Source organism: Lacerta agilis, chromosome 1 (genome assembly GCF_009819535.1).
Source record: "Lacerta agilis isolate rLacAgi1 chromosome 1, rLacAgi1.pri, whole genome shotgun sequence".
Taxonomy (NCBI): domain Eukaryota; kingdom Metazoa; phylum Chordata; class Lepidosauria; order Squamata; family Lacertidae; genus Lacerta; species Lacerta agilis.
In genome coordinates, this window is record NC_046312.1 from 29,529,684 (window position 1) to 29,638,729 (window position 109,046).

The window sequence follows — 109,046 nt, forward strand, 5'->3', positions numbered from 1 at the left end:
CCTCCTTGAGGCAAATCATTTTCTCTCCAACATAAAATAAAGCCTTCTTCTTAGGACAGTTGAAATGGCTTTTAATCTCCATGCACACACTAATTCTATCTGGCGTTAGTGTGCATGTTTAATTTTTTGTGTGAAGAATAAAATTGTTTTGAACAGGAAGTTTATAAGGAAACATGGCATGTTAATGGCCAAGGGCTCCGACATTCTGCAATGAATTGAAGGGATCGTCTTTTTAAGCAAACCACACAAACGCACACACACAAAATAGAGCAGCCTATATAATACATGGTCGACTAAGTCATTCACTAGGTTCGTAGTGAAAGTTTATTGTTCTGTTTTCTAGTACAATAAACTACAAAGTTTGTACAGTAAAAAATAACAACAGCCACAAAGCAACAATGCAATTGTAATGCTGACATTCTGCGACAGTACAGAAGAAGAAATGTCCATGGCCTCATCTTTCCACTCTACTGCACGCATAAAAGCTAGAACTACTAATTTTAACACAAAAACCTTTCACATTTAGATGCAAGCTCCATATAACTTGGGGGTGCTGGATATCACCAGGTAGAATTCCAAGGAATGCAATAGGGAAGAACACAAAAAAATGAAGTTTCGAAAGAAAAGAACCGCACAACTCTCCAGAGGGCGATGACAAGTTCCGCGTCACCCTGTTTTCAGTTCTCATCAAAGGAAATTGCCTGCAGAGAAAAGGAAACTGTTACAGAAAAGTAGTTAAGTTTTGGGGACTGTGAGAAAAAAATCAGACTGCTGTTCAGTAGTCAGGCTTTCCCTCAATTTTTTGAACTGTGGCATTCCAATTCCCTCCAGCCACCATGCAGCATATAGAGGAGATTGGACATCAAACAGACATGCACAACTGACAAGTCTATCTATGCCCTAACATCCAAATTATTATCGAGCAGAGAACGCTATCATTGTTCATTCTTTAGGTCATTCTCAAAAACTCACCAAGACACTGGAGCTCTTACCTCATAGGTAGAAAAATTCTACTTGACAAATTGCGTCAGATGTACTTTGTACGATTGAGGGCTCTCTTAGCAAAATGACCACTTTCATCGGTGATTTTCTCCCAATCCGTTTGTCCCACCACAAAACCAATGGCCCTCTTTCTGTCTGCATCCTTTTTTTCTTCAAGGTCTGCCCACCTTACCTACGAAGAACACAGCATTGGGATGATACTCAGTTCCAGAAAACGAAGCGAGACATTTTTGCCAATAATACGGTTTTGCGCTCAGCGAAGGCTTCAGACAACTTAGAAAAAGGGAAAATGCTTCAGCATTCTAGAATGCTCAAAGATTTGCGACCCCCACAAGTTTGCAAGTAGAATTTATTTAGTGTCATATTTATTTATTACATTTAGATCCCATGTCTTCTTTCAAAGAGCATAGGAACTAGTGCTCTGAAAGTGCAAAGCAGGGAGTCTTTCACAAAGATTTTTGCCCTCTTCAGCAGATGTGAAACTGTTCACAAGGAATTCACTGGGGGAAAAGAGTGAACCTGTCCCAGTTGCTGAGACAAGAGAGATGACATTCCTTGGCTCTGCTCCATTTGCGTTTAGTAGTTGGGCAGGAAGGGAATATGTATAAAGATGCACATCCAAATGTGTATCTTACTACTGTAAGGAAGGGGGTGCAGATGATGTCCAGATGTGATTCTTCCATTTGCATGGCATTACTTTCAATGGTATGCATGGGACAAGGAAACTGCCAGTGAACTGCAGCAAGTTGTCCAGGCAATGAGGATGTGCTCCCTTCCCACCACAATGGTGCAAAAGTGAAAGCATATGTGGAAAGAAGTGCAGGGTTTTTCCTGTGTCCTCTCCCTACACCCCCTCCAATGTTTGGTACAAAAAACCCAAACATCAATAAAATTTGGCTTAGCACTAAGTGGAACCAATCCTTCTTCAGGGAACCTGTACAAACGTCAGGACAGCTCTAATGTGTGTCCTCAAGTCATATTGCAAATCTATCAAATACCTCCATATTTTCCATTTCCCTACTTATTTACTGTTTCCTCATCTTCTTACTAAGTAGCCTCTGCTGCCTTTAGGTATAAACGAGTACTACTAAGCTTTGCCATCTTCCCTGTTTTTACAGCAGCATGACAAGATACGGATTTTTAGAAGAAAATTTTGGGAAGAGAAATAGAATCTAATGGGTATTAAAATGAAAGCAATGGCCCCCACAGTGCTTCCAAACATAGATTAGCTGAACCAGACATATAGTTCATGCTTTATGAAAAACTTTCTGGGTGAGACCCTCTGAGACATTAAACCAAAACTACTTCATTACCCTCTTCTTTCCAGGTTCAGAAGCACGGGTATCATAATCATCTGGAAGCTGAAGATAATCTTCCATTCTGCTGGCAATTGCTTCCCAATCACGCTTCCTCTTAGCACCAGTTCGCAAGCCATCCAATTTGTCTGAGAACAAACATACAGCCTCAGGGTTAAAGGGAAAAGCACACTTGTGAAATGCCCAATATAAACAAGATGCATGGGAATGCTTTCAGAAGAGAAAGTTGCTATCTTATAGCAGTGGTATATGCAACTTCTTGGGTGTCTTCATGAGTAAAATGGCAAAACTCATTTTCACTTTTTTGAAGCATCAATCTGTGATGATACGGGAGAAAAATCTGTGCTGGATAATCATACGACAAGCCATAATAACGTAGCGATACCTGAACATGTTTTCGAAACGATACAAATTTAAATACTATAGGAAGTTTTTAATACCTTGTGTTATGCCAACGCTGTGGCAAATGCATATCAGTGCACCCGCCAGATATCTACATTTATTTTTGAAAGACTGTAAGACAGCTTTTGAACTGCCTGTGTTGGAGTCAAGGACATTTGATTGTGATGCAGAACACCAGCCATAAAAGGAATAAACCCACAAGCAGTTTCTCACATTCTTCCTTTGCTTGAACGGATATGACTGTCCTCATGTGAAGTTCAGTATTACTGTTCTAATAAAATTTTGGTGTGGTCAATTTTCCTTGAACATTAATCTTTAAAAATGTTTATTATTAGGAAGCAGTTGCTACTGGTGAGAAGCAAACTGGTATGAATAAGTGAAATTTGTGTCAGAGCTCAAAAAGGATTTTCTATATACATAATTTGCTCCCCCCCCCGGCTTCATAACGTACTACACAATTCAAATAACGTACTACACAATTTAAAATTATTTATATCAATCTATTTTAAGTGTACAACAGTATGTTTAATGTTATAGGTTGTCCAAATGTTTCCCAGAGATTGCTATTAAAAATTAGCAAACCCAAAACTATCTGTTTGCAGACAGAGCCTTGCCTATTTGCCAGAAAGCAGAAAATATCAATTTAAGAAATTGCAAAAATTAGCTTATTAATCCAGTGAACCAAAGTAGCAGCTATATCTAATTTAATATCAAATTACAAAAGAAGTTTCTGTAAATCCGCACAAAAAATGTTAAGTATGAAATAAATTCCATTCAAATAATCTAAACCCTATTTTTCTATTTTTGCTGGCACTACTTCAAGCCCGAACGATGATAAATGCTATTAAATTTACTCAAAATTATATTATTTGGAAGAATAATATCTATTATTTAGCTACACTTACATTAACCTGTTTTTAAAAGTTAAACACGCTAACTATATCCAATTAAAAATGGCAGTTACAGCTCCCAAGATACCATCTGCCAATCGTCAGATATAAGTATTGTTTACATTCTGCAATAATAGAAGTGTTTTGAAATCTGAGTGTTAAGCACAAAATTGCTCAGAAAAAAACATTTTCTATCAAAGAGTTTAGAATCATGAATAGCAACAATTTATAGCATTTATGTATAAATATATGCAATTTATAGCATTTATGTATAACATGTATAAATGCCATGTTAGCAGATATCTTTATATATTCATTTAATATTATAAGTGATATAAGATGTGAAGTTGGAACTTGTACAAAAGAGGGCCAGGAGCCAAAATGTGCTTGTGTATATGTTGCAGATTTTTCTTTCTATATGTCGTTCTTCAATGCTGCAGAAAAACATGTTCCGAAACATCACCCCATCTTCAAAGCAACGTTGGGGTTGGGGCTATAGGAGGGGAGAAAATCACTGCTGCTCATGGATCAGGAATCAAATTGTTCGGAATGAAAGCATAAACTGGCATATCTGATCATCAACACAGAAGAGTTTATTCCCTCATTCAGGTGGGATATGAATGATGTATGCAATAGAAAAGTGAGAAATAGGTACTGAACAACAAGTCCTTGTTCATTCAGTGACCTGTTTCATAATATTTCGTTCCTTTTCACAGTGTATTTTTAAAATGTGATGTAATTTTAAAAGGTATTACCACACAATTTCTCCTGCTTATTTCCAATATGGAAGCCCTTCAAACTTCTGATCAAATGCCATTCACATTGATATGCCTGTATTTTTTTTGCAGACCATGATGCGTATGTCTTATAGAAATATGCTATACTGAGTAAACTTCTCCTTAAGCTTTTTTCTGTAGTTATTCCACAAGCACATCCATGGTACACTGAGGATTCCAATCACTGAGGGTTTTTTTTACTGCTTTAGTGACCTCGTTGCATTGTTATGTGTGGTGTTCTTTTTGTTGCCTGCATTTAACTTCCTTGTAAAATAAATTTCCATGAGGAAAGGAAAAAGTGATGTGAACCTAAAACTCTGCAAAATTCAACAAATACTTACCTCAATAAACATAAAATAAACAAAGAACAGCTTAAGATATAAGGTGCCAATAGTGATAGCCATTTCACGCATTGTTTTTATAAAACAGTGGAGACGAACATTAGATCTATGTTTCCCATGAAGTTTGATTTGGTACCAAAATCATGTGGGGAAAAATGAATGAAAAGAGTTTCTGCAAATGTGAAGTTGTTAGATGGACTCATGATCACTTAGCAGCAGTTACATTTTTAGCTGAGGTATATAATTCATTTGCAAGCAGGTATGCAAGGAAATTTCAGGTACATAGTATTCAGACGAATGCCAATGCAGCGTTTTATGTTATAGGCAACATTTACTACAATAAAAGGTTTAGCGTTTTACATACATCTATGTATCAGGAATCTAACACAGTGGCATTTCATTGAGGTTTATCAGGGAGCACTCACAGGGGCAAACATTTGGATCAGATCGCAACATTCAACAGCATTTTGTTTCACAGCTACTTTGGATGATGAGCAGTATTCCTACACTACCTAAATGATTTTCTTTCTAAGTTGCCCTCGTAAAATAACTTTCACCAGGAGGGACAGGAGGTGGGTATGTCAACTATGAATATCACTGGCCATGGTACTTCTTCTGGTATGTTAAGTTGGGAACAGGAGGGACTGTGCTTCTGTTCCTATGTGACCAGTCAGTTCCAAAAGGTACTCTGCTCCATGGAATTTATACTGCAGGGTTCCAAAAATATCCATCTTGTGTTCCTTGCTGTGTAATGTGCATCTGAAATGACTGAAAGAGGTCACCTGCAGACCTGGTCTGAATTGTCACCAGTATTAACATTTGACACACGATTCTCTTTCCATCTACTTCAAAATGGACTACAGAAGCTCTGAACATGTGTTTGAAATTGGGAAAGAGGTTGGAAAAATAAAGAGAGACCTTCTGATTAGCTTTAACCAGATGAAGGGTTAAACATTCTTTTTGTCAGAGTGGTCAAGCAGACACTTCCAGGAATCCCACCAGAATGGCATGAGGCCAACAGCCCCCCCCCCCCGTTGCTGGTACCCAGGAACTGGTAATTAGAAACACTGCAAAGTAAGACTGAAGTGCTGTTGGCTGGTGATGTAGTTGAGCAAGAAAGGATTTGGGCAGTTCTTGGTGGGCTTGCATTCACCCTAAAGGATTGGGTTTGCAGCCTGGTGTTGTTAGGTCTGGTCTTGCAGATAACTTGAGTACCCTTCATGGCTCATAGCACCTTTTAAAGCAACCTCACTTGGTACACAAACCGTGGCCATTTTTTTGAAAAACAAGATCTGACCAGAGTTATGCATGCCTTGATAACATCCAGATTAGATCAATGCTATTTGCTTTAGGTGAGATATCCTTTCAAGATCATCCAGAAACTTCAAATAATTTAGAACAAAGTGGCAAGTCTTACCTAGAACCGATAAGACTGATAGAAGGAACATTCTCAACAGCACTTGAAGAGGTTTCCTGTCTACCAATTTGTTTCTAGGCACAATTCATGATGCTGGCTCTAATTTATAGAGATTTAAAGCATTGGCTTGGGGCCAGGTTAGCTGAAAAACCACCTATTCCCTAACAAACCTGCCCAGTATATTGTCTTCACAGGTTCTACTAAGCGTGCCCCTACCTTTGAATTGACATGGAGGGAAACAAAGGTTGGTGCCTTCTGGCTCATTGCACCATCTGTAGAGCTCCCTTCTAATGTCCATTTGCTTAGTACCCTCCTTCGACCATTTTCAAGATGCCAGCTAAAGACACTGGCTCTTTGCACACCCTTTAAGTGGGTTTTATTACCTTTGTTTTCATGGCTGTCTTAAAACTGCTTTGAGAGATGGTTAAAATTGCTTCTAACCCCCATCGCCCCAATTGCCGAAAGCTATGTTTTGACAATGGAATAAATTATTTGTTTGCACAAATTTCAATACCCTTGGAAGCTGCCTCAAATCACAGCTGAGAGCTGCAGCACTAACATTTTAAAAGTAAATTAATGTAGGACTCTTCCTTATGTAAAAAAATGTTACTGCTGGAAGTTTTACATACAATGTTCTTATGAGACTATTGGTTTGTTTACAACAGTCACATAAAGACAAATTGTGCCTCTACAGAGAGTATGTGACCCCAACAATTATCAGTTCATGAACGTATCTACACACACCTCATTCAGCATCCACCCAACCACCCAACCATAAGGGCAACACGGTAAAGCAGATGTTTCCTACCATTTGTTACAGAGCAACCATTAGAAATTACAGGAACCCCCAGGTACAGAGTAAGCAAGGGATGTTTCCTACATAACTGCCATTTCCTCCCCACTGAATGTAGTATGCACATCTGAATGTATTCTATGCAAATCAAGATGTACTGCTATCTCCTGCTTCTGCACCTTCAGAATTACCATCAGAAACCTTGACCACCAGTTACAAGTCACTAAATATCTAATTCAACCTAATGGACTGAAAGCTCATGGAACTACTATAATACGATAGTAAGGAACACTCTCTGAACTTGAACAGGGACTGAATATGTAAAAACTCTCAATTATGCATTTGTATATAAAATTAATTGCTGAATGCAAAAGGAAAAACTTACTATAGTTACTATGGTTAGTCAGATATACAAGAGTATATGAGGTCAAAATGCACGCACTCCCATAAGAAAATCATGTAACTATTTACGAACTATGTTAAATCCATCAAGATTTTACACTACGCAGGTATGACAAAATAAGACACTGAATTAGAGACAGTAATATATACAACTACTTAGCTCTCCAGCATGAAATTTTGGCGGATATTAGGAACTTATGATGCTCTTTTGAGATTTCAATAGCACATCCAACAGAACGTAGCAGCAGAAAAGGTGCCACAACTGAAAAGGCTATTTTATGCAAATAGTAAAAGCAGTGAAATAGTCTCTTTACACTGCATCCTAACACTGAGTATGAGTGTATACACTGTGTGTGTGCGTGTGTGTGTTGTGAGCATGCACCAATATTCAAATTCCAACTCTCAAGGGTCACCACATAAACTTTCTTTTCCAGCTTATGCTACATATTCTCAATGTAATCCAAAGCAGAGCGATAGCTTCTCAGGTAGCATGTTCAATTAACCGATTATAAATTGATTATGGAAACCCCTTCCCTCTGTTGTATGACTGACACCAACCCAGACTGATATAGATATCTGCTCTGCAGTTTAATATAGCTGATTTTATTTATTGTTTCAGATGATTTTTTAACTTTAGTATTGCCGTTGTGTACTACCGGTACATTGACTTTTACAGCACTGAGACTGCTGTGATAAAGGGCAGGTTATCAGTGCTTTAAATACATGGACACATGCAGAATATGCCTGCTGTACCTAAAATCCTGGAAGTTAAAGGTACAATGGAACCTCGGAAGCTAAACGTAATCTGCTCTGGAAGGACGTTCGACTTCCGAAACATTCAAATTCAGAGGCGCGGCTTCCGACTGGCTGACAGCTAGTCTTTTTGCAGATCAGAAGTCGCGTTGAATGTTCAGGTTCCGAGGAATGTTTAAAAAACCAGAACATTCACTTCCGGGTTTTCGACGTTTGGGAGCCGAAACGTTTGGGAATGAAGCAGTTTGAGAACTGAGGTTCTACTGTATAATGAAGGGAATGGAGTACTTTATCAGTATTTTGTCCAGCAAAGCTTTCAAGACTGATGTTGGAAAGCAGCACTAATGGTTTAATTCAACCTGTTTAACAGAGAAACTGAAAAGTAATGGGAGTTCCTTTACGCCAACATATATCATATTGTTCGGCATTATGTATATATTATTTCTTTGATTATTTTTTTCACAAATCTGCTAATAAAATTGATTTCAATGGTTAGGCCAACTTCCTTTCGAATAAGGTTTATTCCTATGAATCCTATGAAACAAAAGCTGCACTTCTACAAAGCTTTTCGATGCATTACTTAGGCTGGTCAATTAAATTACTGCATTATGGCACTAGTATAAGAGGAAGCATGCTATTAAGGAAGATAGTTGAAAATAAATGTAAGACAGAAACAAGAAGAAGTACGGTCTTCATATCTTCACTTGGAAGTATTGAGGCTTAATTACATGTAAAGAATGAACTGACACTTGATATCATCACAAGTTAACCAAACTTTCTAGTAACAGTACTTTGAAATGCTCATGATCATTTGTTGTTCCCAACTATGCCAAAGCGAAGCATAATGCCAAACAACATATGGAAACTAATCAGTTTAATATAAATGCCCCATAAATAAAATTACAGTGTAAAGAAGAATATAAATTGATTGTATTTTCCTCAGCGGCTCAGCAGGAAATGCAAATACAACTCACTTATTTGAATGCTAGAATAAAAGTAACTGCATCACGCAAACCACACAAAAAGCTACAAGTTAAAGGATTTGATTATCCCTTTTCAACAATAAAAGGTAAGTGCATATTGCACAGCTCATAGATATTTGTATTTTCAGAAATTGCATACTCAATTCATATCATTTTGCCTTAGGCAAGTTTTCAGAGCTGCAACAAGAGATGTGCAAATACTGTCATATATATTTTACTTGGAAAAAGAAATGAAATACCCACCTAGTTTTGCTTCAGAAGTATCCATCTCCCATTTGCTTTTCGGAATGTAACCCTAAATCATATACAGAGAGAAGCTCGAAGGATTAGAGAGAGATAAGACACATAACATACATTTTAATTTGCAAAAGCATTATACTGCAAACATTTCCTTAGGGCTACCTGAATGTGAACAGTGAATGGGAAGAATGTTTTTTAAAATGCAAACTACTGCAAAAAAAATCATAATTCCTTCATATCCAGTGCAAGATATCACTCTCAGTAAATAAAGGGCTCCTGAGTCAGTTTATAGCAACAACAGTAGAAATACATATTACATATTTCTCAACGTGAAGTATATTTGTGACAAGTCACAGAGACCCATGCACATCATAGCTCTCCAGATTTTCCCAATTCTGTGTGCTGTATCATAATGCCCTAATTTTTGGGAGGGGGAGAGGGTGTAACAGGAAGGAGGCTTAAGAGGTACTAGGGTTTGAGTAAATAGTTTTACCCTTTGTTATTGGCATTCTTTCCACAGTATTTTCCACAAACATAGGTTCAAATTATTTATTCTGAAATAGGTATCTTTTTTCAACAGTACAGAAGAATTCCGCAATTTGTGTTCCGACTACATAGTGTATTTTTATTTAACAATTTTATAATGGCACAAATATTTATTATGAGAGAACATAAAACTGCCGTGCGAATCCAGCTTTATTCCTTTGGCTAGCTTTAGATTATATTTTATATATGAGGATATATCCATATGCTCATCTTGAGTTTGATGATGTTTACGTTATATAGTGCTAGTCACAGATGTAATGCCAAGTGTAATGTGTGAACTTAAACAAGTCCAGTTCCAATCCAACGGAGCACATCTGAAGTACTTCATGAGTACCTTGCTTTTTTTATAATAAGAAGCAATCCCATCAACCAGCTATTTGGTAGAAAATGGGACTGAATACAGTGCTTGTTCTTTCTCCTGAGCAGCTGACACTATTTCAGCTTTGTAAAGAAGACAATGTTTATGCAGCCCAGGCTGCTGGATTGGAAAGAGGTACTGAGAGAAACACATGTTTTGTGAACAAGACTGCCCCATTCAGCTACGGACACACATGCACGGGCCCTAAGTGGACCAAAATGAAAGTCTGTAATAACAAAAGTACAATCCTAACAATCATCTTTGTTAAGATTTTATGTGAACGGTGTGTCTCAACTGAATTTAACAAACGTTTAACTTAATCCAGATAGGACAGATGTATGGTTGGTTGGTAGAAAACCTGATCTAGAAGCAGATGTACAACCAGTTTTGAATGTACTCTGCATTCCTTTTGATTAATCAGGTTTGTAGCATGAAGAATGCTCCTTGATCCAGTGCTGATTTTCAAGGTTGTGACTTGGAGTGTCTTTTACCTGCTTAGGTTGTTATACGAGCCACTACTCCTTCCCTGGAAAATTCACATTTAAATAGTGCAAAATACCACAACCAGGTTGCCAGCAGGAATGAGCCAGTCAGAGCATATTATTCCAAGTATTGGTTGATCTGCATTGTCTGCTGATTGGTTTCCAAATGCAGTTCAAGGTGTTTGTTCTTACCTTTAAAGCCCTACACATCTTGGGCCCTATGTATCTGTCGGGGAACTGTCCCCGGCTCAGCGCAGGGTGGTGCAAGGGCTTTCGGGATGCTACAGAAAGCCTCAGCAACACCTGAGAAGCAGCACTTCCTCTTCCAGCAGGAGCAGCAGCGATGCCTCAAGTGGGGAAGGGGAGGAGGTTCAGGGAACTGGCAGCCAAGGCTCTGGGGATTTGAGAGAGACCTCACACCCCGCTGATGCAGAGGGAGGCACGCCACCTCCGTCCCCCCAACTGCGCAGAGGGCCACGTAGGGAAAGGAGGGGATTTCGTATTCCTAGACTCTTGTGCTGGGGGAGAAACCGGAAAGGGGCACTCCCGGATTCTGCTGATGGATGAGACAGATGTGATTTGTTAGCTCTGCACTGTAAATATCGTTTTGCACAATAAAACCATTAAAAAGAAGCTACGGAGTTCAGCTGGTCACTCATGAGCAATTAACTGAGGACCTTACAGTATCTTAAAGGCCAATGTATCTCTGGTAAGTACTACCTCAACGGCCTACACAATGCAAAGTCTGATGGTTGATGGGTAATGAGTTTGGTGGATGTCCACTAGGAACAGAAATTTTTTAGTAGTACTGCTAGTTCTATGAAATGCTCTCCCCAGAAAGACCTACCTAGCCCCAAAACGGTATGCCTCCAGGTGCTAGTCAAAAGAAGAAGAGGAGAGAGTTTAGATTTGATATCCCGCTTTTCACTACCCGAAGGAGTCTCAAAGCGGCTAACATTCTCCTTTCCCTTCCTCCCCCACAACAAACACTCTGTGAGGTGAGTGGGGCTGAGAGACTTCAGAGAAGTGTGACTAGCCCAAGGTCACCCAGCAGCTGCATGTGGAGGAGTGGAGACGCGAACCCGGTTCCCCAGATAACGAGTCTACCGCTCTTAACCACTACACCACACTGGCTCTCCGGAAGACGTTTGGAGCCCGGTGATTCTGTTCTCTCATTAAGGAATTATTCCATAGACCCGTGTTTTCACTGAAATGACCATGTTGTCTATTTTTGTTCTGCCACTGTGTACTTTTGCTTTGGTTTTTACTGTGCTCTTTTTATTGACCATGTTGCTACCTCTCCGGATTATTTATATAATAAAGCAGGATATAAATATTTCAAATAAACAAACCTTGTAAACCCTTATAGGTAATTCAGTTCATATAAATGCAATGAATGATTCTGAATTACATAAGTACATTTAGTTTCCTCATTTTAGAATTTCAGGAGTTTACTGCTTCTTGTGAGAATGTATTAATTTGATCCTTAGTTCAAACCATGTTATTAAAAATGAAAAGCAAACAACAGAGGCCGAAGACAGAAGTGAAAAAGGGCAGAGGAGGAACTCTTTCTTCTTCTGATAACCCTACAGCTGCTTTTCTCATTCCTTCTCCACTCACCCTTTTGAAATACAGCCCCGGCTGTTGCTTTTCCTTACAAAACAAATTGAGGGAAATGTACACAAAATTTTGTGTAATGTGTAATTTGGCCCTCATTTCTGCTATAAAGAAATGGCATAACACCAATGGAGTAATTCCGATTTTAAGAATGAAAAGCAAAGAACCTCTCAAATTGGCGCAATATCCCTATGTATTTAGAATATTTCCCAGCTATTAGCCATTGGGCCAAATTTCCTCAAGCCGTTTTCAATGGTGCTGAACCTTACCTGTGAGTTGTGCTCACAAAATGGGGATTCCCCCCTCCAATGCAACCTTCGGCACACAAAGAAAAGCAGTTCCTGAGGGTTTGGAGACCCTCTGGAAGGGCATGAAATAAGGATGGAAAGGCTGCAATGGGAAGGGAGAAGTGCTGAAAATATGTAGTATCTTCCCTTGTGTAAGGAGAATTACCTTTTGCTTGGCATCTTTGGGTCGAAACCATTGTCATTGTGGATCAGAAAATGTCGATCAAGAAGTGGTGAAGTAAAAGAATGTGCACAGTAAGAATAAATGGACTATTACTCCAATGGAGGGATGTAGGAAGTAAGAGTCCCCCGAGATTTAGTATTGGGACAGGCACTTTTTAACAATGTAGAGTTAGGGGAGATAAGTGAGGAGGCCAAGTTTGCTGATGTTCACAGTCATTAAAACAAAAAGAGATTGTGAAGAGCTCTGAAAGGACCTCTCCAAACTGTGATAATGGACGACTCAAATGGCAAATGCATTTCAATGAAGAGTAAAGTGATACATGTCAGTGCAAAAAATATAAATCTCACGTATATGTTCAAGCAGTCTGAACTAGTGATGACTGACCAGGAACAAGACCTTGGGGTCGTAGTGCATAGCTCGGTGGATATGTGAATATGTTGACCCAGTGTGCAGCAGCTGTGAAAAAGGCAAATTCCATGCTTCGGATCGTTACAAAAGGAACTGAAAATAAAATTGCCGATATCATAATGCCGTTACACAAATCTATAGTGCGACCGCATTTGGAATATCGTGTGCCTTTCTGGTTGGCTATCCTCAAAAAAGATATTGTAGAATTGGAGAAGGTTCAGGAAAGGGCAACCAAAATGATAAAGGGGATGGAGCATCTCCCCTGTGAGAGAAGGTTAAAAACCTTTCAGGCTCTTTAATTTAGAGAAAAGTTGAGCCAGAGGCAACATGATAGAAGTGCATTACGCCATGTACGTTATGGAGAAGGCAGATAGAGAAAACTTTTTCTCCCTCTCTCATAGCAACAGAATTCATGGACATCCATCCAACAAAGCTGAATGTTTCGAGATTCAGGAAAGATAAAATGAAGTACTTCTTCACACAGTACACAAATTATGGCATTCTATCCATAAGAGCCAGTGATGGCCACCAACTTTAGAAGAGAGGCTTTAAAAGAGAATTAGACAAATGCCATCAAGGGCTACAGACCCTGATAGTTGTGTCCACTGTCAGAGGAAGTATGCTTCTGAAAAGCAGCTGCTTAAGTGCTGTTGCTGGGACACGGGTGGCGCTTGGTCTGAACCACTGAGCCTAGGGCTTGCCGATCGAAAGGTTGGCAGTTCAAATCCCCGCGACAGGGTGATCTCCCGTTGTTCGGTCCCAGCTCCTGCCCACCTAGCAGTTTGAAAGCACGCCACTGCAAGTAGATAAATAGGTACCGCTCCGGCGGGAAGGTAAACGGCGTTTCTGTGCACTGCTCTGGTTCGCCAGAAGCAGCTTAGTCATGCTGGCCACATGACCCAGAAGCTGTCTGCAGACAAACGCCAGCTCCCTTGGCCAGTAAAGCGAGATGAGAGCCGCAATCCCAGAGTTGTCCACGACTGGAATTAACGTTCAGGGGTCCCTTTACCTTTAAGTGCTGTTGCTGGGGGAAGGTCGAGGACACTGGTGACCCTCCTTTGCCAGGGTCGTAAGTCAGTCTTAGGATAACAAGCTTTGGTATTTGTCCATCCATCTGATGTTTGAAGATCTTCAGGAACAATGACAACCTCCAGACCGGTCCTCTCAGTTCTTCAGTGAATCAGCAGAAAACCATGCCCAAAAGACTAAACCAGATGTATCGTTTCCTGCTTGGCAGGGGGTTGGACTGGATGGCCCTTGTGGTCTCTTCCAACTCTATGATTCTATGACGACTACATATTTATGAACTGTTCTCAATAAACCTAACATTTTAGTTTACAGTATAAACCACATTTGTGTGGATTTTTAATAGCTGCTATCCTTCATCCTAATAGTTGTTTCTGATTAACATTCAGAAGGGGATTATTAGGAAACAGTCAGGAACAGACTTCCCTCCTGAGGAAGGCAACATCCTCATGGTCTTTTACATGGTATGTAAAAGATCTGTCCCACTCCCGCAAACAAATCTACAGAGAACTCAGTGGCTATACCAGATGAACAGACTTTGAGCACCTGAAGCTCGTACACCTTCTGAGGTAAATACTGAATACTCTATGAATATCAAGTCAAAACCATTGCTCTTTCTTGGTGCTTAGAGTTGGAGTATATTATCCAAATAGTTCACCTTGCATATGCATTTAGAGTTCCAAGCTCCAGCTTAATAGGAAGCTCAACCAACAGTCCACTTTTGTACAAAGCTTTAGAACTGAAATTAAGACAGTGAAAATACTTACAATGATGAAATACTACAAATTCTAGAGCATGGAAACGTCCTTGTGTCCTCATATAATTCACAATGGACCTCCCCAGAAGCAGTAATACTATAAGTATGTCACCCTCAAAATATGTAGTAAGAATTATATATCAACTATATATTTGATACACTCATTTTATAACCCTTTAAAATTGTTATATTCCTATTTGTATTCTGTAAAAAAATGATTTAAAATAAAACTCAAATACATTACTGTAAATGTTCTATCCTTTCAAAAATAAAAATTTTGAAAAGTAAACAAACAATTTACCAACTTGAAACATGTCACTAACAAGCTTCTAAAAACGGCTCTTGCCCCAATATACCAGGGAGGAATTAGGAGTTCTGAATATATATGCACTGTGAAGTATTTTGATTATATCACAACTTAAATGTATCCACTATCATAAAGTTTCGCTCATTTGAGACATGGAATTGTATCTCGTACGTTTAACCTCCAGTATCTGTCTTCCAGGTTACCCAGACTTTTATTCTTGCCATCAGCAGAACTTCCAAAGATCTCAGGAGGCAGTTGCTGGATGCTTTGAGAAATATCAAAATGTTACCAGTCATTGCTGGGGCATCTCCTTTCACCTCTAGCTACTACAGCTCAACTTCCAGGAAGATCAGCAAAACCAACTGAATTCCAGATGCTGTGATTTGTCTGTTTGCAGTGTGTGTGTGTGAATAATCAAAGAAACATGGTCTCCATAAAACACCTCAGCTTTACTTGTTCGAATTATTGTCACTAAAAAGCAGGAATATGTATCAAAGTCCAAAGAGGCTGTTCCACTGGCATGATACTTGTAGCTTCCAGCTGGTTTTTCCAGTACCTTGAGTAACTGTTTTACTTTGATATTGGTTATTTCTTTGTCAGAGATGCATCAATTATTTCTTGACATGTCTCTTAATACAGCACTTTCTCATGGTTCAATTATATATGAAACTCAGAAATCTCATAAGTAAACTGCAGAACCCAAGAACAGTCAAAATCAACCGATGCATGGCACTTTGTCTTCTTCAGGAACTTCAATTCAGAATTCTTTTTGGGGTGAACTGGTTCAGGATCTTGAAGTTCAAAAAGTGTTATTTGTGCCCTATTATCACTGAAGGGGAGGGAAGGTACCAGTGGAACTTCCTTGATGAACTGTTCAACAGTGGAATATAAGATTCCACCTAAACATTAGGAAGAACTTCCTGACAGTAAGAGCTGTCCGACAGTGGAATTTGCTGCCAAGGAGTGTGGTGGAGTCTCCTTCTTTGGAGGTCTTTAAGCGGAGGCTTGACAGCCATCTGTCAGGAATGCTTTGATGGTGTTTCCTGCTTGGCAGGGGGTTGGACTGGATGGCCCTTGTGGTCTCTTCCAACTCTATGATTTTATGATTCTAAGACCTGTAAGTGCTGTTCAACAGTCAAACCGACTACCTTCCATATCTCAGAAATAAGCAGTGGCATCAAAAGCTTAACTGGATTTCTTCTTTTTTAGTGGGGAGGCTTGACCTGGTTAGGAAAGACAGGACAATCTGGCACAATACACACAATCCAACTGTTCTCTCTCTTGGACATCTTGGCTGGGAATTGTGCATTGCCATATGCTGTAGAAGAGCTGTAGCAACAACCCACTTCCCACAGGCAACGGATTCTGTGTTGGGCTGTTGTAAAGGGCCTATCTGGTTGTCAGCTTCTTAACCAAGCAATCTTGGGTCTTCTAGCTTCTTTTAAGCCATTAAAACATGCAATCTCCACTCATGCAGAGCAAAGAACACAACAACCTCCCTTTGGCTATGAGCCTTATGTTCCAATGTTCCATTCCACAGGAACACTTAATGCTGGTGGTCAACAAAAGAGGATTAAAGACTCTCTCAAGGCAAATCTAAAAAAAATGTAGTATAAACACCAACAACTGGGAAACACTGGCCTGCGAGCGCTCCAATTGGAGAACAGCTTTTACCAAAGGTGTCATGGGCACTGAAGACTCTCAAACTCAGGACAAAAGGGAGAAAGGTGCACAGAGGAAGGCATGCTTAGCAAACCCTTACCATGATCAACTCTCGCCCGGAAACCTATGTCCCCACTGTGGAAGGATGTGTGGATCCAGAATTGGCCCCCATAGTCACTTACGGACTCACTGTTAAAACTGTGTTTATGGCAGACAATCTTACTTGGCTACAAGTGATCACCAAATAAGAAGTAGTAGTTCAAATGTTTTAGCCACAAGTTTCTACAGAACACATTGCCCAACATGGAACATGAAGAAAACTATCCTTATCTGTCATAGTAAGGTTATGTAGGTCCTCCCACAAGTGCTTATCACCAGTCTCAGTGAAGATTTCATTCCCATCTTTAACAGCTTTTAACCTCAGGTGATAGAGATGACATATACGCTTCTGGTAGAAACATTCAGTACTACCACAGTATTTTATGGCACAGTCTACAGCAGAGATTGCAGGGGATCATTTATGCCCTTTTAAAGTATCTGAGAGACTCATGCAGTTGAACAGCAATGACATGAGGAACATCTCTCAGATCTCTTTGAGGATATTCTTACCATTTGAATTCCAGTTGATTTCCAGCTGGAAATTTTGGTCACCTGGGACCATGCCCTGATGTGCCTGTGGAATATGCTATCTGCATTTTGCCTAAAATGGCTACTACTCCAAAAGCAGTCTCCATGCTAGGCCAAAAAGAATAAAATGAGCATGTCTGTGGAATTATCCTGCCCTTCAACCAAGGTGCTAGCAGGATGTGAAGATGGAAAGAGGAGTATAGCATCCAAGAAAGGATCATTAGTACTGTGTTTCAGCATATCCTATTTTCTACTTTGTAGTCCCCTTCAAGAGGAAAGAGAGTGAAAGATGAAGATCAATGTCCCCCTCTCAGTCATTGGTGACTACATTCATGATGTGTCTTGCCTCTGCATCAGAGCTCCAGAGGAGTTCTGTCCTCCATTCAGAAGGCAGTATTGAAAGTAGAATATTTTATTGCAGGAATGTCACATTTAAGAGTTCTGCTTTTTGGAGTTGGGAGAACAATTTAGCTCTTTGCTGACTGCTCTCTTATCAGCTGAATGAGAATGAAGTATTTTACTTAAGATCTTCAAAGGCTGAAATCCTGTAGTGGGGGCTTGCTTCTGAATAAACAAGCACAGAATTTCACTCAAAGAGCTATTTCTTAGATAGAAATGTTTAGTTAAGAACAATTATTCAGAAAACTGCAAAACGAAACTAACAATCTGAACATCTCTTTCTACATTCAAGATTTCAAAGAAAATGTCTCCATTCTAAAATAATGAAGTATAAATCCAGAACTCCCATATTGTTGGAAATGGTATCAGCCAGGGGGAGGGGATTTGGATTTTAGTGCAGACAGAATCCCTGTTAGGCACTGTAATAAGATAAATTTGTTGATGGGGTTGGGCTGATGTGTTTCCTACCAGTTCACTCTCTTCTTCCTCTGCATCTTTTTTGTTTTCTTCTTTCTGATCTTCAATGTTTGCATCAAAATCCTCCATCTCCACCTAAGCCAAGGTACAATTTGAAAACTACACATTACCTGTTCTTTAGAGATGTTGCAGCACTAACTTTGTACTTAAATAAGAGAGACTCAAAAACATTTTTTTGAATCAAAGATATGTATATACTATACAAGTAAGATTTATCTTTTCTACAGAACTGTACTGTATTTATTTATTTATTTATTCTTCTATTTCTCACCTCAGAAATTGATGAGAAATTTGCAACTTGCTTTTCTGTTGCACACACATTCTTTAATATTGATAACTTTACATTACAATACTACTCTGCAAATATGTTGCTTTAAAAACCCCCTCAAAGTATACACATTCCTATGCTTTCTTATAGTGGCAGACAACTTAAAAAGTTTTGAGCATATGACTTTCTTCAGACACTTGTTATGCCTGTATTAAGTGTGGAAATGTGTATTTGTACCCACAGTATACTGTATAGGATCCTAAGTCACCGGCCCATACAATTACAGTAATCTCTTTCAGAAAGCTAAAATATTTACTCAAGAGTGAAAGAGAGTAAGACTTTACTTTATGGAATGATATCAGCCAAACCACTATGTTTTGCTGTGTGTTTCCTCATGGGAGTCTTGTGGCGACCTCAGGAGCGTATAGTTCTTCCAGATGTCTACTACTTTTCAATTTAAGATTTCACTAAACAATGAATCTGTAGTCAAATCCTGTACCTGCTTTATACTTTAATAACTATTCATCTTTTCTACAGCCATGAATATCATATACATGGATAAGTTGGCTTCTTGGAAATCTCACCTCTTCAATAGCAGCATCTTGTAGCAAAGAGCGAATGTCTAAACGTATCATATGACGGGGTGCTGTTTCCCAATGATCAGCCATCTGGAATTGGAAAATGAGAATTGGAGCAGTTTCTACAATATTCAGTATAAAGAATGCTTTGGCTACTAGGACCAATGTAGTACCATAAAATGCAGTACCTTCAAAAGAGACAAGTTTGTTTCCCCCACGCACCCACAAGGATGAGTAATTCTTGTAGCTCTAAGAAAATGTTATTGACTGTGTACCTCCAAAACTTTATAAAGTTACCTTACTGATCTCCTTGAGCTTGCGTCCATGGACATTTCTCTTGCAACAAGTTTGGTTGTCTGCAGTAATTTCGGCTAGGTAAACCTAGAAAACATGGGGGTGGGGAGAGAATGTGCTCAAAAACATCTGATCCATCTTCCGCATATTTTCCAAAGTAAGTGAACTAAGGAGGAGTGGTGTGTGCAAATTTACATGGAAAAGGCAAGGCTAAAAGAATGCACAATCAGTGCCAAGGATCCATTTGGACTTATATGTGGCAAACTACTGGCCTGTGTGCTCATGCCCCTCAGTCATTTCTTGGATTTTATGGCTCTTTTCTAGAGAGGCTTTCAAAGTAATTAACAACAAATATATTATAAAAGCAAAGCACTGTAAAGGCAGCATTAAACTATGTGGCAAACTCTAAACAACAATTCCTCAGTAAACTGCAGCACCCAGATCAGGAACTTTCTATTGTCTCTCTGTAGGTGGAGACAAAAAAAATGGCACCCTGATGGCAGGGAATTCCACAACTGGCTGCCATTCTAAGCTGCAAAAGGGGAAAGTGGGCCATATTATTTTCTTTGGGTTCCCACATGGCTTCCTACCTTCCATCCCCCATCACCCTACTAGTTCTTTCTATCGTGGCCTGGTTGGATATGCTTCTAAGTCAGGCCAGGATCTCTGTTTGGGCAAAAATCTAGTTTAGGCCCTGCCCTTATGTTTCACTAACTTTGCACTCTGCCTCCAGCTTGCTTGTTGTCCCCCGTATCGACTGCCTCAGGGCATCTTAGGCCCTTGCATGACACCTCGACTTCAACTGAGGCAGTGGTTTGCCAGGGTGTCAGATAGGAATAATTACCCGCCCTACCTGGGACTGAACCTGAAATTTTCTGGGCTCCAATCACACCCTTAACATTCTTGGCCGTACTGTCCTTATATACTACATGTACCCAAGTTTGAGTCTGCCTTGGCTGCCAGTGGCCCAGTGTTAATGCTCAGGGTTCAAGGGCATGGAAAACCTGTTTTGGAGCAGCTAACGATGACAGAAATTATCTACTAATGTTTACCTCAAAACCTTTTGTTTTTGCAGCACTCCAGAACTGCTCAAAATGGCGTACTCTGTCATTAATGGCATCAAGGATGATAAAGGGGAAAAACCCATCATCCAAAGTCTTTTTGAAAGTTTTTAATAAGCTGGCACGATAGATTTCTTCCATATCAGCTTCATATTCATACTCCAAAATCTGCTCCAGAAAAAGAGAAGGTTAGCTAAAAGAAGAACAAGCCTGCTTGCTAAAATCTGAAATTCAGTTACTGCTATCATACATGCTGCTAAATATATCACATATACTGGTAAATACTACATAATAAAATTGTAAGGATGTAATCATACTGCAGTTCCCATGACTGCCAATAGATGGCCATGGGAACATTCAGGACAACATGGTGTTGTCTGAAAGCCCTATGCAGCCCAGCATTCCTATTTGTGCCTCCTGTTGTCACTGAACCATACGTAATGGAGAAGAAATATGTTGCAAAACTTGGATCCAGACTTATATGCTGGAGGAAGATGGTTTGTTTTTTAAAAAAACCAATTATTCCTCCCCCCCTACAGTCCCCCATGTCCTAAGAAAATATATTCCAGAGGATTGGGAGGAAGGGTAAAGAGTTGAAAAATCACCTTTCCCCTTCATCTAGGGAAAATATCTGCTGGATCTTAGTGCCTTCCACAAACAGAAGGATCCTTTCTGTAGTCAGGTGGGACTCTATGGTTCTAACACAATGAGTTAATCAACAACTGGAATGGAGTACCTTCTTTTTAACTCTTTTCTTTGTATCAGGGTCTCTCTCTTCTTTCTCTATTTCAGTGATAAAATAGTCGTCCAGGCTGAGCACTCTGGGTGCAGCTCCTCCACATTCAACTTCTTTATCCTGGGAAGGAAACACGCAATTAATAAATAGCCTGCATTTATGGTGCAAGTACTTCAACTTAGAACATACAGCACCCCCTCACAGTTAGTAAGAGGGAATTTTCCTCTCTTCATTTCAAGTCAATCCAGACACTATATATTTTAGAGCTCTGAATGATTAAATAAAGGAAACTCTGCACTCATAGCCGGGACCAAAATGCAACCGTGTTCTGTTCTTCAGTGAAGACTGAAGATGCAAAAGAAAGCTGCTGGTTATTCACTCACCCTGATAAGCTTAGCAACGTGAGTCTTTCCACTGCCTGGCAATCCTCTCATGATAATGACAATCTAAAACAAAGACAGCATAAATTAATTGTATTATTATTTACATATTCATTGCATTTATACACCGCCTTTCTGCCAAGGCACACAAGGTGGCTTACAATTCTTTATTGTAACAACTTCACTGTTCTCTCACAGGGAGCTGCTGAGAGAAACACTGAGGTCTAGTGCCGAGGGCCTTCTGGCAGTTTCCTCGCTGCGAGAAGTGAGGTTACAGGGAACCAGGCAGAGGGCCTTCTCGGTAGTGGCGCCTGCCCTGTGGAACACCCTCCCAGTAAATGTCAAGGCAATAAGCAACTATTTTACTTTTAAAAGACAACTAAAGGTAGCCCTGTTTAGGGAAGTTATTAATGTTTGATGCTGCATTGTTTTAAATATTTGGCTGAAAGTCGCCCAAAGTGGCTGGGGAAACCCAGCCAGATGGGCAGGGTATAAATAATAAATTATAATTATAATTTTGCAACCACAGAATCAACCAGGCACCACATTTAGCAGCATGAGGAATGGTAATGGCAGACCAGCCAACTCCTCTTCTTGCTTGCTACTCAATCATGGCAGCCCCTGTGTGGGGATTGCTCTCACCCTCACTGGGTAGCAAGCAAGGGGAGGAGAGATCTGGCTGTGCTTGGAGAGCAGAACTGCCCCCAAATTCAGTCAAACTTTGGAAGGCATGGGAATTTGTCTGGGGAGATTACACATTACATAAACATTAGCTGAAGTGCTTATTTCTCATGCATTTTGTTGCTTAAGATTAGAAAGCCACATTCACACTACTCACCCTCTCTGGTCTACTCTCCCTTCCAGGTGGCTTCAGTATATCATCCACATTTTTGGATTCTGGTTTCCTCTCTACACGAGGGGCAGGTGGTGGTTGTCGGGGTAATGATGGAGCAGATATGGGCATTCTTTCTTCAGGGTAATTTCTGCGGTCACCTTAACATGAAGTTCACACAAGAGAGAAAAACAAAATTAACTAAAATTATGCACTGAATGAGGAGACCATTAGTTCCTAAGAGACTTCCACTTCTGTTTCCAATATGCTTTGTGGTCAATTTACTCATTAGTCTGTACATTTCATTAATTTATTTTAAAGTGAAGTTTCTAAACTGGAACAAAAACAAAGAAGAACCCCAAAAGATGGCATAGTGCAATAAAAATGAATGAATAATATTTTCCCTTCAAGCTAGAGACTTTGATACTGACTTCTTCTGTGGCTTAGGAAAGTTAATTAACCTTTGTTTTAGGAGAAAAAAATGTGCTACTTTGATTTTAGCCACAAGGACAAACAACAGAAATGATTAGGAGAAAATTAATCTCTTAGAAATATGATAAATTAAGGTGTGTTCTCATATGTACTGAATAATAGATATATTGCTTGAATTGGAACATGTATCTAAGAAGATGCAAGGGTCTAATTAGGAAAGCGAATGTCAAAAAACACATTGCAAGGCATAAGAATTTTCTATTACCATGTGTAGCACAATTTCCAAATACAACTTTGCATAATCCTTTTTTTTGGGGGGGGGGCAGATAAATAAAATCAAGAAATGCTTAATGTGCAGCACCTGCTTTGTACATGTGATACCCCCTTGGGTGATTCATGAATGAAGAAACCTAAGAGCCTGTCTGCATGAAAGCCATACTATAAGAATGAGAAAGATTATTCATATCCTTGAATACAGGACAACGGCTGCAATTCTACATGCACTTAGCTAGAAGTAAGTCACAATGAACTCAGTGGGACTTACTTTTTAGTAAACATGCATAGGATTGCACTGTACATAATTATAATGGACTGTATCTAATGCTGGGTGAAAAGAGTTCTACTTGTGTAACAAGGACTTCACCTTCCTCTCCTTTCATTGTGAACCCCCAAAATCTTCTCCAGAGGGTCCCCCAATCCCTATAGAAGAATTTGAGGGTGCATGGGAAGCTTGCAGGGGAGAAGAGGTGAGGGAAGTTCTGTTGCACAAGAGGAAGTTTACTGCATGAGCAAAGCAGTGTATTGGATGCAGTCCACCAGTATCTATTCAATACATGCAAAGGCTTCAGATATTGAAAATACAGTACCAAGAGTCTCAAACTTCATAGTTATTGCTTAAGGCAGGGAAGGGGAACCTGTGGCCTTGATGTTGTTGGACTCAAACTCCTATGATTCCACACTAGCCTGGCCAATAGTCAGAAGTTGGGTATTACTGATATTAATAATCAGACAGACTGAACAGTTCTTTATTTATTATAGATGTATCTATATTGCCCTTCAATCAAATTGCCAGGGTGCTTCACATAAAAAGTTCCATTACATTGTAATGAAAATATGATTATTCTTAAAACACCTCTCTTTAAACCAAGGAAGGTCAAAAATATAAATGCAATTTCAATCATTGATAATAATCCTTAATTATAAGGAACAAGTAAGCGAGTTCATATTCCCAAATTCATTCTGAGACCTCAATATTCTAATATTTCTTCAAGGTTGAAGATTTATACCTCCAAACATCGGAGGCCCATGGTCATAAGGTGGACGATCAGGTTTTCTGTCATATGATTGTCTTTCAAACCCTCCCCGTCTTGAGTTTGAATGGTCTTTGTCACGATAGGACTGAGCTCTTGAAGGAGATGGCCTGCTAAATGAAGACAGCATTTTGTAACACAACCTACATAATTTCTCTGTACACGAGATTCTCTGATAAACCAATTCCTGGTCAATCCTATACTTTGCTGCTGGATGCAATGACTATCCTTTATTAAGCCCATCCCAAGTAATATATCCCTGTATGAAACAGTTACAATCTCAGCTGTACACCTTTCAACCAAGAGGGGAAGAAAATTTTAAATGCCTGTCCTGCCATGGCACATGCTCACAAGGCTTCAGCTCACAATCAGGACAGGAGTAAAACAGTGCTCACTTCACTTGTGATTCCCAGCAACTGGTATGCATACTCCCTCTGAGTGTGGAAGTAGAACATGATAACTCATATGTACAAAAATCAAAAAGAGAAGTGACAGTTCAAAAACTCAGCACTGCAACCTGTATGAAGACACACTTCTGCATCCTACTTACTCTTCCTATATTACATACCTGTCATCTCGTTGATAGCGTTCTTTGTCAAATCTTTCCCGTTCATGTTCTCCAGAAATACGGTCCCTATATGGCTCTCTCTCTCTCCTGAAGTCTCTGTGATCAATATTGGCATTATTTTGCCGCTCAAAATAAGCATCTCTTTCCTTGATATATCGATCCCGTTGGCCTGGGTGTTCTGGAAAATGAAGTCAAAATAATTTTAAGGGTTATTCTACAGGATCGCAGAATGAGGTAGACGCATCAAGTAACAGATTTCTTGGGCTGAACTACTTCAGACTACAGCAAGGGATTGCATGTTTGAATGCTCCTTCATTTTAAACACGCCATTCAAGACAAAACACAAACAACAAAGAGAAGGCTATTCTAAATCTCTCTTCCCCAATGTGCTAGTTTTCTACGTACAGGAAGCTTTTATATGAGGGGGCATTCCATCCTACCTTCAGTCTGGTACAGTCTTGAATTCTACCACCTCAGTCTACATCAGCTGCACTCAACCTGGCGCCCCAACAACCATGGCCAATAGGAATTATAGAGGAAAACATCTGGAGCACATCAGGTTGGGAATGGGGATGGCTGTTGTTCTCCATAATATCTAGAACAACTCTTTGAGTATTTACAAGAATTCAAGACATGGTGAAAGCCATATTGCTTTAAAAAGGAGGTGGAATGTGTGTATGTTTTAACAAGGAACCTACCAAATATCAAACTGATGCCTGTCTTCTACTTAAAAGAGACATCTCAGAGACACCAAAGTACACCCACCTTTTGAAAAGGGCTGCCTCTCATGAGGAGCTTCTGGACGCAGTGTTATACGCTCCCCGTAAGGAATTTGTCCACCTTTACTACTGGTTATATCTGTCAAATACAAATTAGCAATAATAAAATTAAGAGATATTGCCCCATATACCATCTTTCAATAAATGCATTCAGACCATCACCAGCAGCTTGAACATCTGGGAGGCTGGGGAAGGAGATTTACCCATCCCTGCCCTCCCCAGCATTTCCCTTTGGCTTTTGTCAATCTCTGCAGGAGGAATGATGATGGTCGTCGGCTGCAAGCCATCTAGCCTGGTGAGGAGATCCCTCCCACTCTGAACTGCACCCTTGGAGTGCAGTAAGAGTAGATCCAAGAACTGGAACTTTATTGTCAGTTAACTCCCCCCCCCCTGTAATGTATTTAAGTCCAGCTTATTTCTTTTGCAGTAATGAATTTATTCTGTTTGCTGAATTGTTGGTTTTTGTCCTATTTGAATGTACCAATATGTTTTGAATACTGCTTCTCTCCATCCTGCCCCATTAATGTTTTGTAGTCTGAAAATAAGTGGATGCCTCTTATAATCTGGTTTGGGTGGGCACAAATTGCTGTAGAAAGGCAACCAAAAATAAATTAAGCCAAACTAAATCGGCCAACCAGTAAGTGTCATTTCTTCAACAAAGACATTGGCTTGAGGGACAATAATAGGAAACAGCTGCTTTTTTATTTTAAAGAAGAGCTGGATAAATTGCTTAGTCATCAAACAGAATTTACCACAATGTGGTATTGTGCATTACTTACAAAGCTTTAATTAAATTAAAAACAGGCATTCCCCAGCTAAAGCTCTCATGAGAAAAACACCACAGGGAGAAAAACAAGCAATGCGGGAATTTACTGATGGCTAATTGTTCTGTTTCCAAAAAACAAAATAACAGATGCCAATAATGAACCTTAAGTAGAAACACAAAAAATCTCAAAACTGGTTTAGATTAGTGGGTCCCCCACCTAATCAAATCTTGTCTGAAAGGAGGGACTGGGGTGTTTTGATATAGCAGCAACCTGACACAACAGTATATGTTTCAACATAACATAACAAAAGCATTTAAAAAATGATTAAAAAAGCAGAACTGCCTCCGTCAATCATTCCATTGTCAAACCAGTCCAGTATTCTGTTTCCACACTATTCATATTTTTATAAACCTCCACCATGTTATCTTTTCTCTAAACATTTTAGCCTGAAATGTTCTAGCTGTTCCTTACATGGAAGGTGCTATTAGGTTTTGTGAACCGTTCAGACACACATTCAGTTTATGAATACCTAGGTAACAACCAATGTTACCAGTATCTTCTCATTTACATCATATTCTTAGCAGTAAAATGGCAAGTTCAGACTGAACAATGGCAGTTATAGAGGCTGCAAATTGGCAGTTTATTATTTATCTGCATAAGGCCTAAAGTATTATTTGTTATTTGTATTTATTAGCTACCTCATAACACAAATACTCTCAATCATATTCTGTATAGGAAGGAATAAAACAAGAGCCCTTTCTCATTCTAGTTCATAGAAAGGCTAGACGATTTAAGGAATCGGACATAACATCAAATTTCTCTATTAAACTATAAATGTAAAGATGCCCTAAAGCAGTGTTCCCCAACCTTGGGCCTCCAACTGTTTTTGGCCTACAACTCCCATCATCCCTGACCACTGGCCTTGCTAGCTAGGGATGATGGGAGCTGTAGTCCAAAAACAGCTGGAGGCCCAAGGTTGGGGAACACTGCCCTAAAGGGTCCATCTTTAATGCACAGAATGTAGACCAGCACACTCCTCTGATGACAATTATATTGGCTTTTTTATGCTACAGGTATAATCATTCTGTTAATTAGCATTATTAAGATAAACAGTATTCACCTTGCCCATGGCTGTGTCCATGCCCGTAGTCAACAGTTTGATGAATAATTGGTGGCTTGGAAAGTTGTGCTATACCCGACCCAAAGGAAGTTGCGACTGTCGATGAAGGTAATGAGAGATCTGATGCAGGTAAGTCATTCTCTGATTTTAACCCTTTATCTTCACTGCTATCCCAAAGTCCCTGGAAAGAATCCTCATCCCAACGTTCTTGGCTCATGGCAGGTGATGATTTGACCATAGCAGCTGGACCTTGAGTGGCTGCTGCAGTTGAAATGGGAATTGGAGTACCTGGCTGTGTTGGTGGAACAGGCATTTTTAATGCTGAGAGGGGTCCCTTTGTGGCTGGAACAGGCAGCCTTGTCTCTGGGACAGATGGCTTTGCAACTGCAGCACCTGGCTTGGATGCTGGGGTAGCAGTTGGGGTAGCTTTCCGAAACAGGACGGGTGCTTTTACTATTACAGCTGGAGTAGGCTTAATAGGTTGCTCCTCTATTGGTATCTCAGCCCGCATTTCAGAAGAGGCCTGAATAAAAGGATATTTTAAAATAAAAGGTACATGAAATTAACGGTGATTTTAAAAATGTTGTCAGATACTGTCATAGCAAATGTGTACTTGGGGTACAACATCAATAAAAGGGTACACAGATAAGGCTAATTCTTTTTTTTACAAGGTGGTTACATGGAATTTACAATACTGAAACTTATCATAAGGAATGCGTACACAACTTGTGTCTGTTTCAGCTTGCTGCCTTATCAATCTCAGTTGACCAATGCGCCTTTTCATCTAAAGTTCTTTCGTGGCCAGGTCAAGTTTTGTAAATCACCCAGATGTGGAGCAACCATAATAGTGAAAACAAAATATGACAAAACACAGCTACAGATAAAGTTGTGGCTACCTGGTGGTGATATGTGATAAATATTATAAAATTGTTGCTTTGCTTGCCATGAAGCAGTGGTAAGTCATTTTACTTCCTCCACATGGTTGTATCTTTGAGATTGCTCTAAGTAGAGAAATTTACAAATGTTCTATCCAGCCTCCAGTTAATAAGGAGTGCTTTTTCTCAGCTACATCTGACAGGCACCCAGTAACTCCCATCCATGTTTTGATAATCTCAGGGATCAGCTGCTCTAGCATGCTCTATGTGGGGCCGCACTTTAATGCAGTGGAAAACTTGCCACCAGTAGAAACGAAGTAGCCCAGCCGAATTCAAAATGATGGTGACTTCCTAAAGTCCTATATAGTCCAAATCCAATACATCTTTGGGAAACCCTGCTCCTAGACTCTCCCGTCTCCTGAAATATGCAGGAAAGGTGCACTGGAATCGAAGTGAGAGTTACGAGGATGAAGAGCTGATTTCTGCAAAATGATGCTCCATTCTCAAGAAAGACCTGCCGCAGAACCTCTGCTGCCTCCGACCATGGATACAGAGCTTAGCCATAATGACTGGTAACTAGTACGGAGGGGTGGGGAAGCAAGCGTAAGTTCTTAAAATCTGCCTTTTAAAAACCTTTAAAAAAAAGACATATACAAAAAACCACGTGCATCACAGTAAAGTCACACTCGCACAATATTTTCCATAGCAATTTACCTGAAAGTTATCCTTCCTAATTTGTGGTCTAGGAATTTCTTCTGGTGGCAGTTCAGGAACAAATTCATTCATCATCTTCATATGTTCTTTCTGTTCTCTGCATTCAAAAAAAACCATATTATTCATCTTAAATGTTCTTTTAAAAACCACAAAAGTATATGCATTTGTCTTAAACAAAATTTTAAGAAGCACCAGATTTACTCATGTTCATCTGTGGCACCAACACTGTGGAATGCCCATTCTAGGGAGGCCTGCCAGGCTGAGAAGCTAGTTACCATATTTTTCCATCTATAAGAGGCCCCCCTATTTTGGGGGACTCAAAGATTTAAGAAAATGGGGGGAGATGGCCCTGAGTATAAGATGCCCCCTAATTTTTGACGTTTATGTATGATTCTAAATTGTGTTCTTATTGTTTCTTTTATTTCTTATATATTATTTTATTGTACAACAACTTGAATTTTATGGAACTGATCTGTCCTTAAATATTTTTCATCTCGTTTTGCTTGGCAGTTTGGATTTTTAGGATTTTGGCAGTTTTTTCTGCTGCAGTTGATTCTTTTTAGTGCATTTTCTCTTATTTGTTACTATATTGTTTTAATATACGACCGTTAGCCACTTTAGGCTGTCATTTGACAAGCAGGGCAGACTTATAATACACAAATGTTTCCAACAAAATGTGGCACTTTTCTCAGTGCCAAAAATGAACATTTTATACTTCACAGAGAGCATTTAGCTCCCAAGGTACATTTCTTTTTCACACCAGCTCAAATCTCATTGCAATTTCTGAGGATATCATTTTGGTGTTAAGAGAGAGAATTCAAGTCTTTGGGATCAGAATTCTCACATTCCTAAAGAACGGCTGCAGACTACTTTCCCAGTTCAGTAAATGGAGAAACACACTACTGTTGACAACAGGAACTAGCAACAGAGATTTTTCTACATATCAATGGAAGCTGCCTTGTACCGACTGGCAGCAGCTCTCCGGGGTTTCCGAGACCTGCCCAGAGATTTCAGGGATTGAACCTGGGACCTCTGCATGCTCTAGCAATTGTTCCTGAGTCATAAATGTCACATCATATGCACTGCTTGAAAATCTAAATTTGATGTATCCATGGAGTGCAGTGTAATATGACTGCCTGGCAACTTTACACAAGAGTAATTTAAAACCAATCACAACGAAAAGTGAAGTGTCCTCCTTTAAGGCAATATTAGTGCAAGTGGACTCTGTACCCCTTCATGTGAACTGACAGACAATGCTGGACCTTTTGTTTTCATTGGCTCCCTTTTCTGAATTTCTTAAAATATTGCAGGTCTGCATGAACAAGGTTCTCCTGCCTGAATCTTTACTACTCGGTTTTAAGGATAAGCGTGATCACCAACAGCTATGTTATCTGACTTTTTTTCTAGCATAGATATGCTATGTGAAGAACTGTTCTTGTTCTATGGGAGGGTCTTCAACATTAAAAACACACACACCTATTTTAACTTCATTAGTTTAAGACTGATAAAAAGTGCTGTTTAAAGCATAGTTATCTCAATGACCCTTGACTTATTAAACTTGCATACCCTTCCATCATCTAAGCTGACCAAAACCACCTAATTATACGCCGGCTCCCTCGGTCAGTAAAGCGAGATGAGCGCTGCAACCCCAGAGTCGTCTGCAACTGGACCTAATGGTTAGGGGCCCCTTTTTGCAATTTGCAAGAGGGAATGCAAGGCAGAGGGGAGATGAAAAAGCAAGGTTTTTCCAAAGCCAAATAAACAAGAACAGCAGCCAACTCACCGTAGCATTTTTAGCTCTTGGGCAGCCTTCAGGATTATTTCATGTTGCCTTTGACTAAGGACCATTACACCTCTCACCGATGGCTCAGAGGCTAAATTTGGCTCATCTCCCAGCAATTCAGATGAGCGTGGTGGCAAAGGTGGTGGATCCAGACGATCATCTAAACGTGGGAATCTGTCGATTTCATCTGGATACCACCTATCAGAAAATCTTTCCCTTTCCCAATCACCCCCGTCGGGTGGGAAATCAGATGGTTCCCTCCATGTGTCATGTCTCTCTGGATACTCTCGAATTCTGAGCTCCCCACGGTCTCTGGAATCTCTATCATAGAAATCCCTCTCTCTCTCCTCCAGCCATCGCTCCTCACGGTATCTGTCTAAAGGAGGAAGTGGAGGAAGGGGTGGCAAAGGTGGGAGAGGAGGTATGTCCAGATCACTAAGCGTATCTCTGTCATCCAGTGGTCTTAGGTAATCTCTGTCCCAGTCTCTTTCTAAATCACGATCATACACATCCAAGGGTCTTCGGACCCTGTCCAGATCTCTGTCTAGCTGTCTCTCTCTTCCCAATGGCCTTTCCCAGTCATCCCAATATGGTTCTCGTCTATCAAGATCAGCAGATATTGGAGGTAAAGGAGGTAGAGGGGGAAGAGGTGAAAGAGGCGGCAATGGATGACGGTGTGCTAACAAGTCATCTCTCTCATATGGATCAAGAGGATCATCATGATATCGCTGGTCGCGCTCAACCCAGTATCTGTCTCTTTCCCAATCATCCAATCGTCTGCGCTCTAGAGGAGGAATATCTTGGTATTCAAATGAGCGCTCCTCTTCCATGCCTGCCTCTCCGTAAGACCATGGAGGCCTGGGTGGTTCTTCACGAAATGGAGGCAAATTATCCATACCACCTCCAAGGCCTGTGTCACGTCTGTGCAGATCCCTCTCCCAGCTACTAGGCCTTCTGACTGGGTCTCTCTCCCGGCTACTAGCTCGCCGACCTGGTCCCCTTTCACGGATACTAGACAGTCGGTCCAGTCCCCTTTCCTGACTACTGGGTTGCCTGCCTAAGCCCTTTTCCCGGCTATCTGCATGGCCTCTCTCGCTGCTGCCCATCTGGGGGGCTGGTTCCCTGTCTCTCGCTGGTAACCCTCTGTCTTGGCTTCTCGATTGCCTTCCCAATGCCGTTTCCTGGTTGCTCGACTGTCCACCCACCCCAGATTCCCAAGTGCCCGACTGGCCCTCTGGCATCCTGTTGTGGGTTCCTGGCCCACTGTTCACATCTCTGCCACCTATATCTCTGGTCAGACCTCTACCTCTGTTTGGTACTCCCCTGCCTCTGGCATCATCAAATCGGCCTCGGCCTCTACCTCTATTGTCTTCCATTCTACCCTGGCCCCTGCCCCTGCCTGCTGGCCCTTTGGCCTGGTTATCTCCTGGCTTGATTTGTCCTCCCTCCCGGCTTTCCAGTTTAGATGGCTCCTTGCTCTGATTATTTTCAGAAGAAGTCAGTTTGTTTTCTGCAGAATTCAACTCTTTACTTCCCATTGGCGCTGGCGGTAACATTTTCTTCCCCCCTGGAACAGTGGAACCTGGTGTCTGATGGAGAACACCCGAAGTATGAGGAGGTTTCTTTGATTCTTCTGTTTGCAGTTCAGTCTCCGCAGAGCTTGGTTTCTTTGTTTCTGACATTGTTTCTCTGCCCTCTTTTTTGGACGAATTTTGCTGTGCTTTAGACATGACTGTACCTGGCTGAACAGAACCAGTAACCTTTGTATCTGGTCTAGGTTTAGATTTATTTGCCACTGTCTGATTATTGCTCATATCAGTAAAAGATTCCTTATGTTCTGTCTGATGGTTCTGTTGTCCCAAAGGAGGCCTAGGCCCCCGCCACCTTGGTTCACTTGCTTGGGAAGCCTGCATTTGTGAAGTGCCTGAGGGAGTATAAAATGCTGCTGCTGGGCCCCGGGGGATTGTCCCCTGTTTGCCTGAAGATCCATCTACAAGCTGATTTTGAAATCTTGGCCTTGGACCTTCTAAACGTTGCCCTTGAAAATGAGGTCCTTGCTGTCTTGCAGGTTCAAATTTATCGAAGTCTCTTCCTCGTGGTGCATCAAATCTGTGTATTTAGAAAAGAGACATTTTATTCAAGTAATAGATTTTGTGAGACATTTTTATATAAAACAAGTCCATAAATCCTCTTGGAAACAGCTGCCAAATTAAAATCTCATTAAGTAATAACGATACACAACATTAACCAAAATATTAGATTTGCTGCATGTGAACGGAGCATGACAGAAACAAGTATTGGATTCACCCATATCTATGCTCATCTTCTCCACCTCTTCCTCAGATAGAAAGGAATGTCTCAAGGGTCTGACTCAAGAACCACCTTATTTGGCTCATGGGGTCAAAGATGTAGACACATGCAGTATTCCACTGAGTCAGGTGTCTTTGGGAAAAGCAGGCAGAGGTTGAGGCATAGGTATGTGTGAGCCTGGGATTTACTTCCTGTCCTTTTAGGTGTAAGAAGTAGTGTCCGACCAAGTTCTGGGCTCCAGAGAGCCTAGAAGTCTTACACTTCAGAAAACATAATTATAAAGCATTTATTAAATTATAAACTGAAGATGACAACTGAGATTATACTGGTGTTACAAACAATAACAATTTATAATACAATATCTTCCTCTTATCTCTTTTTGTGTGTGTGCAAACAAGACACCTGCAGAACCATCACTTTTGCTGCTTTTAGGCGGGCACTGAACATGATTTTACTTAGGAGGACTTTTGATTTGTAAGGTAGCTTCTAGTTGTTGTTGTTGTTGTTGTTGTTGTTGTTGTTTGTATTAAAATACTATATATAAACTGTTGCTAATTTTGTGTAAAGTGGGATAGAGCAGCAGGAACAAAAGCACAAACTCTGCTTTCTGTTTGTTTTTTGAGACCAGAATTATACATTCAGCCGCAGACCTGAGTTTGGCAACCAGAGTGCCCTGTGAACAACAGCAGTTGAGTGACTGGGAGAGGGGGCTTAACTCTGGCTACAGTTACCTTTTTTTTAAAAGTATTTTTTATTAAAGATTTTCTTGATTTACAGAGGTATGTGCAATGTCTCTCTCGTATTTTTTCATGTAACGTTTTTACAAATCAGTTTCGTTTGTTGAGACATTAGGAAGAAAAGGGGGAGAGAGATGGGCGGGATGGGGAGATGGGTGGGGTGGGGTGACAATGTTTCTATTTTACTTAATATATGTACGGTTTGGTGTCAGCGTTGTTTGTGCAGGTTCTCAGTTGTTCGCTTGTGCTCCTTTGGTGGTGAGAGAGGTCAGGGTAGGCATAGGGTGTGATTGCTCATTTGTGGTTGGCTGTGGTGGTCTTTGGTTTCCTGTGTGAGTGGGGTGGGTGAGTGTTTTTGATCAGGTTAGCCATATGGATTTGTATGCTGCCGGTAGATTTTTGTCACTGTCTTGTTGGGCTGTGTGTGTGATGAAGGGGAGCCATACCGGGGTGAAGGTGGCTTCTTCTATTTGTCCCCGTGTCAGTTTCCGCTTACAGGTTAAATTTTCTAGTAGGGCTGTTTCCCATACTACTTGGTACCATTGGTCCATGCTTACTCCTGACAGGTCTCTCCAGTGTCTGGTTATGATGTTTGCGGCAGCTAGACTGGTGACTGGGAGCGGCCGCCGAGACCACATAACACCGGTCTTGAAAGACCTACATTGGTTCCCAGTATGTTTCTGAGCACAATTCAAAGTGTTGGTGCTGACCTTTAAAGCCCTAAACGGCCTCGTTCCTGTATACCTGAAGGAGCGTCTCCGCCCCCATCATTCTGCCCGGACACTGAGGTCCAGTGCCGAGGGCCTTCTGGCGGTTCTCTCGCTACGAGAAGCCAAGTTACAGGGAACCAGGCAGAGGGCCTTCTCGGTAGTGGCACCCGCCCTGTGGAACACCCTCCCACCAGATGTCAAAGAGAAGAACAACTACCAGACTTTTAGAAGACATCTGAAAGCAGCCCTGTTTAGAGAAGCTTTTAATGTTTAATATATTATTGTATTTTAACATTCTGTTGGAAGCCGCCCAGAGTGGCTGGGGAAACCCAGCCAGATGGGCGGGGTATGTATGTTTGTATGTATGTATGTATAAATAAATTATTGTTATTATTCCATCTCTTTAGGTTTTTGTTTATTTGTTGCCACAGGGGCTTGAAGTTGTGGAGGTATAATTTATTGAGGTTTACAACAACCTCCCTGATGCTTTCCCCCAAGATGCATTTGATGCATCATGGAGGAAAGTAATTGCCATACTGGGGTGTGCATGGATTTACTCCTTCCTTCACCCTGCAGCCCACACCTGAGTATACTTTGCATGCACTTTTTATTTTTAACTCTCCATTTCCCCCGAGTATATGGATGCCTCTGTCTTGTTTTTGAGTGAAGCTGTTTTGGCTACAAAGCTTCTGGCACTCAACCTCGTTAGCATTATGAGGACTGTTACTACAGGCTCCCACAGATTTGGTTCAAGCATTGCCCCTCACCAAGAAAATTATCAAGAAAGAACAGACAATTCTACTGGTTTCTAAGGGCACTCATGGTGGCTAAATTCCTAATGCTTCAATATTGGAAGGAGTCCACCTGCCACCCCTGTGCACCCTGATAATGGATAGAGGACATGACAACTGGCAGCATATGAGGTGACCTTCTGTAAACATAGGAAGTTATATATATTGTTCTGGACCACCAGCTGCTCCCCCTTTCCCTTTGGAACATTCAATTAATAAGCTACTAACAACACACAAAATGGAGAAGAAAAAAAAGACCTGGCCATGGGTATTTCAAGAAATACTCTGGAAGAACGTATGAGGTTAAAGTATGGTAAAGCATAAGATTAAAATAGGCCAGGGATACCATGGGGGGGGGGCAACAACCACTAAATGAGCACAGTCACATGAAATACCATGTCCTACTGGCAAAGCACACAGGATTACATAACAATATTTAACAGTGTTTCTACTGTACTATCCTCCAATACAGCACTGCCATACAAAAATGAGACAGAAAGAAAACCTACCTTGACACCCTTGGACCTTCATGGTGCTGTCCCCTGGCAGAATCAGGAAACCCGGCTGACCTCCCTGGCCTGCTCTGATAGGTAGTAGTGGTGCTGGTGGTGGATGCAGATGAGAAGGACACTGTAGAGTGAGGTTTTACTTCAGCAGAAGTTAGTTCTGAAGAAACAGAACCAAATGGCATTGCCTGTTTGCCCAGAGGCGCATAAGAACTGCCTTGGTCTGAAGTGCTAGCAGATGATGTCACATTTGAGTTGTAATTCAGGGTGGTAGATGTATCAGTAATTTTAAAAGTAAAGGAAGCAGGGGTGGGAAGAAGAGGTGGCCTGGTTGCATCCACTGTAGCGTGGGTCATGGCAGGTGAAACAGCAGCTTTGAATGAAAAGGAAGAAGCAGAAGAAGGGGTGGGAAGCAGGCCTGGCCTGACAATATCCATGGCCGGAGTGATGACGGATGTATCATTACCTTTAAAAGGAAAAGCAGGGGTAGGAAGCAGAGGTGGCCTGGTTGCATCCATGTTCTGGGAAGTGGCAGGAGACTCAGTTGCTTTAAATGAAAAAGAAGCAGCAGTAGGGGTAGGAAGCAGACCTTGCTTGGACATCTCCGTAGTCTGGGGAGTGGGAAGTGACTCTTTAAATGAGTAAGAGGCAGGAGAAGGAAATGGAGGTGGCCTGGTTGTCTCTGAGGCCTGTGAGGTGGTAGAAGACTCAGTTGCTTTAAATGAAAAAGAAGCAGCGTTAGGGGTAGGAAGCAGACCTTGCTTGGACATCTCCGCAGTCTGGGGAGTGGGAAGTGACTCTTTAAATGAGTAAGAGGCAGGAGAAGGAAATGGAGGTGGCCTGGTTGTCTCTGAGGCCTGTGAGGTGGTAGAAGACTCAGTTGCTTTAAATGAAAAAGCAGCTGTGGCAGGAGCAGGAAGCAGACCTTGCTTGGCCATCTCCGTAGTCTGGGGAGTGGGAAGTGACTCTTTAAATGAGTACGAGGCAGGAGAAGGAAATGGAGGTGGCCTGGTTGTCTCTGAGGCCTGTGAGGTGGTAGAAGACTCAGTTGCTTTAAATGAAAAAGCAGCTGTGGCAGGAGTAGGAAATAGACCTGGCCTGGACATTTCTGTACTTTGGGTAGTGGGAAGTGACTCAGTAACTTTAAAAGAACCAGGAGTAGAGTACAAATTTGGCCTCGGTGTTTCAGTGCTCTGGGTGCTCTGAGGACCAGATTCTTTTGAAATAGGCATATCAGACTTTTGTGGGCCAGAAGAGAATCCAGTGGAAGGTGGAGGCAGTGCAGCTGAGGGCAACGTAGACTGTCCAACAGACATACCACTTTGTACTGTTTGAGAATATGCAGGAAATGCAGGCGGCAAAGTTACACTCCCAGTATACTGACTGTTCATGTTCCGAAGAGATTTCACTTTCTCCTGAAGGTGGGTGTGAGTGACTTTCATCTGTCCTTGCCACATTTTCCACTGTTTCTCACACTCATGAAGTTGGTCTTTGTGAGGGTAGGCCTGAACCTGATCCTGCCACTGCTGAAATTCACGTTCCCACTCCTTGTAAAGTGGCTGGAACTGTTTGTTCTGTGTTTCATAATGCTGTAGCTGCATATCCACTGACATTGTCTGCCAGAAAGAAAAAGTAGTAAGGAACACACTTTATGTTAGTTCAATATACTCCTAATGCTTTAAACACAAACATATCTTACTTGCTGCATAGCAAAGCATGGGTCTGTACACTGAAAACTGTTCATGCTTTACAACAGCTTCCATGAAATTATTGTGCTTTATAGATGAAGCCATAGATTTGGGCCTTTGAACTTTATTTTTCTTTAACATCACAGATCCACCCCCTACCAAACTAAAATGATTCTACACTCTGACTCTAAATATATTGCATGATTAAACCTACTGAAAAAATGGAAATTCTTTCTACATAGTCTATTTAGGAGATAAGTGAACATATTTTTGAGTTTTCTTCTCACAAGGAAGATGCTTCAATATAAAGTATTACTTTTCTTCTTCTCAGTTCAATTTCTAGCCTACTCTTCATTGATTCACTACCACAGGGCAGGTTACAGCATAAAACAAGACTGAAATGTTAGCTTCTTGTCTGCTTTTTCAGAAGTTAACATGTAATCAATGAGCAAAGGTCTACATCAGAGTTGGGGAACTTTCTTCTCTGATGGTTCAGATCTGTATCTGCCTCACGGGTCAAAATTTGGCAGGTTGCCCATCAGTCATAATGATGATGCTTTTTGAAGGTGCACCCCCAGAGCAGCTTCAAAGAAGCTTGCTCCAGCATCACAAATGAGTTTGCATTGAAACCCCTGCTTAAATGGAGATCCCTCCCTCCACTTCAGCAGGGGATTCAGTGCAAGTTCTAGAGCAGGGGTCAGCAAACTTTTTCAACAGGGGGCCGGTCCACTGTCCTTCAGATCTTGTGGGGGGCTGGACCATTTTTTTTTTTTGGGGGGGAGAACAAATTCCTATGCCCCACAAATAACCCACGTAACTCACGTAAAAACACGCTGATTCCTGGACCGTCCGCGGGCCGGATTTAGAAGGTGATTGGGCCGGATCTGGCCCCCGGCCTTAGTTTGCCTACCCATGTTCTAGAGCAAAGCACAATCTAACCACTCACTGGTCAATCAGGATCAGCTGATGGGTGATTGAAGCATGCCTTGCTCAAAGCAAAAGAATAATCGGGAACTCACTTTACTCTCCCAGTTGTTCATTTGGAGCCACCTTGGTAACTGCTCCACACCTGAGGTGACATACAAAGTGGTGGGACAGAAGGCTGTGGTTTACCAAGAACAGCTTGCTGGGCCAAACTGGGACCTCTTAACAAGCCAAAGTTGACCCGTGGACTACCATGAAGAGTCTGTTCACACCATTAAATCGTATTAAGTATCTCACTCAAGTGGGAAAAATATGAATCAAATCATATTACTTTAATGACTCACAGTCAAGTGCGGCAACTGTATGATCTGTTGATAGCGGTGTAGAATTTGTTGCAACTGTGCATGCTGCTGCATTATTCTCTGATACTGGAAACCCACTCGCTGCTGTGGATGCTGTTGCCATTGTGTGGCTGCCGCCTGTAGCTGTTGTAATCTCAAACTTTCCTCGGGATCCTCTGGTGGTTGAATGCTCAACTGGAGGAATAAGCAAATATCAAATAATAGAAAAGTTGTTCAATCATGCAGCACAGCAGTTATACAGCTCTAATCATTGTCAGTTGTACATGCCTGCAAGCAAGCAAATACAGAGGGTTTTGTCCCTTCCCCCCCTTCTTCAACAAGTTAAATAGTCCAGGCACAGCATAACGTGCATGCCTATGGTAGAAAATATATCTGAGCACAAGTCTTACCAAAAAAATCACTACTTCACAAGAGCACTACTTTTTTTTTTGCCAGAACACATAAAAACTACCGGTAAACAGTTATTTTACAACTATTAGAATTTATTGCACTATCATATCTCTGAATTCAAGAGATATGCTAGTGCAATAAATCTGATAGTTGTCCTATTCCATGATGATATACAACTAAGGACTCAGCTATACAGTTACAAATAAAAAGTTTTAAGTGTGTTTCAAGTGCAATATACAATGTGACACTATATGGCAATGGTGGGCCTTATGGAAAATTCAATGTATTTTTTAAAATACTTTTTTTTAAAATAAAAAGCACTTTCAGAACAGTTTTTATATGTATGTAGATTCCACCTAAGTCATATTCAGAGTAGACCCACTGAAATAAATAAATAAATTAGTTACTTAAGTCTACTGGTTGCAAACCATAAATACTCACTCACAGGAGAGTGGCCTCCACAAGACACCAGGGCATCACATATAACCCAGAATAATTGTAATTACCGGTAGATAACAACAGAAAATAGCTGAAACATAACTCTGTCCAATAAATTTCTGCATAGCATATTAAAAAACTTTAATTGTTTGGCTTAAATAAAGACTTATGCCAGATACAAACTTGGGTAAGTACAAACTGTTGGTAATCTGAGATAATAAGACACATCCACAATGCTTTTATATTTGTTGGAAGCTACCCAAAGTGTCTGCGGCAACCTAGTCAGAAGGGTGGGTTACACATAAAATATATTATTATTATTATTATTATCATCATCATCATCATCATCATCATCATCATCATCATCTAGGTCAGGGGTCAGCAAACTTTTTCAGCAGGGGGCCGGTCCACTGTCCCTCAGACCTTGTGGGGGGCCAGACTATATTTTGAAAAAAATATATGAACAAATTCCTATGCCCCACAAATAACCCAGAGATGCATTTTAAATAAAAGGACACATTTTACTCATGTAAAAACACCAGGCGGGCCCCACAAATAACCCAGAGATGCATTTTAAATAAAAGCACACATTCTACTCATGTAAAAACACACTGATTCCCAGACCGTCCACATCCGGCCCCCGGACCTTAGTTTGTGGAACCCTGATCTAGGCTGTGTTCACAGTAAAAGTTACTACACAGAAGCAGAGCCCGTAAGGTCCAGCTCTTTTACTGTTGCAGAAGTAACAAACTGAGCAAACAGAAAAATAACTTCCAGTTTGCAGGCTTTTCATATACAGATAGAGTGTCCCTGTTGCAGTAATTCCAAGGCTTCAACTGCAATAGTAACATCAACACAAAACTAGCTGGCATATGTTAATCACATCAATACAGCTAGAGCTCCAAGGCCATTACCACAGCAACTGGCTCATTTGACCTTACACCTCATACATCAGGTGATTTATGCCCATGAAGGAAATTCCTTCCTTCCTATGCCCAGCTACTCCAACACAAACCTATACCAGTTAGCATAAGAATCTCATGCACTGCAAGGACTAACTTAACTCAGAGATCCTCAGTTAAACTAATAGGTGGTAAGCAAATTCTGATTCCAAGGAAGTCGGCAAAAATCCTAACTGAATAATCTTAACACGATATGGACACCAAGAGTTGGACCCAAACAAAGGTTGTAATCCTATACACATTTGCCTGAAAGTAAGACCCACTGAAAACAATGGAACTAGCTAATAAGTAGATCTGTTTAGCTTTATGCTGTTAAGTTTGTTGAACTTTAGTTGAAGTACAGTCCCATTGATTTTAGTGTAATCAAAGTATTGTCTAAGTACAGCTAAATTAGTCTGGACCGCTGACCGTTAAGTCTAGTCATAGACGAATCTGGGGTTGCGGCACTCATCTTGCTTTACAGGCCAAGGGAGCTGCCGTTTGTACACAGACAGTTTTTCTGGGTCATGTGGCCAGCATGACTAAGCTGCTTCTGGCACAATGGAACACTGAAACCAGAGCAGCAGAAACACCATTTACCTTCCCACCGGAGTGGTACCTATTTATCTACTTGCACTTTATGGCATGCTTTCGAACTGCTAGGTTGACAGGAGCTGGGACCGAGCAACAGGAGCTCACTCCGTCACGGGGATTCGAACTGCCAACCTTCTGATAGTCAAGCCCAAGAGGCTCAGTGGTTTAGACCACAGCGCCACCCGTGTCCTACCTTGGGGCTATAAAATGAGATAAAAGTGTTCCAAAAAAAGATCAAACTGATGCTGGACCAAGACTTTAGTATTACTGGGGATATTTAACTCTTCCAGAGTAGTCAAATTATCACTTTAGGACTATACCACTTTTAATGATAGCTGATGAACTAATTAATTGGTGATGTTTCCAGGAATTTCTTTGACTAACACTTGCCCTTGTAAGTAGTACACCATTTTAAGACTTAGCAATTAAATCCAATCACCAGAAACAACAACTCACTCTTGTCAGAAACTATAGGAGAAATCCTACATACACTGAATGCTTCAAACTAAGAGCAGAGATGTATTGTATCTTCGTATTATTTTATGGTATTTTATGCTTTATTGTATTTGCACATTATGTTGTACACTTCCTTATTATTTTAAAATAAAAATACAGAAATATAACTGGCCTATCACAACATATGAAATCTATAGAATGGTCAGAATAGACTATAAAGGAGGTGTTGCTGCTTTGTGTGTCAGTGGGGTACAGAATCCAAAATTCAGAAATAGAAAAACAAACTTATGGGTACAGAACACACCAAAAGAGTAAGTAAAATATAAGGAACACAGTGTACTGAATCACACTTAATATTAAACCATAGTTTAAAATGAACTATGGTTTAGCACAATATGTATGATGTTTAAAAGTCCACACCACAGCTCCCCAGCTCACAGCTTTATTGCACGAGGGAAGAAAAAAAAAACCAGAAGCTGACTTTGCATTATGTATAAACCTACACTCATGGTTTGTTTATCTCCAGACAAATTATGAGTGCTGGTTCACATGCCAATCTCTGCTTTGTTTCCTCCTTGGCACACCAGTCAAAAGTGGGGGATCAGCATAGTGAGGACTTCTGAGCAGCATGCAACAGAATTTATTTTTAACATTTCATGCAAACTGGGCTAATATCACTCCCCTATCCCAAACTCTGATGGTGATCTTTAAATGCAAAAGGTAGTTAGGTAGGAAATTGAAACAGAAGACGAAATAATAATGGGTTACTTCAACCACCCCTAAACTGGCTAGGTAACAGGTCATGGTAGAGTCAAAATTTCTAGATAGAAAGAGTTTGGATCCTAATTGCCTGGGATCTGGTAGAAGATTGTAGAACTGCTTGAAACACTGATCAAATCTCTGTCAGACTCAACATACAAAAGATTAGAAAACTGCCAACAAACTCAACACAGTCATACTTAATTTAAAACAAAAAGATCTACAAAACAAAGAGGATTCCTATTAAACTGAAGAGAGAACCAACTCTGGCAAACTGAATGCAGATCAACAAAAAACAAGCAAAAATCAACAACTCGAGAGACACACTGAAGTTATTAAAATAAATATTAAACAAAACTAAGACTCACAGCAGAATGTTACAATGTGGAGTGCTCAGTCTCTAAACTGTTCCCTCCTCCTTCAAGGACACTCCATTCTTCCCCATTTCAGATGTTTGTTTAAACCTAACAGATGCCACTCAACATTCTGCAACCACTGAACATGCTCAGTCTTCACTGGGCTGTTTTTGGGAAAGTTCTAACCCATCTATGCTCTTTTTCCTAGTTTTTTTTCTACCTCTGCAATCTTTGGATACATTTGAGCATGAAAATACCTCCATCTTAGTTTTCAGCTGCCCCATTTTGACTACAGTCCTCTCAGCACCCACCAACTGACATTGTGATATGATCAGAGCACACTCTACAGAGAAAACCAACAAGCGGAGGTAGCAGAAACTTTTAAGATGATAAAGGTGTAAAAAGAATACTGAAGGACTATAGCAAAACTGCAAAAATTATTATTTCTATCGGTTAAAATTGTTGGTTGGTTAATTACATATGTAATAGTATTAAAGTCAACCTTCTTATCTAAGAATGCGTTTTGATATAAAGAGGGCATCCAGGTAGTTACAGACCTGCCAGCCCAATTTCAGTTCCACATAAAATGAAAGAAAGCATTAAGAATTGTCAAACATAAGAACAAGAAGTCTTACTGAAAGAGGATAAGTATTGCTTCAACAAAGGGAAATATTAACTTTCTACATTTCTTTTGAGGATACATATTACATATGTCCAAAAGGTTTTTGGCTAAGTCATTTGGTCAATGTATAAGTGGACAGGCTCTTACAGATTAGGATAAAAAATAAGGAAGATGATGTCGTAGTGATAAAATGGGCAGGAAGGGACATAGGAAGTTGCTTTATTCCAAGTCAGAACAGTGGTCTATCTACTTCAATACTGTCTACACTGAATGGCAGTGACCCTCCAGACAGGAGTGTTTCTCAGTCCTATCTAAAGATTGAACATGCAACCATTTGCTAGTAAAACATGTGCTCTACTACGGAGTCACAATTTACACAACAGAGGGACAATGGATCCCACAGAGATCTTTATAGGGGCTTGCTGGGTTATATTATTAATAATTCATCTGCAATAGGACTGAACAGTGTGGCAGTTACATCTGTAGATGACACCTAATTAGTAAGGATGGTAAAATCCCAGGCAGTTGTGAAAAGCTTTAAAAAGAATTTATCCAAAATGGAAAATACGGATTAAAATACAAGTACATAAGATTCCATGTAAGCGAAATGTGATGTGTGTGATTTCAAAAAACTCTAACCTTATATGCATACTAGTGGCACCCAGTTTGGCTGCAACTACTCAGGAAATAGAGACAATCACTGGTTGAGATGACTTTATAAAAGGAGTAGACTAATACATGGAGAACAAACTTATGAAAAAACAAAACAAAAAATAAAAAAATCCTTCCAGTAGCACCTTAGAGACAAACTAAGTTTGTTCTTGGTATGAGCTTTCGTGTGCATGCACATTTCTTCAGTAAACTTATGAAAGTGTAGTATCTTGAAAAGTAAATAATATCCATGATACACAGTCAGTCAGCCAGTCAGCCAGTCTCTCTCTCACTCTTTGTATGAAATGCTGACAGGCAGGGTGGGTAGGAAATACAAGGTGCCTATTGCATACATAATACAGTACTAGACTTATCTCTGTGAATTATGGTTTGCTCCACCATGGCAACCCTTATGGTTTATTTATGGTTTAGCTTGATCCTAATATGGAGATGTTATTGTTTTACCGTGTTGGAAATATGTAATGCAACTTCTTCCTGAATGCAAAGTCAACACAGAAGCACAAATAATTATACCATGTTATTGTTTGGTACCTTCAAGTAATGAAGACACCCAAAGAAAACTTTGAACAGTAGTACCATCTTTGAGACTTTCCACTCCACATACAGACATCCCCCAATGCACACAGCACTTCCACGCGATGATTAACTCATGACAGAATGTTAAACATTCTGAACTGGACGTCAAAACAGCCAGCCATTTCCTAGCAAAACATGTGCTCTACTACAGACTCACTATTTACACAACAGGGGGACAATGGATCCCACAGAGATATTTATAGGGACTTGCAGTTCATTTCTGATTCATTTAGATTTATCTCCTCAACCTATGCTGAAGATGCAAGGAAGATTTATACACTTGCTATGAAATGTATTTATTTTTTTAAAACTTCAATACTTTGTTAAGAAAAGCACATGAACCCAATGACTGTTGTATTTAAGGCTTGTATTAGGGGCATATAAACCACAACTCATCAGCAAAAGTTCTCATAAATCATCCCTGTGTTCTAAGCCTATTGCACCAGGGCCTTATTTTTTTTTTCCAATCAGTCCTTCCAGACGATCTGAAATGACAAAAGAATGAACACAACACATAATGACACCTCTGTGCACAGCATACCTTGGGCTCAACAGATGACAAAGGAAGGTCATCACCTTTGGGCTGCGGTAATTTGGGCTCAGAAAGCAAAGGGGGGTCAGAAAGCACATCAGAAATGGGTATTTCCCTTTCTTCTTGCCTCTGCTCAAGAGCATCATTTACCACTCCTAGACCTGATGGCAGCTGCTGTCCCAGTGCATGTGTTTTTGCCCTTTGCTGCAGAGTAAGCAGATGCTGTTGATACCAAAATTGCTGTTGTTCCTATAACAAAAAAAGATGAGAAGTACAGTAGTATCTAGGCTTAAGAGATAAGGTCATATCCTAGAAAGAAAGTTACATTGACCACTGAAAAATGGCAAATGTGCCTCATTTTCAAAGGACACTTGGACCTACTTTTGAAAAAAAAAACAAGAGTAGCATCCAACACTGCAGTCTCGTTTGTTCAGCAGACTTCTGAATACACAATGTAAGTTATCCTTCTTCTGCCACACCAGCAAGCCCCTGTGTGCCCTGAAGGTCTGCTTGAGAGAATTGGAGAACCCTCTGAAAGGTCCCATTCCACAAGAGGAAATTTTCTGGCACAGCACTGGTTATGACCCCATGTTGCTACAGCTATTCCTTTGCAGTAAGAATCAAAAGGACCAGTGAAAATATAGGCCTTTAAAAGGATTTTAATTATGGAATGGTTTTATAATTGGTGGCCTTTAATCTGTCAGTAATCATTACTGGTGTGCTCTGGTCCATGGGGTCACGAAGAGTCGGACACGACTTAACGACTGAACAACAACAATCATAACATTTTTATCATTTTTGCTTAAACACTGAGTGTCCATGTTTCCTTTATTTTACTTCCTTTCATTATGACTGATTCTATTTTTCAATCTGGCCTAGGGTACAGTATTGTCAGAAGGGCAGGGCAAGAAAGTTTCAAATAAATTCATATATAAATAACAGAAAAATAGGATTTATTGTTTTAAAATTACTTTAGTACTGTGATTTATACTGTTTTATCTAAGCTGCACATTGTTTCAGAATAAATCTCAAAGTGGTTGCATCAGATAGAACAATTCAGAATAGAACAAATTCAAGATTTAAAGAAAATATTCCAGATCCTTCAAGTGACATTTTTATTTCCCCAGTCACCAATCTAGTACAGTTGCAAATGGACCTGTGCCAGTCGCAAAATGTGCTTGGCTAATTTCTAACATTCTCAGAAGCGGGCTGGTCTGGCCCATGGTGACCCTCCTAAGCATGTTTTGGACATGTAGGGACATTAATACATACACCCCTGTTGTCCCATACATGCAAGAAGCTCAGCAAGAACCCAACACCAAAATTTTAAGCATTACAATGACCTGTACAAACCAGTCTGAGACAACTTAAAGCAATGATATCAGACTTGTTACAATGTGCTTATATGCTTGCTTAAACAAGGAACATGTTTTCCCCCAGATTCTACAGTAAAAAACACCATTGTGCAGGTTACACTTTTTTCTGCTTCAGATTAACCCTTTTGTCTGCCCTGGGTCTGTTGCAGCCAACTTTTCTTCAGCAACTGTTGTTTTCTTCCAAAATATGCATAAACACAGGGAGAATACCGACATCTTAGAACATGTTGGATGTCGAAACGCTGGTTAGATGTGTGCTAAAATATGGAGAAATGCGTACATCCATGGTTGGCTTTGTCTTAATCTGTAGTTGCTTTGTAGCTTCACTCCAATTCCTGTACTCTGTAGCTACAAAGACCCAGGGCAGACAAAAGGGTTAATCTGAAGCAGAATTACATACTTTGCTGCAATACTAATTTTTCACCATTTCCTGATTCTTTGCTTAAGGTAAGGTGATGTTTAAATAAATTCTACAAACATTTAAAATTGTATTTATATGTGTTTCAAAGAGGTCAATAAAACATTTCTCCCTTTCTTTGGAGCTATTCTCATTCTCTTGTGGGGAGGATTCTTTAAGAAAAAAGATTGTGTTACTTTTAAGCCTGCAGAAATTTTGCTTTCTTAAGTTTGAAAACAAAATTATATATAGAGAGAGAATCCTCTGCTGATACCTCTGAAGTCATCAGTTATTATAGATTGGCTATTTCTGTGATCATTGTGCTGTGTGCACATGTCCACATGCAGTCATTTCTGATAATATTTATTTATCTGTGAAACTGAATAACATGAAAACCTCCTCTTTATTCATTTTTCATAGTAGACTACAAAACACACAGAATATGATTGGGTCACATAGATATATGGTCTCCCTATCAGGATTACTTACACTATATAAAGTTTATGCTGTAAACATCTGGGCAACTACTGATTGCAGAAAAAATAAAGCTGTGCCAGTACAGCCAATGCTGCATATATCTAATTTCCTTTTTCCTCAAAATTCCTGTTTTCTGCCTGAGCGACCAGAACAGCCCCAATAATCCCCTGTTTTTTATGAGAAAGTCTCACTGAGATCAATGGGACATACAATGCAATCCTTACCCACAGATACAGAAGTTAGGAAGTGGTATATCTCCCCAAATTAAACCAGTAGAAGCTATGTCAGTGTAAAAGACAAAAGAAGGGTTCTGTCAAGGGGGGGGGCCAGGGTGAATGGGTATGTTGAAGGCAAGGAGAGAGTTAACAAAATTGCACTGCATTCTAACACTGTCTATCCATTGGTCCCACTCCCACCCACAGAACTTGACATAATTTACATCACCCAACATGCAGGTATAATAACTAAATTCACCCCAGGAGACAATGGAAGGGCAGAAAGTGCAGGTTTAGACTGCTACCCCTCCTTCTACCAGAAACAGTAAGAATGCAGCTGATCCGCTGACTAATTATTAGTAAGATTTGACCTCCTAATAGCTTAAGAAATGATTTTATCAATATGATGACTCAACTAACAGGTCAGTAATCTACCCCTATCACTTGGTATAGAAATCTTGCAATTAAAGATCTGAAAACTGGCTTGAGAACTGAAAATGTACTGTACAATGTAACACAAAAATTAGGACATATCCCCTTTTCTCCCTGCCTTACACATAACTGAGCGTAAACAAATTGCATAGAAGGAGAAAGAAGAATCTGAGCATGCACCACCATTCTGAATTCCTGCTCCAACCTCACACAGAATACTAGCGTCAATAAGTAGCGGTATACATTTTTCATTCTTTCCATCTTAGAAAATTTCAGCCATTACATGAAGAAATTACAGGTCTGCTCTGCAAAACGCTTCAAAGAAAGGCACCCCTTTCTTTTCCACTTCTCATATACTCTCATGTATTTTTCACAGGAATTGTAAAATTAATGTTAGATCATCATGGGGTGGCAAGTCTGCCTGGATATGTGTGCCTAAGTGCCAATTCCCTTTTGTACAGTTACAGTGAGGGGGAAAAGTATTTGATCCCCTGTTAAATTTGCCCATTTGCCCCTGACAAAGAAATGACCAGTCCATAATTTTAATGGTAGGTTTATTGTAGCTGTGAGAGACAGAATAACATCAGGAAAACCACCAGAAACCCAGAAGACAAACGTCCGAGATTGATGTGCATTACAATGAGTGAAGTAAGTATTTGATCCCTATGCAAAAGATGACTTAGTACTTGGTGGCAAAACCCTTGTTGGCAATTACAGAGGTCAGACGTTTCTTGTAGGTGGCCACCAGGTTTGCACACATCTCAGGAGGTATTTTGTCCCACTCCTCTTTGCAGATCCTCTCCAAGTCAGTAAGATTTTGAGGCTGATGTGTAGCTACTCGAACCTTCAGCTCCCTCCACAGTTTTTCGATGGAATTAAAGTCTGGAAACTGGCTAAGTCACTCCAGGACCTTAATGTGCTTCTTCTTGAGCCACTCCTTTGTTGCCTTGGCCGTGTGTTTTGGGTCATTGCCATGCTGGAATACCCATCCTCAACCCCTTTTCAATGCCCTGGCTGAGGGAAGGAGGTGCTCACCCAAGATTTGATGATACATGGTCCCATCCATCTTCCCTTTGATGTAGTGAAGGTGTCCTACCTTCTTAGCAGAAAAACACCCCCAAAGCATATGTCCCCCTCCATGTTTGACGGTGGGGATGGTGTTATTGGGGTCACAGTCAGCATTCCTCCTCCTCCAAACACGGCAAGTTGTGTTGATGCCAAAGAGCTCGATTTTGGTCTCATCTGACCACAACACTTTCACCCAGTTCTCCTCTGGGTCATTCAGATGTGCACTGGCAAACTGCAGACGAGCCTGTACATGTGCTGTCTTGAGCAAGGGGACCTTGCGGGCTCTGCAAGATCTCTGTCCTTCACGGCGTAGTTTGTTACCAAGTGTTTTCGTGGTGACTATGGTCCCAGCTGCCCTGAGATCATTGACAAGTTCCCTCCATGTAGTTCTGGGCGGCTTCATCACCATTCACCTGATCATTGCAACTCCACGAGATGAGATCTTGCATGGAGCCCCAGACCAAGGGAGGTTGACAGTTATTTTGTGTTTCTTCCATTTGCGAATTATTGCACCAACTGTTGTCAGCTTCTCACCAAGCTGCTTGGCAATAGTCTTGTAGCCCAGTCCAGCCTTGTGCAGGTCTACAATCTTGTCCCTGACATTTTTGGACAGCTCTTTGGTCTTGGTCATGGTGGCTACTTTGGAATCTGCTGGATTGATTGCGTCTGTCAACAGGTGTCTTTTGTACAGGTACTGTAACAAGCTGGGATTACAGGTAAAACCTCTCCCTTACAGCAGGTGCTTCTAATCTTAGCTCATTACACACAGTGAAGATACCAGGTAGCCTGACATCTGGCTGGTTGATAGAGGATCAAATACTTATTTCACTCATTATAATGCACATCAATCTCTGACTTTTGTCTTCTGGGTTTCTGGGGTTTTTCCTGTTGTTATTCTGTCTCTCACAGCTACAATAAATCTTTAAAATTAAAATTAAACCATTAAAATTATGGACTGGTCATTTCTTCATCAGAGGACAAACGGGCAAATTTAGCAGGGGATCAAATACTTCCCCCCCCTCACTGTATAAACAAAGCACCACAATATTAGCTATATATGCATGGAACAAGAATACCACAGAGTTCAGAGAATAGTAGCAAACACACAGGCAAATAGCAAATGTGTTATTTTTCCCTCCAGCATTCTCCCTTATAGTAAAGTATGCAGTGCAATTGCATGGTATACCACTGACAGCAATCCTATGACTATTTATCAGGTCATTTACCTTTCCTGAAGGTAACTAAAAAGGAAAATAAAATCACTGCTGCTATTCCCTCTTCAATTGTGCTGAAATGGACATGGGGCCCCAGGGAGTGAAATGCTTACATCACAATCCAAGGTAATTCCATACCAGCCCCTTTCAAATGCCACGAAAATCATAGTTAGAAAAAAACTATGGCTTGCTGTGAATGAGCAACATGTTCAAATCATACCTGCTCTGTTCCTAAAGGAGGAAATGAATCTTATTTCAAATAAAAAAAGGAAAGGAACAACAGCACAAGCCTTCTCAGAAGCTCTCTCGTAGTCCCCAACACATGGAACTGCCTGTGATTTTCAGAGTTGAAAAGCATTCTGCTTAACTCTGAGGCACTCAGTTTCTTAAAAAGAAAAACAAAAACCCAATGTTCTAGGCCTGAGACTTCTTAGCTTCTATTCAGCCCCAAAATATTCACTCCTGTTTTGAAACAATAAAATTCCTTCAAAGAAAAGATATTAACTTATGCATGCTTGTCCAGGCAGACGTAGTGCCCACATGGCGCTAACCTGTGAGTTTTCACATTTCCTACACAAAGAAGTCCTTTTTTGTTTGGGAAAAGCATAATTTATCAAGCAGCCCCAATATGACAGAAAAGAAATAACTCAGCAAATAAATGAAAGTAAGAATGCCAGCAGCTCCTCCCCACTCATCAGATGGCCATTCTGATAACCAGGGAGGAGATAATGTGCATCCTCATCAGGGCACTGGGTTGGGCAGTTTTAAATCCCTCCTCTCTTTTCACCCAGTATTGTGTGCACTTTTTACCACCATCAAAACTGGTGAGGTCTCCTGGGTCTAGTCAAGACTAGGCTCCTGGGTGGGAGGTCAGTCATCTTTGCTTTGGACCCCATGGCCTAATTTTAACCAAGATGCCTCCTATCTAAATGAGAATCTGCTATTCCATCTTGTCAATTTTATCTTACTCCAACTTCCCACCTATGCACATCTCACCCTTGGGTCTTATCCAGCTATTCAAATTATGACGGACACGTCAATCTTACCTGGGCGGTCATTGTGGAGGGGTCTGCGTGCAGGGCGGCTTGCTGTCGCTCACACCTACTATCTATGTCTGGACCACTGCCCTGTCTTAACTCCTGAGGTTCAAGAGCAGCCTGAGGAATCTGGGATGGGGCGAAGCGCGAGTCAGATGGAGTAACAGGCTGGCCTGGTTGGCAAGCTGAGGTCTGGGGCACGGGTTGGTAAGCCTGGGACTGGTAAGGCTGAGAAACGGCTGGAGGAGGGTGTTCTGAAAAGGTGCGTGGAACTGCCTTACGGGGCTGGTAGGGCTGCGACGAGGAGTTCTGTGGCGGCCGAGACTGAGACATGTAAGAGTCCGTCTCAAGCGAGGGTCCTGGGGGCATGTACGACTGGGCAGGTGACTGTGGCGGAGAGGACAGGTCCATGTCCATATCCACGCGAGGGCTGGCTGAGGGGCCATGGGGCTTCCACTCATCCCGAGGCGGCTCCTTGACATCTTCTCCGAGAGGCAGAGGAGGCCTCTGGGCATTGTGGAGCAGCGTGTCCCGGGGGAGAGGCGGCTTCTGATAGCTGCGCGCGGAGGGCGGCACTGGGGGCAGGGGCGGCTTCCAGGAAGCGGCGGCGGGAGCGGCGCTAGGCAGGGGCGGCGGCAAGCTCGGGGGAGGCCCGCCGGGTGGAGGAGGAGGCCCGCCTAACAACACCGACTGCAGCTGCTTCTGGTGCATTTGCTGGAGCTGTTGCAACTGGACCAAGTGCTGCTCCTGCAGGCTCAGGAAGCCGGACGTGCCGGCGGCGGCCGTACCGGCACCAGGAGTCGCCGATGAAGCCGCGTAGCCGCCCAGAGGTGGCGGCGGCATGGCGCTGGGAAGCACGGCCGGAGGAGGCCCGGCCATTGGCGGCGGAGGCATCATGGTGGGCGGGGGAGGGTAAGGCCCAGGGGCCGCCCCGTACAAACCCCACGCCGGGAACATGGAGCCGGGAAGCGGTTCTCAGGAGACGGCAGCGTCGGCGGCGTCGGCACCTAAACATAGGCCGCGAAGGCGGCGGGTGGCGACGGGGGGCGCGTGCACTCCACTGCGCCTGCGTGGATAGCCGGAGTCATAGAGAGCGACTTCCTCAAGCTAGAGTGTTTCCGGTTCTGCCCCAGGCAACTGACTCAACGGAGCAACAAACTGGGCGCTCCCCGCGAGAACGCCTTGGCCAAGGCAGGACTATGTCGCCTGGAACGAGGAGGAGCCTGTAGCCTTGTCGCAGAACTTCAGCTTTTATACTAACGTCTATCAAATATGCCCCCACCCCTTTCCAGGCCGGTTTTTTGTTGGTATGATTACATTATGTGGAAATATAAGTGATGCCAATCTTGTGGAACTTGTCCAGCATTCTATTCTGGTAGTGGGCAACTAGATGCTTCTGAGAAGCGCACAAGTAAAACTAGAGCAAGGTGGCTACTTCATTAGTTTGGCAACTAAAAACAAAGCATTACCATCCTTCCAACTCACTACATCGGGCCACAAACTTTTTGGGATTAGTGGGCATATTTCAGATGCTGAGGGAGTGCTGAGGTTGGCATTTTCCTAGAATCAGAAGTGTAGAGTTGGAAGGGATCCCCAAGGGTCATCTATTCTAGTCCAACCTCCTGCAATGCAGGAATCTCAGCTAAACCATCCATGACAGATGGCCATCCAACTTCTGCTTAAAAACCTCCAGGGAAGGAGACCCCACAACCTCACGAGGGAGATCGTTCCGCTGTCGAACAGCTCTCACTGTCAGAAAGTTCTTCCTGACGTTTAGTTGGAATTTCCTTTCTTGTAACTTGAAGCCATTGGTTCGAGTCCTACCCTCCAGAGCAGGAGAAAAGAAGCTTGTTCACTCTTCCATGTGACAACCCTTTGAAGATGGCTATCCTATCTCCTCTCAGTCTCTTTTCCAGGCTTTTCCAGGGAACAGCCCCTTTCAACTGTTCCTCCTAAGCCTTGGTTTTCAGACCCTTGATCGCCTTGGTTGACCTTTTCTGAACCTTTTTCAACTACAATATCATTTTTGAGGCAAGGTGAGCAGAACTGTACATAATATTCCAAATGTGGTTACACCAAAGATTTGTATGACAGTTTTATCTTCAGTTCCTTTCCTAATGATCCCTAGCATGGAATTTACCTTTTTCACGGCCGCCACAAACTAGGTCAACAACTTCATCAAGCTATCTAGTCTGTCACCTCCAGTTCAGACACCATGAGCGTATACGTGAAGTTAATATTTTTTTGCCCCAATATGCATCATTTTACCCTTGTTTACATTGAAGGGCATTTGCCCTTTTAATGCCCATTCACTCAGTTTGGAGAGGTCATTTTGGAGCTTTTTTCAATCTCGTTTTAATGACCTTGAACAATTTAGTATCATCAGCAAACTTGGCCACCTCACTGTTCAGTTCTAACTAGATCATATATGAAGAAGTTAAAAAACACTTTTAAAAATACCAATCTTAGGGGAAATCCATTTTCTACCTCTCTATTCAGAGAACTGTCCATTTATTCCGACTTTTTGCTTCCTGTGATTCAACTAATTCCTGATCCACAAGAGGATCCTCTTATGATTGACTGCTAAACTTACTCAGCAGTGTTTGGCAAATTACCATATTTCTGCATAACCGCACCAAAAGTAATCTTCCCAACTTTTTGTACAAGATTGTCATGAGAAATCCCAGCTGAAACATTTGCAACATGAGAAAGGACTCAAATAAAAAAAGAGAAATTCTCAAAAGCCAATTTCTAAACAATAATGAATATTTATTCTGGAACACAGAGCAAGGATACAATTCACACAATTTTTCCCAAAGAGACAAGTTTGAAATCAGTTCAGTTTCAAACACTGCAGGAAATAAATTAGAAACAGGAACCTTGTAACAGGCCCAGTGTTGTAAAAATTGGCAGTTGGACCCAGCAGACTTATCTTGGATGCTTTTCAACTGGTGGTTAAAATCGGGGGGCTCCATAGTCATCAGGCATCCGCTCAATGTTGTATCTAGAATGAATGAAGCATTTTGGTAAGTAGTCTATCATAAACCCACCATGGTATGCACTGAAAACACAATAAGGGCGCCACTGTATTTGCTGGCATTATTTGATTGCATTTGATTAAGTGAGCTCAAATCCATAAAACCCTTTGCTATAGCAATCTGAAGGCCCACAAGACAACCACCTTTCTGAAGCTAAGCAGGCATGGGTCTGGTCACCACCTGGAAATCTCTTGTATGCCACCTTCTACTTTAATGGGAAGAGAGCAAACAATAAAGGACATGAGAACTGCAAGCTTTTGGAGCCAGGGACCAGTCTTCTTGTTTTTTATTAGTCTATAAAGAACCAAATAAATAATGATGTATTAACTTTTGCTTGTTATTACTTATATAGCCCTTGTTATTACTTATATAGCATTACCAATGAGTAGTTCTTTAAAGACTAATAAAAAACAAGAAGACAGGCTTTGTTCCAAGGAGCTTGCAAATCTTGATTTAATAGGAACATAGGAAGCTGTCTCAAACTAAATTAGACCATTGGATCCATTTAGCTCGTTATCATCAGTGATGACTGGCAGCAGCTCTCCAGAGTTTTGGGCAAGAGTTTTTCCTAGCCCTACGTCAAGACACCAGGAATTGAACATGGGACCCTTTGCATACTAAGTATGTGCTCTACCGATGAACTACAGTGGATAACCATGTTAGGGGCAGAAGGGAGTGGTAACATCAAACATGTATGGGTATGAATAAATGCTGTTACATATACAGGCGACTCCCCACTTACACAGGGGTTACGTACCAGCCCTTGTGCACATAAGTGGGGAGCACCCTGGAGTGTTCTTGTGGCTAGCGAGGAGACTCCAGAGCTTGAAGAGAACATCCTGTTTGGGCTCTGGCAAGGGTCTACTTTCCCTCACGTCAGCTGTTAAGCGGAGCAGCCTCAACAAAGCCCCACTGCGCCTCCGGCACATGAGAAGACCCTCCATGGACATCCAACTCAGGCTCTAGGAAGGGTCTTCTCAGGAGCCATGTACTTTCAGCCACTTCTGGGTTCCTGGCGCTGTGCTTGTGCGCAGTAGCATACAAAAGGGGAACTGCCTGTACTTAAGCTTTCTTTTAGTTTGAGCAGCAGGCTATGAACACAATAGCATTCTCCCACTCATGTTGCAGTTTTCTTATTACTATTAAGCCCTTCCTTTATATAGGTAGACTATCTATAAACCGACAGGCAAAGTTTCAAAATACACTATAACAAAGTAAACTGCAATTTAATTTTCTCAGAATATTACTCTCAAGTGGGAGCTCACCTACCTGTGGTTTGATATATACATTATTGGGACTCCCGGGATCTTCCGTATTCTCCGCTTGAGGTCTCTGTCTACAGTAGCCACTATGTAACACTTGTGCTGCAAGAAAAGAGTATAATTTCATAACTGAGAAACGAATCAAATGCTGTATTTCCTTTGGCCACGGAGTGCCAGAGGATACAAATTTCCAGAGGGAACATGTTTTTAGACAAACATCAAATCTCCCTCCCTTAAAATACAGGATCTCCAAGGATATGTCCTGAAGAGCTGAGGAGACAGGATATCCTCTGTTACTCTCAACTGTTTGTAGCAGTGGCATCTCCTTCCAAAATAGGCAATATCAGCTACAAGACAGCTTCAATTGAATGTCAGTTTCATTCAGGTCATTAATTTCAGCAAATTAAGCAGTTCTACATACATCTACATGCCTACAGAACAGACATTTCTAGAGGTAGAGGTACCTGAGTGACCCTCTGCACCAAACAGTCATCAGCATAGGTCCCTTTGTGAGTGCAGGGCAAGCGTTCAAATCGTGGGTCTTTTGCTATCCTTTAATATAATCAAACAGAGAATTAAGATAGCATTGGGCCAACTGACACAATTAGAAGAATTAAAAGATTCCTAGAAGAAAAACAATTTCTGTCTTTTCCTCACTAGGTATACCCCAAATCTTTAGGTTGCTATTCTCAGCTTAATGTTTATTTCTGACTGCCATCCTGCCTGTCAGATGTATTGCCTGGGTATGCTAACTGCCTGGCCTCCAACAAATTGAACAATAGGACACTTCAAACCCTTCTCCCAGGCATATACTTGGGGTTATATCCAGTGCTCATGCAACAAATTTCGTGTACACGACTGAACCTCCTCTTCTCCTTCCCCCACTCACACCCTTAATATCACAGTCTGCAGGATTGTAAGACCCCCTGAAGCAGATTTGGGGGCATGTGAGAGGTGGAGAGTAAACTGAAGTACAAGTCAAACTCCATTCAGTTCTCTGCCTGCTGATGGAACACAAAAACCTTGAATTCTTTCTCAGTCTCCTTTCTTGAAACCGTGATCTAACTGGTGAATCTACAAGCCAGTATGTTAGTCTATGAACTTGATCATTTACTCCAGCTATAAACTTAAGGAGGAGGGCAGAATTGAATTCTGCCCAGAAGAGACTGGGAAGATCAACTGTCTTGCTTTCTTCAAAAGGTACATTCAGCTTGGTGAACAAAAGAAGTGATGCAGTGACAAGCTGTCCAAGTTTAATGCTTTGGGATCTAGCTCTTGTACCCCAAGGAAGAGTCCCTGTTCTCCACATTCATAAGTTAGACTAGATAGACTCAATAACAGAGTCCAGTTATAGGTCCCTACCTTAGGGCAACACGATACTTTTGCCCCAGTTTCTCAATTTCAGCCATGACACAATCTGTGATACATGGAATACCTACAGGAATACAATGAATACTTAATATCACCAAACTGAATTGCAACAAACTCCTGCAGGTGCCTAAATCAGAAAATATTAGGTTTCAAAACTATGAATATTCATGCAGCCTTCTGAAAGTCAGTCACATCATTGACAATTATCATAATAGAAAGCATACTCTTAATTGATCTGCTTTTCATTTCTATTTATATTATTCTGTGCATCTAACTGATATTTTGAGTAAAACATTAATAAAGACCTTTTTGACAGTTATGGTAAAATCTGATAATCGGCGAACTTTTTTTTATTTCATTAATGCAACAATAGTGTAGTGATTATTTAAACAGCTGGTAGTCATGATGTAAGTCTAACTGGAAAGCATTTAGTGGCAAGCACTAAATGATGATGATAATAATAATAATATTTATTATTTGTACCCCGCCCATCTGGCTGGATTTCCCCAGCCACTCTGGGCGGCTTCCAACAGAAATCAAATACAAAAATATCACACATTAAAAACTTCCCTAAAAAGGGCTGCCTTCAGGTATTTTCTGAATGTCAGGTAGTTGTTTATTTCCTTGACCTGTGATGGGAGGGCGTTCCACAGGGCGGGCGCCACTACTGAGGCCCTCTGCCTGGTTCCCTGTAGCTTTGCTTCTCGCAGCGAGGGAACCGCCAGAAGGCCCTTGGCGCTGGATCTCAGTGTCCGGGCTGAATGATGGGGGTGGAGACGCTCCTTCAGGTATACAGGACCGAGGCCGTTTAGGGCTTTAAAGGTCAGCACCAACACTTTGAATTGTGCTAGGAAACGCACTGGGAGCCAAAGTAGATCTCTCAGGACCGGTGTTATGTGGTCCCGGCGGCCACTCCCAGTCACCAGTCTAGCTCCTAAACAACAATAATAATGAAAGCCAGAACCTCATGCATTACTGCTACATTAGTCTTAACAATGTGCCACCATTGATGGAGCTTCTATAGTCTCAACTTACCACAATGATGTTACCCTGGAACAAGATGTAATAGATCTACATACCGGTACTTACACTTAGCATAGAGGCAATCCATCATTGACTGCACCAGATCCAGTTTGGCTTTAATGGAAAAATTAATGAAGTTGGTATCAACCAGGATGTAGTAGGGAGGCCCCAGTTGTGTATTATATTGGAAGAACAAACAGTAAGGATATTTAGGGCTGAAATGACAAACATGGGACAAATCAAGTTACAAAGGGGAAAACAAAACATACTGTCCACAAATGGTGTATAACTTCAGAAGTGCTTTTTCTCAGCTTATAAACTCTTGAAAATGTATTGAAAAATGTGTCAAAATGCTCAGAGGACAAAACACTCAATAAGTCACATTTACTGTTGAAAGTGTGCTCAAGCATTCTAGTGTGTGTGTGGGGGGGGTGCTTTTACATTTCAGTCCTCATCTCTTGAGGTCCCACCACATGGTGTTATTCTCAGTACCATCTTTACAGCAGGGACAAACATTTTGCAGCAAGAGAAGTGCTTTTAAAAAGTGTTTCCTCAAGCTGTGGAACCTTCTCCCAGTAGATGTCTTTTCTTTTCAAGACAGCTAAGCCCTTCTGCTCAAAATATTTTGACAGAGCACCAAAAATAATTTATTCCAATTATTTGTATATGTGCTACTTGTAAGAAGCAAAACACTTAAAATAAAGAAAGTTTGGCCACTTTTATCACTGACTTGCAATGAGCCTCCCACTACCTGCTTGATCAGCTCTAGTTTGCTAATGACCCAGGTAATATGTGTTTGCTAAGCCAAATTAAAAGCACCCACATAACAGTCTTCATGTTAAGACACAATCCTGAGCATGCTCATCTGAAAGTTAACATCTACTGCAGGCGTAGGCAAACTTGGGCCTCCAGATGTTTTGAGACTACAATTCCCATCATCCCTGACCACTGGTCTTGTTAGCTAGGGATGATGGGAGTTGTAGTCCCAAAACATCTGGAGGGCCGAGTTTCCCTATGCCTGATCTATTATAATCAATGGGATTTATTTCTAATTTTGTATTAAGGTAGCCAACAGAATTGATGGGAAATCATTAGATACTTACACCTCTCTCTCTTTTATTGCACTGGAATCATCCTTCTTTTTCTCTTTAGGTTTTGCTCGGTCTGCCTCTTTGCTAGGGGTGGCAAAAAATGTTTTTAAAAAATCATTTGTACACACCATCTACTCAGTAAACAACTGTAGATAACCAAGGGACATTACTGTTGGGAAGAATTTTATCAATATAGGATCACAAGATAAAAAAAAGTTTGGAGTTCATTTTGGAGCACAACGCAATCCTACCATTATGAATTTGACTCAATGGGACTTACTTAAGTATAGGATCACTTTGTTAAGTGTTTCAGTCTTGTTAAATATGCAAAACTCTTAGAAATTACACTTCAGTAGTTGCCACTAATAAATATCAAGAGACTTACATGCGCTGGTCACGGAGGCTGATCATACGTTTCATGGCAGCATATTTCTTTGCTTTCTTTTGTTTCCCCTTAAAAGGGAAAAATTAATAGACCATTATTTTGAAAAAAAATACTATAAAACCTGTCATCCTCTTCCACGCACACTGCAGTCACAGCCAGTGATTCTTACCGGTATCTAAGAAAGGAGATGCCAAGTCCCAAATCTTTTACCAACAAGACCCAGTTCCTGATCCGTGTGGGTAGTAGCTATGGTAACTTATTGGTAATGGAAAGGCACGCCATACATCCTGCTCTTTATGATGTAACATGCATAATAAGAATGTCTTTACTCAAATTAGGTTCCCATCAAAACACTCCAAAATTGGCTTCCCCAGGTTTTAGAGATACAATTGCAGGATCCAGCCAATCATAACCACTGGATGGTCATAATTCACATACGTATTGTTTACTGCCTGCAAACATATCCTCGCCAACAGTGTTCCATATTACTCTAGGATTCACACCCCAACAGCTGACCTACCCAGAAATGTGAATATCTATATAGAACATCAAGGAGTAGCAAAGGAAGTATCTGGTATATTGACTAGAATGGGTCAAAGACAGGAGCATATTAAAAAATAAATAAATGTAAGAAGCAGACAGGAGCGTAGGTTGTTTATAAAAATGTAAGTATGAAACTATTTTTGGATAGCAGACTCGCCATTATTTCCCACCCACCCTCCCCCACAACCTCCAGCACCCGTCCCTCCCTCCAACACTTTCTAATCCCTCACAGCACGGGTCCTGAGAAGCACCTCCCCAACAACAGAGATAAAGCTAATCATTTCATACGCTCGTAAGCGAGAGCGAATTTAAAAGCACGCCTGGTAGGTTTTTAAAACACTTTTTTCAGTTCCCCCGTTGCCCCCGTCTCTGTCCAACATCTAGCATGGTGAGCCGCTCTAGCGAACTCGAGGCGTTTAAGTTATGTCTAACGAAGCTTTTGCTCAGCTGTCGACAATGGAGAATTAAACAAGGACATAGAAGAGCTGTGAGAGGACCGCGGGTGAGAGCAGACCAGTTCCCTGCCACGCCACAACCCCGCACCCAAGACCGGCGCTCACCATTTTGATAGTCCCAGCCACAGCGTTCTTCTCGCCCACTTCCGGCGCGCAGCAAGTTCGCCCAACGCTTTGAGCGTCACTTCCGGCCACTGGCGGCCAGGGGGGCAGGGCGAGCGAGAGAGAGTTGTAGCTGGAGTGCGCTTTGGCAGAGCAGGCACGGAACCGACACTGACCGTTAGTCCCATGACCAGCGCGGCTAGTCCCTGACTCGCCTCAGTTGCCTCCCATGAGCGCCGCTTCCCCTTCAGAGAGGAGGCAAGAGAAGGGAGGCATTATTCGGCGGTGGGGTTGGGCTGGAGGCGAAGAAGGAAGGGGGCGGCGCCCTTGGGAAATCTTCCGTGGGGAGCGTCCCAGTTCCTTGAACTAAAAGCGGGGTGTGGTGGGAGGGTTAAGATGTAAAGCGGACGTCCGAGTCCCGCGATGGCATCGGGCCCGGTAGTGGGTTTCGTCCTAGTTTCCATTTGGGGCTAAGAAGTAAGTTTGGCCCTGAAACCCCGTTCTTCAGATTGCGCCGGGCCAAATACGCATGTTGCCGAAACCCTGAAATATTTGGAACCATCTCGTTTTTCTTCTCCCCCTACCTTCCAGAATATTCTGTTCTGTTCCCCGCCTTCTTCCCTGACGGGACTCAGGTTTACCTCAAGTGATTGTCTGGGAATGGGGAGAAAGGGTGATCTTGTGGCCACTTGGTAGAGTCAGCGTCTGCCTGGCACATAGTTACTGCCCCCAAATTTTTGTTTGCAGTTTCTCTCGTTCCTATTCCTTTCCCACTTTGAATTTATCCTGAAGAGGGCAAGTTAGGAAGGAAATCAAGGGCTTCTTATATTGCTTTCACATGGGAGTCTTCTTTAATCGATTCTAGGAACCATCCTGGCTTCAAAGGTTTCCTGGCAGCCCTGTTGTAGCTAGTTTTGCTTTGTTTCTGTTCTTCCACACTGAAATGTTTGTTCTTCATTGATCTGGAGGATGGTGTTCAGTCCTGAATATGCTGCTCTTCCTGAAAGATCCGAGTTGTGAAAGTGTTTATCTTCTTGCTCCCTTTTCTTTTGGATTTTGTTTGTTTGTTTTTTATTTTGGTTCCAGTTATGTCAGTATTGCCCTGTATATTAATCCAGTAATAGTCTGTAGAGATCTGTACTTTCACGTCTTTTATAAGTGTGAAATGAAAAAGTAAATGTTTTAAATTCCCAGTAGGGAATTTAAACACACCCTATTGATGAATTTCAAACCATTGTAAATAGTGTAGCTGATTTCACAGCTGTTGTTAAATAAAAAAAAGATACAGTGATCTTCCAGCTGACCTTTGAATAAGCATTTTGTGGAAACATACATACAGAAAATCTGGAGTTATGTGGTTCATTGGATTCTTGCCAATTAATTGCTGATTAATTTCTAATCTGATTATTTCAGTATCTTCTGTTGTAGTAGAACAGTTTGGGACTTGCTGGTCAGCAGAAGAAAAAAATTGTTTGCAGGTGTGATGCACTGTAACTACTGATTAGCTGATCCATATTAAGTGCAAGCCCTTTTGAAGTTATCAACTCATATGATAATGATGTTAGGTGGGTCGCCTTGCCCACCTGTCAAAGTGGGCCCATAGAGGTGGGGAATTAATGTGCTAGTCAGATCTCCATCTGTCTGCCAGAGGTAGATAATACATTTAGAGAAAAACAGTTTTCCTGATGTGAGATTTTAAAGGCACACTGGTAAATTGCTACTTTTATCTGAATGACTGCTTTTGTAATACAAGCTTATACATAATTGTTCACTTAGTCACTAATGCACATATGCCTGTTTCACCATGTACATGCACTGCAGATAGCACACAATCAGTGAAATAGGAGTGTGTAAATGCATTACATACATGTGACAAAATGCATAGGGAGTTTCTGCACCTCTACATGGAAGTGACTTCTGTGTAGGGAACATTGATACAGTATAAGCAAAACTTCCCTCAATTGCTTACATAATTGCTAGCTATTAACATATTGTGTAAGCTGAGAATGCAACTTTTAAAAGTAGAGCTCTTTAAGACATTAAGCGTTATCAGGAGCCTTAAGATTGAAGGGAGTACTGTGTCTGGTAGATGATAAGATAAGATTTCTTTATTGTCATTGTACAAATACAATGAAATTGGATGCTTTCCCATAAAAAACAACACAAAAACAGTACTTGTGCAGTGATTGATATAGCATAGATGTCGAAAATATCTCTTGAAACAGTGTGTCTTGGAAACTATGGATATATGGGCTGTTTCACCTTTATCTATTTTTGAAGTATTTAGCCTTAATGATTTGTGTAACACTGTTATTTATTCTGGCCTACAAGTGAGTTTTGTGCTACATGAACAAAATAAAGCTCTCCTTTGTCTACCTTATTTGATTTGAAATGGGATTTAGGGAGGAAGATGAACTCATGGATAGTGGAAACAGTGTGACTAGTTAATGGAAGATTGGTTTGGAATAATTCATTTCATTTTAAAAATAATCCTTATTTACATTTGGCATCTGTAACAGTTTTTTATAGTATGCAAGAAGAAAAAAATGCTAGTCATGTTTATTTTTAAAAATTGTTCTTATTAAAGATCTTGGGTTACAAAAGTAACATGGAGTTTCTCTGCTATCAGTTCATAGAGTTCTTTCTGCAGATCATTCATATTTGATGTGAGATACTAATGTTATAGACAGTATAAAGTTGGGGGAAAAGAGAGGTGGGGAGGGAGAGAAGAGGGGTAGTGAACTTTCATCCTTCATAGTATATGTGCTGTAAGGCTTTTGTGTCAGCGTCAGGTGGGTAGGTTTTATTGCTGGTAATGTTTATAAAAGGTGGAATTTGGTGGGGCAGTGTAACCTGGGAACATGACAGAGACCTGGTTTTTGTTCTTTGTACTGATGTAGGCAGCACTTACCTGAGAGTAAATCCCACTGAACTCAGTGTGGCTTGCTTTTGAATAGATATGCATAGGATTGCATTGATAATTGCATTCTTGATTATAAATTTACATGTGATGGGAATGCAGGTTTGTGCTAGCTTTGCCTGCAAAATGCAAACATTGCTGCTTGTTTGTGGTCTGTGTGCAAATTATTTCAATGTGACAGAACCTTTCCCCTCAGATTATTCTGTAGCACTGCACATGGGGAATAAAAAGTTGCTATAGTTTGATGTGGTAGGGGAGCGGGTACCACTGCAGGATTCTAAATATAGAAATTGTGATAGCAGTTTACAGGAAAAAAACTTCCCAAGTGGATAGCTCAGTTGGTAGAGCATGAGACTCTTATTACCAGGAGCATGGGTTTGAGCCCCACATTGGGTGAAAGCTCCCTGCATTATTGGGGGGTTGGAATAGATGATCCTCATGGCTTCTTCCAACTCTACAATTCTATGATTCTATAAGTTTAAATAGTCATATTAGAATGATGGGCTTCAGGTCTAATAGTATTTCAGAATCCATATTTATTTGTGCAAGCTGAGGCAGAATATAATTAGGACATTGTTTTCTGAATTTTTGATGTTTTCAGTTAGCTCTGAAAGCAAGTGTGTCGATTAACAGTGCAGTATCCAGAGGACACGCGGGTGGCGCTGTGGGTTAAACCACTGAGCCTAGGGCTTGCTGATCAGAAGGTTGGCGGTTCGAATCCCCGCGATGGGGTGAGCTCCTGTTGCTCAGTCCCAGCTCCTGCCCACCTAGCAGTTCGAAAGCACGTCAAAGTGCAAGTAGATAAATAGGTACCGCTCCGGCGAGAAGGTAAACGGTGTTTCCGTGTGCTGCTCTGGTTCGCCAGAAGTGGCTTAGTCATGCTGGACACATGACCCGGAAGCTGTACGCTGGCTCCCTTGGCCAGTAACGTGAGATGAGCGCCACAACCCCAGAGTCGGACACGACTGGACCTAATGGTCAGGGGTCCCTTTACCTTTACCTTATTCAGAGGAGAAGACGGCACCCTGCTACCCTTAGCACTGCACAGAAAGACATGGGTATTCTTTAGGGTGAGCTATCGGATAAAAACACTCAATACAAAGTGACTTCTGCAGTCATTACCACTGCAATACTATCCCTCCCTGTACTTTGAATGGCCTGGTACTACTTTAACTATTCTAAGCAACAGTCTTTGCATGCAATGATTTTCTTAGAGTCTAGTATGGAGCAGGGCTTTCAAAGTATTTGGATTTACAAATGGGTTTTATCATTCATGTTATCTTAGGATCAAGGCAAGATCAGAAGGTTATAGAGGATCTGTAAAATAGCCCACTGTTTTGAAGAAAGGATATCTAAAACAAATGCCTTCTGAATGATTTATTCATTCCTCTGGTCATTACCTACTTGTTCTAAGCAGTCTGATGATCCAGATTAGCTCTCCAGTCTAATAATTAATGTCATTGTATCCTGGGAACGGGCTAAATAAGTAAAGCAGCTTGCACCTCTGTGCCCTAAGTGTGTTTGATGGCTGCTCCTAGTTGATGCGCTGCACAGGAGAATGTGTCAGCTCTTTTTGCTCTCTTTTGTCTGTCTAGCTGGCATCTTGCCTGCCATTTCATATAAAGCAAATGAATCAGAGTTAAATTTACTAACAGAGTGAGACTGCCTTTCAGGCAAGGAGAATTCTGAAATAGTGCACCTAAGAACAGTGACAAAGTGCTGAGTTATCACTAACCTCCAAAGATTAGAAAGGATATTGCCAAGTTTCAGGTCAAAATTTAACCAGAAAATATCTGTCATTTGATCTTGCATGGAGGATGCTAATGGAAGGGCATCTCAGAATGACAGTTTTGTCTCTTGCAGTAGTTATATTTATCACTTCAATGGAGAGAATTCTAAGCCCATATTTTAGTGTTATGAGATTTCTTTGGAAATAAAAATGCACACATAACCTTTAATAAGGTTCAGTAATGGAGAATTTTGATTGAATTTCCAAGCAGCTCAATAGAGAGCTTGTTTTTGAAGATGGTCTTGAAGGAGATACCAGTTTCTTTGCCATTGGGGATAACCCTGTCATGGAAATACTTTTTTAGACTATTCTTAAATTCTCAATTTCTGGAAGGTTTGGAATCATTACTATGAATTGACAATAATATAATCCATATCATGTGAAGAAACTCTTAAACTTAGACAAGGGTTACCCAAGCAAGTCTTTGATCTTTAGTAGGCAGTCCCTAGACTTGATGAAAGATATTGGAGGAGAGGCAGCTGCTTCATCTGGTACTCCTCAATACTGAAATGAAACTTTTTTCACAGCCTGGATTAGAACGTAGATGCTAACTAAATTTCCTGGCCCCCACTGCAAAACATACAAGTAGAGGGGGTTTCTTGTAAGTAAGAAGGATCTTTACTCAGGCAAATAATGATACAGACTCTGCAGCAAACATGAAATGTAAGGAGTAACAGTTCAGGAGTCAGAGCAGGGCAATAAGTTCATAACTGAATGGAAGCAATGAAGGTGCCCCCACATCTTGCTCATCTGGACTCCCCTGTTCAGCTAGGAGAAGAAGGAATGCTTGGGCAAGTGGGGTTTCCTCAGAAATGTTAAAAGGAGGAAACTTGAGACATTAGTTAAAAACCAGTGAAGGTGTTGGATACAATTTCCTATCTCAATAATTTGGAAATGTGTAACAAACAAGACTACTTAAACTACAGACCTCTTGGAGTTGGGGAAAATAGCCAATACTTAACCATGTAAGATTAGAGTAGTAGTTGCTTGATAGTTTAAATGTTTTGCAGGCATTGGTAGTGGTGTATTTTCTGCTTTCCCATTTATAGGTGTGTTTTTTTAAATTCCCCTTTATAGTTCCCACTAAAGAATAATTGGATGACAGTCAGCGTTTTGGACAAAACCTAGCATGGCATTTCTAAAAACAATTATTTTTGAGACCCTCTTTTTGTTTCATTCTGAGTAAGAAGACACACTGTTGTCAATGCTAATGGATATCATTGCTGCTGAGTTGGTCCTCCCCTCCCCTGCACTTTGTTGCTGCTGCTGCTTTGCTTTCCAGTGTTGCCACACAGGACTAACACAATCTAATTTTGTGAATGGTGTGCATACAACACATCTGACCTCTTCCTTTGTCCCCTCTCCAATCCATTATATGTTCAGCTGCATTCTTGTGAAACATTATGGTACATGTACATTTTATATATATAAAAGACATTTCTACATGTACATCATCTTGGGCAAAGCTGCTCTAAGTTTCAGAACATAAAATCTGGTAAATATATAAACAAGTTCTAGTGCTGTTGAAGTTATATGATGTGGTCTATTTGCTGATGTCATGCTTGGATTTTGGCTCAGTCAGTTTAAGAACTGAAGTGGTGCTATTGAACTGTTGTCCATATTTTTTAAAAAATATACATGTATTGATTATGTATTTGTCTTTCACTTCAGGTGATCTCCTAGCAAGTTTTTTGAGGGCTGCATAGTGGGACAATGCGGAGTGCCACTACTTGGGATAGTTGCCCAATTGCCGTGTTTGACTCCCGAGCTGTGAACCTGTATTGCAAGTTCCAGGATTATTTGTCTCAATGATGACATTCCCTTCTGCTGCTTTTTTCCTGGTTTCTGCATGCTGAACTAAGTTCCTGATGAATGGACACTCCCCTATTGTCTTTCAGGGCATGGGAGCTGGTGTAAAGGTATGCCCCCTCTCCCTGGCCAATCAGTGGAAAATGGTGGTGAACCTAGCTGTGTGGGCTGTGAACTGCAGCTTAGTAGAACTGCCGGTCAGAAAGGAATAAAGCTCAGTATAGACTTTCAGCATAGTTTATATGCTACTTCTGTTAGCTGACAATACTATAAAACATGTTGCTCTAGATGACTGCAGTCTTTTTAAGACTGGACTATTGGGAACAAATTGCTAATGAAAGAATTATGCATTTACAATAACTCTAGTGTGTAGCACAATATGGCCTAGGAGTTGATGTGCCATAAAATTCAATATGCCAACCTACCTGGTACCCTTTCTCCAGGGCTGAGGTGGGTGACAACTGAGGAGACAACCTTTCTGGTGGTGCGTGGTGATGACCCATTTATGGAATACTTGTCTCAGGTTAAGACCTCTTTATTTGCCCAAAGCTTCTTAATAAAACATGATTCACTGCTAAGTACAGTTGTACTTATGGTACTATTTGCTGGGTTTTCTGTTGTTGCTGATTCTGCTTCTATGCATTTATTCATTCTGTCTGCTGCTCTGGTATTTCATTTTTATTGTTTAAATTATTCTAAAGTTAATATTGTGAGCTGCTTTGGAAACTTGTTCAGATTTAAAAGTAGGCTATGACTCTGTGTAAGAAACAGACTTATCTATGTTTGTTTTTTAACCTTCACTGGATAATTTTAGTGATCTTCAATTTCTGATACTCAAAATAACCTGATATATAGTGGTGCTTCTAATTGGTTTGTATTACCTCGCTTTGTAATTCTGTGCTGCAGAACAGTTATACATTAGTTTTATTTGTTTTTCTTTAAATGGAGGGCAGGTTTGAGAAATAAGGAAGTATGGTGCATTTTCTTAGGGACCAAACACTATATTGCGAGATTTGCAGTGAAAGGGATATTGAACTAAATCAGCTTTCTGTATTCCAGATGCAGCTGTGATCCTCGGCTGTGTCTCTCATTGAAGGGACCTGATGTTTTACGTTATTGGTAAGCAGATAAAGTATTTTTACAAAATCCAGAAGAAGCCTGTAACTTCTTTTAATTCATTCATGTGGACTTCATTGTCTGTTTTGCTAATACTGTGTTTAACTTACATGCCATTTTCTCCTAGCCTTATCATTGGTCCCGAATCTTCCTCAGTTTCTTTCCTTAGCTTTTGGTGACAGCAGTCTTTGAGGCAGACATTTTAGTGCCTGTAGTAGAACATTAAAATGATACTTCCATGCCATGGGGGTAAAATATAATAAACTATGTGCAGTTTACAGTTTGTTGCCTCAGAATCAACTGTTAATGGTAGAGCTAGCCCTTCTGAGATCTCCAGGGTTAATTGTTGTAAACTCTCAACTAGAGCCTCCATGGTGATTGATTTTCAGTGCCTTCTTGGATTAATAACTACAGTGTATTTTTTTCCTTTCTATAGGTGGGATCACAGTATCTGTGGTAGCTTTCTTTTTCACCATTAAGTTCCTCTTTGAGCTTGCCGCACGTGTAGTCAGCTTCCTCCAGCATGAGGACCGGGAGCGCAGAGGAGAGCGGACAATTTATGACTACGTGCGAGGCAACTACTTGGACCCCCGCTCTTGCAAAGTCTTCTGGGACTGGAAGGACCCCTATGAGGTGGGCCACAGCATGGCCTTCCGAGTACATGTAAGTGAATATTTTCTATTTCCATGAAAACCTGAGGAGTGGATCTAAATTTTATTTCAAGACAAACCTCTTTAGAGATTATGGTACTGTTCCTTGGAGGTTTTGTGCCAGTTTTGTTACTTCGGCTGAACAGCTTAATGCTGGTGGTTATCAACAGCACAGACTAGGCAGTATATTGAGGATCTCTCCTACATTTTTGCTTTTGCAGTGAGTTTGGGTGAGCTTCTGACTGCTAAGTTTAGACAGGTCAAACCTGGTATCGCTCTTTCCTTCTGGGTTTGTTTTTGTTGAATTTGCTTTGAATGCATATTTAAAATTTGGTGGGCACATATCTTGAAGCATGATTGGGCATGATTTATTTTTTTTTGCAAATGGTGCTAGCATTTATATCAGGGATGTTGTAAGCGCAGAGGGAATAAGCTATCAGTGATCACTAGTCATGTTGGCTGGTATAATACCTCTAGGATCAAAGGCAGCAAATCTGAATACCAGTTGCTGGGAACAACAAGAGAAGGCTATTGTGCTCATGTCCTACCTGTAGGCTTTCCACAGGCATCTGGTTGGCCACTCTGGGAAACAGGATGCCAGTTTAGATAAGCCTCTGGTCTGTTCCAGAAGGGCTCTTCTTATGTTCTTCAATAATTACAGTTCCGTTCATCACCCTAATATTGGGCACTAATTGTGATATGGCATGTTAAGATGCTGTTTTGCATTTACTTTTTAAATCCCCATGCAGTTATTCTATAAGAATGGCCAGCCCTTCCCTGCTCTTCGTCCTGTGGGCCTGCGAGTTCACATCTGCCATGTGGAGCTAGCAATGGATATTCCTGTGACCCAGGAAGTACTTCAGGAGCCCAGTTCCAATGTGGTGAAGGTGGCATTTACTGTGCGGAAGGCTGGGCGCTATGAAATCAGCATAAAACTTGGAGGCTTGAATGTGGCATATAGCCCTTACTACAAAGTATTTCAGCCAGGTAAGGCCTTTTAGGGCCAATAACAAACCAAGGCATAGAAAGGAAAGCATGTCTTTGTAATACGCTCCTTGTAATATTAGAAGAAGAAGAAGTTTGGATTTGATACCCCGCTTTATCACTACCCAAAGGAGTCTCAAAGTGGCTAACATTCTCCTTTCCCTTCCTCCCCCACAACAAACACTCTGTGAGGTGAGTGGGGCTGAGAGACTTCAAAGAAGTGTGATTAACCCAAGGTCACCCAGCAGCTGCATGTGGAGGAGTGGAGGCGTGAACCCGGTTCACCAGATTACGAGTCTACCACTCTTAACCACTACACCACGTGTGAATCTAAGCTGGGTGTTGTTCCTTATTTCAGGAATGGTGGTTCCTTCGAAAACCAAAATTGTTTGCCATTTCTCCACTTTGGTGCTGACATGTGGGCAGCCTCACACTCTGCAGATAGTTCCTAGAGATGAGTATAATAATCCTACCAGTAACTCGGTATCACTGATAGATGAGCACAACTACAGCCTCTCAATCCATGAGGTGAGTCCATCTCTGCTCTATCTTCTCTAAGACTGGAATACACTGATATAGTCTAACTTATATTCATTTTGTCTAGCTTGGTCCCCAAGAAGAAGAACCGTCTGATGTTTTGTTTGAAAAGTCTGTGGTGTCTAATCGACAGACTTATCAAGTTTTTCTGAGACTCACCCTACTCCGTAGGGGATGTTTCCGTGCCTGCATCTCCTACCAAAGCCAGCCTATTAGCAATGGAGAGTTCGATATAATTGTTTTAAATGGTAAGTTTAGAAAAATACATTATTTTTACTTCCATGTTAACTCTTTCCCATGGTGCTGTTGCCAGCCATTGAAAGTTAATATGTATTTCATTTATTGCATTTGTATCTTGCCTGTCGTCCAGCAGTATCAGTCTGACATTTTAGCCTCATAACAAGTGAGGTTTGTATCTTACAGAGAATGAAAAGAGTATCGTGGAGCGAAATGTTTCTACCTCAGGGGTCAGTATCTATTTTGAGGCCTACCTTTACAATGCTAGTAGCTATGCCAATACCCAGTGGCAACTTCCACCCCTGCATTGGGGTTCCTCTCAGCGCCGACCTTCCACTGCTACAGAAGATGAGGATGAAGACTCTCCTTCTGACAGCCAGACCCCTGAGAAAGTGAAGAAGCCAAAAAAAGTGTATTGCTATGTTTCACCCAAGGTAAGAATAGCTTGTCTATTCCCTAGTTGCACATGATTTATTACTATTATGTGTGGCTGTGTTATCATTCGGCTTCCAGGAACCATTTCCCTATGGTTGTTGGCCATTATTACTGTTGTGAGGGACTGTGTATTGTGCTATGAAACAGCTGGTGTACTTTTCCAAGAATATATTGGAGACGAAATTGTTCAGGACTTCTTGGATTATTGCTCTGCTAACCAGAGAGCTGACCTGTGGCTACATTTTATGGTGGCTGCTGGGTTGTTAGAAAAAAACGGAGTTGACCATTGTTCAAGTTCTTTCAGATTGGTTCCTTTTTTTAACATGTGACTCTCCATTGTTTTTGTTCTTTTACTTCAAAGCAATTCTCAGTAAAGGAGTTCTACTTGAAGATCATTCCTTGGCGCCTGTTTACCTTCAGAGTATGTCCTGGCACCAAGGTATGTTGGTAAAATTCCCCAGTGAATAATTGGATTTGTTTTGTGAAAGGTATATTCCATTTGTCAGCCTAATCACATAAGATTGAAAACTTTTACTGTTAGGTTTTTAGATTTGCTTGGGAGTCTGCTGTGGTTTTCTATAGTGCATCCTGCAATATAGCTTTCAGGTTCTTTTTTTCTTGTAATTTCCCTTCCTCCCCTAATGAAGCATGTACTGAGGCTCATTCTACAGGAATTGCAATTTATAAAACCTTCATCTCAGCTGTAGGCTTCCAGCAGCTTTGCTATTAACTGGTTCTGAGCAGATAGAGGGACAAGGAAATGTGCCCAGAGGGTAACCTTGCCACATCTGATCAATGTGCTGTGCTTTCTGGTAAATGATTCCCCACCCTTTCCTGCATTTCTTTGCTGCTAGTTTTCTTACCACGGGCCTGACCCTGTGCACAAACTGCTGACGTTAGTGGTGGATGATGGGATTCAGCCTCCTGTAGAGCTGAGCTGCAAGGAGAGGAACATCTTGGCGGCAACTTTCATTCGCTCGCTGCATAAAAATATAGGTAAAAAGAGTCTGGGGCATAAAATTCTGTTGCATGGTACTGTATCTAATGCATCACAGCTTGCTTAACACATACTACAGAGGACAGCTGCCATTCTATGGCGTAGACTGCAAGCATTTTCATAATGGATTGCATCCTTTTTATGTTGTGGTGTACTGCTTAGCTCAGTGTTTGTTTATAAATGTTGAGTAGTTCAGCTTGATTTAGGATATTGTAATTATTATAGACCAATCACACACGTTTCCCCTGTTTTGATAAATTTTAGTCCGTTGCTCTCTTCCTGATATCTCTTTAGAAGAGTTCACATAACTATGTATGTGTTGAGGTTATCCATTCTCTCCCTCCCCCTCCTATTCTTTAAATATATTTGTTTAAAAGCACTATTTAACTTCTCCAGCTTGGTCCCAGAATAGGGAGGTTTAAACCCTGAGCCCATGTGTATGTGATATAGCCAGAGTGTGTGCACAAATACAGATATGAGGAAATACTAGAGACAAGGAAATGTTAATGAGTGCAATGTTTATGTTCTGTCTCCACAAAATAGTCTTTACAAGTTTTTAAAACTATGATATGTATCCCTTTGTTTTCTCAAATCCTTTGTACTGAATCTATTTACTCCTCTTGGGATGATAATCTGTCATATTTTATGACATTTCTGAAACAGATATGACCTTGTAAGGTGTTTTGAAGGAAACAAATATGACAATGGGCTTGTTGGTTTCAGGAGGCTCAGAGACCTTTCAGGACAAAGTAAACTTCTTCCAGAGGGAGTTGCGCCAGGTGCACATGAAGAGGCCCCATTCAAAAGTTACTCTAAAAGTCAGCCGCCACAACCTTCTGGACTCGGTGAGTGCGTCTGTGATATAGAAAGCTTGGAGTGTAGCATATTTTTAGAGAAGTTCTGTAGATCATTTCCTTCCTGTTCCATGTTGTCTCACCTTGAGCTACAGAATGGACTAGAGTGATATGAATTCAGGGTGATAGTTTATTCACACATATTCTGATTTTACATCTTCCTCTAAAATATTTAATTGCCTATGACCAGAGAGGTCTGTGTTAAACCAACTATTAGTCATTTTTAATGTGGCAAAGCCTCAATGAGAAGCGAGGCAGCCCATGGCAGGAAGCGCACAAACCATCAGCTCCTGACAGAACCATCAACAGCCTGAGAGAGATGCTTGGGCAGCTGCTCCCCCATCTCTGCTGGAGCTGCTAAAGACCTGCATGCTGTGAGGGAACCCAGGCCAGGGAGCATGCGTACCATCAACTCCTAGTTTGCTGAATGACACTTGCCCTTCTACATTTTATATACTGTATTAGTTTTAGTGTTTTAAAATTGTAAACCAGCTTGGGTGCCTTGGCAGAAAGGTGGTACATAAATCCAAGGAATACATAAATAATAAGTTCGGGGAAGGGGGAGGAGGACGTGAATCCTAGTCTCCTTGTTATGCGAGCTCTTACAACATAATTAGTTTTAGTGCGGCAGACGGATAAAATAAAGGGAATTAAACTTCCAAGGGTGGGGGGAAACTAAAACATTTTAAGTAGAAGATGAAGATTATTGTGAGTGTAAACCAGAGGATGTGCTCTCACTGGTAAGCAGCAAATGGCTTTAAATTATTTGACTGTCTACTATATCAGAGCCAAGAGTTGCCATAGGTTTTTTTTTTTTTTTTTTTTTTTAGTTTTCTGGTTTTGCTGTGGCTATAAATGGAACAGAGATTCTATGGCTTGACATTTCTAGTCGTTTTAAATATTTTGTTCAAAGCAAGCTTAGTCTTGAGGGGAGCAGTGCATTAAAATGAGAGTATGTGTCATGAGGGCAAGTCATGAAACACACTTATTTGTGAGCACTTAGGAAATGAGGACGAGAGCTCTTCAAAGATTTATAATTGAAAAAACCCAGCACTTTCAGTCCCTGTAGCTCAGTAGTGTGGATCCTTTTCATGTCAAGAGCCACATTCCTCAGTGGGGAGTATTATTTATAACTCTTATATTGTGCTTTATAGATCCAATAATCTCTTACATTCACTGGTGGTATAAGCCAAACCTTATTAGTATTTAAACATTCAATACAAAAGTTATCAAAATTTCTAAATAATGTCTGAACAGACAAGTACAAAAGTCAATACTTACAATTTACATGTTACATCTCATCTTAGCTACAACATTTAATCTTCTTCAGAATATTCTCCCTCAGGGTTTTGGTATATTTACATACTTTCACTGGTGATATAAACCAAACCTAATTAATATTTAAACATTCATTGTATGAATAATCAAGGATTTCTACATCATTTCTGAAAAAATTAATACAAGGATCAATACTTACACTTCATATGCTAAGTTCTTTCTTGGCTTAAGCATTTATTCATTATTTAGAAATTTTGATAACTTTTGTATTGAATGTTTAAATACTAATAAGGTTTGGCTTATACCACCAGTGAATGTATGAAAATACAGTAAACCCTGAGAAAGAATTTACTGAAGAAGCCCGAAACTGTCCATGGGCGAAACAGGGGACAAACGCCGGCACCCTGTCTAACATTTGTGCGTAACTTCTTCAATATTTCATCTGATCAGACTTACCTTTGTCAATATCCACAGGAGCCTGGCTAAAGGAACTTTAAAGACTGAAAGTTTCCTGTTGCATTAACTTGAATGAGTTTTCTGTTTGTGGCTTCTGTATTAGATTTTTCACATTGTTCTCTCTATTCTTGGATTACTAATATAGGATTTGGAACGTGGAATGGTTTGGTAGATTTCTGTGCGCCGTTTATGTGCTGCTTACTGTATACTGGTCTACTACAAGTACTGGCAGCATAGGTTTATTTTTTCAGATAAAGCAAATAAAGGGTATATAAGCTACAATTAAGAGGGATATAGATCCATTAGTGATTTTGACTGCAAACAAGACAAAATATTTATACAGCATGAATGCGTATGCTCATTTTTGTATGTGATAGATATGCATAAACACACATTAGAAATAAAAACAGAATGCAAAATGACGCATTAAACTGAGATGCAAAAATGCTACTGAGAAGAATCTTGGAGTTGCGTCTCGAGTACCACAGAAGTTACCCTACAGAAGCAATGGTAAGTGGTATTTTAAGCCAACTCTAGAAGATAAGCTCTGGAGGGGGATGAGTATTAAATAATACTACTATACTCCACTGAAGAGCAGTATCTACAGATGAGAGAAGGCAGTAGAAACAAGTATTGGAGAATTGCCAGTTCCTGAAAATGAGATCTCGTGTTAGCCTCTTGGTTGCAAACATCAGTTTATACTGCATTTTCCTTATATTCCTAGTCACTGAGGGCAACAAGGAATTTTTCTGTTTCTGACTGGAGCAAAAACTTTGAAGTGATTTTCCAGGATGAAGAAGGTGAGTTAACCTGTAATTGCATTATTGCTGCCAGAAAAAAGAGAGTTTGGTTTTCTACTACTAGCAACCATTTTTTTCTGAAGTTTCCATAATATCTCATAAGCATCTATAGATTTATTCCCCAACCACCTTCACACTGGCTATATAGTAAAGCTAAGTGAAAATGCTATTACGTTCTGTTTGCAGGCTGCCCATGGCCACTGTAAGAACAGGATACTGAGCTAGATGGGTCTTTGGCCTGATCAGGTTTTGTGAATCCCAATCTAGTTAATTTACATTACATCCTTTTATTATCTTGTCTGAATATAAGGTGCCTGGTGTGCTAGAAAGAACTAATGGGGGAAAAAAAGTATATGGGTGTTACATTTATCCCACTTTGTGTAGAGAATCATGTTGCATATAATAGTATACAGTAGTATGGGACTCCCTCTAAAGTGAAGAGTTTTTTCTTGACAGGTGTGTTTTAGAAGGCATAGGATTACCTCAAGATCTAACTGGTCTCTGATTTGTTCTGTCTTGTAGCCTTGGACTGGGGAGGTCCTCGCAGAGAGTGGTTTGAATTGATCTGTAAAGCTTTATTTGACACTACCAATCAACTTTTTACCCGCTTCAGTGACAACAACCAAGCTCTGGTTGGTATTTTCCCGTCATTCATTGGTGGAAACAGGAAGCATTGCAGCTGTTCATGCTTTCTGTTGAGAATTCACATTCTTTTTCAGGCTTTTTCTAGTTTGTCCTGTAAGCAGAAAGAGAATTGGTTTGCCTCTTTCATGGGGGTACTAAAAGGCAAACTTAAATAGGAAGATGAATTGTCATGAGTAGTACAGATAAATTCTATGGCAGGTATGAGAATTGCAATCTGTAATTTGATTTCCTAAATCATATTTTCTAAAATATAGAAAGTAACACTGTTTTTTTGCAAACTATATATGGTATGCTTGTGTACCAGCATGCCTGTTTCAGTGCTGTTGAGAATACACTCAGAAAAGCAAACTTTTAAGGATGTGAAGATCTTTGACCACAGAGTACAACAAGAAGAGTATGTGGGTCTTTTTCAGGTGTTAAATCTAATTCTAAATGAGAGCTTATTCTAAGCTGTAGTAATTGTTGCAGTAACTGTGAGCTGCCTTGTTTGTAGGTACATCCCAACCCCAACCGGTCACCTTTTCTGCGGCTGAAAGTGTATGAATTCGCAGGGCGCTTGGTTGGAAAGTGCCTCTATGAGTCATCTTTGGGAGGGGCTTACAAGCAGCTGGTGAGAGCTCGTTTCACCCGGTCTTTTTTGGCTCAAATCATAGGATTGCGGATGCATTATAAGGTAACATTGCCCGTGGGTTTTGTTCTGCTTTCGAGTATAAAAGCAGAGACCAAGCACAATTCTATAGCACAAACTAAATTTATTTTCTATCCTTCTTCTCTATCTCCTTCCTATTCTGTTTTTCCTCTTAGTATTTTGAGACAGATGACCCAGAGTTCTATAAATCTAAAGTTTGTTTCATCCTGAATAATGATGTGAGTGAGATGGAGCTAGTCTTTGCTGAGGAAAAATACAGCAGATCAGGACAACTTGAGAAGGTAAGAACCATTGGTTAGGATGGTGCATTTTGAAATCCTTTTATCTCAAAAGGAGGAGAAAGATGTGAAGGATTCATCATTGTGTGGATTTATAAAGTAGATGGGACTCCACTCATAAATTCTCTCATGCCTTGTTTTCAGGAGGTTGAGCTGGTAACAGGTGGTGCTCAAATGCCAGTTACAAATGAGAATAAAATTTTCTACCTGAATCTGCTTGCACAGTACAGACTGGCGAATCAGGTTAGAGAGGAAGTGGAACACTTCTTGAAAGGTAATGTGGTGTATGGTGTGCACTTTTTTTAAATTAATGTTCAAACTTAATATAACTTACATTAAACAAGGCACAACAGATTGTGCTTTGTTGATGCCCTTGCCTGGTTGGCATGGTTTTTATCTATTCTGCTCTCATCTTCTAGGTCTCAATGAACTGGTCCCTGAAAACCTCCTTGCTATTTTTGATGAAAATGAACTTGAGGTAAACTAAGATATTTGCTGTCTTTGATACTGTTACACCTTCCTCAGATGAATGTGAGATAGCTGGGGGTAAGGAAGAGCGGGGAACCCCCATTTACAAGCATTCCCTGTATGGATATAGTAACATACATAATTTTAACCATACCAATTTTTATGATGCTTTCCATATAAACTAGATAAACTTTTACCCAGCACAAAATATATGTTCACTCAAAACTTAGTTTCTACTGGTCTGTTAGGCAATTTCAAGTGCCTTTCCAACCCAGCTGAATCTCTGTTCTTCCCTTCCTTTGCCTTGTAATAATAAAGCAACAATTGCTTGATTCTGTGACCCCAGCACTAAAAAGTCTTCTATCCAACCCTGCAGCTTAAACAACACTCTGGTGCTCTAGTTCAGATTACTATTCCCTACAGTATATGCCACGCCCGAGATATAATGTCATCAGACTTCTTTTTTCCCAGAACTTTGCATACTGTAATAGTTAACAAGGGTAATTTGGACACATGTTTAAGTTACCAAGTCCCCAATGCTGCATTAGAGCAGAAAGTTTTAAAACCTAGAAGGAGTGATAGCTCTAGCTTTTAATTCTGAGCATCAAAGATACAAAGCTGACTATGTTAATTGAATGGTACCTAGTTTAAAGGGAAAACCACAACTGTACTCTGACTGAAACTTTATTTTCTTCCAGTTGCTGATGTGTGGTACTGGAGACATCAGTGTCTGTGATTTCAAAGCACATGCTGTAGTAGTGGGAGGTTCTTGGCACTTCCGAGAGAAGGTAGGAAAGATTAATTGCATGCTCTACCAGACTGGATTGGTTGTACTTTGTGTAGGTCATGACTGAGACAGTGATTATGTATGTGTTCATGAGGAAATAATACTTTGTTTTCCTTTGGTTGGCTTTTAGCACCTCATGAAAGCTCTTTATACGTGCATCTTTTACGCTTTCTCAGTTAAGGGCAGTGCTGCCTTTGGGCCAGACCTTTAAGTCAGTGTTTTTCAACCTTTTTTGGGCAAGGGCACACTTGTTTTGTGAAAAAAATCACGAGGCACACCACCATTAGAAAATGTTAAAAAATTTAACTCTGTGCCTATATTGACTATATATAAAGTAATTCTCTTGAATAGGAATCAAATAAACACAATTTTTCCCACGGCACACCAGGCAACATCTCGCGGCACACTAGTGTGCCACGGAACAGTGCTTGAAAAACACTGCTTTAAGTTACTTAGCAACAGCAGACATTTGTGCACTCCTGTAATTTTATTACATAGCATTTTTGCTGTTGTTGTAAAAAGGTCCCAAAGAAACATCAAAAGTAGCAGTGGAGCTTAAAGTAAAATATTGCTTTGGGAGGTATGATTATGGTAGCATACATTAATTCATTTTCTGGCCTGTGCTCACAACTGGGTGGTTTGCAAGAAATTTAGTAGGTCCCCCCCCCACTGTCCTTGCTTCCCCTACCTCTTGCTGTGTCTTCCAGGTTATGCGGTGGTTTTGGACAGTGGTCTCCAGTTTCACACAAGAGGAACTGGCCAGGCTGTTGCAATTCACCACTGGTTCTTCTCAGCTGCCTCCTGGAGGATTTGCTGCACTTTGCCCATCTTTCCAGATCATTGCAGCTCCGACGCACAGTACACTGCCAACAGCCCATACTTGGTGAGTACCTGTCACTGAGTCTTTCTGTCACCTGCAGCAAGCTTTATATGGATCATGAGCAGCCTTCCATTGATCTTGCCCATGCTGTATTTTGAGATAATTTTTAATGCCATATAACTGCTCAAGTGGGTTACTCTTGCCTATCAAATGCTGAAAGCATTATGTGTACATGTCTCATGCTATGTACTAGTTTTGTTTTTTCTTTCAGTTTTAACCAGCTGTGCCTCCCCACTTACGATTCCTATGAAGAGGTGCACAAGATGCTGCAGCTGGCCATCAGCGAGGGCTGTGAGGGTTTTGGCATGCTCTGACTCCCACAGGAGGAGTCCATCTCGCTTCCTTAATTCTTCAGGGCATTGCCCAGCCCCACTTCACTACTCCAGTCTCATGCCCAACCTAAGGGCAATGGAGAACGGAGCAGAGGCACCACGCAAACAGAAATGTCAATCTGCAATGCCACATGGAGGCCTCCCCATGTCTGAAGTACATTATTGGGAGCACATATTGCCCCTTCCCCTTTCCAGTATGGTACATGAGATGGAGTGGAGTTCTTCTCTCGGGGTGACATGGTACTTGCATTTCACAGGATGTTACTTGTCTGGTTTTCTGAAGGAAGAAAGCTCATAAGCAAGATTTCCAATTTGGTAGAGGAGGAGATCTGTAACTTACAATATTCCAGTTGCTTTGGGGATGAATGGACCACTATGGAGCTCTAAATCCCCAGATTATGGGAAGCCTTAATACTTTTCCATGCCTTTGCCCAAGTTTTCACACAGGTTAATCTCCTTTCCACTTTGATGTTACTGGAAGGCATAAAATCCACCCCCACCTTGCTTTTTAATTTTCGTAGCCACTTTCCCCTGGATGCTGTCAGCACTTGTTCTTGCAGAAGAGGGAAGGCAGCATTTATGTCACTGGATCACTAGTGCTGATACTGACAGTGACCTCGTTCTACCTCTACCAAGAGCTGGCAACAGGATATTATTTCTGCGGTGGCAGCAGCTTCTGTTGCCTTTGCCACGGAACTGGAAGAAACTTGTTTCTCCTCCCATCCCTATTTCTGACCATGGTCATGAACTTTGGCAGGAACTCGTTTTCCCTACCATCCAACTAATTTCCCTTCCTCAGAGGATAGATGGATGTATCTATCTGAGGTCTGATGCATATGCTAGCACTGACCTTTTGAGGTACTTAGAATGCAGTGGTGGTAGGCCAAGAGGCAGCTATGATTGTATGCATCAAACATACATTTGTATGCAGGTAGAGTGAGGTGATCAGTATTGGATTGGGTCCAGTAGCTCATTCTCTCTCCTATTCTACACAGACAGGCGTCTACCTCTCCCACATGACAGCCAGAGTCTTCTCTAGCATGCTTCTGGCAGAGAATTGTTAAATAAGGTATTGCTACCTGTCCCCCCCCCCCCCAAATAACCTGCTTTTTGTGTTCTGAGCATTCCATGACATTTAGAGTGGGGGGTGGTTAAACTGTGGGTGCTTATCCAGGCAAAAATGAAGTGGGTCTGCAAGGCAACACATTGCACTACCCACTCTTCAGACTACATGAGGAAGCTAATATGAGTTGTCTTGTACAACTGATCTCTTAATTCTGAACATGTCCTTTCCACTGCTCCCATTTCCTTGGCAATGAAGGAGTGGGAATTCAGGGATCCCTGCTGGCAGCCTAGCCATTTTTTCTTTTTGTCAGCAAAGCCAAAATGTGATTGGATTGTGAACTGAATATTTTGTTGGCACCTGAAGTGCATTTCTCCTGGTCAGGAGAGAGATGTTGGTGGCTGTTACTAAATGGGAGGAGCCTACAATATGACTGCTTGGATTGAGGGATTCTCCCCACCCCCGCCCCGCCCCAAGACTAGACTCTTAATTGGATGTCTCATAAGAACAAACTTAGGGAAAATACAATTTATAGTTGTGCCAGCATTTTTAGTCCAATCATTCTGCCATAGATTGGGCTATATCCTTCTTCAGATGACACATTTTGCTATTATTATTTTTAGATAGATGTACCCCCCAACATAAACTGAATCATTTGCAGATCAGAGGGGGAAAGACAATTTGCAAACTTGCTTAAGTAGAAGTTCAAGCCATTTTTTTTTGCCAAAAATGTTAGAACTCTGAGTATTGGGACAACTCAGGAATCCCTTCCTTTTGGGGCATTTTAAGAGACCACCACTGTATTTTCCTTCATGGCAGGCATATTTCCCCTCCTTTAAGCAGTTGCTCTTTTAAAAAGCATGTACATGCCATCTTATTGCACTAAGGGCGGCTTCTGTAATCAGTGCAGTTAGGGCTCCTGAATGCCTTTTGATGCTACCCAATCCTCTCCCCAGGGACCAAAAGGAGGTTATGCTGTGCAGCTCAGCCAGTTGATGGTTGTAGGGTGCTGCTTGGTGCTGTTCCAGTCCTTTGTCTTGTTCCCTGGTCTATTGGAGGCTTTTCCAGCCGTGGCTCGAGGTTGGTTCTGCTACATCTTCCTCAGGAATCCCCTCCTTTCTTCTTAGAGCTCATCTGTTTTTATACTGAGGACTGAGTGGCTGGATATTCAGCAGACATCCTCTGCTTGAAACCACTCACCTAATAAAATGTATTTGGCACTTCTTGCCTCTTTGCAGATGCGAAGGATTTTCTTTTTACACAAGCACAGTCAGAGCAGTGGTGGATGCTGCTGGTTCTTAGCTAATAATGCACTTGTGTGTTTTCTCCTACTCTTGGCCCCATCATCAGGTCCATTCTTCCCAACGCTTTATAATTTCAATGCACAGGCTCTGGTTTTCCTAAATCTTCCTTGTTCTTTCCTAACCTTGTGTGTTGCCCTGATTCCCGTGCAAATACATGGTACGGGCTTTGCTCTAGCCATCTATACTGTGTGTATGCGTGTCTTCTGAGGAGGTTTGTTCCTTTTCATTGGCCCTAATTTGTTCCATCTAATGTTAAGTGCATTGGTTTCTAGGATAGCGGTTATGCTCATGGTACAGTCTCAAGTAGATCTCTTTCACCTGGAGCTGCTGTGGATACCAGAGGACTTGGCCTGCATCTGAGAATTTATCTTGCATGTTTTAGAAACCAAGACCTATTACTTTAGTTTGGCCAAGGCCTGTTTCCAGATAGCCAGCTCCAAAAGGAATTAAGCAAGATTATGTAATCCTCTAATAGATTATTCTGTAAATAGTTTGTACAATAAATAAAATATTTAAAATTTGGTGTTCTTGTCATATATAATGAAAATTGCTCTTGTATTGTTTTCCATGCAAGGCTGCTCTGAATAGTTTCCATCCCATTTCTTAAGACAATTTTATTCCTGACATTTTGGCACCAACTCTGTTGTAGTGCAAACGATGGTTTCAAATTACTCACAAGGTTTCAAAATGAATGTAATGCAACAGTGGTGCTTACATGTTTGAAGCCCACTCCCAAAATAATTTTGCTGAGCCACTTGCCAGAACTTGGGTAGGATTGAAGTGAAAAGCTGGCTTCACAAAATAAATTGGGATTATCCTAGCAATTGCCTGGACAGCCTTTTACATGCTGCTATTGGACATGTACAGTCATACCTCGTGTTGCGTTCGCTGCAGATAGCGAATGGCATGGGTTACGAATGCGCCGAACCCGGAAGTAACGGAACGGATTACTTCCGGGTTTGGCATGTCGCGCATGCGCAGATGCGCGCAGTGACATCATGCACAGATGCACCGAATTGCGACCCACTTGTGCGCAGAAGCGGTGATGTCGGTTCCAGACTGCTCCGGATGTGAACGGGGCTCCGGAACAGATCCCATTCGCATCTAGCAGTACCACTGTATTTCAAACTAAAAAGGAGTGATTTTTGTGATCCTGACTCCACAGATCACTTCCATCTATGCCTTGGACAATGCTATTAACATAACATTTAAAAAAAATACTTTAGATGCTTGTGTTTGATGAAATGACCACGTATTATTAAAATAAGAGAATATAGAAACACTCTTTTTAAAACAACTCTCGTACATTCCAGTCAATGACTACTAAAATAAAATCCAATAACCCAAGTGCACAAGAAATACATAATTGTGTAGCAGACAAACGTGAGCCAGAGTGAACCTTTGGAAAAGCTTTCTCCAAACAACAAACTTTAATCAAATGGTAAAGGAGAAGAGAAATACATGAGGTTCTCTGGTTGGGGATTTCCAAATAGATAAGGCAGCTAGGGAGAAAGCCCTGGTCCCCACTAATTTCACCTCTGAGGGAGCGAATGTCTCCCAGTCTGAGAATGGGAAGAATATATGAGAAGGTACTTATGCAGGTACACGACTCAAGTCATTTTGAGATTTATAGGTAATAAGTACCTAAAAACTACCTGGGTAGATTAATATGCTATACTTTATAGCAGGGATGAAGAACCTGTAGGCCTCCAGATGTATGCAGCTCCCATCTGCCAGCCAGCATTGCCTGTAGTGGATGATGGGAGTTGTAGTCCAGCAACATAGGGAGGGCCATAAGTAGTCTGCTCCTATGTATCTATAGTATTTGTTTCTCTGCAGCCTTAATGTGGATTTAGAGGAAGAAGGGGGATTATAATTTTGTGAAATGGTGCTTCATTTTTCCTGAACATCTGCAGAGAAGATTAAATACCTATTTGTGGCTTTGGTTTTCATTCTGTAAGGCATTTTGTTTCCAGCAATCATCATCATCTCCTTTTGCACATACTGATCAAGAAGTTGGTTAGGGAAAAGCAGACCACCTGATTTCCCAGAGGACTTTTTGGATTTAAAGGACACAAGCTCATTGCTGCTTCTTGGCCACTAGAGGGAGGCCTACACTTGAAACATAACTACTGCCAGTATCTCCATACTCATGATCATACATCTGAAATGTACATCCTTAAGATGGCTTTACACAACATAATTTATTTTTAAATTTCTATCCTGTTCTTTCCCACAAAGGAGCCCAGGATGTCAAAACTACAAAACAGCAGGATGATACTTAAAACACCCATCTTAAAACAGTTGCATATCTTCACAGTTACAAGTTTCAAAATTGGGAGGAACAGTATACTTCAGCCACCAATTGCCTGGGGGAACAGGGATGTTTTCAAATTTCTCTTTAATGTTGTTAATGATGGGCAGGTGCACCTCACCAGGATGGACATATCATAAATGGGGAACCATTATTTTTTTTAAAAAGTCACAGGTCAGCGCCAACTGGGCAGCACCCACAATGGAACCTCCCCTGCTGATTGTAGGGTGCAAGATAATTGGGGGTAGGCTCTTTAAGAACTTAGGTCTCAAGCTGTTATGGGCTTTGCATGCTTGTACTAACGCCTTCAGTTGGACCTGGCAGCTCTATAAGAAGGTTCTTGCATCCAGGGCAAATCAAGAAGAATGGGGGTGGATTTTTCCCTCAGGTTTCATTTCACATTTATAGATGATAATAGGGATTTTGATCTACTTTGTGAATCTGGAAACAGGTGGTGTTTATTTTTGTTATAATCCAGAGTGAAAGGCTGTGGCCATCCATGCTTTTCCAGGCTCTTGGTGTATAGCCTATTACTACTACAACCCAGACTTCGGGTGGTTTTCAAGCATTTTTGACACTTAACTGTTTTAAGTGATTTAAGAGTGCTTCTAATGGATTCCAAGACTTGTCTCGTTCAGTTGCAATGCAAAAACATGGTATAGCATTGCAGGAACAAGCCTGCCTATGCATGGCCCCAAGAAGACAGAAGTTTATGCTTCCATTTTTATCTAATCTGAGCTTACTGTTATGTCTGAACCTGGACAAGCTGTGGTCAGCCTTAACTGGTTTATTGAAGCAAGCCAACTTCAAAGTGTAGTGGAGCTGGCTTGTTTTAATAAACTGTAGTTAAGTGTAATCAAAGTTAACAGTGATCAACTGGGCACTTTAACAATACAGAAAGCTAGCTGGTTTAAATTTGCCATGGCTGCAATGTTTATATGGCTAGCAAAAAAATATAAATCAACTTTGCAATTCCATAGTAAATAGAAACTAGTAAGAATTCATTTTTAAACAATATAACAGGAGGCAATCAACTACAGGGCACTTCCAGACAATTGGCTTCTAGTGCTACTGAATCATTGTTCTTTCAGTGCTCAGAATTGCAGTTGACTTTCTAACCTAGTGCTGTGTGAACATTGTATGTTTTCTCCACACCAGTGGGCAAGACAGCTCTGTGGATAGAGCCATTTGAAACTTGGAGTTTTAGAAAGAAACAAAATCATAGACTCATAAATTGTAGAGTTGGCAGGGGTCTCAAGGATCATCTACTACAACCCCCTGCAGTGCAGGAATATGCAGGTGGCCCATATGGGGATTGAACCCGTGACCTTTGCATGCTCTAATCAACTGAGCTAGAAGTAGGGGAATATTTGACAATTTACTCAGGACCGGGCCTGATTTTATTCAGCTTTATTAAGGTTGCATTCAGATCTAGGGCTTATTGCATTTGTCTTATTGGTTGTAATGCTAGTGCTTCTGTCCTGATTACGAACATTCCTTTTATACGGCAGTACCTGTTGCAATAAAAAACCCTCTGGCTTTTTGATAGATACACTAGCATGTCATGCTAAATTTTTAACACCTGGGATACTCGCCAAATTTCATAAAGTGTGCGGCACTGGTGTGATCATGAAAACCACAGGAAAATTACAACACCAAACTTCTGTGACTTTCCAAGATAATGTAGCTGCAAATGGTTTTTTTCCCCTGCAAAAAAATAACATGGAAATGAGTGCTAAATGTTTGTCCTATTCCACTAAATTTCCAGAAGTGACATTTGCATTGTGTTAAAGATTACATAAACCTGAAAACCAGAATAAAGTGCTGTCTTGTGCAGAATCTTGTTTTTCTGGGCCAAAGTGCTTCCCTTCCACCAAAACAAAATGTGGTTAGTGTACTTAGTGCAGGGGTCGACAAGGCTTACCAGGCATGGGCCAGATCACTCCCGCAGAGATCCTCCAGCGTGATGTCGGAAATCATGTCTGCGCATGTCCATGGTGCCAGAAATCGCTTCTGCACATGCCCAGATGCTGAAAATCGTGCCTGTGCAGAAGCGATTTCTGGCGTCTGGGCATGCGCAGAAGCGATTTATGGAGCCATAGAAGAGAGTCCCAGCACCGTGACGGTTTAGCGCAGCCCGCGGGGACTCACTGAGTGGGCGGCTCGGTTCGGGGGCGGCTTGTGGGCCGGTTAAATGGCCTCCATGGGCCGCTTCCGGCCCATAGGCCTTAAGTTGCCGACCCCTGACTTAGTGCCTCTTCCTACATGTTTTTATACATGCAGGTCCCGTTCTATGAACACAGTGTGCTCCCTGGAAATTTTTCATTTGGCAAGCTCTTACATAATGAATTAATTTTTGTTTGCATAACAAGTTGACAATTTCCATTGATTCCTATGGGGGAATTTCTAATGCGTTCTCAACAATGGACTTCATGGTGTGTATAGGGAGGTTTGGGTACTAATTCCTGGTGTTCAGATAAACGAATATTCACATAGCAAGAATTCATAAAGCACGACCAGTGTATATATGCCCCTTATATTTTTAGGTTTTCATTTAAAAGAAAGAACTTGATTGTGAACAACAGTTATACATGTACAATTGACTGGCTATGAATCTGTTAGAAGTGGTGGTTCTGTATTGAATAGCTTTGGTGTATTCTGCATTTAGAAGGAATACTGAGTTTCACTCTGTTTGACTTGCCCACTTTATCTTCCTCTGGTTATTTTGGTCCCGTTTTAAATCCCTATGTGGGTCAAGCTCTAGAAGTTGCACTTAATGCCTGGATGTACAGTTGAGTGCATAAGTGTTCAGACCCTGCTAATATCTCACTGTGTTGCTTCCGTTTTTACTCTTTTTGGTTACCTCACTTTAAAGGCTGAAGCTGTTCCCTTTTCCTCCTCCAATGTATTAAGTTGACCTTCCTTCTGCAATTAGAGAGACATTAGACCTTGCGCTCACTGGCGAGAGCCAACTTTGGCATGGTTCAGTCTGAAAAAGGAAAAAAATGCTCACAATTCTAAGGCTACTTGCCCTGTTCTGTTCTCTGAAGATCTGAGCAGTGTGTGTTCATTCCTCCTCATTCTCCCTGGATAGCTCTCACCTTTCCAGTCAGTCAGGGTAATTTGCCCTGGCACCATTTTGGCACAGTCTGGACCTCAGCATCGCTAACAGCCAGGGTCAGCTGTCAGCCTTGGAGCCATAAGCCTAATTCAATATTACACATGTAGGTATTTTTTCCAAGTTCTCTCTGGGCTGCAGGCTTAAAGTCTCTGTTCTCAGCTGGGGTCCTTGATGCAGTCACTTCCCTTGCCGTTACACAACACCCCATTAGGAGGAATGGCACAAACATGCTTGAAAGGGGGCCCTCCTCCTGCCCAGCAAAGCCACAGCCCCAAGGTTCACAGAATGGAATGGATTTTAAGTTAGGAAGAAAGCTGCTTTCTTAAGCATTTCTGTTCCTTCTCCCATCTCAGTTTTGTCATCGTTTATCAGCAACACGCTGCGGCTCTGTGTCCTTGGGAAGCAACCTGCCTCTCCCTTACCTGCCTAGTCTGTACCAATGCCTAACAGTGATGTGGGGCCTGCAGGAAACATGCCATGAAATTGGGGGTTTCTGTTGGAAGGTAAAATAACAACAACAACAACCAGGATTCTGCTTGAATATTTGGGTATTAAAATACAATTGCAATTTATTACCAGGGTCCATTGTGCTTTATTGGCCACGGCCATGTAAATGTACAGTTTCATGAGCAAGAAAGAAAAAAAGCTTACATTTCTGTCAACAGCAAAAAAGAACACGGGGAGAGAGAAACAAGGGCAGCATTCATTACTAAGGTCATGCCCAGCAGCCCATGTAAAACTGGATTTTTCTCTTAGTCAATGTAGAGTCCAGTGGTTCAGCAGCAGTTGTGGACATTGTGCAACCTGGGTAGCACATTCCTACCCGCATATTTTGTGGTCAGGATGATTCATTATGACGATTATACAGAGGAAACAGCTCTTGGGAGACTTCACTCAATATGATCCCCAGAACTGGCAATGGGTATGCTGTAGCAAAGGCCATAAAGAGCCAGTTCCCTTTTGGAAAATTCAAGTTTCAGACAAAACAAACAGTTTTAGGAGAGTCTGGAGGGGTCATGAATACTACAAAGTGCTGTCATATTTTGCTGGACTGTAGCATTGACAAGACTTGTATGTTTGTGTTGGCTGTCGCTTGATTGAGCTTACAGCAAGCCTAAACATCCATGTGCTAGAATGTTACTGTACAATATTACTTCAACTTCCAAAAATTAGGTGCACTTCCTCCCTCCCCTTTACTCTTGCTTCTCCCATGGTACCTCATCCTATGCAACATCTGTACATGCATTTGGTTCTCTTTCACATTGGTGGTTTGCAGAGTAGACAAATTATGGGGCATGACAATCTCATTTCCAGAAACAAAGACAACCCACAAGTGTGTAGAGTAGAAAGGGGAGCTTTTGGTCCTCCAGCTATTGCTAGACTACAGTTCCTATCATCCCTGATCATTAACCATGGGCCTGACAGGAGTTGGAGTCTAATAGCATGTGGAGTCTAATAGCATGTCTAATAGCATGAGTTTGGCTAAACTGCGGGAGGCAGTGGAGGATAGGGGTGCCTGGCGTGCTCTGGTCCATGGGGTCACGAAGAGTCGGACACAACTGAACAACAACAACAGCATGTGGAGAGCCATAAGTTCTTCAACCCTACTGTAAAGAATCCGGCTAGTTTTTAATATTTCCTACCTTCAAGAATCTCTTTAACATCTGCTGTTGAACCTTTTGTGTGCTGCAGGTGATGGGAGTATGTTCTAGGGTGCTCCCCCCCCCGCCATGTGGATCACTGGCCTCACCATTGCTGCGTATAAGCTGGGAATGTATCCAGAAACACAAACAACATCTTGCAGTAGCTATGCATTGCCGGAAAATTGATAGGTATAGGAAATAAATGTTTCAGGAAGGCTTGTCTGCTTTTGCTGATCTTGTTGAGGTTGATAAACTCAAGGAACTGCAGTGTTCAAAACAGTTTTGAAACCGCCAATTTAAGGCATATGTTGTTCCAGCAGTAGTAGCTAAAGTTGCAGGAAAGCAGTATAAGGGGCCCACAGCCACTATCAAAGTTAATACTGATGCATATGTGCAAGTTCTTAAGTTCTCCCTTTCCATGATTCATCTATTAATCAAGGGTAGCTGTGGCAGTGGTTTCAATGATATTTTGATATGTGTTGAGGGGGTTTGTACTTTAAGAGTATGCATGTGGCTTAAACCCTGTGTGCTTCTAGTGCAAATGATTATTAGCAACAGAAATCTCACACTGCTGCCGCCCATGCTATTTTCTGACCTTCAAAAGTGATTTGCTGGGGGAGCACTCCTCCTCTGCATACAAGCCCATTTGTTGGCATCTGTTTTGTCTCGAGAGACAATGGACAAGTGTGCCTTCAGGGGTAAAGTCAAACCATTGGAGAGTTACAGCTGTAGAGGCCACATGCAAACATATGTGCATGGCGTGCACAAGCTGTCATGGTCAGTAGTAGCGTTCTGTGCTTCATCCAGTGCACAATCTCCCATGGCTTATGCACCCCGGTTCTCTGTCAATGGAGCACAGCCCTACAGCTTGTTTGAAAGAGTGTGGATTGTCCTTTTGTTGCATGGCTACTTCCCCCACCTCATGTGCAGGCTGAATACTGTGCAATTAAGGGCTTAACTACTACGTTACAACTTGTAAAATGTGGTCAGGCATGCATTGATTCCTCATGTAGTCTTAAGTCAGGCTCCCCATGTATCTATCTTATTTCCTTGTACTGTATGTAGCACAGATTGAGACCAAGGCCTTTTGGGGTGCTGGAGGCTAATCCCTGAAGGAGAATGGAGGCAACTGATAATGATGTGGATATTATTTTAAAGTCGAGTGGTCTTTCCATGTACAGGGAAGCAGGTTTGGAAAAGTTTACTGGATTTAACAGGGATGCTACCCTCGCATAGGATTCTTTGCCACCAACCTCCTTTCCTCATTGGTTTCTCTTTTGTGTGAAGGGAAGCTGTGCAAGCAGGAGGCCTGCACATACCCAGTGATACAAGTATGCCACAGATGGGATCATATCAATGTTTTTGCAAGTGAAGGCAAGCCTGACTGAGGTTTGTTTGGACATACAATTCTTTCTGGCTTCACAAAAATCTGGACACGCTCCATCCATAATCTCATGTTTACTTTTAATGGACAAAGCTCCCAAAATATGAACAAAGCTGAATGGGTGACAAACCTAGCCAGTACCCTGAATATTTATTTTAGCGACAGTGCCAGGCACAGATGTTCTCTCTTTTGATGGGATCTGCAGCTAGAAGAGGAAACGAGGGTATCAGCTACGATGAATTCTTGGACATTCCATTCTGCTCTTGGGAAGAAGGAAAAAGTCCCAAATTAACCAGCACTGACTCATGTGGTGGGTGTTTCTCTTACTTGCCATTATGATAATGGCTCTTAATTGACATTGTTGCTGTGAGGGATGGGGGTGAATATTTGGATTGTATTGAATGTCTGAAATGCAAAAGACAACTCTGGTTTTGCAACTACCTCTGGAAGCGAATTAATATGTCAAGGATCTGATCGCATTGATTCTTGCATTTGTTTAATCAGGAAAGAATGAAAGTCCATGCAGCCAGATGATCATTATACTTCCCACCACACATTTGCACAGTGTCTGCTGCTTCGTAGAGCAATAGACCCTTAAGTCCTTTGGCCTCGTGGTCACATCCACACCATATATTTAAGGCACTCTTAAACCAATTGTAACAGTCATGACTTCCCCCAAATAATTCTGAGAACTGTGGTTTGTTAAAGGTGCTGAGAGTTATTAGGAGACCTCTCACAGAGCTAAAATTCTCAAGAGTGCCTTAACTGTATGGGACTAGAGTGTACGGGTATCAGAGCTGCTTGGCAGTGGAACAGTTGCCCACGAGAGGTGGTGGACTCTCCTTCCTTGGAGGTTTTTAAACAGAGATTGGATTGCCATCTGTCTTGGATGTTTTAGTTAAGATTCCTGCATTGCAGGGGGGTGGCTTAGATGACCCTTGGGTCCCTTCCCACTCTATGATTCTAAGAGTGGCTTAAATGTATGGGGAGGATGGGTCCTGTATGTTGACGTAGATAGTATTAAGAAGAGGCAGTGTTAGGTTTGAGTCATTGCATATCCCTCAACTGTCGAGATTTGAGCAGAACATCCCAGAATTACAGAAGCCACCCTGGCTTCTGATTGGATCCTGGAACGTCTCTCTTTTTGGTCTTGTGCAAATCAGCTGGCTCCCACTAGAGCTCAGGACCAAAAAATGAACATCCTGATTTTGATCAGTGGGATGTTGGAGCGTATATCATTGTTCTTGAAAGAGAAGATATATGATGCTATGCCTGCCACATCCATGTATAATACTTACCCGGTACTCTGCCAGCAGTATCTAAGACTGGGCGTCCTTTAAGCTTTTCTAGATGTATTGATTAATTGCTAGGGAAACTGACTGCACAATTAAGAATTACAAAATGCAAAACTTCCTGACAAGAAAATTAGATAAGGTAGCAATGCATGTAAACAGATTTTTATAAGGGACTTAACAGGATATTTGAACAAAGAGGGAAGCAAATGCAGCATTTCAAAGTCTCTTTTTGTTTAAATTCCATAAGCAGCATCCAATAACTATTTTAAGACCCACACAGCTCATAGATTTATGTCAGTAAAACACATTGATACGTTTATAATTTTTTTCACATGGACCGCAATCAGTCTTCACTCATGCTAAATTTGTGAGTTCGGAGGTCGAATAATGCCCCCCCCCCTCCGAGTTGTAATTTTGTGAGACTCTTCTGGACCAGTTTCCCATCAGGCCCAGCTGTCATTTCCCCACAGTCTTTGTGGGATCCTGACAAAGTGGGTTCACATATGGGTTTTCTGTGGTCCATTGAGGCTACAGTGGCCTTCATCATTCGGTTGCCACTTGTTGTTAGGGTCAGGCCTCTCTTTCTGCACATGAAAGGGAACTACAATCGTGCATTGTGTGAGACTCTATTGTATTAAATATGGTCTCCCCTTTCCCAGCAGCATAGTGGGATAGAACTTCTTTCGAAGCCAGGAGGGGAGTTGCTCCCAGGGCCACCTAGATTTAAAAAAAAAAGTGTACAGAAAATAAATCCATACAAAAGCTCTCAGGAGCCCCACATTCCTCTCATAACCTCTTCAGGATGGATTGTTTTCAGGGTTTTCCCCAGCAGACAGACAGTTTCCTAGGACAATACACTTTCCAACAGTGTAGGCAGCTTTTTCCTTACAAGAGGAGACGTGTCCCTACGGTTTGCTGCATTGTCTCCGAGGGGCTCAGTACTCCACCCCCTTCTTTGTATTCTTCTCCATGCCCCAGGCACAGAACACGGAGGCCCTTTGTCCCAGGGAACAGAACTGGGAAAACTTGCACAACCTTGGAAATAGCTATTTTCTATAATTTTAAACAGAGATAGGTTGGTGGAAATGCCAGCTCAAAATAAATCAGCGCCTTTGGAGATGGAACAAGATCTCATCAAATTCACTCCCCCTACCCCCCCAAAAGCAGGAGGAATATTGTTTATAATCTAGTTACTACTACTATTACTACTACTACTACTACTACTACTATTTTATTATTTTCTTTATTTCTTTCCCTACCACATCTCTGCTAACTCTTCTTTCCAGGCTGCTTAGGCAGGATTCACAGTATTATTATTATTGTTTTAAAAAAGCTTTATCAGAAACAAATCCGCTTCACTTTCTAATAATTGGGTAGGCTTCTTTCTTATCCCAAAGCATCTGGAAGTGTGGAAAAGATTACATATCTCACCAGTGGTTATACAACTGTCCACTGTGTCAAAGATGGACCACCTTGAAACTCTATATTTATCTCATGTGTTTTAAGCAAATGTCTGCGTGGTTTATATTCTGCTACTGGTCTGCAGATTTCAACCTCCTTTACTGACGATCCAAGAATTGTTTTATGTAGTATACAGCCATTGCCACTTTGATCTTTATTGTTAAAACACACAAAAAATGGCAGCTCTGTGAGGGGAATAGGGGTCTCCTAACACCCAGTATTCTTAAAAGGCTGCACTTCCAGGATTCTTTGAGAGAAGCCATGGCAGCTTTAAATGTATGCAAATGGGGCCTGTGTAACATACTTCTGAGGGGAAATGCCAGCAGAGAAAAGGAGGCCTCCACAAAACACGCAGTGGGCATGAAAAAGAAGGTGATCTGAGATGGTGGTGATGTTTTGGGGGCAGATTTTGCCATTCACCATTTGCCAGACCTTCCTCACAGATCAGCCTTATAAGTTCAACACCAAAACAACTGGCAAAAAAAAAATGGCAACAATTTTTTTTTTTTAAAGGCTCCTGCCATCCACCTGCCTTGCTACACGCGCCCTAATAGCCCTAGATTTAAAGCTCATTGTGTTCTTGGGTCAACACGCAGACATTGCTCTGTAATATTGATCAATTCCCTTCTCCACAAAAATACGAATGAACCCTAAAGAACGCAAGTAATCTTCAAGAGTGATTTCTGGTAACTGCTTTGATTCTGAATTACAGGTCTGGAAATAAAGAGATAATTCAGGGTTTCCTTTAACTGTGATATATAGTGTGTGTACTGTTTAATCTTTGTAGCCATAGAACCAAAGGCTAGTTACTGACACCAAACCACACCCTAATAGGTCCTTTGAGGAAGGTTGTCATTAAGTAATATTTAGAAGTTGTTACAAATGCCCAGATCCATTCCTTACTGCTTTCGTGTGCTTCTAAAGTGTACAAAGCACAGGCATGGTTATTAAAATTTGAATCCACTCTGTATGAATACAGTGGTGCTTCAGGTTACAGACTCCACTAACCCAGAAATAACGCTTCAGATTAAGAACTTTGCTTCAGGATAAGAACAGAAATTGTGCTCTGGCGGCGCAGCGGCAGTGGGAGGCCCCATTAGCTAAAGTGGTTCTTCAGGTTAAGAACAGTTTCAGGTTAAGAACGGACCTCCAGAATGAATTAAATTCTTAACCTGAGGTACCACTATACTCCTTATGCAGGTCTTTACATGTGAAAGTATAAAAAATAGCTTGAATGGATAGGTTTGATTTTCTTGCAGTCCATGGGACTCTCAAGAGTCTCCTCCAGCACCATAATTCAAAAGCATCAATTCTTCGGCAATCAGCCTTCTTTATGGTCCAGCTATCACTTCCATACATTACTACTGGGAAAACCATAGCTTTAACTATACGGACCTTTGTCGGCAAGGTGATGTCTTTGCTTTTTAAGATGCTGTCTAGGTTTGTCATTGCTTTTCTCCCAAGAAGCAGGCGTCTTCTAATTTCGTGACTGCTGTCACCATCTGCAGTGATCATGGAACCCAAGAAAGTAAAATCTCACACTGCCTCCATTTCGTCCCCTTCTATTTGCCAGGAGGTGAATCCCCTTCATGGATCACTGCCTTGTCGTGGCGAAGGGGCTTGAATAACTCAGGGAAGCTATGGACAGGTCAAGATGGACAGGTCATAGTGGAGAGTTTTGACCAAATGTGATCCACCTGGAGGAGGAACTGGAAGCCACTCCAGTATCCCTGCCAAGAAAGCTCCATGGACAAAGACAACTCTGGGGCCTACCTTACCTAATGTTCTTCTGCTTAATACATTATTTTAAGGGAATACCCAAACTGGTAAGCTTTTACATTCACCGAATTCCTGGATTCTTAAAGAAGGTGGCACAATTTCTTCTTGTTTAGATCTACACTTCCAGATTTTTTTTTAAAGATACATGTCATTAAAAAGTTCCCAAGCTTGATCTGTGGGTTGGAGTTCTGTGGTACTCCTCTTTCTTGCAATTATCTAATGCCTTCTTCATTACTGGGGCCACAGGACTCTTTGTTTTCATTACTGGAATTTCAGTATTACCATTGCATCCTTGCACACATCAGCAGTAGACGTCTCACTGTTTTTTCCTGCTAAAAGTTGAGTAAAGCTATAACTGGAAGCCTCATTATGGTTTTTAATATTTGGGGCCCCTTTTACTAGTTTTGGCTTTGCCATTTGCTTTTTATTGTTTCTGCTGTTTTTCTGCTGTTTTTATAGTTTTCATTATTACTGCTTTTATTATTTTTGTTTTTAATTTTAGGTACGGTAGGCTGCCTTGAGGCTACATAGTGTACGTGACACAGCAGAGTTTATATATGATTCTGGAACCTTGTTAATCCTGAACACACTAAAACTTCATTTAAATGTATCATAGGTATTAAAGTTATAATACTCTTAAGAATGGTTCTTAATTGGATTTAAGATTTTGGTTGAGGCGGTATGTAAATAAGCAAGCAATTCCTACTGGAAGAACAAATGGTACACAAATGATTAATTTTAGTTGTGTGTGTTTGTGTGTGTGTGTGTGTGTGTGTGTGTGTGTAAACTGCTCAGAACAGTTGCTGAGTGCCTCCTCCGCAGCTGTATGTTTTCTTATCTCCCTATGATACATTTAACGTTTGGTTTTCCAATTTAACAAGACACCATTGGTCGAGACAATTGATAAGTGTGCCTTTGGAGATATAGTCATACCATTGGAAAGTAAGAGTGTCTCCTGTGGCTGTAGCACTGGAAGAGGAAGAGGGGGGCAGGGGGAGAGCACCCCCCTGCCACCACGATCCCAGTGGGATGCCATCATAGCTGCCCCCCGCGCGCGCTGGGCGCCACACCCCCAGGACGTGTGCCACACCCCCACCTACTCTCCACCCCCAGTGCCAGAACATGAAGCTCCGCCACTGGGCTGTAGAGACCAATACAGGAGAGACATGTTTTGTTGCTGCTGGGGCAGATGAAGGCATCTAATTGTGTTTATTCAGGTGTACCATGATGTTCCTTTATTTCTGCGCTCCTCCCAGCAGTCATGATGACATCAACTGCCATCCTATATTCCTCACAGCTTTCTTATTCGCAAATGAAGAAAATAAATTCCCTATGCTATTCAAGTATTGTCATGTTATGATTTTCAGCCTGAGGCATTTTTTATACATACTGTCTCTAACTTCTGTGTTGCTTGTGGACCTTGAGAGAGCTCAGTTGGTAAAGCACGAGACTCTTAATCTCAGTGTTATGGGTTTGAGCCCCGTGTTGGGCAAAAAGTTTCATGCATTGCAGGGGATTGGACTATGTGACCCTCATAGTTCCTTACAATTCTACAATTCTATTATTCTTAATGGCACAAGCAATTAGTCACAATTGCTTTTGACTCAGTTTGTAGTATGAAGTCTACAGTTGCTTAGTGTATTTCAGTCATTCATTGACCAGTTATTTCATACTTCCATCAGATCTCCTTGTCAAAGGCTTCAGCAGGAACACAACACTCATTTAGGTAAACAAGGTGCATGTAATTACAAAGAAAATGAACTAGTCAAAAACGTGTGCTTTGTTCCACCATTCATGGGAATTGAATAAAAGGAGAGAATTCTTCCTTCTGAAAATTGCAGAGAGATTTTAGATAATCCATTTTCTTTGAAAAGGTTGTGTGGGAACTGTGTTACATATTGAAAGGATGCTGACAACTTGCTAGATCAGAGGTGGATAAACTATGCCTTGTGGGCTGGCTCCAGCACAAAGCCTGCCTATCTAGGTGATGCCTAGATGCATGGAGAACGGCCACGGATCCTGTACCAGGTACTCCTTGCTTTCTCCCCCTGTGTGGACTGCTCCAGGTCTAATTTGAATGGAGGGAAAACTGCTAAATAATGTTCGAATGTGGACAAATTCTCAGTGACGAGATAGCCTATCCTTTGACATTTGTATGCATATTTTTAGGACCCTTCCTATTTTCGTGATTGTATTTTAAATTCTTGTGACCTTAGGATGAAGGATGAGTAATAAATTATTATTCTTATTTAATAATAAGAATAGGCTGCAGCCGCATGTCAAATCCTGCTTCTCTTTCCCCCACCTGAGATCTTGGAGCTGTAAGAAGTAACTGGCAGTGGAAGCAATGATGAGCTCAGGTTCCCTTCTCACTTCAGGTGTCCTGGTATATTTCAGCATCAATTCTTTTCTTTCCCTCACACTTTCATTATTGGGGGCAAAAGTGCGGAAGCTTTAGGATCTGGAGAAATTTTCCTCCTGGGATTTTGTTGTTGTTGTTGAGATGAGCAGATATTGCTTTTCACTCTGTCTTATATGTAGTTTGCCCTCTGACACCAGAACTTGGAAGGGACAATACAAGTGAGAAGAATGGCCTTTTCAGCCACAACTGCAGGGGCTACCCTGTCCTTTGACTTTGACGCCAGATGGACAGAGGTGTAAAAAGAGTTAGAGTAACTGCTGGCACCACTTCCCTGCAGCTCACTGTCCAGGAACTGCTGTCCTTGCTAAGGTTCTGCAGCTGGTCTAAGATGCTGAAAAAGTGAATAATAGAAAACGACAGAATCAAGTGGTAGACACAGCTAAATTATTCCCAGTGAGTTCCAGCTTCATAATGTGTGTTTGACAAGGGCAGTCAGGTGTCAATAGTAATGGCTGGGGTTGGAAAATAAACTCCCCCTTCTTGACTCCTGATGCTGTAGCCTACACCAAATTGGGGAGTGCTTCAGATTATACTGTCTGTTACAATATTTTACCTTGAGCTCTAAGGACCGTTAATTCTGAAATGGGGAATCATAAATCAACATCTAACTTGCATGGGATTTATTTATTGATAAGTAAGCCTTTTTTTGCTCATATAAACCTAATGGAACAAAGAAAGTGGAGTCTGTGAGCAAACAGAGTTGATTTTCTCCCTGGCCCACTTCACCAAATTATCTGTAGACGCATTTAATCTGCTGGACTGCTAAGTATAGAAGTTTGCAGCAAAGGATAACCTTGTGGATGAGTTAGTGTTGCTACTTCACATCACTGTGGTTGGGCTGTTTTGTTTTTATAAAACAACATCATGTGGCCCCAGTGCACAGCTTTGTTATTAAGTCCATTGCATTAGGACTTGTATCCATCCATTCCACAAACTCTAGCCTGTGGCTCCTCTTGTTGATGTGTGCCACATGCCCAGTATGTTTTTGCCACTTGTAGCATCTATGCTTGCTGCAGATTGATCAGAACTAGAAATGGGAGTGGCTGGAAATGCCTGAGAGGTGCTTTTGTGCCAGTTATTAATATACTGTAAAGACTATGCACCTTGAGGCAAAGTGATGAGAGAGAGTTCAATTTAGCCCTCTGTTATCAGATATGAGTTATTGTTTCTATGACTGAATTTTCCCAGACATTACTGGAATTTCAAAGGCAGAATTGACGTCCGTGGGGAAATTTCCAAAAGGTGGTGCTTTGTCCTGGATCTTAGGCAAGTGAATTGAAAAATCATGGGGGGTTTGGGGCTTTTTTTTCCTTTAAAAAGTTCAACTTTTATTCCTTTAAAAAGTTCAACAATTTCTGTGGGGTGTCCTGGTTTTTACTTTTTGAAATATGGCAATCCTATTTTTAGTTAGGCTGCATGTGCACCATGTATTTAAATGATGATTAAGTCATGGCTTCCTTCAAAGTATCCTGGGAATGATGACTTGATAAGTAAGGGTGCTAAGAGTTGTTAAGAGTTCCCTCATAGAGCTACAATTCTCAGAGCAGTTTAACAATCCATCCCTTTCCCCAGGAAACCAGATGTTGTAGCTCTGTGAGAGAGAAAGGGGTCTCTTAACAATTCTTAGCACCCTTAACATACTGCAGTTCACAATATCCTTTTAGAGTAGTCATGACTGTTAAAGTGGTATAATAGTGCTTTAAACACAAGAGGTGGAAGTGGCTTAGAACTGAAATACCTTGTTGGGATCTAAGCGCCCTTGTCCCTTAGTTTTCTGATGTTTGCTCCTGACTTCCAAAAGCAACGCAGGAAAGCAAAATTATTATTACTGTATTGTGTTTATTCAGATTTCCAGTGTGTTTTGGCCAAGATATTCTGAGCATATGCACTGTAATCCTATATTAAAAACAAATAACAAAATAATAAAATATGGTTTTTTAAAGTGTTAAAATCCCAGCCCACCCATCATAAATCTGAAGCATCAAATTAATTCTATAAGGTCTGTAAGAGACTCATATTACAATTTGGGCACATGTACCTGAAAACAAAATATACAGTACACACATTTTATTGAATCTGAAGGGTGGGTTCATATAAAACCTGGACACATGCCACCTTGAAATTCTTGGAAAGGGTGAACAGGAAAGGACTGCACCCTTGCTTTCAAATTGTTTAAAGGGATACAAGCTAAAGTTTACACCCACGCACCCTTCACAAAAGGGCAAATGTGTGTGTGTGTGTGTGTGTGTGTGTGCGTGCGTGCGTGTGCATGCATACACACATGCATATATATATATGAAGAAAAATGCAAAGTGAAAATCACTTCAGAAAAATGCCTTGAGTTTACTTTGGAGAATCCCTAAGAATAGATGTGGGACAGCCACAAAAATGCCTCTGTACATATTTTCAAAAAATGTAGCTTGGCACACTAATGGTATTGCTAGTTACAGGTAGGTAGCTGTGTTGGTCTGCCATAGTCAAAACAAAATAAAAAATAAAAAAATTCCTTCCAGTAGTACCTTAGAGACCAACTAAGTTGTTCTTGGTATGAGCTTTCGTGTGCATGCACACTTCTTCAGATACACTGAAACAGAAGTCACCAGACCCTTATATATAGTGAGAGGGTGGGGAGGGGTATGACTCAAAAGGGTGGTGGGAATGGGTGATAGGTTGATAGCTAAGAGCCCAAATAGATGTGATCAATGAACAAAGAACAGCTTGAAAGTGCTGTTCAGAAACACTGAGCTCCCTTCAGTCCCAATGCTTCATACAGCTTTTGCATTCTCAGTCATAAATGTTTTCAAAAAAAGGTTTCCACTTTTTATGCACCCTGGGTTTCTCTCTAATTTGTATGCACCTGTTTACATGTAGAGTTGTGTGCCAACCTTCACAGTGTGTGGTCTGGGCCATTGTTAATATGAATGTACATGTTTAGACACCATCACCCCCATAGCGTCTGGCCTTGAGACACCCACAGGGCTGGCCTTTGCCTTTGCCTCTGTCCCTCCCCCTGTCTCAGAGGTGTTCTGTTTAAGTGAAAGCAGAAGAAATATTAAAGTAAACAAACACCAACTTGTAAACTGGGAGTTGCTGGACAGCTTTCTGCACTCCTTGTTTTGACAGCAGACCATCACTGACACACGTCTGGTTTTCTGGCTGAGCTACTTCCAAGGCTGGGGTTGTTGCCTCTGAGGATTTGTGCTGGATCTCACAGCGCTGATGAAGGTGGCCCGACATGAATGGATTGTCTGTGGAAACGTCTGTTGAATGCTATCCTGAGACTCTTCTGTGAATACGCCTTTGTTTTCAGCAGAAGAGTCTCAAATAACTACAAGTTCTTCCAGCCATGTATTTAACGACAAAGCTCAAGGTACGCATCATCTCCAGGATTTTTCCTTGCTGTCTTCTTGACTCTGCTTCTACTAATATACTGGCTCCCAGGGTCTTTTATCTTTCCATTTGGTTGTTCATCTTTTCCTAGTTTGTCGTCCTACTTGAAAGCCTGTGGCCAGTTCTGTTCCTCCCATTTCTAAATATGATAGGGCTAGAGGGAATATAGAAAATGACAAATGATCAAGTGACAGAAGAACTTCATAGAAAGGCTGAAGTTTTGGGTGCTTTTTGTTGTTTTAAAAGGAGAGACTTGAGACAGATGATCATGAAAAATGTTGAGCTAGCAGAGAAGGATTTTTCACCCTTTCCAGGATTCAGCCACTAAATTTGGTTGCAAGTAGATTCAGAACAAACAAATGAAGTACTTCTTCACACAATGCACAATTAACTGATGGAATCCATTGCCATAAGATGGGTAAGATAGATTTGTTCTATTTTATTATATTTTTTACAAATTCACAAAAATTAACAGTGAAATATTGTCCTAATGATAATAATAATAACTGCCAAAAGAAGTTAATATGCATATTCCTGAAGAGCCCAAAATACCTGCCCCACCTCTTTCTGTCCCATCTCTACAGCCCCAACATTGGATAGATTTCCAACTAGCACCCTATGCTGCTGATCCTACCCAATATAACATTCCTGCCAACTCTGCCCCCCCAAGCTCTACACATTTGGCAATAGGACTGAACAGAGAGCCTATATCTGAATGTACATGCATAGGCTCTCATTCAGACCCTCTAGTGAATGTTTGGAAGTGAATGAGGACCTGACAGCTCTGCTCTCCTATCCATGTGTTCAGTTAATGCATGGGGGCCTTTTTGTACAGAGCTGAACTATGCAGCAACCAGCACTTCAGCAATGTGTATCTCAAATAACAGGGTAGGCACTGCCGGGAATATATCGCTCTGTCCACCTTAGAGCACATAGGTGAGATCCTGGTTGATGAGATTGCTAGAAAAAAGGTGCTATGAACAAAAAGAGATCACTTGCCCATGCAAAAGGTTTTATCCCTTTTGTTCATGGCTGTTGTGACTCCATGTTCTGTCTGTGTCTGTCAGTATCCTTGCGTCATCCTTTACTTGATCCTTTGGTGCTTGGAGTGCAGTTGGACATTTCTCCCAACAAGATGGCAGACAAGCAAACCACAGTCATGCTTCATTGGAACAACCCTCTTAACCTGGCATGAAACCCTGGGATGTCTGGATACTGACGAGAAAGGAAATGTGAGCCACACAGTAGAGTGAGTCATGTGGCTTTTATAGAATACAGAACCTCACCAGAATAGGAAACAAAAATTTGTCAGCTAAATTGGATTGTTTGATTGCATATTTTTATTATGGATGTTCATTTTTATTAAAGCTTAGGTCACTGGGTTTTTTGTTTTTACTTCTAAGCAGCTTAGAAGGCCATTTTTTGGCATTAAATGATATTATTAACAGTATTGTTGTATTTGTTTGATTTATATTAAAATGTAATGATAAAACAACAAAGAACCACTTAGACACTCCTTAGTCAATACCATTAACAACTGAAGAGCAAGGGTGCAGAACTTCCAACCCATAGGGCAAACTTAGCCTGCCAGGGGTTTAAATTTGGCCTGCAATAGCATTTTTTCCTAACCACACCCACCTGTCCCACACCTGATCTCACCTGTGATGCAAATAAAGATGTGGCTGCCAATGCACAATATGGTGTCTTAAAGTGTGTTGCCAGTTGTGTGCAAGGGAAAGCAGGCTCCTCCTCTTTAAAGTGGCTCTTTTAAAGCTTCATGCACTTTAAAGCACCTATTTGCAAGCCTTGTGTGGCGCTCTGAAGTCCCAACTTGGGACTTCAAAGTGCATAATTACCTGATCTCATTATTGTTGGCCTCACCCACCAGTCAAATTTGGCCCAAAAGGCTGTGATCTGATAAAGATCTAGCTCAGAACCAAAAAGGTTCCCCAACACTGCTGAAGGGGATCAAGTACAGCCTTTGATCCATGAGCTTCAAATTCATGGCTTCACTCCTGGATACAGAGAAATGCCCCCCCACCCCCCTGGTCAGAGTCTCCCTTGCAGCAATCAGTTCCTAACGTCATGGAATGCATCCCATCTGCAGTGTATTAGGGAATGCGCTCAGTGACAGAGAGAAGCATATGTGGGTTCTGAACCTTTTTTTAAGAGGGAAAAAAGGCTAATTAGCCGAAGGAACATGGCGCCAGGAGCCACATCTGGGAAGCAACTGCCATGCACACATGGAGTGCTATAGTTTTAGCATGCTTGATATTACACAGTTTATGCTGTCACCAAAATGAGGAAGTAATGGGTAACGATTTATGACTAGTTCTCATGTCAAAAAAGACTTGAACCAGCTCTTGCCTGCAGAGCTTCTTTCCTCAGGTAAAGAGAGAGAGATAAGATCTCCAAACTTATTGTGACTGAGTGTCTTGGATAGCAGAAGCTCTTGTCACTGAAATGGGAACTTAGTGACAGTGCTTGAGTTCATACAATACCTTCAAATGGGCCAAGCAAACATTTTTCAATCAAAATTCGTGATAATTTCCCCCCCATAGTGACAAAGTGACATAGTCAACAAAAGAGTGGTGAAAGCTGTACTGGGATGCAATCTCAAAAATGATAGAATGATCTCAATACGAATCCAAGGCAGACCTTTTTAACATCACAGTAATCCAAGTTTATGCACCAACTACCGGGGCTGAAGAAGAACTGAAATTGACCAATTCTATGAAGACTTACAACACCTTATATAAATGACACCAAAGAAGGATGTTCTTCTCATTATAGGGGATTGGAATGCTAAAGTAGGGAGTCAAGAGATAAAAGGAACAACTGGCAAGTTTGGCCTTGGAGTTCAAAACGAAGCAGGGCAAAGGCTAATGGAGTTCTGTCAAGAGAACAAGCTGGTCATCATAAACACTCTTTCCAACAACACAAGAGACGACTCTACACATGGACACAGGGCCGTCTTAGAGGGATCGGCCGCTGTGGCATGGGGATCCCTCGGCGCCCCGGCGTGCCGCCTCTTCCGCCCGCCTCCCTCCCGCGCTGGCTGCCCACTCGAGAGGGGGGTGGGCGGAGCGGGGGTTAGGGGCGGTGGCTGCTGAGCGGTGGTGTGGGCCTTTGTGTGCGCCCTTCCAGCGCTCCAGCTGGGGCTACCGGGAGGCTAGGGCAGGCTGTGCTTGTAGGCGGCGGGCACGCAAGCGCCCGCCCGCCCGCCCGCGGGGGGGCAGGGGCGGGGTTGGGGAAGGGGGGCTGCCTGGCATGCCGGCGGGCTGCGGGGGGCGCCCCTGGGGGGCCTGGCGCCCTGGCGTAGCGCGCCACCAGCCCCTATGGGATGAGATGGCCCTTTATGAGCAATCACCAGATGGGCATCATGAAATCAGATTGATTATATTTCTCTGCAGCCAAAGATGGAGAATCTATATACAGTCAGCAAATAAGTATTATAGTATTTAGTGTTGCCTTAGGAAGTAGCTATAGCTTTTTGCTATTTCTTTTTTAAGATTTAGGTTAAGAAGATGTTTATATGAAGTTTAATGGTTATTGATATATTGTAACTGCTTGACAATGATATGATCCTGATATTCAGCTGGGGAGACTGAGGGAAGTCACCTAAATAATGTAAAAACAATTTATGAATGTAAGAACTTATTGTTCTTTTTTCTTTTCTTCTTTTTTTCTCCCCCTAAAATTATCTTTTGTTTAATGGTTTATGAAATTATCTTTGTTATAAATCTTACAAAACTAATAAAAATCACACACACACACACACACAATCAGCAAAAACAAGACCTGGAGCTGACTGTTGTGGCTCAGATCATCAGTTTCTTATAGCAAATTCCAGCTTAACTGAAGAAAATAGGAAAAACCAATGGGCCAGTAAGACACAATCTAAATCAAATCCCTTAGAATACACAGTGGAAGTGAGGAACAGGTTTAAGGCTTTAGATTGGTGGACAAAGTGCCTGAAGAACTATGGATGGAGGCAGCAACAAAAACCATCCCAAAGAAAGGAATTGCAAGAAAGCAAAGTGGCTGTCCAATGAGGCCTTACAAATAGCAGGGGAGAGGAAGGCAAACAAAATGCGAGGGAGATCATGAAAGATACAGGAAACTGAATGCAGATTTCCCCAAAAATAGCAAGGAGAGACAAAGAGGGCCTTCTTAAATGAGCAATGCAAAGAATAGAGGGAAACAACTGAATGGGAAAAACCAGAGCATCTGTTCAAGAAACTTGGAGATATGAAAGGAAACATTACGTACAAAGATTACCAATAATAATAAGGACAACAGTGGAAAGGACCCTAACGATAGCAGAAGACATCAAGAAGAGGTGGGCAAAGATACATAGAGGAATATACCAGAAAGATATGGATGTCTTGTACACCCAGGTAGTGTGGTGCTGACCTTCAGCAGACATCCTGGAGAGTGAAGTCAAATGGGCCTAGAAAGCACTGCTAAAAACAAGGCCAGTGGAAGTGATGATATTACAGCTGAACTATTTAAATTTTAAAGATGATGCTGTTAAGGTGCTACACTCAATATGCAACAAGTTTGGAAAACTCAGCAGTGGCCAGAGGATGGGAGAAGATCAGTCTACATTCCCCAATACCAAAGAAGGGCAGTGCCAAAGAATGCTCCAAACTACCGCACAATCGCTGCTCATTTCACACGCTAGCAAGGTTATGCTTAAAATCCTACAAGGCAGGCTTAAGCAGTATGTGGAGCCGAGAACTTCCAGAAGTGCAAGCTGGATTTGAAGGGGCAGAGGAACCAGAGACCAATTGCAAACATGTGCTGGATTATGGAGAAAGCTAGAGATTCCAGAAAAACAATCTACTTCTGCTTCATTGACTACGCAAAAGCATTTGACTGTGTCAACCACAGCAAACTATGGCAGTTCTTAAAGAAATGGGAGTGCCCGATCATTTCATCTGTCTCATGAGAAATCCTATGTGGGGATAAGAAGCTACAGTTAGAACTGGATATGGAATAACTGATTGTTCAAAATTGGGAAAGGAAGACGACAAGGCTGTATATTGTCTCCCTGCTTATTAACTATATTGCAGGAATTCATCATGTGAAAGGCTGGACCGGATGAATCCCAAGCTGGAATTAAGATTGCCGGAAGAAATATCAACAACCTCAGATATGCTGATGACACAACCTTGATGGCAGAAAGTAAGGAGGAATTAAAGAACCTTTTAATGAGGGTGAAAGAGGAGAGCACAAAATATGGTCTGAAGCTCAACATCAAAAAAACTAAGATCATGGCCACTGGTCCCATCACCTCCTGGCAAATAGAAGGGGAAGAAATGGAGGCAGTGAGAGATTTTACTTTCTTGGGCTCAATGATCACTGCAGATGGTGACAGCAGTCATGAAATTAAAAGACGCCTGCTTCTTGGAGAAAAGCAATGACAAACCTAGACAGCATCTTAAAAAGCAGAGATCACCTTGCCGACAAAGGTCTGTATAGTTAAAGCTATGGTTTCCCAGTAATGATGTATGGAAGTGAAAGCTGGAGCATAAAGAAGGCTGATCGCCGAAGAATTGATGCTTTTGAATTATGGTGCTGGAGGAGACTCTTGAGAGTCCCATGGACTGCAAGAAGATCAAACCTATCCATTCTCAAAGAAATCAGCCCTGAGTGCTGACTAGAAGGACAGATCCTGAAGTTGAGGCTCCAGTACTTTGGCCACCTCATGAGAAGAGAAGACTCCCTGGAAAAGACCGTTATGTTGGGAAAGATGGAGGGCACAAGGAGAAGGGGACGACAGAGGATGAGATGGTTGGACAGTGTTCTCAAAGCTACTAACATGAGTTTGGCCAAACTGCAAGAGGCAGTGAAAGACAGGAGTGCCTGGCATGCTCTGGTCCATGGGGTTACGAAGAGTCGGACATGACTAAACAACTAAACAACAACAACAACATAGTGACAAAATAATAACAGAGCATGCTTGCATAGATAATTTGGGGTTTTGTTGTTTTGTTTTGCATTACACCAATAAATCAGTGTCTTTAAATTTAGCTGCCTCTTGTTAGCTTACCCGTAACATAAGGTATTTGGAAATAATGTTTGGCCATTTTTAGAAGTTTTTTTGAGCTATTTTTTTTCCCTTTGAAGATTCCTTAATAGCTGCAGATCTTGCCACAGACATCTCAGCTGATGCCAAGCAGGATTGTCCAATTTCCGAGCATATAAATTGTCAGGCTGTATAACACTCTCATCACAGATAATTTATTTTATTCTAGTGACGTTGGCTTCTTTCTTTCAACCCTCTGTAGTTAATCTCTTTTGGATGAAGTCTTGATTTTATAGTATGATTGTTCAACCTCTGCTTTATGTGTGAGTTCCAGAAATGAGATATTCTGTGCTTATCTATAGGACCTCTGCTGAGCAGTTTGTTGAAATCCAACTTGTATCACAGTCTCCCACAAACATTGCACTTCCTTATTTTTGACAGATTTATTTTCAAAGACTGATAAATATGGAATGAGATCCTGGATCTTGATTAACTTTAGGCATCTAAATACAACACATAGATCCCCCTGCTGAAAATTAGCTTGTCCTGGCAGTGCCATTTAAATATCTGGTGCCAGGAAGGATTTGTTTTAGGGGCAGGAAGGGGCTCATGCCAAGGTTCAAAGGTCAGGAACTTTCCACTGCTACAGAACAGATGCCTCCATTCCCTGGGTGGACTACCAGCTCTGCCCACAGAGGACGATGATGGGAAATGTAACACTTTCACCTGCGCTGGGTGCTGAGCTGAAAGGGAGCTGCGGGGAGGGGGGCACCGAATTTTGCTGTTGCACACCATTGAATTTTGAAAGCCCAAAATCTGTTCAGCTTTTTTGGGAAGAGTTGTTGACTTATCAAATTGACAGCATGTCATGGATCTGATGAGCTGGATTCAGCCCAGTATACCTGAAGGAGCGTCTCCACCCCCATTGTTCAGCCCAGACACTGAGGTCCAGTGCCGAGTGCCTTCTGGCGGTTCCCTCACTGCAAGAAGTGAGGTTACAGGGAACCAGGCAGAGGGCCTTCTCAGTAGTGATAACGCCCTGCCATCAGATGTCAAGGAAATAAACAACTATCTGACTTTTAGAAGACATCTGAAAGTTTAGGGAAGTTTTTAATGTTTGATGTTTTATTGTGTTTTTAATATTCTGCTGGGAGCCGGCCAGAGTGGCTGGGGAAACCCAGCCAGATGGGCGGGTACAAATAAATTATGATTATGATTATTATCTGGCTTATGAAAGTTTTTGCCACATTTGTTCATTGCTAAGGTGCCACAGGACTCTTTATTGTATAATGCACACTGATAATTATTATGACAAAAATGTATTCAGTTTTTCAAACTCTGTAAACTCAAGACTAGAATATATGGAACAGGATAGTGTTAATAATATTATTAGGGACTTTCAATGCGTTTAAATTATTAGAGCAGTTAGCTGGAGTTGTGATTGGGGTAATGTTCTTTTTGGAGGCAATGTTCCATTATACGTTCCTTCATAATGTGACAGGATTAACTGAGATGAAAAGAGTCCATATTCTTGGAACTCAATGCCCAGAGTCTCTTTTCAAAAACTAGAAGAACAACGTTATCAAGAATATTGACAAGACCAGAAACGACAGCTTTAAACTGTAAAACAGAGTTGGTTAACTTCTGGCCTGTTTCCCCTTCCCCAAAGATTTTTGTGCGCCCCCTCAGTCCTCCCAATAATTATCATTTAAAAAAGATATTGTTTTTAGCCACTTTTTCCAAAAATTGAGGGTTCCCATTGTTCCCCTGTTTGGGGGGCCCTCAAAGTCCCCCCTATGCTGTCCATTTATTTATTTTTTTAAAAAATATGACTGGCTACTCATGGGTGTTCCCCGCTTTTATAGAGTGATGCCAAAGGCTTTTGGTTGCCTCTCAAGACCCCTCCCCCAACATTTGTCCATTTAAAAAATAAGTTAGTTTAAAACCATTTTTTAATGTAAAACTAAATTGCCAACTGATCTTATGGGTACTTTATGATGCCAAAAGGTTTTTGTGACCCCTCAAGACCCCCAAATTTGCCCCTTTAATTTTTGAAAACAAAATCAATAAAGAATAATGGTTGATAAAAGTGATTTAAAATAGAATAGTTGATGGGAAAGCTTTTTGGGAGGCAGC

The 109,046-nt window shown here is 41.3% G+C and overlaps 4 protein-coding genes across 6 annotated transcripts; 1 reads left to right on the forward strand and 3 right to left on the reverse strand.

Moving 5' to 3' along the window:
- Positions 1-286: 286 nt before the first annotated feature.
- YLPM1 (YLP motif containing 1) lies at positions 287-52,135 on the reverse strand. 3 transcript variants are annotated; one of them, XM_033142664.1, is made up of 20 exons: positions 51,539-52,135; positions 38,960-39,151; positions 36,007-37,619; positions 30,950-33,058; positions 29,167-29,263; positions 27,578-28,100; positions 25,677-25,769; positions 24,912-25,089; positions 24,320-24,456; positions 22,608-22,762; positions 21,773-21,835; positions 21,390-21,509; positions 20,645-20,821; positions 19,596-19,679; positions 19,305-19,388; positions 18,444-18,527; positions 9,319-9,370; positions 2,316-2,446; positions 993-1,174; positions 287-701 (listed from the first exon to the last, which is right to left on the reverse strand). In XM_033142664.1, exons 1-19 carry the CDS (start codon positions 51,944-51,946, stop codon positions 1,028-1,030), a joined length of 6,447 nt encoding a protein of 2,148 aa, XP_032998555.1. In that variant the 5' UTR covers positions 51,947-52,135; the 3' UTR covers positions 287-701; positions 993-1,027. The 3 variants fall into 3 exon arrangements, with proteins under 3 accessions (XP_032998555.1, XP_032998553.1, XP_032998554.1); XM_033142662.1 differs by having other exon boundaries at positions 24,320-24,453; positions 51,539-52,045; XM_033142663.1 differs by lacking the exons at positions 287-701; positions 9,319-9,370 and having other exon boundaries at positions 1,154-1,174; positions 51,539-52,045.
- Positions 51,987-52,678, reverse strand: LOC117061461 (YLP motif-containing protein 1-like). Its single transcript, XM_033174303.1, has 2 exons — positions 52,119-52,678; positions 51,987-52,011 (listed from the first exon to the last, which is right to left on the reverse strand). The coding sequence occupies exons 1-2, from the start codon at positions 52,484-52,486 to the stop codon at positions 51,987-51,989; spliced, it is 393 nt and encodes a 130-aa protein (XP_033030194.1). The 5' UTR covers positions 52,487-52,678.
- A 1,667-nt stretch (positions 52,679-54,345) lies between these two features.
- Positions 54,346-60,894, reverse strand: FCF1 (FCF1 rRNA-processing protein). The gene is made up of 8 exons (XM_033142667.1): positions 60,803-60,894; positions 59,700-59,767; positions 59,327-59,398; positions 58,290-58,438; positions 57,192-57,264; positions 56,294-56,381; positions 55,837-55,931; positions 54,346-54,533 (listed from the first exon to the last, which is right to left on the reverse strand). The coding sequence occupies exons 1-8, from the start codon at positions 60,803-60,805 to the stop codon at positions 54,485-54,487; spliced, it is 597 nt and encodes a 198-aa protein (XP_032998558.1). The 5' UTR covers positions 60,806-60,894; the 3' UTR covers positions 54,346-54,484.
- A 6,287-nt stretch (positions 60,895-67,181) lies between these two features.
- AREL1 (apoptosis resistant E3 ubiquitin protein ligase 1) lies at positions 67,182-80,790 on the forward strand. Its single transcript, XM_033142665.1, has 19 exons — positions 67,182-67,427; positions 68,377-68,436; positions 68,870-69,096; positions 69,833-70,070; positions 70,426-70,595; positions 70,672-70,852; positions 71,028-71,275; positions 71,638-71,715; positions 72,131-72,272; positions 72,997-73,118; positions 75,586-75,661; positions 76,184-76,293; positions 76,800-76,979; positions 77,111-77,236; positions 77,378-77,507; positions 77,653-77,711; positions 78,400-78,489; positions 79,196-79,371; positions 79,580-80,790. The coding sequence occupies exons 2-19, from the start codon at positions 68,421-68,423 to the stop codon at positions 79,680-79,682; spliced, it is 2,472 nt and encodes an 823-aa protein (XP_032998556.1). The 5' UTR covers positions 67,182-67,427; positions 68,377-68,420; the 3' UTR covers positions 79,683-80,790.
- The last annotated feature ends 28,256 nt before the right edge of the window (positions 80,791-109,046 follow it).

What these genes read in the sequence shown, in the direction of transcription:
- AREL1 (XM_033142665.1), top strand. An exon ending in GATTTTCCAGGATGAAGAAG is followed by an intron (nt 75,662 to 76,183) that starts GTGAGTTAACCT and finishes TCTGTCTTGTAG; the next exon opens with CCTTGGACTGGGGAGGTCCT. An exon ending in GTGACAACAACCAAGCTCTG is followed by an intron (nt 76,294 to 76,799) that starts GTTGGTATTTTC and finishes CCTTGTTTGTAG; the next exon opens with GTACATCCCAACCCCAACCG.
- YLPM1 (XM_033142664.1), bottom strand. Translation starts at nt 51,946, where the DNA reads ATGGACATGGACCTGTCCTCTCCGCCACAGTCACCTGCCCAGTCGTAC. An exon ending in TTAGGAAGGATAACTTTCAG is followed by an intron (nt 28,101 to 29,166) that starts GTAAATTGCTAT and finishes CCTTTTATTCAG; the next exon opens with GCCTCTTCTGAAATGCGGGC. An exon ending in TGGGCCTCCGATGTTTGGAG is followed by an intron (nt 22,763 to 24,319) that starts GTATAAATCTTC and finishes CTTCATGTTAAG; the next exon opens with GTGACCGCAGAAATTACCCT.
- FCF1 (XM_033142667.1), bottom strand. An exon ending in AAGTATCGTGTTGCCCTAAG is followed by an intron (nt 56,382 to 57,191) that starts GTAGGGACCTAT and finishes ATTATATTAAAG; the next exon opens with GATAGCAAAAGACCCACGAT. An exon ending in ATGTATATATCAAACCACAG is followed by an intron (nt 54,534 to 55,836) that starts GTAGGTGAGCTC and finishes CATTCATTCTAG; the next exon opens with ATACAACATTGAGCGGATGC.
- LOC117061461 (XM_033174303.1), bottom strand. Translation starts at nt 52,486, where the DNA reads ATGTTCCCGGCGTGGGGTTTGTACGGGGCGGCCCCTGGGCCTTACCCT. An exon ending in GCCGCCGCTTCCTGGAAGCC is followed by an intron (nt 52,012 to 52,118) that starts GCCCCTGCCCCC and finishes CTCTCGGAGAAG; the next exon opens with ATGTCAAGGAGCCGCCTCGG.